Source organism: Meriones unguiculatus, chromosome 3 (genome assembly GCF_030254825.1).
Source record: "Meriones unguiculatus strain TT.TT164.6M chromosome 3, Bangor_MerUng_6.1, whole genome shotgun sequence".
Lineage (NCBI taxonomy): Eukaryota > Metazoa > Chordata > Mammalia > Rodentia > Muridae > Meriones > Meriones unguiculatus.
Genome location: NC_083351.1, coordinates 176,212,502 through 176,327,576, shown reverse-complemented (window position 1 = coordinate 176,327,576; position 115,075 = coordinate 176,212,502). Strand labels below are relative to the sequence as shown.

General features: G+C 44.9%; 2 protein-coding genes and 1 non-coding gene across 5 annotated transcripts; all 3 read left to right on the top strand.

Annotated features, from left to right (window-relative positions):
- Window positions 1–20,441: 20,441 nt before the first annotated feature.
- LOC110554675 (guanylate-binding protein 6-like) lies at window positions 20,442–42,435 on the top strand. Of its 3 annotated transcripts, XM_060381070.1 has the most exons (11): window positions 20,443–20,604; window positions 23,674–23,881; window positions 26,622–26,749; window positions 32,329–32,438; window positions 32,616–32,812; window positions 35,781–36,026; window positions 36,753–37,033; window positions 37,690–37,896; window positions 39,780–39,882; window positions 40,193–40,386; window positions 41,276–42,435. In XM_060381070.1, exons 2-11 carry the CDS (start codon window positions 23,698–23,700, stop codon window positions 41,483–41,485), a joined length of 1,860 nt encoding a protein of 619 aa, XP_060237053.1. In that variant the 5' UTR covers window positions 20,443–20,604; window positions 23,674–23,697; the 3' UTR covers window positions 41,486–42,435. The 3 variants fall into 3 exon arrangements, with proteins under 3 accessions (XP_060237054.1, XP_060237053.1, XP_060237055.1); XM_060381071.1 differs by lacking the exon at window positions 37,690–37,896 and having other exon boundaries at window positions 20,442–20,604; XM_060381072.1 differs by lacking the exons at window positions 20,443–20,604; window positions 23,674–23,881 and having other exon boundaries at window positions 26,621–26,749; window positions 32,225–32,438.
- Window positions 42,436–53,225: 10,790 nt separating this feature from the next.
- On the top strand, window positions 53,226–96,647 carry LOC110554676 (ATP-binding cassette sub-family G member 3-like). The gene is given in 17 exon segments (XM_060378762.1): window positions 53,226–53,402; window positions 58,899–59,120; window positions 60,185–60,244; window positions 61,023–61,137; window positions 62,232–62,384; window positions 65,976–66,112; window positions 70,463–70,614; window positions 71,666–71,767; window positions 74,607–74,854; window positions 81,026–81,079; window positions 81,081–81,109; window positions 83,497–83,586; window positions 85,088–85,212; window positions 87,063–87,217; window positions 92,367–92,456; window positions 94,055–94,140; window positions 95,870–96,647. Coding segments are annotated over 16 exon segments (1,986 nt in total). The 5' UTR covers window positions 53,226–53,402; window positions 58,899–58,917; the 3' UTR covers window positions 96,057–96,647.
- Window positions 55,098–55,203, top strand: LOC132653255 (U6 spliceosomal RNA). Its single transcript, XR_009591037.1, has one exon. It is a non-coding gene; the product is annotated as a U6 spliceosomal RNA (small nuclear RNA).
- Window positions 96,648–115,075: the final 18,428 nt, after the last annotated feature.

Here is a 115,075-nt window from a genome sequence, read left to right as displayed (position 1 = left end):
TCAAGAGCAGGAATAACATATCCTGTTTTATACTAAGGGCCTTGGGAAAAGCTGTGGAGGAGTCATGCTGCATTGTGGAGCTGCAGGAGAGAGGGATGTGTGCTTTCAGGAAGGGCCACACTCATCCTCCCGGGGCTCGATGCTTGCCAGACTCGGGACAGGCTGCTGACATTAGAACCGGCCGTTTCTCTTTTCCAGTGTGTTTTATCTGCCCGGGGCATACTCCATATTTTAGAAGTTTCAGACATTATATCATTTGACTCACTCATTGATCAACAACAAATAAGCTATTCGGGGCCTAGTGCCTTTGAAAATCGTAAGATTGTCTTGGGTGTTCTAGTCCAGGTGGTGGGAATGACCTTTGCCCTTCAGAAGTTCAGTGTTGCAGGATATTTGATCCTATGGTGAACCCCAAAATTGTGAACTGTAAAATACTGTTTCTTGTTTGGCGTGGTTGAGCCCTGACACATTTTTAATCCAAGAACTTTCTGTGCACAGGATTTAATAAAGTTAACCCTGGGTCAAGAGGCAGAGCAAGAAACCAGCTGACAGGGATTAAAGAATAGGAGGGACTTTGAGTTGACAGGTAAAAGCTCAAGCTCTGGCTTTAGCTTAGGCTTCAGCTCCTCAGCTCCCTGGCTTTTGGGGCCTTGAGCTAGCAAGCCTTTGGCCTTGGTGGTTTTTTTTTTTTTTTTTTTTTTTTTTTTTGCCTTTTCCTCCTGGGCTGTTGGCTGAGCTTAGTGAGCCTTTTGGGCTTTTTTTTCCATGTGGAAAAAGCTGAGAAGGAAAGTCATCTGGGTACTTTCTCTGCCTCTCTGAGCTAGAAGGTTAACTTTATTAAATCTGGTGCACAGAAAGCTCCTAGGCCAGAGGTGTGTGCTAGGGCTGGCTGAACCACAGCAAACAAGAAACCAGGTTTCACAATTTTAGGGCTCACAATGGGATCAAATATCCTGCACAGCTCAGTTTTGCAGCATTACTAAACTGGTGTTAGACTGACAGGATAAAACAACAAGCAGATGACCAGGCTAGACACTTGCACAGCACTGTTCTTTTGGGTTTGCATATTATCTGAACTTCTAACTATCTGCTCATCTTTCTGTTAATTCACTTCTGTATGCCTACTCACTATGCCCTCTTGAGATTTTCTTTCTGGAAAATATAAGAGTAAGGCCTTGGTCCTCAAGAAGCTTAAAGTTTAGGGGTACACACCCTTAATCCCAGCACTCCGGAGGCAGAGGTAGGCAAGTCTCTTGAGTTTTGAGCTAACCTGATCTAGTGAGACCTTGTGTAACAAACAAAAACAAACAAAACACCAACTTTAAAAAAAAAAAAAGCTTGAAGTTTTCAGAACTCAAATGCACAGTGGCAAGTGTGTGAAAGTGGGAAATAAGACTGTAGCATCCTCTAGTAGGTAGTTACAAGTGCTGGGTCTTTCACCAAAAATGTGTTTCAGAAACACGTGTGACCTGGCTCACGCTCTGACAAAGGTGGAATAATAAAGATGGTCTTTACCTCAGACTCATGCGTGTGAACACGTGGCCCGTGGTGAGCGGCATTATTAGGAGAAGGAAGTGTGTCACTGTGGGAGACAGGCTTTCAGGCTCCTCTTGCTTAAGCTTGGCCCAGTGTGGAACAATCTCCTTCTGCTGCCTTCAGATCCAGATTAGAACTCTCGGCTCCTCAGCACCGTGTCAGCCTGCACGCTGCCATGCTTCCCGCCATGATGATGATGGAGTAAACCCCTGAGACTGAAGCCAGCCCCAGTTAAATGTTTTTCTTTATAAGAGCCGCCCTGGTCATGGTGTCTCTTCTCAGCAACGAAACCCTAAGTAAGATAATGGCCTCTCACATCAGAAAACGAACAAACAAAACCAAACAAACAAGCCCAAAGTCACAGGAACTGCAATGAGGACAGCCCAGGAAGCTGATGAGGACAAAAGAGGCCTAGACAGTGAGGGAGAAATGTGAGTGACAGCTACAGATGATGGGGCCACGTGGATGAGATCTCCCCTGGCTTGAACCTCTATCCAGACTCCCAGGCTCCTAAGGATGAGGGGAAGGTAGAACGTTTGGAGCATTATCTGAAGAAAGAAACAGGAAGCAGTTTGGGCCCTTGTTTGTTGGAGTCCTGGGACATTTAGGGGCTACTTCAGACGGCTCTCCACCTCTGTCCTGGTGACCTCACTTCTCAGCCCTTCCCCCCAGGGGAGCAAAAACTCTGGTGCTGGTGGGACCTACTATCACAGCCCCTTGACCCCCAAGGAGTCACGTGAGCCAGGATAGTCACGTGAGCTTTCTCAGGGTAGTGCTTCCTGGTGTGGCGAATGTGAAGATGAAGGATGAGTGTGGCTGTGGGCAGAACAGAAGCTGCACCTGTGGGAAGGACCAGAACCCTACCACGAAGGTGGGGGTGCGGGTGGGGGCTGGCTGGATCAGGAATAAAGAGACAAACATGAAGTTTGGGGACGTGAGGATGATGTAGGCAGGTGTAGCCATGGGACCCCTCCGATGTCCCCACCCCAGCCTCCCACCCAGAAGCTCTTATTCCACTCAACACCTGCATCCTCCTGGAAGTGCTCCCCTCTGGAGCACCCTCGAGAGTCTGAAGGCCTTGGCTATGTGGTGACGTAGGAAAGCTGGCCTGCTTTCAGTCCAGGGATGAGGCCTGAGACCTTCATGTTTAACCCCCCGGATTCACCTTGGCTTCAGCCTTCTGAGAACCATGAATCAGAGTTGACAAGAGGGTGGCCCCCTTGGTAGCCTGGGATGGACCGTAGCAGCACTCTGAAAGTCACTGTAAGCCTGAAAGAGACTGTATTTATCAGGGAGAGAGAGAGAGAGAGAGAGAGAGAGAGAGAGGGAGAGAGGGAGAGAGAGAGAGAGAGAGAGAGAGAGAGAGAGAGAGAGAGGAGAGAGGGAGAGAGGGAGAGAGAGAGAAGGCAGTTTTGAGAAGTTGAAACCGGATGGTGCACTAAAGAATTCAGAGCTCCAGCTGAGGCCTGTTCCTTCAGAGAGAGCTGTCCGAGGTCTCAGTGTAGGTGGAGAAGGCATAGGCAGCTTGATTACAAGGCAAGATGAGGGACCATCTCAGGGAGAGATGAAAACAGATACGTGGGTGGCAGAACTGTCACAATTTTATATTTATTGTTGGATGAAATGGATTCTGGGATGTAACAGTCTTGCATCTAATTTGCCATCAGTGTAATAAGCAGACCCAACAGTTTGCTCTAAGGGTTACCAGAGGGCAAAAAGGATACACTCTGACAGAATAAACCACAAGCAAACAATTTCTATTCTAAAAGACTTTATAGCTCCCACAAACCACTCAAACACCTTAGGAGCCATGGCTCCTGTTTGGACCTAAGAGTGATGAGCTCTGTCCGGAGTGACCAGGTTTGCTGAGTCCCTGCCTTCAGCCTCCCACAGCTGGGGGTGGGGGTGGGGGTGGCCCAGGGCGTGTGAGGGGGGAGGAGGAGTGGCTCCTTTAGGTCTCAAAATTAGTGTAGGCAAAGAACAAATGGGTGAATGACTAAAAAAGAGAGTTGAGACAGGGGATTCACACCTCTGACTTGTATATTCTGGGGTCATTTCAGTACTTAGCCTCCACTTAGTCTGTCCCCAAGAGTTGTCGTAGATTAACTTGTGAGAGCACACATAAAAGATTAGGGTCTGCAGGCTGGAGAGACAGCCCAGTGGTTAGAGCACAGCTCCCGGAGGACTTGGGGTTCAGCTCCCAGCGCCCTTGCTGGGTGTTTCTCACAACCACCTATGTCCAACTTCAGCTCCCCAGCACCTGACACAGACATTTAAAGAAAAACAAGAAATAGGTCCTTAAAACAAAGAGTAAGGTCTTGAAGAGGAGAGAGAGACAGAGAGTCTAATTAGTGATGGTAAAGCGGCAGCATTTGTACTCACGGCAGCATTGCTACGCATGGAATGGCTCTGTGATGTCATCTCTTTCCAACCTGGCTGTCACGTGACTTTGGAGTGCCATAATATCCTCAGCCCTCTTCACTGACATGGGGATTGGATTTAGAACCCCAGTCTGGAAGCTTAAGCGATTAACCATAAGATAAGCCGCTCCAGGGCGCAACTCAAACCATCTAGAGTAAAAACGGAGGTAAAGCTTTGCCTAACGAGCTCCTCGGTGCTTCTCCAGTCCCCTTCCTGCCCCGTGTCTCAGTTTAGCTCAGTTTTGGAGAGGGTTAAACTGAGGACATTGCCGGCGTAGGTGATAAGTCCTAAGTAAGCACCAACTGTGATTGCAGACTAAGTCCCTCAGCCACGCTGGGTTTGTACAATTAGAGAGTGCAGCCAGGTTATTTCCAAGGCCCCCGAGCCCACTGCTATCAAACGAGGACATGCAGTTCTTCAGGAGAGGAGGCTGGTGCTTTGCTGGAGAATGCCTTCCTCTGTCAATGAAGGTAAGGACCTTCGTTACACTATAAAGGCCTTGAGTGTTCCCTTGTCCCCTCATGTGGTGTCTGGGAGCAGTGGATGGCCAGTAAACTGTTAATGGAAGTAGAATAAACGTCACTTTACCAGTCCAGGGTAAAGTGCAGAGGGCCTCAACTATCTTAACCTTTCTTTGCCTTCGAAGAGCGCAACACAAAATATGTATAAGGCGCCCTCTGGTGGAGGAAGTTATACTGCAGGCGTTCTTGCGCTTGTTCTTCAGATGCTAGATTCTGACGTGTGTTGAGAAATTCTGTATTTTAGGAGTGAGTTTTCGTAGAATAGACACATTGTGCTATGCTACCAGTGTGGGTGTGGTTCCTTGTCGTTGCGTATGACATATGACATAAAGTGGCTTATATACCAGGGATCACTAACTTTGCCTCATATTTCTGTTCTTTGTTCAAAATGTTTGCCTCCATATATCTGTAAACTGTGGTTTCCATTATTATTCTTTATAAATAAATACAGGGGGAGAGCACTGAGATTCAGTCATTGGCAACACTGAAAAGACACGGCTAAAAATAAAACAGCAGAAAATACTGCAGGTCCTTTAATGAGGCGTCCAGAATGTGTGAAAACCTTTTTTTTTGGGGGGGGGTGTTTTTTGAGAAGGGGTTTCTCTGTGTAGCCTTAGCTCTCCTGGACTCACTTTGTAGACCAAGCTGGTCTTGAACTCACAGGGCTCGGCCTGCCTCTCCCTCCCTGAGTGGACCACGGAACCCAGCAATGAAGACAGCTTTTTAGGGGCAGTGGGATGGCTCCGCAGGGAAAGGTGCTCGCTGCCAGGCCTGACAGCCTGAGTTTGATCCCTGGAGCTTCACAGTGGAAGAAAAAAGCTGACTATTGAAAGCTGCCCTCTGACCACCACAATTTGAATCATGAGCCAGAATTCCAGAAGTTATTCTCCTCAGGCCTGAAAACTTGCTGTAACCCGACAAGTCAATAATTCCAGTTACAAAGTCACAAAGGCCACACATCCCGGTGGCTTGAGAATGCCGTGGGAATTGTAGCTAAGCCGTCTGGAGGAATCCGGGTGTGCTGTACTTGACAGGAATGATTTCTAGCTTCAGCTCTGCCATCTGCTTTCTCAACGGAGCCAAAGCATGGCAACGGGACTGCACACGGGTTTGAGCTCTTGTGGGGTTCACACTGTGTAGCTTTGTCCTGTTACAATGTATTTTAGCAGAGAGCATCTCTATCTTTGATTCTAGAGTTGCTTAGGATGTGACTGTATCAATATAATAGAATCAGAATAGGTGGCGAAGAGAGCTTGTACACATGACACTGATAGCGATGGACCCTGACATGTCCCATGCACACCACATCACACGAGCCATGGAGCTCGCGGCTTTTGTTGTGCACGCTTTTTCTCAAATGTAATCCATGGACAGTAGGTTTATCCTCCCCCTTTGGCCTTCCAAGCTCTGACTCGGTTCCTCACTTCAAAATTGTCACTGAATAATCACTTAACAGTTGACAGAGTCAACAACTAGCATCGAAAATCCAGTACACGCCTTCTATCTCCTAGGAGGACTGTGTGCTTATGTCCCATGTTGCAGTGTATATATTCCAACCACCCACATACATAAGTGCATACAAATATACTCATGTACATGCAGATACAAGCATGACCCTAAAGACATAAGAACAGAAATACGTGTACACACAAGACTCACACAAACAAGCACACACATACACAGAAATATGTGTACATATAGGAACACAACCCAGGTATACACACAAAAGCATACGTGTATGCATACATAGAGGCATGTTCATGCTTGCAATGCACACATATGTACACACTCACACATACATGGATACATATGTGTGTGTATACATGCATATAGACATGTACACACATATCATATCATATCATTGCATGCCCTAGGAAGGCTGTCTCTGGAGAGCGAGAATACAATAATGGTCTTCTGACTCTGAATAAGTGAAATTCATTTTATTTCTGTTAGCAGTTGTCTTTCACATGAAATATGAAATGATACCAAACATGGTTCAATGCGTATTTGCATTGATAAATAGATATACAATTATTGGCTTACAAGGGAGTGAAAAAGATCACCCTTTACAGGGATCATTCATGTAAGAAGCAGAAACCAAGGTTACAGGACAGAGTAAAGACTGATTCTTTAGTTCAGGCAAGGGTGATTCATAGGCTTCCTCCAAATTATGAGCTGTTTAACTATAAACAAATGTTTATGTGTGTTGGGGTACCGATACTTTCCCGTGTCAGTGGGTAAGTTTCAGGCAGTTGGCCTCCTCTGCTCCATCGTGCGGGTCACAGGAATCAAAGTCAGGCTCAGCAGCAAGCACCTTCCCCCTGGGCCTCCGAACGGGCCCAATAGATAGATTTAAACATTGAGTTTGTGCATTAATCTTAGAGCTATGCCAGTTACCATCACAGCTACGGAGACTTACCGAGCTGGGCCACTTCATGAACCATGGGTCAATTTTCTTTTCTTTTTGGCATTGTTCTGGTTTGCGTGTGAACTGTGCCCAGTGGGCTCATGTGTCTGAAGGCTTGTTTCCCTCCTGTCTTAGATGGTTATGGAGCCTATAGGAAAGGCAGCCTCACCAGAGCAGGTGCTCGCTCTTCTTCAGTGGTAGCTGAGTCCCACTTCCCGTCTACTCTCTCCTTCCTGACTACAGAGGCAATATGGCCACCCCTTCATTCTCCGGCCTCCTGCCTGTCCCGCCATGCTGGACTGTGTCTTCCCCACCGTGAGTCAATGCAAACCCTGCGCACAATTCTCTTGGGATGCTGACGGTGAGAAGAAAGCACAGGTATTAACACTTATTTAAGATTTAACTTTTCTAGCTATTTTGCTGAGTGTTCTTCCATGGCTTCTCGTTTGGCCTCGGCATAACCTGTGGGTAGTTATAATTTGCTTTGCAAATCAGGAATAGTGATTCACAGGAATCCGGGAAAAGGGTAAAGTCCACACCCACATGACTCTAAGGTTCATGCTTTTTAATTTTCTTTTTAAAAAAGTGTGCGTATGCATATGTGTGCAGGGTGCATGTGTGTGTGTGTGTGTGTGTGTGTATGTGTGCACGCACACAGTTGCACACATGTCCTGATGCCTGTGTGGAGGTCAGAGGACTTTCGGGAGCTGTTTCTCTTCTTCCATCTTGCTGATGTGAGCTGCCCAAGGTGACTCCATTTTGCTCTAGTTTTAGCTAAGTCCATCTCATGCTTCCCCTAGCTGCAACCCAGAGTCCCCCCACCCCCAACTCACCACATCTTGATGACAGAACTTTCTCACGCAGTTACATCTGTGGCTTCCGGAGGTGCATTGCCTTACAGAACAACCAATTTGTTTTAATCGGCTGAATTGAAACTTTCAAAACTTCTTCCCCCTGGCCTCCATCCAGGCTGATGTGATTGTGGTTTTTGGCTTCATAAGCCCTGCCCTGCCTCTGAGAGTCCTTTCTGTCATGAGCCTGCTCTTGACCCTGGCAAAATTCTCCTAGGTCTTTCATGGTTACAACAGAGGCAAAGTCCCTGTGTCAGTTTCCTTCCCTGTTGCTGTCATAAACAGGAAGACCAGCAAACTGGGGAGACAGTGTATTTTACTCACAGATAGGTTCATTATCTAGGGAAGTCGGGGCAGGAACTCAAACAGGAACCTGGAGGCAGGAATTGAGGCAGCAGTCACAGGGGACTGCTGCTTCCTGGCTTGTTCCTCACGGCTTCCTCAGCCTGCTTTCTAATAGAACCCAGGACCAGCTGCCCGGGGTGAAACCACCCTCAGCAGGCTAGTCAGTCAAGAAAACGCCCGCAGGCTTGCGCACAGGGCAGCAATTTCCCAGTGAGGCCCCCCTGTCCGAGGGGACGTGACGTCTAGTTTGTGTCAGGCTGACAGAAACTGACCGGTGACGGCTTTTTCGTTGTTTTTCGCTGTGCAGCGTCCCCAGGCTAGCTGGCCTCTGCTCTTCAGGCGGTTCTCCCGTTGCACCTTCCACCTCACCACGAGAGGTGGGCTTAAGTGCAATTTATTCACTGAGCCATCTTCACAGCTGTCTCCACGCTCCTTGTAACAGAGACTGACTCTGGCAACTTTAAAAACGAAACAAACAAACAAAAAAAGCCCCACATAATCCTGGAAGAAAAGAATGAATATTGTTCTGAGAACAACGGGCTGGTTTGTTCGGCTGCAGCTGTCCGTGACGCAGTTCTTTTCTCCAGTGATCTGGCTTTAAGGCAAAAACAATTCAGACCCTTTTAAACTGCGGGTTTATTCTTTTGGAAAACTGAAACTTCCCGGCACAGAGCGAATGATGTACTGAATCAATTATGGCCGGCATATGAGATGCTCGGTTTAACGAGCAAACCCTGCCAAATGTCCGGCTATTTCAGCCACCGAAGTCTGTCTGTATGGAAATAGCTGTCTGCTCTCATCCATGCTGCCCCCAGCCATACAGATGGGCTATCTGTTGCTCTGCTCCAGCCTGTAGAGAGACTGGTTCGATGTTTGACTTGGATCTGAACCAACTAGCTTATGATGGATGCAGCATCTGCTTGGTCCTCCGCTGTGTTCATCAGCATTCACCCCTGCTCCAAGCCTCAGCCCGCACGCAGGGCTGGTCCCCGAAGCACGGGGTTTCCTTAGCCTCAGCCCGCACGCAGGGCTGGTCCCCGAAGCACGGGGTTTCCTTCACGTCAGCCTACACACAGGGCTGGTCCCCGAAGCACAGGGTTTCCTTAGCCTCAGCCCGCACGCAGGGCTGGTCCCCGAAGCATGGGGCTTCCTTCGTATCACAGCCATGGGCATTTTATTAATTGCAAAGTGAGCTTGCGTGGTTCGCTGCTGTGAAACACTCCCCAAATGTCATCACTGCGTGTCATCATTGTTTCTTTTTTGTGAACGGATCACAGAGTTCACAGTCAGAGGTCCATTATAACGCAATGTTTATGTCATTTTCTGACATGGGATGAATGGATGAATGTAGACAATCTCTCCGGATGGGGCAAGGGGACTTCCGGGAACGTTTTTCTGAAATGATTTCCTGTTACACCAACTTTCTCTTGATCAGAACCCCTCTAGTTTCTCTGAGGGCTGGCCAGTTGGGTTTACAAAGTGCCCTCTTGTGGTTTAAATGAGAATGACCCACGCTCACCCTTTGAATACTTGGTCTCTGGTCAGTGGTAAAGATCCTACATGTCCAAAGGGCCTTGCCTTGGTGTGGCTTAGCCTGGTTCCTCTGATAAAATAGTTGGATTTCTCCAAGTAAATACAGGGCTTCTCGGACCTTTGGTTGCTTGCACTCAGCACGCTGCACTCTGGGAAACCCTCCTGCAGAGCTTTAAGCTGGCTCACTGGGCTGGTCTGGAGTCTCTAGGGCAGGTCTAGCTCTTGCCTGTCAAGGTCCCGCCCCTTCTGTCGCCACAGCGCTTTGGTGGCCAGAGGTCTTTGCCTCTGTGTCTCTTGCCAGCAAATGCATTCCCGTCGCTGTCCCTCGTTCTCACGGTAGCGCTCCTGGCCGTGCACCTCCAGATCTGCAACTCTGCTGAGGTCCATGCCTCCCCTTCTCACCTTCAGGGTCTAAGTTTCTCAGTGTCGCTTCTGGATAAGCCTGCTGCATCTCCCCACAGGAATGTGCGTGCATCACGTGAGCAGCTGTCCCCAAGCTGCTCCATGACTATGTCAATCTTGTTCTCTTTCACTTACCGGCAGTTAATATTGGGAATGTTGTATCAGCTGTAGGTACCTCAGTTTCCCACTTCTAAAAGTCAAAATGACTAGCTTAAAGGGGTGATGGAAGAACCAAACAAAACAACACTTCTCACAGGGACTAGAGTGTGATAAAATGCTATAAAGGTCGACTTGCTTTTCCTGGGAGCCGGTAGAGCATGTTAATGGCTTCCATCAGAATGTGTTTGTAGGAGGTGGTAGGGCCTGGCATGACATCCCTAGGGAAGAGCTAGAAGAGGATGAAGGATGTAGGCTCAGGCTCTCAGGTGAGCTCATACCTGAGGGATACCATGAGGTCCAACCAGGAAGTGTTGGAGACAGAATTGTTGCTGAGTTGTGACATTTTGTTAAAATAGAACACTGAAGAACAGAAAGATTTGCCAAGGGATGAGAGGGCTCCTTTGCCTAGGCTGATGTCTAGTGCCAGCCACTCGCTCTTCAGAAGTGACCTACAAACTGTCCTGGGAGGACACTGCACCAAGAACTGAAGGATGAGGGGAAGCCATTGGAGTGGACCACGCAATCAGGTCATGTTACTATAAAAAATGAAAATTCCAACCATTCTATTTTACCAATGAAGACTTAGGAGCCAGATGCTGGGGTGAAGACTTCCTAGCTCAGGGAGGCAGAGAAAGCAGCTGACCTTCCTACTCGGTTCAAGTTCTGATGAAAAAGCTTTTCTTACTCAGCTCAGATGGAAAAGCTAAAAGCCTACTCAGGAGGAAAAAAGCCAAAGTCAAGGCCAACGGACTAAAGAGCCCAAGAGCTAGAGAGCTGAAGTGCCCTTCTGTTGCTGTCTTAAATACTCTTCTCTCAAAGTCCCTCCTCTCTGTTAATCCCTGTCAGCTGGTTTCTTGCTCGGCCTCTTGACCTAGGCTTAACTTTATTAAATCCTGTATACAGAAGGCTCTTGGACTAAAGGTGTGTGCTAGGGCTGAGCCCCACTATAATCATCTCTTTACAATAAACAGAAAGATCTTCGATTAAAGGTGTGTGTTTGGGCTGAACCACACCAAACAAGAAATAAGGGTTTTATAGTTCACACTCTTTGGGTTCACAATGGGATCAAATATCCTGCAACAAGGTCATGTGATGCAGGCATGGATGGGAGCATTGGGAGCAGAGTGAGAGCAAAGGCTGTTGAGCCTGGGCTTCGGGGCTGGGCTGTGTCACTGAAGCAGTGAGGCAGCTGTAGTGGTCTGGGGCAGGGAAGCTATGGGGTACCAGGCAAAGCTGCAAGGCTCTTCAGAAGTTGAATGTTTTGTCTGCATTAGGATTATCAATGATGAAAACTTAGCGGTGTGAAGGCAGACCTCTTGAGATGGGGGCTGCTTATTGCATGGTCCACTCTGCTCATTCTGTAAGTGTGGGGTTAATAATGAGAAATAGCTCTGGGGATGGTTTTTAGTGGAGAGGTGGAGGCTATAATTCACAATCACATTCTTCCATGCTAGCAGTGGGACGTTTCATTTATAATCTTGTTTTTGTTCATGAGAGTGACCCAAATAATACTTCCATTGACTTAAATATGCCTGGTTTGAGAAATGTGACAGGAAAATAATTTAGGTTTTGCATCTTGCGTTTGGTGGGATGGATGCTGCTGTAAGGGAATTAAACCCGAGGGAGCTTCACCCTAGAAGACCCCGTGGTTGTTTTAACTTGACTCAGGAATTAATGTCACGTCTAAGTCTTCTATTTTCCTAAAGATAGGACTCTCTTCCTCTCCTCCCTTTCCTTTCCTTGCTGCCCATAGTCATTCAGACAGGGAAGGACTGTGGGCTGCTTCGCCCACTAACGATTCATCTCTCTCCAAACTTCATCAATGACTGGCACTTCATGTTCCTGCTGGGCCTGGCTGAGGGGTTCAAGACTGAGGGGCGTCAGGCCATCAAAGACTCTGGAGGCTAGCTAACCGTTTTACCCTTCCTTCTGCAATGCAGGTATGCTCCTCCTCCTCCCTCCTGATGTTTGCTTGTCATCTGAATTTCTGGAATCTGTTAGACTCTTCTTGACCTCTCACTAAAAGCCCTAGGTGATCTCTGTAGGCATTATCTGGAGACACAGCTTCATTCAGGCCTTTGACTGCACTGGAAGAGCAGTGAGCCTTAGGAGAGGCTGGCCTGACCCTTTGCCAGCTGTCAGTATCTCCAGCGTGGTCCACACATCTTTACTTGCAAATGTCCATTGCAGTGAGCCGCATGTCTGGTTGGAGGCCTCTGGCTTCTGCTACGTTATCAATACTGGAGCCTCGTTGGGACTCCTCTCAGATGTCCTGTTGTTGCCCTGTGTCATGGTGATTCTGCAGATTTGGATCTGCCCGACTGACCATCCTCATGAACTTCAGTTCTTCACAGATGGGGTAGATATTGGGAGGGGCCAACTCACAGCCCTGGATCCTGGCCTGGGTGGTAGCTGAGGTGGTCAGCCTAGCTGCTCTTGAACACCCATTCCACCAAGGTGATCTCTCTAGCACTGCCCTGGCTAGCTCACCCATTTCTGCAGTTGGCCAGGGGCAGGACCAGCTCACCTGTCCCTACACCATCAGAGCCAGTGAGGGGTGGGGTCAGAGAGGGGCAGGGTCACTCACACCTTCAGGGAGCAGCTCACAGGCTCCCTGCCACCAGCATCAGCTCTGTTGTAGTGCCCAGGGAAGGCCCACCTGCTCTCTCAAGTGTGCAGCGGGTAAAGGCCAGGGCAGGCTCTCCTGCTCTTGTGACCTTGGGGTCAACTCTCCCCAGCCACAGGTGGCCAGGGCAAAAGGGAGGGGGAATCTCTTCCCTGGTGGGGGGTTTAAAGATCTCCAAACTGATTTATAGATGTTCTGATAGTTTGGAGTGACACAGCTCTTGAGGTCTAGTGTTTGATATCTCACCACATGACAAACTGCATTAATAATGTAGTCTTTCGGACATGGGATAAGTATATCTGTAATTCAGAGGTCATTGGGATATAGAATCAAGAGGAAAATAAGGGTCTTTATTGGGTATTAGAAATTCAGTAAAGGTGTAGTGGTACACACCTTTAATCCCTGTACTTGGGAGACAGACAAACATCTCTGTGAGTTCAAGGCCAGCCTGGTCTACATAGTGAGTTCCAGGACTACAGGGAGACACCCTGCCCCCCCAACACCCCCAAAAAAGGAAGAAAAATGAATTAAAGCCTAAAGCCTGAGTATCAGGACACTGATCATAAGAGAGCCAGTGCCTTTCCCTACTGCCCTTAATGCCGAAACCTGTCATACTTCATAGTACTGTTTGTCTGTGTCTATCTAGCTATCATCTATCTATTATCTATCTATCTATCTATCTATCTATCTATCTATCTATCTATCTATCTATCTATCTATCAGCATGGTCTCTGATGTAGCCCAGGCTAGCCTCAGACTTTTGATCCTCCGACTCCTCTTCCTGAGTGCTGGGATAACTGGTGTGTACCGCTATGTTTGGCAACCACTTTACTGTTAAAATTACTGGATTTGAGGCTGGTGAGATGGCTCAGTGGGTAAAAGCTGCCAAGCTGACAACCTGAGTTGAATCTATGGGGACACAATTGGAGGAAGAGACAGACAACGATATAGAAGATGGAGAGAGCCAGCTTTGCCACATTGTTCTGCTTCCATGCCCATTCTGTGTGGACACAGATGCACATAAAATAATAAAATACTGGCTGGGTCTTTAGTTTGGGAGAATAAGGACACACCTAACTCTTTTTGAGCTTCTTGTGTCTAGCAGACTGTGTTGAGTCCTGTGGCAGTTGAACAAATGTTTGTCAAACTAAACTAAAGACATACAGAGTTCTTGAACTCTGTGAGGGTTTAGGAGTATGGTCTTTCTGTTTCCTGGCTTGTCACCCCCCCTTTTTTTGTTATCACTAAAATGATAAAATGCTTCTATGACTATTTAGAGAGCTGAAGACTCATGACCATGGTTTAAGAACCACTCGGGAAACGAGGTGGCACAGTGGGCTACCCTATCACACCCAACTCTGGAAGTATTGTCTGATGGTATAGAATGACCTCGGACTGTATTGTCCCACAGTGCCCAGGGGTGACATCTGTGCTCCACTGTAGGATTTACCCCCATTGTAGCTCTTCAAAGGCCTTCATTTAAAACAAGCATATTCAAAGAAGCACACTGCTTGACACGATTCAGAGCCTGTCCTTAATCCCAGGATTTGGAGGTGGAGGCAGGAGGATTACCAGATCACTGCCAGCCTGGGCTACATAGTAGGATGCTGATCCAAAAATAACAACAACAACAAAATGTCAGGCTAAGGGGAACTCAAAAAAATTTAAACATTATCTTCTTATGTGCATTGGTGTTTTGGTTAATGTATATCTGAACACCACATGTATGTCTGGTGCCCGTGGAAGCCAGAAGAGCATTTTGGATCCCCTGGAAGTGGAGTTACAGATGTTTGTGAACCCCCCTGTGGGCGCTGGGACTCCAACCAGGGTCTTCTAAAGAGAGAAGTGCTCTAACCCCCACTAAGAGAACCTTAGAAGGTCCTGGTGTGACAGTGACAGTGCTGGAAAAAGCCTGGAGTCTAGTTTGTTTTGGTGACAGCTTTTTGTTAAACACCCCAAGAGGAGAGTGGCCCAACCTGTTATTCCTTCATGCACCTGTAGACATGGCCTGGCACTTCAGCACACCTCCGTACCGCTCATACACGGTTGGCGTGTAAATCCGTGGTTGAAACTTACAAGCTGTCTTTGTTTCCGTGGGCCAGGAATCTGGCAGATGATTAGTGGTGGCTGTAGCTCCAGGTTGCTCTTGCGGCTTCAGTTGAGGTGTCTGGCAGGGGCTGGAGCCACCACAGCCATGACTGTGTGGCAAAGGCTACAGGCAGGAGGCTGGCTTCCTCTTTGAGGCCCCTCCACAGGCTGCCCAGGATGGGGCTCTCCCCGGGCAGGGATCCAGGATGAAGTCAGCATGTTCTCAGGCCAAAAGGCTGAGGTAGGTGTTACCCTCAGAGGTGAATTCTCTCACACCATTAAAACAGGTTATTGAGAACTTACACTCACTAGGCCAGGAACTAAGCCTTTCTTCCTGAAGGGAGCAAAGCAAAGGAGTTCTGGGCCTTGGTCCAAACTGACCACAGGTATCATGCCACCTGCGGAAGACAGTTTGCTCTCCATCTGTGTGACTTTAAGGAATCTGAATGTTATTATAGATAAGTTGGTTAGCTGCCTGCCCTCCCACAGGGGAAGGCTTAGGTAGCGTTAACTACATTTTACAGTGTGGCTCAGGTGAGCAGACAGGGAAGGAGAAAGCTTGCCTCTGTAGCTACCTTACACATGGCTGACAGCAGTGAGCTTGCCTGTGCATCCACAGGGAAGACAGACATCTCCATAGACGGTTCACCTTGTGCCTTTTACAGATTGGTGGTCAAACCTTGTGGTCACAAGGTTTGCGTCACTTACCTAGTTATTACAAGTCCTTCCTCTTTGTTGACTTCTGCTAACTGTGGGCTTCCACAGCATTCCAAATGAACCCCTTTCTAGAGAAAGGCATGAATTCCAAAGGGAGCAAACATAAAGACACAAAGCCCACAATTTCCGGGTCTTGCCTATTGCTGTGAATGGCAGTGTTCGCGCCTGTCTTCCTTTCACAGTGTCAAGGCGTCAGATCTTACCCCATGTTCTGGACTCATTTTGAATCGACGTTTGTGTGGAGTGAGTGGAAAGAATCTGGCTTCATTCTTCCGTGTGTAGACACCACGTTTCCCCAGCACCATTTCAGTAAGATCCACTTTCCCCCCATGTAGGTCTTTTGGCACCTTTATTTAAAAAATCAGGGGTCCATAGGTGTGTGTGTGTTCATTTCTATTCTATTTGATCTGCTGGGTGGACATGAGTACTTTTGTGCCTGTACCATACTGCTTTGTTCTGATGACACTAGAGAGTAACTTGAAATTCAGTGTGACGCTTACACACTTCCGTATGGGTTATACGTTACCTTTTTCGTTTTTGTGAAGAGTGTCATGAGCTTTGGCGGGAATCGCATTTGGTCTCTGTGTAGCTTTCAGTCACAGAGAGCCATCTGCATGACTTTGATTCTGCTGCTCCGTGAACATGGAATCTCTGTCCACCTCCTAGGGCCTCGTTTCGTCTGTGCCGTAAAGTTTTCACTGTGGGGGTCTTTCACTTGCGTGATTAGGTTCATTCCTAGGTATTTTTGGAAACAGAGGGAATGGACATTTCTCCTGATGTCTTTCTCAGCATGCGTGCTCTTGTTCCATAGGCAGGCTTCTCCTGTGTGAGTGCTGCTTTGGATCGGTTGCAGCCTTTAGGGACTTTTATGTATAGAGCCATATTGTTTGCAAATAGTGACAGTTTCTTCCTTCCCTACTTGTTGCTCCCTTGTTTCCTCCATCGCATTTCTCTAGCTAAGACTTCCATAGGTGTCCTCGCTGAATGCCTGATTTTGTTGGAATGGGCATGTGTGTGCGTGTGTGTGGCAGGTACTTGTCCCTCTGCGCATGGATGGAGGGCAATGTTGGTTGACGTCTGTATCTCTTAACCTTAGGTTTGAGTCTCTTTCTGAACCTAGAGTTTCCTGACTCAGCTAGACTGGATGAGCAGGCTACAGGACAGGCCACCATCCTTGGCTGCTCCATGGTTTCTAGGGCTCTAACTCAGAGAGTCATGCTTTCTGCAATGAATACCTTACCATTGGAACTGAAGGTTCAGAGACCAGCCGATGGCTGAGTACCCCCGGCCATTCCACATTGCTTTAAAAAGAAGAAAGTATGTGTGTGTGTGTGTGTGTGTGTGTGTGTGTTTAAATTTAGAATTCGGAATTATTTCAGCATAAAGTTGTGTTTGGACAGGTCATCCAGATGAGGTCACTGCTGCTGTCCAGTCACAGCTTAGTTTACTCGGCAGGATCATGGTCGGCTTGTTCTGCCCCTCGCTGATAGTCAAGCACAGCCGTAGTTGGTGGTTCCAGCAATTTACAGTCTCTGTTGGAGTGTCTCTCTTCTTTTCTTGCCCAGGCTTTTCTCCAGATTCCGTGTGTCTGTCCATTCCCACAGTCTGTAAGTCTATGCTGTAAGTGGGGAGCATTGCAGGGGGCATTTCTCAGCCCTTGGGTAAGCTGTGACTGTAGGATGTTGGATAAGTACTCCACTGTACCTGAGAAAGAAGCAGTCTTGAATCTGGCATTGGGGCTCAGACTTGTAACCCCAGCACTTGGGATGCTGAAGCAGGAGGGGTGTGAGGCCAGCCTGGATCACATGGTGAGTACCAGGACACTCTCTGAGCTACAGAGCGAGGCCCTGTCTCCAACAAAACAACAAACACAGAGGGAGGAAAGCTCGAAAGACAGAAGTAAATCTCCCACATATCCAGACTTTGACTGACTTAGAAGCTCATAAAGGTCACAGATCAGGGATTCACCCTCTTGGCTTTTGCAATGCCCCCGTTTTTCTGTTTCGTCCTTGTGCAGACACTGGCTCCCTGTTGTACTTCCCAAACAGTACACACATTCACATCTCCTTAGACAGAAGATCCAACTGAAAGTGTACCATGCCCATTGGAGTTGAGACCTTAGCCCCCCTCTATCATGTCCATTAACCTTTAGGGAACATTGTGGCCAACATAGCTCTTAGGAAATGTAGGAGCAATGTGACCATTGTGTACAGGTGATTTGTTTGTATAAACAGCTTTTCATAGCTGATTCTTATCTTTACTTCATTATAAAGTTCATATTTATAATGTTATCACTTGTTCGTGACAACCTATGGAGTTCTATAAATTCCGTCCTGACACTAATACTCTTTTAAAGGAAAATCCAGGCATTAGTGTGGTGTGGATGGCAGTTCCTCTGGGGGACCACACGATGGCAGAAGTGCTTTCCCGTCAGTACTGGGCTATGGCGCACACAAGGAAAGTGCTGTTCTGGAATCTCTGCTTAGTGTGAACAGGTTACATCTAGAAAATCCTGGCTGGAAATCCGCTCAAAATTTGTGTTTCAAACTTCACCTTAGCCTGCCTCCCCCAGGTTAGCTGATACCACATGCCACACACAGACACGAGGCGTCCTTGCTGCTTCAAAGGGTCCCGTGTCTAAACCAGCCTCTTCTGTGTTCCATTGCCATATCTTTGGCTGACGGTGGTCCATTGCCATAGCTTTCTGTAGTCTATCTTTGAGTTACAGTCAGCTCCTATTGTTATATAGAGAAAGGTTATGTGTTGTGTGGACCTGGGAGTGGAAAGCTAAGGTACCCAGCAAGAACTCACATGGAAGAAAATCAAATAGGGGAAATATTCTCTCTCTTGCTCTCTCTTCTTTTTTTCTGATATTTCTGCTTTAGGGAAGACCAAACACGTTTGTACTTTATTCCTTGAAGAGCCACAGAAATAGAGTTTTAATTATCAGGTGACCTGTATGAAGATGATACCTTGTCTAGGGACAACTCCCTACATATTACACCACCATAGACACCAAAACCAAGGGTTGAAAGGAAGGTCCTCAGGGGAGTCTGTTCCACTCCTTACTTTAGTAAATAAAATTTTGTGGACAGTACTTACCCCCCTTCATTTGCCTGTGATACATGGCACTCTAGATGTGTATTTCAAGGCAGCCGTAAAATGCTGTTTCAGTTCTTTTCTCAGATGAGGAGGGGACTCAGATAAGCAGAGGACCTCAAGTGCTCTGCAGGCGGCACCGTGACCTCCTTGGGCTTTTCTCACTCCACCTGCCGTCTTCCCCCCCTGCACTTGACTCATCTCTACCCCACAGACATACACAGTCAGTACTTTCTCCTCTGAGAAACCGGGCCAAGCAGCTACATTTCTGTGGGAAGGACCAGAGGCTGTGTGGTGGGAAAATGCAAGAATTTAGCCCAGAGGTCGTCAGCCTTCCCAATGCTGTGACACTTTAGTCCAGTTCCTCATGTTGTGGTAACCCCAACCATAGAATTATTTTTATTGCTGTGTCAGAACTGTAATTTTGCTACTGTTATGAATTGTAATGTAGTTATCTTCATTTTCCTATGGTCCTAGGTGGTGAAAAGGTTGTTTGACCCACAGGTTGAGAATCACTGATTTAGACAAAAGCCTAACTGTGTATGTCTATTTGTTACAGCTAAGTGTTATTCATTTTAATTTACTTTTTTCTCTGTCTCTCTGTCTCTGTCTCCCTCTCTGTGGTTTTTCAAGACAAGGTTTCTCTGTGAAGCCCTGAAAGTTCTGGAACTTACTCTGTAGATCAGGTTGGCCTGGAACTCACAGAAATCCACCTGCCTCTGCGTCCAGAGTGCTGGGGTTAAAGGCATGCCACCAGTTTCCTGCTCCATTTTCTCTTTTGAAAACTGCATTTCCTGTTGTGTGTCCACACTTCGGGACAGCCATGTGCTGCAAAACCTGCACTCCCGGTGCAGGGTCCATAAAGCTCCCTCCCCCAAAGAGACTCACAGACCACGGTTCGATGCAAAAGCAAGAGGCAGTTTATTCCGATCGCGATGGGGGTCGTCCCTTCAAAGCAGGAGACGACCCCGAGCATACAAAGCACAGAGTTTTTATACCTAAAAAATCAGGCCTTTACATTGATTAGTCAGCAGAAAAGATAGCAGTTATGTGGCTGGCAGCTGTAGCGGGCAGCTTACAGCTCCAAGGACAGTCCTCCCCTCTTCTCCCATCTCTTGGATCTGTAGTGGGCCTAAATCGCCTGACTTGTTTTTCTTTCTTAGCTGGCCCTTATTCAAGGTCCAGTTGTTTTTCTTTCTAATTTGGGATGGTCCCATTTCTCAGTGCAGCTGGAGAACTGTGGATTCTTCAGTTCTGTCCTCCACATGTGCGTGGTTCAGGAGATGGAGCTGGGTGCCCAGGCTTGCGCAGTTGCGGCCTCTAAATCGCCTCCCTAGCTCGCTGCCCCAACTTAGTATTTTCCAATTCTTAAAAAGCACTTTTTACATTAACAGTCTTCATGTTAGAAAACACGTGTTTAAAACATTAAAGTTGCTAAGAAAGCACCCCGGGAATTTCCCTCGAGAGATGCAACAGTCCTGGATTGTGTAACTTTCTTTAGATTGGTGTCTGGGGTTTCCAAGGCTGTTTCTGTGCCAGGATGTTGGAGGTGTCTGGAGAGGGTTCAGGGAAAGAGAATATAAATGCTCTCCTCAGTGGAGTTAGTTCTGCAGTCCCTGGGATATACAGAGTAACCTGCAGGCTTTTCGGACAGCCAGCATTCTCTGCCCTCTGACCTTGACCTCCAGTCCTGGCTAAGTTAACAAGGCCTTAGGTTGCTCGACTTTCAGTTTTGTTTTTGCTGTGGCATGTGTTTTCTTGAAATATGTGGGTATGTTGCTGGTATGGTGTGTGAGGTCAGCTCACATAAAAGAGGAGAGAAGGAAGCCTGAGGGAGGAGAGCAGAGGCCAGCCTGAGGCAGCTGCAGCTTACATTGGGACCTGTGGTGTTGGGACCAGGTATATTTCCTTTTCTCCTTTTCTTTCTATGAGAAGCAGCTTAGTCTGGACCAGGGCTTGGTTTCCAGTTCAGAGTGACTGCAGGAGGGCAGGAGAGGAGGTTGTGTGCTGTCTGGTCTGCAGGGGTGCTTGGCTGGCTTTAGGTCTATGAAGCAGAGATACTTCCTTTAGCTAAGTGGCAGCTACAAAGTGGCAGCCTGGCGCACTCCCCGCTCCCCTGCTCTGGTGAAGTGCTGGGGAAAGAGCCCTGGGATAGAGCCTGCCCCACTGAGAGCTACAGCAGCAGCTCCCTGTGCCGGTTCTCAAGCAAGTGGAGTCTGAAGAATGTCTTCTCTGTGGAGGAGTCACATGAGAAGAATTCAGCAGAGGACCAGGTGTCCATCTAGAAATGAACTGACTTTCTTCCCCACTGACCTTTCATTAAGCCTAAGCAGATAGTCAGACTCTCCTCCTCCATGTTCCGGTTATTTGTGAGATGTTCCAATCATACAGGGCTAGAATCATTTTGCTCATGCTGCTGATCTCATTCTCCTACATGGGACTGAGCTGCAGAGAGCCTGGTTCCTCTCATCAAGAGACTCCACCCGTATTTAAATCCTCGGGATTCTGTACTGTCTCCTTCCTTGTTGTAATGTCCTCATGCTCATCTGTGTTGTCGTGCGCAGTAGAGTTTTATTCCTTCTCTGGCTGAATAATATTCTGCTGTGCGTGCTCTCACCCTGTGTTAATGTGCACACCTATTGATGGGAACTGGCTTATTTGCACACTGTGGGGACTGTGACCACAGCCGCCACGATCATTGCTGCTCAAAGGACCATCTGAGTCCGTGTTTATAATTTTGTTTCTGTATTGTATGTAATCAAAGCAGAGTTTGTGGGGACTAGGAACTGGGGAGGGGGATGAGTAGGGAGAGAGCCCAGGCAGAATCCCAGGAATCAGACTCCAGAGACCAGACTCAAAGGTGCAGGTCTAACATTATTACCCAGTGTAACAGCCTTTAAATGACTGAAAGGCCAATCAGACCATCCCATGCTAGCCTCAAGCACCAGCAACAATCAATCAGGAAATGTGGGAGATGGGGGAGGGCAAGGTCACTTTAGGAGACTTCTGGAAAGATGGGGGAAGCAGTCACCGCCCTAGCTTCAGATCCCTTCTGGGACTTCACTTCTGAGCTAGGAGTCCCTAGTGGATCAACACTGGGTACAGTGGATCAGGGCCTTTTGAGGAGTCACAGGGGTAGCTGACCTCTCACTCTCCATTCCCCCTGGCTTACCTCAGCATTCCCTACAAGAGTTGTTGGGCCAAAGGCTATTGTTCATTTTATCAGAAGCCACTGTTTGCCAGGAGATGACAGCATGCTGTGTTCCTTGCTGCAGCGTACAAACATCTAGGTTGTTTGAATCTTGGTTTAGATTCATTTGTTTCTGTTTTGTGCAGTAGCTGTCCTGGTGGGGTGAAGTGATAAGTCCTGGTTCTGAGTGGCACCTCCTCCCTGTTTGCCAAAGCCGCGTCACCATGTAAACTGGGTTTGAGAGATTATTGAGCAACAAAACCAGATGAGCCTTAAAATAACCCCTTTCATGCTCAAACTGCACACATAAGCAAAACTAAGCAAGCATTTTCAAGGAAATGTATGTGTTAGCAGGAAGCAAGACTCAGCCTCAGTAAGCTCTAAGAGAGCAAATCACACAAGGTCATGTGACTATAGACCAGGCGCCCCAGCCCTTGTTTCTTCTTTTTGCTTCCACATTCTCTGAATAAAGCCTGACTGAGATTTCATCCTGGGAGCACAGACACTTTGTCTGTCTTGTAGTCCCGTATGTCTCAATTCGTACCTTGCATCTTTTTCAAGTAAATGGTTTAAAATTCTAGAGTTTGGTTTTCTTTTCCTTTCCTTTCTTTTCTTTTCTTTCCTTTTCTTTTCTTTTTCTGTTTGTTTTATAGACAGGATTTCTTAATGTAGCCTTGGCTATCCTGGACTCCCTTTGTAGACCAGGCTGGCCTTGAACTCACAGAGATCTGCCTGCCTCTGCCTCCCGAGTGCTGGGATTAAAGGAGTGAGCCACCAAGCCCTGCTAGAGTTTTCTTTTACACAGTGATTAACAATATTGGACATCCTCTCCTATGCTCGAGACCATTGCTGAACCTTCTTTGCAGAGATGGCTCAGGCTTTTCTCATTTTGAAACAGAGCTGTCTGTGAGTTTTAGAGCTTCGAGATTTAAGATCTATTAACCCTTTATCACAGATGTAATTCACAAGTGCTCTTCACCCATTCTTGGGTTGCCTTTTGTACTCTTTTTATAAAATCCTTTGATTTTATAAAATCAAAATTCTTAATTTCAAGTGGATTTTATCTATTTATTTGCTCATATCAAAATTTTGGTATCATATTCAAGAAAGAATCCCTACCTGAAATCTAAGTTATGTAAAACTGAGACCAGGTTAGGCCCAGGTCAGCCTGTTACAATTAAGGTCTGCTTTGCTCTCTGCACACGGGTGAGGCTGGGTAGGCATTGAAAAGTCAAACAAGTACACATGTAATTCCCATCATTTATTCAGTTGGACATCTCAGTGTTTGTGTAATTCATGACTATCTTTCCAAGTTTCTATTTTCTATAAGGCGGTTTTAAAATCTATTCATGGAGAGATCAAGGGCTTAGAGCCCACCAGTGTGCCATTTTGCTGGGTTGTTAAGGTTTTGGATAAACATGCTTATTTCATTTGTGGTTTGGTGCAATAACCTGTGACTCGTGGGTACTTGCAGATTTTGGGAGGCCACAGGGTAAAGGCATTCATTGCAGGGCTTAGCATATTCTAGGATCTTAAAGAAGGGCACTGGTGTTTGGGTTTCACTCTACTGAAGTAAAACTTTACTGATGGTAGCAGCCTGCGCCTTGCCAAAAGCTTCTTCAGAACTTTGGAAGCATGATGAAGAAAGAGAAGGAAGGCCTCAGTATCTCCAGATGTGAGGTTGCAGGCTGCCTATAGGAGGTATACAGACATCACCAAGTCACTGAGCCCTTGGGTGACACTGAGGCAGGGAGTGACTTTGTATTCTTCTATTGCAGATCCTGCTCACTTGGCAAGTTGCTATGACCGAACCACAGACGGCTCCCATTTGTCTGGTGGAAAACCACAATGAACAGCTGTTGGTGAACCGGAAAGCCATGGAGATTCTGGATGATATTTCTGAGCCCGTGGTAGTTGTGGCTGTTGTTGGATTGTACCGTACAGGGAAGTCCTACTTGATGAACTGTCTGGCAGGACAGAATCATGGTGAGTGGCATGCTGGGTAGTAGCCGAAGCTCTGACTCTCTCTGTCACATTTTCTAACTTGTTATTCCCCAATATAGCAAAGAAGAACCAAACTCTGTGGCGTACTGCTGGATAAGGTGGAAGTCTCTGCATAGGCATTTATCTGTGCTCGGTCTACAGTGATAGACCCCCTTTTCTCAGCAGGGTTGTGGAAGTCTCCCCTGATCTGGGTGACCCCAGGTCTTGTAAGCAGTGTCACATAGCCCTCAGGGCAGATTACAGACCAGACCCTTTCCTGATAAGGAAATTGCTCTAGCAAACTCCAGGAATTCCTAGAAATGCCCCACCCTGCTAAGATCTTAGTCTTAAGATAATTAAGTTCTGACGACTTTTCTTCTTGTGATAGGACCATTGAGTATCCCTGATTCCCCTGACCCCAGTGAATCAAACACATTCACCCTTGAAATCCCTCCCTGTGCCCAGGGTTTCGCAGGAGTAGAGGTACCCAGGTTTGCACTTTTTTCAGGACCACAAGAGATTCCTCAGTTTTCCTTTTCGGGGTTGAATCTCACTGGGCCTAGGCCCCAGTGGGCCTGTGTCTTGCCTGGAAGCTGACCAGGCCTGGGCCTTGGCCCACACCTTTGCTCAGCTCAGCACAGCAGCTTGACTCAGAGCTGTAACACTTTGGTGTCACCATGGGCTTTGGAATGCCCAAGCTTCTACCACCACCGGGCGATCTCATGCTGAACTGTAACACTGTGGAAATCCTTTTCCACATCCTGGCGTACTTCACTCAGGTCTCTAAGAGTACTAAGAGAGTACTAAGAGTACTAAGGTCTCTTAGAGTACTAAGGTACTCTAGCTGCCCCTGAGAGAAACTGAACCCCCATTCTCCATCTGGAAGCTGAGTTCCAGGACCCCAGCTGCCATCCTAGCCCCAGCTGAGTGGAGAATGACAAAACTCCTTTCAACAAAGACATCCTTTGATGCTGATTTGCACCCCTTAATTACTGCTCCATGATAATTGGTTCCTACTTTCCTCCTTCTGTTCCCCTCAGGGAAACCTCTCCTAGGAGTGCTCAAGATGGGCCTTTTCTGATGCCCTAAGCAAAGGGATCCTGAGAGACCAAAAGATTAAAAATTAGGGCCTACTATTAAAGTTTAAGGCCTGACCTAAGGCTAGCTGGGTGGAGACTTGTCCAGCAATGCCCTGAGGGGAAGAACTCCTCTTACTGCATTCTTTCCCTGCCTTTTAATTATACAGTTGCTAGGAAACCAGCCCATAGGACCAGGCCAGAACTGTTTGTAGTCTTGGCGCCTAAAGTGGACCAATCATTTCAAAAGTCAATTTCCTTTTCCCAATCATGTAATGCCAAAGCATGTACATCTCTGCATGTATTTTTTTTTTTTTCCCTTAAAAACTCTGTACCCCTAGACCTCGGGGCAGCATTCCTCTTCTGTTTCCACAGGAGGTTTGTGTCCTATGTTGAACATGTATACAATTAAAACACCTCATTTACAGCGGAGTCTGTTTATTCCTGGTCTTTTGGGGTTTGCGAACCAGGCATAACAATCCCACGTTTCCCTCTCTCACACGGCAGCGTTTCCTGTCTCAACAAGACATTTCCATCAGGATGCAAAGGACTTTGGATATGATGGTATAAGCTGGAGAGATGGTCCTGGGATCAGAGCACTTGCTGCTGCAGACAGCCTTGCTTCCCAGTGCCTACATGCTGACTCGGTTGCTTTTTGTTTGTTTTTAAACTCAGTCCTAGAGAATCTGATTGTCTTTTTTGGTCTCAATGGTACTAGGCACACACATGATGCACTTACATACATGCAGGCACATACATGGTGCACTTACATGCATGTAGGCATGCATTTACATTCATTCAGGCATGTACATGGTACAATTACTACATGCAGGCATGCACTTACATACATGCAGGCATGGACATGGTACAATTACTACATGCAGGCATGCACTTACATACATGCAGGCATGGACATGGTGCACTTACATACATGTAGTCCTGGTCCTGGCTGTTCTCAAGCTAATGGCAACTCTCCTGCCTGTGTCTCATGCCCATAGGGATTGCAGGTGTGTGCAACCATGGTTGCCTCAAAATACTCTCCCTGCAGTTTTCAGGGAGCCCCAGGTTTCCTGGTTTGTGGGTTCCTCTTTGTTTCCATGTGGAGACCACTCGAGGCAACATTCTCATGTTAAATATTCCCTGTAGCTTGAAACAGACGACTCACAACAAAGACGTACCTGAGCGGAGATGAGGCACATTTTCAGTGCCGAGGTCTCACCACTCCTCCAGTTCCTCTGCTTAGATCTGCTCTTCATGTGAATTGTCCTCCATGCCCCATTTTTTTTTTCTTTTCATTTTTATGGCTGTGCCTAAGTTAAACCCCAGAGAAGAAAACTTAATGAGGAAGAGCTTATCTTGACACAGAACTCTGACTCCCAGCTCTTGGGGTCGCTGATCTTGGGAGTTTAGTACAGTGACATCACAGTGGAGGCTGCATGGAAGACAGGTAGGAAGTTGAGGAAGGGGCTGAAGACGAAGTGACAACATTCACAGTCACTTCTTGAGTCACCTGCGTCCTCCAGCTACACTTCAGCTCCTAAAGCCTTCAGAATCCGGCAGGATGGTTCTGGCACTTGTGCTGGCAGCTGGGCACCGACTTCTTGGCGCATGAGGCCGTCTGTGCAAGACCTTCACACCCTGACCTTAATCCTGTCCTCTTCCCTCAGGCTTCCCTCTGGGCTCCACCGTGCAGTCTGAGACCAAGGGCATCTGGATGTGGTGTGTGCCACACCCCACCAAGCCAAAGCACACCCTGGTCCTCCTGGACACCGAGGGCCTGGGGGATGTGGAAAAGGTAGGACGCGGGTGAGGCTGACCCTCCTTATGACGACATCTAACTGATTTTATCTATTGCTGTGCTTAGTTTAATGGATGGCCTAATAATGTTTATTATTAGCCTTATAGGTCAGCTGTATTATGTAACCCCCTGAGGCAACCAATAAAAGACACAGACACCTGAGAGTTTAGAATCGCCCTATGTCATCTGGGCCATGGTAGATTTCACCCCTAAGCTAACTTTCTCTCCCAAGCCCCCATCCCACGCCATCTGCTCTAATAAGTTTTATCTCGGCTGCCTCCCATCCATAATTCCAAAATATGAGCTAATGTTCTTCATCTGGGCTAATTTCTTCCATCCATGCTAATCCGGCTAAGCACATCTCTCCACGCTAGCCCATTGCAGTGTAAGACCTGGGGTCTCACAGCTCAGGAGTTCGAGATCGAGCCCTTCCCAGAAACTCCCACAGACCACGACTCGTTGCAAAAGCAAGAGGTTTATTTTAACCATTGTGCAACGGGGTCACCCTTGCTGGTCAGCAAAGAGTGGCACCGGGAGACAAAGGCTTTAGGTTTTTAAAAGACAAAGTGCGGGTAAATTTGAAGTTGCAGTCTTGGCAATTTAGGATTGGATGAGGAAGCTATAAAGTAAGATAATTGGTTAGTGTTAGGTGCTCAAGCTTGGCCAGTCCTGCCAAGTGTGGATGCAGCTGTAATTGAAGGTGGGGGTGGTTAGCTCATCCTTGAAGATCAGGGCTGCAGGCTCTTGGCTGGAGGTCAGGAGCTACTCAGAAGAAGGATTGAGGCCCTCTGGGTTGGTTGCTAAGAAACACTATCTTGAAGACAAAGGTCTGGTTATTCTTTTTGCTGAGTGAAGGTCATTGCTTGCTTGCTTTTTTTATATCTGTCTTCGCAGATAGGGTCACATTCCTCTGTTCTCTGAAAAGGTGCTAAGAGGCTTTAGCTTAACCTGGACCTAAAATTTAAAACTGTAGGCTTTAGAAGACATACAGGTTACAAAGTTAGTTTGACCCTTTCTGCTTCCTTCTCCCTCAGGTACCTGTTTCTTCTCCCTTGATCCTTCTGTCGTCAAAACCCTTGACTTTTAGCCACACCTACCTCCTTCTGCCTGCCCAGGTGCATAGGCATTTGTTTTTAAAAATTAACCAATCAGGAATAATTCCTTAGGCAAGGTTTACACAACAAGGACAGGTACACATGAGAATGTGCTTGTCTGGGCAGCCACCGGATCTTGGGGGCCAGTCATTACCATTAGAGCACATAGCTCCACACCAATCCCCAAAAATCTGTTCATCAATTCTGAACTATAGCATGTGAGGTCAACAGTGCTCCCTTTACGCTTCACTCTTAGACAGGGTCAGATGTAGTATATTAGGCAAAACATGCTTTTATTTCTTGCCGTTTGGGCACATGGTTTGATAAAAGTTTATGTAACATTTAAAATTCCTGGGTTCTAGGCACAGCAGTTAGATATTAGTGAAGCAAATCAATGTTCTTCTTTCCAAGAGCCTTCCCAATTTCCCACATGCACTTTGCTGTAGTCCAGGAACTGGAAAGAATCAGTATGGACAGAGGCAAAAGCTACCGTGGGGCAGCCTCTGGCCTGGCAGTCTCCAAAAGGAGAGCCAGGGCTGGAACTTTTGAGCTAGCTGTGTTGGGTCAAGGGCTCTGGGTCTTCATCTCTGGGGACTGTCTGTCACTGGAAGTCTTTGTCATTCAAAGTGCTAGTATAGGGATGCTGTTAACCCTCAGTGTCCCATTGCCAGGGGAACAAAGTCTTCTGTTTTCAAAGGTGACCCGGGCAGCACAGTGCCACTTCCACTAGGGGCAATTAGGTGTAAGGATGCTTAGGCGGGAAGGTGCATGGCATCATACCAGGAGCAGTTGTAAGGATGCTTAGGTGAGAAGGTGGATGATATCAGCTCATCTCAATGGATGAAGAATGGCTTCAACCCATCCCCTGAGATACTAAGGGTGGACTTTGGGCTTAAGAAGTAAGGTTTGTATTTTTGAAAGATACACATTTACTATGTGTAGTGTGTGTGTGTGTGTGTGTGTGTGTGTGTGTGCCTGTCACATATGTGTGTGAGAACTGGCACCCTAGAGCTGGAGCCAGAAAGTTAGAAGCTGCCTGATATGTGTGCCAGGAACCAAACCCCAGTCTGCCAGGAGAGCAGCAAGTGTTCTTATCCCCGAAACATCTGTCCAACCCATAGATTTAGGTTCTTTTAATGTGAAACTTATAAATTGTCCACAGGACATGCTGGAAGTTCTTGAGAAAGCTGGCTCCATAGGTTCTATTAAGGCACATGCTTGTCCCACAATAACTAATTAGGATGAATTTGGGTTCTGTTTGTTTTTGTTGTGTGTTTTTCAAGCTTCAATAAGTGACCGAGTGATTTAAAATTTTTATTGTTGTTGTATGAGCTGTTATGTGTTGTCTCTCTCATTGTGTGTATATGGGTGTAGGTGCATGCCAGAACTCCTTCCATCTTTAGGTGGGCTCCAGAAATTGAAATCAGCTGTCCGGCTCATGCAGTAAAGAGCCTTTGCACATTGAGTCATCTTGCCTGCTGATTCACCCTTTTAATTCCTTAGTTTTAGACATAGGAGAGCAGGGTCTAAATTCCTGTGTTTCCATTTTACTCCGGGGAGGCGCTGGTAGTAACGCTGATTTCTGTAGTTGGCTCATGTCAGTGAGGACACTGCTCTAAGGTTAACGTTGATTCCCGTGCCAGGCTTCCTTTCCGCTTTAAATGCTGAATGCATATTCCACATCGTTACCCATTCGGTAATGGAGAAGCACTTATAGCCTTTCAATGGTTTGACTATTCTGAATAATGGCGCAAGAAACACAGGCAAGCCAGGCTCTCCGAGGCATTCCCCGAGATTTGCACTATCGTCTACTCTCCTTTTCTGTGAACAAAGAGTTGACAAAGCAACAAAGACAACAACAACAATGATGACAACGGCCATGATGACCTAGAGGAGAAAGGGGTTGTGTCCACTGACAATTCCAGGAATACAGCCCCTCAAAGAAAGCAGCAGGAACCTGAGGCAGTGGGTCGCATGGTCACATGTGAGGCAGAGGAGCAAAGGCCTGTGTTCAGTTCTCTTCTTCCTTTGCCTTCATCTTGAGATCCACCCCGTGGAGCAGGAGGACTCATCCTTAGGACAGGTCTCCCCATGCTACCTAATCTAGACGAGCTCATAGAAGTACCCAGACATTTGCTTAGAACCACAGAAAGAGACTTGATTTAGAATCCTGTGAAGTCAACAGTGAGGCTAACCACTACTTCTGCACAGAAATAAGAGCTCTGGGTCAGTTTATTAGTTCAGGAAATGCTCTGATGTACTCCAGAGCGTTTGCACCAATTTTTGTCCTACCCAAAAACACACAGGGTCCATTTGTTCTCTGCCTTCAGAAAAACCTGTTGTCTATTGTCTTTTTGGTGACAGCCACCCTGAGACATGTATGGATACCTCATTTCAGTTTTGACTTCCAGTTCCCTGAAGATCAGTGATGTTCACTATCGGTTCATAAACTTATCAGCCACTTCTGTGCTTTCTTTTTAGAAGTACATAGTCAAGTCCTTTCCCATAGCTATTTGGGGTATTTGATTTTTTTGGCTGTTGAGTTGCACAGCATCTTTATATGTTTTGAATATCCCTAGAACACATGTGGTTTAAGTCATTACTCTCCCATTCTGTTTTGCTTTTTTTGCATGGTTATTTCTTTTTCTGGAAAGAAGCTTTTTAGTTGGATTCTGCCCTGCTTGTCTAATTTTGATTTGTTTCTTGTGCTTTTGGTGTCATAGCAAAAATGCCATTACTGAGATTAAATTTTCCTTCTCATTGTTTCATGCTTTGTGTTAATGTCTTTTCTTATGTAACTGATATTTTATAAGTTTTGCCCAATATCTTCTGAAGTGACCCCTCCTCCAGACACTGGTAACCAGCATTCTGCCTTTTTAAGATTTGTAGTCACGTTGGAGCTTATGACATTTGTCTTTTTGTGCCTGGTCATTTTTTTTTTTCTTAGATGCTTGCCATACTCATCCACACATTTATATCACAGGGTTGACTGACTGATTGATTGATGTTTTTGTACTCTGTATCAGAGTCCATTTCACACATATACTAAGTTTTCTTTGTCCGTTCATCTACTTGATGTTGAGCCCTGCCTCTGCTGTTGAACACTGCCGTCCCTTCCACGTCTGCGGTCTGTGCGCCTTTGCACACGCACGTTGGTGGGATTGCTGTATCCAGTTTCACATCTCAGCATCTAACTATCTCTTTTCTCTGGCGTTTGTGTGCAGTGTGCATAGGATCTAATTTTGCTTTTTGCACATAGATGCCCTATTTCCCCAGCACTATTTCTTGAAGACATTGTCTTCCTGCTTTGTGTGTTCTTCACAACCTTGGCAAAGATCAGAGACAGTTCATTCATAGGTTTCTTTTTGGGCTTCTTATTCCGTCCAATTCGCACAAATCCTTGTTTTTGTTATTACCATACTTTAAGAATCCTCATTAACACCTTAATTGTACCAATTAAAGGGACTCACCATGAGATTCCAGGACAGACTGCATCCACTGTCACCTCAGTATTCTCCTTCTTGTATTCTCTGTTCACAGCACTTTGGAAAGGTCTTTGCATAAACCATACTGTTCTGATGATGATAGCCTGATAATTTGTTCTACATCAGGATCTATGATGCTGTTCTTGATGAAGTTTCATTTTTTTAAAGAGGGTATTCTGTGATTTCACATGAATTTCAGTATTTTTCGTTATAAAGACTGTCATTGGCGTATTTGTAAATGCTTAGAAACGATTTGTTGAGCAGCAATCGTATTTTTACAATGGAAGTTCTGTTAGGACTTCGTGTCTACTTCCTTTCTCAGTGCTGGGACTTGGTCTAGTTTGAGGCTCTGCAGGTCTTGTGCTTGCTCTCATGGTCCCTGTGAGATCTGCGTGTATTTAAAAGTATGTGCTGCCATTTGTTTTACTGCTGTTGGCCATTCTGACATAGGATGAAATTGCAAAGCAGTTTTAATTTGCGTTCCCCTGGCAGCTCACCTTTTTGATGTGTTTCTCAGCCACTGGTGTTTCATCATAGGAGAGCTCTGCTTATTTCTACACCCAACTTTTAAATTGGCCTATTTATTTTCTTGGTGTTCAGTTTGTATTCTGTGTTTAGTTCTTTATATATTCGGGATTCTAACCATCTTCCAGATGTACAATTGTTAAAGACTTTCCTATTCATGAGGCACCATTCATTGATCTTAGAGTCCTTGCGATCTGTGTCCTGTTCACAAAGTCTTTTCTGTGCAAATGAGGCCATGCTTATTGCCCCTCTCTTGTGTGAGATTCAGGGTGTCTGGTCTTATATTGGGGTCCTTGCTGTGCTCTGTGCAGGGTGGTACAGGTTCGGGGAAGTGTCTCGGGCTGACCTTGAATCCTCTCTCTAAGCAGAAGAGGACCTGTGCCCCTCCTGTTTTGGAAGGACAAGGCCAGCGGGGCAGCCCCCATCACAGCTGAGGCGTGCTCTCCTCAGCCTTCGGCCCTGTGTCTTCCAGGGTGACCCTAAGAACGACTCCTGGATCTTCGCCTTGGCCTTGCTTCTCAGCAGCACCTTCATCTACAACAGCATGAGCACCATCAACCACCAGGCCCTGGAGCAGCTGCAGTATCCTTCCTGAGCCACCTTTGAGTGCTCCGGAGTGACTGCGGGCCACTGCCCTGCCTGTCACTGTTGGCTCTCTGGGGCCGGGGAGACCCGGGGCAGAAAAGGGTGGTGATTGTGGTTTATTGTGAATGAGAACCAACCTGTGCATGGATTCCCCTTTCCTTAGCCACGTGCCAGTTACGTCACAGAACTCACTCAGCTGATCAGGGTAAAGTCCTCCCCAAATTGTGAGGGAATAAAGAATTCCACGGAGTTTGTGAGTTTCTTCCCAGACTTCATCTGGGCTGTTCGGGATTTTATGCTGGAGCTGAAGTTAAATGGAAAAGACATCACACAGGATGAGTACCTGGAGAATGCCCTGAAGCTTCTCCCAGGTATGGGAGGCTGGGGAGGCTGGGGAGGCTGGGGAGGCTGGGGAGGCTGGGGAGGCTGGGGAGGCTGTGGAGGGGTGACCTTCTGAGTGCTCCCTTCCTCTGGGGAGTCCTGATCATGTCTGGGGTGCGTTCTTGTATTTGTAATGGGGTGGGGATCTGCTCATAGGTCATTGGCTGATCATGTCTGGGGGTGTTCTTGTGTTTGTAATGGGGTGGGGATCTGCTCATAGGTCATTGGCTGATCATGTCTGGGGGGTCATTTTGTATTTGCAATGGGTGGGGGTGTGCAGACATGCTCATAGGTCATTGGCTGATCATGTCTGGAGTGTTTTATTTCTTTTGAGAAAAGCAGTGCCTTGCTCTTTACAGTTTGTGCTTCAGCATCTGGAGGCAATCCATCTAAACCTCCTGAAGTCCGGATGTTTGTGTTGTCTGTGTCTGCCTCCCTTTAAGAAACAGTTGGCTACATAATTCTTATTCATGAATTTACTGTATGTAACCCATCTCAAAATATATTTCATAGAGTCAATCATTTTCTTAAGAAATGATGTAGAGTTTTAATGCTGGATTCGTTGTGTTGTCTGTAAAACCAGCTGTGACAGATGGTTTCAGTATATGCCTTCTCAGTAGTTCTAATCCATCCCAACAGCCTCTTTGACAGTCACAGCTGCCCGTTGTCACTCGTGCTGCAGTGTCTGTTATATTAGTGGTCGGTTCACTATTTTCATGGCCACTGTTAGCCTGAGTTGGAGCTGATGCAGCCTTGTGAGGAATGCCAGTTCTGACTGGCTCATTGCTTTCATTCTTCTGTCTTTGTGTTCTCTAAGCACTGGACATGTAGCAGGTGGAAAAGCCGCCTGTGAAAACAACGCCGTCATTCATCTCAAAGAGTTTCTCAAGCAGTCCCAGTCTTAAAAATACGTATGATCTGCCAGTATTGTTTGATTTAAAGCAGGTGTAGCCCTAGCTGGCCTGGTAATTGATTTGTAGACCAGACCAGGCTGGGTTGGAGCTCACAGAATTTCTCTTGACTCTTCCTCCTATGTATTGGGATTAAAGGTGTGTGCCTAGCTTTCCTCCTTTCCTTTCCTTTCCTTTCCTTTCCTTTCCTTTCCTTTCCTTTCCTTTCCTTTCCTTTCCTTTCCTTTCCTTTCCTTTCCTTTCCTTTCCTTTCCTTTCCTTTCCTTTCCTTTCCTTTCCTTTCCTTTCCTTTCCTTTCCTTTCCTTTCCTTTCCTTTCCTTTCCTTTCCTTTCCTTTCCTTTCCTTTCCTTTCCTTTCCTTTCCTTTCCTTTCCTTTCCTTTCCTTTCCTTTCCTTTCCTTCTCTTCCCTTTCCTTCTCTTCCCTTTCCTTTTTCCTTTCCTTTTCTTCCCTTTTTGCTTTCCTTTTTCCTTCCCTTTTCTTTTTCCTTTCCTTTTTCCCTTCCTTCCTTCCTTCCTTCCTTCCTTCCTTCCTTCCTTCCTTCCTTCCTTCCTTCCTTTCTTCCTTTCTCCCTTCCTCCCTCCCTCCCTCCTTCCTTCCTTCCTTCCTTTCTCCCTTCCTCCCTCCCTTTCTCCTTTCTTTCTTTCTTTCTTTCTTTCTTTCTTTCTTTCTTTCTTTCTTCTCTCTCTCTCTTTCTCTTTCTTTCTTTCTTTCTTTCTTTCTTTCTTTCTTTCTTTCTTTCTTTCTTTCTTTCTTTCTTTCTTTCTTTCTTTCCTTTTCTCTTGGAGTGTAGACCCTGATTCCTGATTCCTCTATGTAGACCATGGTAGCCTCAAACTCGTGCAATCCTCCTTTAAAATTGTTGATGAGGAAGGCTAACCACAGTGTATACATTTTTCAGAAAACACGTTCTTGTTCAGCTTGAGGCTTGTGGCTCAATGTTAGAGAGCACATGCAGGCGCTTACGCAACGCTGCTTCAGCAAAGCAGATGATACTGCTCTTATGTCACACTGTTGGCTTTCCTGAGATGAGCAGCTAAAATCAGTTCAATTAAACCCCCTAACTCATGGGCTGGAGAGACGACCCAGTGCTTAAAGCACTGGTCACACAAGTGTGAGGAGTGAGGTGAGAGCTCCAGCACTCACATAAATGCTGCATGTCTCTGGGTTTACCTTCAACCCAGTGCACACACCCTAGGATACAGATAGCTCTGGGGCATGCTGGGAAGCCAGCTGGGTCATGCTGGGTAGCCAGGCTGGCTGCATTGGAGTGTCCCAGTTTCACTGGAGACACTTCACCAATAAGGTCACTAGTGACAGAAGAGAACTCCTAAAGAACACACACACATTCTACGTGCACACACTTGTGTGAGAACTTTCACACACATGTACTCCTACACAGGCAAACATGCATGCATACATCAGACACGTGCACATAAGAGAAAGGGAGAAGGTACTCAGTATAGCAGATTCACGAAATACTGACTTAATGTTACACACTAGATCTTAGACTTTCCTATCCTAAGTACGTTCATAGTTTCTCCTGCCCCCCCCCCCCAGAACAGTTTGACTTTCTAGGAGTGTATATTTGGCATTTGCAAAAAGCGAATTCTTTTTAGCATCGAAGTAGTTTTTCCTTCAGTGTCCATGGCATCTTTCTAAAACTGCCAATGTGGCAGTTCTACCCTTTATTTTTGGCTCTTCTTTTTGGTTCCACAGCTTCTTTTCTACAGAGAATGGTTGGGCCAGAAATCACAGTCAGCCTTTTGTTACTCAGCCAACAGGATTCACAGCTACAGCGTGCTCGGCCCACGCTCAGGTCTGTGGAGTTCAGCCACAGCCTTCTCCACTGCAGCAGACATCTCCTGAAGTAGCTCACCAAGACTTCCACCAAGTATAAGCTCCGTATGCCCTTGACATGCATGAAGTGTTGTATGTTTCTGGTGAAGAGGCCTGCACGCGCAGCCTGGGGCACGAGGACCAGGGCCTCCACCTTCTGGCCTCTGCTCTAAGGTACTCCTGTTTTTCTGTGTCTCTCCTGACCCTAGGCAACAGTCCCAAAAAACAAGCATCCAACTTGCCCAGGGAATGCATCAGACAATTCTTTCCTAACCGGAAGTGCTTTGTCTTTGACCGGCCAACGAATGACACAGAATTCTTACAGAAACTTGAGACAGTCTCAGGAGACCAACTGAACCCCAAGTTCCAGGAACAAACAAGGGCTTTCATTTCTTACGTTTTCACCCATGCAAAGATCAAGACCCTCAGAGCAGGAATTACGGTCACCGGGAATCGTGAGTTTTCTTTCTTTTTTTAATCACACTTGTGTATGCATTCGTACACGTTGAACTTATTAGCCTGAATATGTTTCTTAAGATTATATATACAATGATGGTATGCGTGTATCTCTACTCTGAAAATGTATATATTTTATAACTAACTGCGGATTACAAATCCTTTTTGAAAGTGCAGACTTCCTCACTTGTATCTGTGGCTGCCACATGCCCTTATAAAATTCTCAACTGATGATTAAGCACTCAGTCACCTACAAAATTAGTGTTCAAGCCCCAAAAGCTGACATATCTTGCATATGAATTACTCTTTGGAATGACAGTGTGAAATGCAGTTTGGAAATCTAAATATTTACAATATCAACATTAGTGTTTAAACCAATCTATACATCTTAGAATCAGCAACAGAAACAATGTGCTACATCTTCCCTTGCTAGTTTATGCAACGTGTTTTCCTTTAAAGTTTTAAATGAAAAATTATATTTTTCATAGATAGCTGAACTTATTAGGTAAAGATGTATATTAAATTTTTTTTTAACAATCCAAACTAGAAAACCACAAAAATAAAGGGACAATAGGAAAAACAAATTGATAGTTTGAGAGAGAGAGAGAGGGGGGGGGAGAGCGTGTGTGGGTAGCAGTGAGAGATTTAGAAATTTAGCCTTAAAATATTGGACCCCAGTCCCTGAGAGCTTCATATTTGTCCCTTAACCCTCCTGGTTCCTGAAGGCCTGGGGACTCTGGTGATGACCTACGTGGATGCCATCAGGAGTGGAGCAGTGCCTTGCCTGGATGACGCGGTGACAATTCTGGCCCAGCGGGAGAACTCGGCAGCTGTGCACAAGGCTGCTGAGCACTACAGCGAGCAGATGGGCCGGCAGCTGAAGCTGCCCACAGACACGCTCCAGGAGCTGCTGGATATACACACAGCCTGTGAGAAGCAAGCCTTGGCTGTCTTCATGGAGCACTCCTTCAAGGATGAAAACCAGCAATTCCAGAAGAAGCTGCTGGTAATCTGTCCGTGCAGTTCTCTATCACGGATGTACCCTTCCAGACTGGAGTGTCTGTAGGCCTTCCTTCACCACGGTGCATGTCCCAGTCAGACATAAGCATTTCAGAGTATCACAAGGAATGCAGTTGTGAAAGATCTCAGACCCCTTTCCCCAAATTTCAGTTGTTTCTAATCCAGGAATCTCTAACCTCTGGAATAATGAAGATATAGTATCCCAAATCCTTCACCCAGTTAATGTTTGAGGGTTGTAATCCCTCCCAGAACACCTGCCTCTCATCCCTGAACTGGCTGTGTCCTTCTGTTCCTAAGAAACAGTTTCTCACTAGAGTCTCACCTCAGGATCCTTGGGGGATCGTTCTGTCACTGCAGATAGAATTACAGGGTGCTACACACAGAAGGAACAGAGATCGTAGGATGCAGGCCCATCCTTGTACAGAAAGTCCTGAGGACCAGCACTTCAAGAAGTTTACTGTGCTCTTGCACAGATATTTTAGAATCCTGATTCAGGGTATAGCATTTCACATTTGCTTGAGGTCTTATTCCACTAGAATGCTTTCTCATGGGAGGTAGGTTGTCTCTTCCATGAAGTTTTTTGGAATTTTATCTCTTCTATTCCTTCAAGCATGTCAGATCTCAGTGCACTTCCCTTTTTAGAAATTAATATGTCAGAAGAAAAGGACTTTCCTGTTGAAGAATGAACAGGCATCATATAAATACTGCCAGGAAGAACTGAATCGACTTTCAAATGCTTTTATGGAAAATTTTTCAGCCTTTTCTGCTCCTGGAGGGCACAGGCTGTACATGGACAGGAAGGAGAAGATAGAGCATGAGTACTGGCAGCTGCCAAGGAAAGGGGTGAAGGTGAGGGGCAGGGAGGGGTGAAGGTGAGGGGCAGGGAGGGGTGAAGGTGAGGGGCAGGGAGGGGTGAAGGTGAGGGGCAGGAAGCAGGGTGGTCAGAGCAGAGGGGAAGGTGCTCTCATAAAGCATGAGCGCACAGCACTGCTGAAGAGGAAGAAGAAAACCATGAGGATATCGTGGCTCCTTTAGCTGTAGGTGTTGGCAGCCAGATCCTGGGCCTTGCTTAGCATCAGGTGCTTTACCCTCAAGCCCCATTACCAGAGCCATGCTTGGCTCAAATGGCTGCTACTTACTATTAGTTCTTGGAACTGTTCACATAAAATACTCGGTGTGATAACTTTATGAGTCTGTCGGGATGGTCTACCTATGGGGTAGTAATAAATATAACAACACAGCTAACTGTTACTCCTGTCTTTAGACCTTCCTGTACTTATCCAAAGTGCTTTGGTGCCAGGGCCTTCCAGGGCGGGGTTCTGACAGGCTGGCCTGCAGAGAAGATAAGAAGCAGGAGAGGGGAGGGAGGAGTCAGGCAGGGAGATGGTCGGGGTAATCCTCAGCTGACTGACTGTGGCTCTGAGTTTCTAGCAATCAGGCCGCTTCTGCAGGTCTGACCAACTAGCCAGGGGCGTTTCTGCTTTCACAGAACAAAGACAGATGAATGATTACCCAAAAAGTACAGATTCTGTGTTCGCTTTTTATTACTCATGCAGGGTTACAAGTTCAGTCACAACTAGAAAATACTAACAGAACAGATTTTGTTTTTATTATTATTAGCCCTAGAACTCCAATTTAAAGAATGTAACCAATGTCTCCTCCAAAGCAAGCACATATGACAGCCAGCTCTTAGGCTCCGGTGTGTGTAGGAAAGCAGCCCAGACACACAGACACTATCCGGACAGGTCTTTTTATGAATAGTAATCACTAACACCTGAGTGCTTTTACTGCATCTGTGCTATAAATCAGGAACCGTTTATTTTAGTCGATCTATTTTATTTCATGAGTTTTTCTTCTCCAGGGGTGTACCTCCTACCTTTAAACTACATTTTCAGCGAGCTCTAAGCATATAATAGAAGGAGACGTTGAATCTGTAACCTTTCTCCTGGACAGTCGAGTCCATCAGTTGTCTCTCCTTACCCTGCACCATTTACACAGTTTGAGTGAGCTCAGGGGCCGACACCCCAGAGGATTCCTGGAATAATGGCCTCACCTAGCTGTGTACTTATCTGTGCTTAATGATCTCCAGGGCATAAGGAAGATTTCCAGATAGTGGCCTGGAAAAGTTAATTTTAGGATTTTCCTAAAAAGCTTCAGACCTAATTTTAATCAGGAAAAGACATAAAATGAATCATGAATGTAGAATCAAGAATACAACAAACAGAGACCAAAGCCCAGAAGTTGGAGAAGAAGGACAGTGACCACAGCCTTCAGCTCAGCTGTGTTGGAGCTGTGTTAAGCTTCTCTCTCCGTTTCTAGGGGCCATGCTATACCATGTCGGGTAACGCCCACTGCTACCCTGGACAGTTACACATCTGTACCATGGGGCCGAGGCAGGTGAAAGGCAGGCCTGTGAATACACACCGAAGGAAGGGCTCCCACACAGCTAAGCAGCTGGGGTACCAGATTGGAAAGCATCTTAGGTTTCAGAGAGCCCAGCTGCTCATGATATGGCCAGGCTGCATCTGGGAGCAGGCGCGGAGGCAGGAGGCACTGGCAGAGGTTAGCAGCAGGAGCAATGGAGCAGGAAGTGGCTAGTACCCCTGAGCAGCCTGGGCCATCTGCAGGCTTTGGCATGGCCTTCTAAAGACAGGCACGGCGAAGACTGTGTTGACTAGCACAGGCACTCTCTCAGAATTTCTCAGGGTTCATCGCTCCTCTCGGTCCTGCAGGCAACTGAAGTCTTCCAGAGCTATCTGAAGTCACAGGCCGCCATCGAGAGCTCCATCCTGCAGGCAGATACAGCGCTCACCGCTGGGGAGAAGGCCATTGCAGGTACCAGAGCTCACATCTTGGTTTCCAGGAGGGTCAGAGTCCTACCATGGCCTATGGTAAACCCATGCCCAGATCAGCAGCTTTGTGTCCTTCTGTGGTTGCTCTCTCTGAAAGCAACAGAAAGTCCTGGCATTTTTTTCAGCCAGATGGGCAGGGTCCTCTCCATCATCTCCTGAAACACACTCTTCATGGTCTAGACCTGTGTGGAGTCAGGTTTCCTGTGCCACTTTCAGATCTGAATTGCTCTCTGGGATGTAGACATATTACTTGACTCACCACTTTCTATCCTCCATAAATCTTCCTGGGACAGAGGAGCGGGCCCAGAAGGAGGCGGCTGAGAAGGAACAGGAGTTGCTAAGACAGAAGAATAAGGAGACGGAGCAACAACTGGAGGCTCGAGAGAAAAGTCACAAGGAAAACCTAGAGCAATTGAGAACGAAGTTGGTGCAGGAGAGAGAGCAGCTCATCAAAGATCAGAAAATGATGCTGGAGAAGCAGCTGCAGGTGGGAGTCCTCTTGCCCCTGGCAGTCCTCCTACCCAGGCACAGGAGGAAGCTGGCAGCTAGGTCATGGGAGGAGGCACCACCTCAGTATGTCATGGCTAAGGTGTCCCCCTTTCTAGTTCTTTCTGGGTCTTGTCTTTTTCGTGTGGTCTTTGAATTTCGCTCTTTATTTAGACTCTGGAGACACCAGGCTTTCTGCTGCCCCTTTAGGGTTTTAATGACTGTAATGGTTTGACTTACTGATTGGGGGTATTTGAAGACGATCATCCGAGGGCTTGCTACACACACTCCCCCACCAGACAGTTTCATGATGCCAGCAACTGGTCCGGGCTATCAAGATCAGCTCATCAGGCACCTGAGTCCTCATCCTACCACCCTCCCTGGAGGCTCTGTGCTGACACAGACCTGACAGGAATGTGCAGACTGAAGGCACAGGGAGTCGACCGCTTCTGCAGGTCTGCAGCTGTCTCCAGGGTGGCGGCCTGCTGGAAGCAGCACGTGTCGTTGGAGTGCGTCCCTCATGGTCCATCTGCAAGTGACATGGTAGCAGATTTCTTACCCAGTCGATAAGTGGCCACTGCCGGCATGACCTGGTTGCCACGCTTTCTCAGTGGGTTGAGCTCTGTGCCGTCAGAGCAGCGGCATTTCTGTGGGCGTGAGTGTGAGAATGTCTTCACCTCTGCTGGCTCCACAGCCAGGACAGACATTGGGCCAATATCAGCAAAGGTTCAGCCATGCTCCCTCACACGTGTAGGTCTAACTCAGCGGGTGTTCTGCAGGGTAAGGGAAGTTCCAGGGGTACACCGAGGACAGCTCGCCAACCTTTTGAAGCGATAACCCGTTCAATGTTGGGATTTTACAGTACTTCTCTCTTGTGTTCTCTGTTTTAGGAGCAAAAGGCTTTGCTTGAGCAAGGATTTGAGAAGAAAGCTCAGGAAATGAATAAACAAATAGAGCTATTGAAATGTGGCATCGAGGAAATGAAAAGAAACAGTGGTTCCTTTATAGACACTATCATAAAAGGAGCTGCTTCCGTTCTTTTTGCCCCTCTTTACCTGGTTGCAGAAGGTGTGAAAGGCTTTATTTCATTATTTAAATAGGATTTACTCTTCTTTTGAGAAAATGATAGACTGAGTATATACTTTGTCTTATTTGAAGCTGCTGGTTTTCGTTTCCAGTCGGCAACATTTGGACATCAAACGTGCTTATTCGAGGAACCCGTGCTTCACCCATGTTAGCCAGAACATGTGCGTGCTTGTTTGCACAGGCAATGTCTGCTTTTAGGGAACACATCTTGAAAACCATTTCTATGGGAGTTATGAGATTAGTCACTGCAAGGGCTTACTGTCGGGCAGTTTGACCAGACACAGACTCACCTAGGAGGCAAGCTTATCTGCACACGAGGAGCATCTAAGCCAGGGCAGGTCGTGGCAGATTTTCTCAGGTTAATATTGTAGGAGAGCCGTCACGTGTGGCAGCACCATCCTGTGGACTGGGGACCACAGGAGGGGGAAGGCAAGCTGGCAGGGGTGGTCACCACTGGGGGCTCCCTGACTTCGGACGCCATGCTGCCAGCCAGATTCCCCTGCTCTCAGCACGCCCTCCCCACCATGGACAGCACCATCTGGAGGATGCCCTCCACCATAAACAGCACCATCTGGAGGATGTCCTCTACCATAAACAGCACCATCTGGAGGATGCCCTCCACCATAAACAGCACCATCTGGAGGATGCCCTCCACCATAAACAGCACCATCTGGAGGATGCTCTCCCCACTGTGGACAGCACCATCTGGAAGCATGAACCAGGACAAACCCTGTCTTACGTTGCTTTTGTCTGGGTATGTTATCACAGCAAAAGTAAATGTCATCAATGTCATTGTAATAGTGCTAATTCTGGAAGCTGTTCAGAAATTACTAAATAAGATTGTTGACAAATTTTAATATGTTTTGATCCTGGAGCATTGTATAGTCACAATGTCAGTCAAGCTATCTGTATACTCACATAAACTGAGCTTAATGGTTTCTCATAAAATAAGGTCAAAACACCATACCACTCTGATTATTACTGAAAATGCTGCCATCACATGCAAACAGACAAGAGCACAAATGAAGTCCCTTGTGTGAGGCAGTCTGGTGATGGAATTTTGCCTCTTGGCCTTGGCAGTTTCTCCAGCAGGGTGCTCTGTTCCTGAGACCTAGATAACAAACTTTGTGCAACCTTGAGTGAATCTTTGGATGTTTTGCTAAAGTGCAAGCAAATGGGCTGTTGCCATGAGAAAGTGGCTCGTGGCTTTTTGCTCTAAAAAGCTGTCTGAGTGCCTAATAAACGAGTCCTGATCAGAAACCTGTCTTGACTCCATTCTTTTGCCCCTATTATTCCCATTCCCTCTTTCAGGTAGACCCTTTTGGCTTGCCAAGGGGATGGGTCATCTGGGGAAGATTAATGAAAAGCCTCATCCTTCGGCTTCCTCTAGGAAGGACAAGCTGGTATCAAAAGTTGAAGGGACACATGGATTTCACTGTTTACTCAGTTTTATAGTTTTGTGAATAATGCTGGAAGAAACATTTACATTTAAAAAGAGTGACAATAAGTTAAAGTTCATGATAGCATTATGAAATTTCTGCTTCTAGAAATGGCAAAAGCTACTAGAAAGCAGCTAAGACAGACTTGAGCAGCAGGAAGCATAACCTTTGCATCCTAATGCTGCTTTTTTGTGGCCTTGGCTTTTTAAAAAGTAATTTAAATAATGCATTTTATGTAGACCAATATATCAAAATATTATTTCCACAGGCAGTCAGGATAATTGGTGCAAGACAGCTTTACATTATATTTATTTATTTGAAAAGCAACAGGGCAACTGTATTTAAAGTGCGATGATAGTACAGAGCATAAAAGAACACATGGGCAGGGGAGGAAGACAGCTCAGAGATGGCCCAATGGTCAAGGACGCCCACTGCTATTCCAGAGCTTAATTCACCCATCCCATGGGGAGGTTCACAACCATCTGTAACTCCAGGATCTGACTTCTTTTCTGATTCCTGTCATATATCATATATCCCACATACATAGACTTAGAATTAAATTTTTAAAGGAATGTACTGTCAAGATGGGCAATGATGCATATAAATGAAGATGCCCAAGTACCCTTATTAGAACATATATGAATACAATTTATTTGGACTAGATCCACCCCCAGCTCCTCCAAGACTCCCTTAGATTCCCTTCCAACTTCATGTGTTTTTCTCCTCCTCCTTCTCTGCTTCCTCTGTCTTCTTGTAACTCTCTGAATCCAGATAGTGCTGGATGGTGTCCATGGATATAGGAACCATCTACCAAGCCATGGAGAGTGGATTATAGGCCACATCCCTGTGGAAAACACATTCACGCTCCCGGGGGCAGCTGTCAACTGCCAATAGTCCCTCAGCTAGGGCTGGGGTCCCATGAGCTCATTGCCTCTCCATGCTGGAGTGTTGACTGTCTGATAGTGTGTGTATCCTGCAACCATAACTACTGTCATAGCCCATCACATCCAGAGGATAGTATTTTGTAATAGAATAGTTTTGTTTTAAAAATACTTGAATTTCTTTATTTCAAAATTAAGGTGTGGACACTCCCATGATTTCTGAAATCTTAGAGAAACTTACTATCTCCCTCTTTTGCCATGTAAGATATCATGTTAGGAAGAATGAATTGGCCAGGCATGGTGGTGCATGCCTGTAATCCTAGCACTCTGAAGACAGAGGAATACTGATCTCTGTGAATTTGAGGCCAGCCTGGTCTACAGAGTGAGTTCCAGGATATCCAGAGCTAAAATAGAGAAAGCCTGTCCTGAAAACAAAAACAACAACAAAAGAATTCTGTGAAGGAAAGACCTTGATGCTGTTTAATTTCGGTATTTTCTTCTCTGAGGCAGCCAGAAATGTGCCTTTTCAGAACAAGAATCCTCAGTGGGAAAATGGGGTTGCAGACACAGAAACATTCAGAAATACAAAAACGGGTTGACGAAGTTTGTCAGCTGTGGCCCTGACACTTAATACATAAAATTAAACACCAGACCTTGTGAATTTTGGGGATTTCAGTTTGGTACCTGAAAATGGTTTCAGAAGAGTGGAACGACTAGAGCTGAGATGCCAGTGTGCTGGGTTGGCCAATCACATGGACATTGACTGACGTCACTGTAAATGACAATAATAGTAGTATGGGAAGAAAGAGGGGGCAAGTCTAAAGTCAATCACTGATGAGGCATGACAGAGTGGTGGCCTTGCGGGGGATGACACGGTGAAGGGGCATGGGTATCTACAATGACTGAGACACTGAAGGGAGGAGAGCAGAGCGACTCGGGGAGTGAGAGAGAACAGAGGGCTCTGAAAACTCCTGTTTAGTTCCTTAGAAGGAAGGGAGGCAGAATTTCCTGGGTTTGTTTTAGGTAATTTTCAGAAGGCAAAACCATCAAAGGACCAAGAAGGGTCTACTGTGCCCAGGTCTACAAGAAAGATGTGTGCTGGGGACGGGTATTTTCCAAAGGCACAGAAGGGTCCTGTCAAAGACCTACCCTGACTTCAGACATGTCAGCCCTTGAAGACGGGGGAGGGGGCCACACCGAGAACCTCAGTGCATACACCAAGACGTCACAGGTTCTCACAATGACACCCTCTGCATCTCAGTCACTTACACACACATCTTTACAGTGAAGCTGTCCTGCCCTGCTGGGGTGGTGAGCAGAGACCATCTCCACCTGGGCGCTCAGCAGCACTCTCTGAGAACAGAGCTGGCAGGTAGCGAAGCATGTCTCCCTCTATTCTGTTTCTATTCAGTGAACACTCAGTCCAACTAGACATGTTGGCCACCCCAAGAAATAAGTGCACTTATTGGGGATTCCCTGCCTGGTCAGCCATCGTTGTGATCATGGGACATATGCATACGAATGGAGTCATGCCACATGGGATAACACTGCCTCCTCAAGACTCACAGACAGTCCAACAAAGGAGTTTTATACTAGCTCTGGCTTAACAGCTTCACAGGGAATAAAGCTGATTGCCACAGGGGATTCAACAATGTGTCTGCAGTGGATTTGAACTCTTGGTAGCTGTGGATGTAGCAGAGATCAGAAGAGTGATGCCATCATAGGTCTCTGAAGCAGGAGGTGTGGGTCTGTGAGTGAATTCTTGTCTGCAGATGATGGAAGTCACAGCAGAGGCGGAGTCAGGCCCCAGTGCCCTGGCTTGCAGCCACAGGACAGGAATGTTGGCTGCAGTGAGGCAGAAGCCTTAGGCTCAGGGATCCTCTGTCCCAGGCTTAGTCTGTACCCAGTCATTCTTTTTTATTTTCCTGAAAAATATTAGGTGCATTCATTCATTTCTATGAATGGGTGTGTGCACAAATGTCTCCGTGTGTGTGTGTGTATGTGTGTGTGTGTGTGTGCATGTGTGTGTGTGTGTGTGTGGCAGTCAAAGGACAGCTTCAGGATCAGCTGAGCCCAGTTTGTCTGTGAACATAGGAAGAGAGACCACTCAGGGAAGTGTGTGCAGGACCGAGCTCTCTGTGGAGAGTTGTCAAAATCTCCTAGCTGCTCTGGGCACCACGGCGGGCAGTGCAGGCTGCTGCCCTCTACTTCCGTGTGTAGTGCAGGATTGGTCAGCCTGGGCTTTCGGTTCTTTAGATGGAGCTGCTGCTACTACACCGAGGGCTATGTGCAGCTCCAGCCTGCCTGCTGTCAGGGAGCTCTGAGGAGGACCATGGTGCTTTCCTCCCCTGGCTGCTTATGTTGCTCCATGAGAGTAAATCATTCTTACCAATAAGGACCGGGGCGTTCTCAAGCCATTCAAAAGAACACACGACTTTAATTATATTTCAAACCATGGAGTTTCTTCTAATAATTGAGCCAAAGCATGAGCTCCACACTCCAGGGACAGCCAAGTCAACCCATGTCTAACAATGGGTGTTAGCCTGGTGTTCCCATAGTTGCCTTCAACATCTTATGTACAGACACAACAGCTGTGATGGGAACGTGCTTTCTCCATTTGTCTTACTTATACGCTACTAAGGGCCTTGAACGCCTGAGTCTATGTTCATTTTCTCGCCATGGATACTCCAGATTTTCCATTTTTATCTTCAGTCAGTTCTTCTAACTTCCTTCCTTCCTTCCTTCCTTCCTTCCTTCCTTCCTTCCTTCCTTCCTTCCTTCTTTCTTCCTTTTACTTAATTTTTTTTTTTTCTGAGACAGTGTCTCTCTATGTAGCCCTGCCTGCTGGAACTCACCCTGTAGACCAGGTTGACCTCAAACTTAGAGATCCACCTGCCTCTGCCTCCTGAGTGCTGGCCATTCTGCTGAAGTTCACTGCGAACTCTCACAGTCTGCACTGGGTCTGCATCTGATTTTTTTTTCCCTAGACATTTCATTTACTATTTTGGCATTTGGAGGAATTGGAATTCATGAATCTACAGTGTCTTGTTCTTACTTAACCATGGTGAATGCAGATGTATCAGTCTCTATGTACTTATCTTCTGATAGAGGGATTATATTTCTCTTCTCTGATGATGCTCCAAACTCTAGTTCCACTTTGACTACTACATGGAGAATGGACTGGAAATGGCTGAAGGTGACTTCGGACTATGACATCATATCTCTCTCCTGTAGAGTTTCTTAACATAAGCAGGCTATTTCTAGAAATATTTTTAAGTTTAGATGCCATTTCTTTGTCTTTGAAATCAAGGAGGGGAACCAGAACTCTTTATTTTATTTTTATTTTTTGATGTTTTTGGTGTATTCGAGACAGGCTTTCTCTGTGTAGCTTTGGCTGTCCTGCACTCACTTTGTAGACCACACTGGCCTCAAACTCACATAGATCTACCTGCCTCTGACTCCCAGAATGCTGGGATTACAGACATACTCCAGAACTTTTTAATTTGTTTCTTTTATCCTTCCTTCCAAATTTTACACACTGTTACTTTTCAGTCACTTAGTATAAATGTTTTCCAGCTTGAAAACCAACTCCTCAGTCCATTCCAGACTGCCTGAAATGGCCCTGCCAGTCAGCAGATTCAGATGGAAACTGAAAGCAGGTAAGAGCTACTTACAATAGAGACAATATCCAGGAACTCAGCTGCCTTTCTATTCTTGAGAAACATAAAAATAAAAAAGCCCAATTTAAAGACTCTATACCCAAAAATTGATGGTGGAGAAATTTCTTACAATTAAAACAACATACCTAACGTACTTTGGAAATATCAGAGTACAGTCCTATCTGTCATGAGGCATCTGAATTTCATGGACCTGAAACATATCATAGCAAGTGGAGTGGCTGTCTGGTTTGGAACTTCACCAGGACCCCAGAACTGTCAACTGAATAGTTGAATTAAACTGCATATGCCTGCATGAAGATAACATCTCTGCCATCTTCAGCCATAGGGTTTCCAAAACAGAATTTCTGTGTGCTACTTGGAGATCTGCTGGTTTTGGTGTTCAAGTCTGCCTTTAAGTGTTTTCTTCTTATCTGGATACTGAGTTTGTTTTTCCAACAATATCCTAATGTTCATACCAAGAACACGAGCATCTGTCAGCAAGCCTGTGCTAGGCTGAGCATTGGTCTCCTGTTCCTGGGGTGTTTTTTGCTTAGCTTTAGAATTTAGAGAATCCCGTTGGGTTCATTTTGGGTTTCATAGGCAAGTTCTCTGTGCACAAGAGAGTTGGGAGAAGGGAGTTCCCAGGACTGTTTAGCATTTATCAGAAACAAACCCAGCTAGATAAGGGGACAACGAATTAGCATTCTTGCCAAGTCCTCCTCAAAGCAACTTATCTTCACTTTCTAAAATACCGTGGTGCAGTTCATTATTGCTGCAAAGTTAAATCCAGATGAGTTAAAGAATATGCATGAGGTAGAAGAGGTAATATGCCAAGCTGAATGGTCCAGGCTTAGATAGAGCCAGTGTAGTATTCTAGCAGGTCTTCACAGAAGAACTATCAGCAAGTTTTCTCAAGAGACCCTTTAAAATAGAAAGGGAAGGAATAGTTTCAGATTCATCTTATAGAGCTAGTATTACCCTGATAACAAGAACAGACAAAGAGACAAAAATATAAAACCAATTGGTGATCAAAGACACAAACATTTTTAGTAAAATACTTGAAAATTAATTTTAAGAACACATGAAATCAGTTGTTCATTGTGATTGAATTGTGACTGAATCTCTTCATTCTAGAAAGTCAGAGATGGCTCATTATATACAAATCAATAAACATAGTACATCACATAAATAAGCTCAAGGACAAAAATTACATGATCGTTTCAATAGATGTAGGAAAGGACCTTGACAAAACCCAACACCCTTTCATGAAAACAACCCTGAGGAGACTGTGAATGGAGGAAATGTCTCTCAGCATGATCCAGCCTGGATGACCTGTAGCCAACAGCATGACACCTGGAGAAGCTCAAGGCATTTCTGCTAAGATGGGGATAAGGCCAGGCAGTCTGCACTCTCTACTCCTACTCAGTACAGCGCTTGAAGTCTTAGCTAAAGCAGTGAGACAAGAGAAAGGAACAGACACAGATGGGAAGGGGAGAAGTCAGAATCTCCTTGTTTGCAGAGAGCATGAGTCCACACATGACAGACCTGAACACTCAGCAGAAATTCTAAGTGATAATAAACACTGTTGGAACAATGTTAGGATACAGAATTAACACACAAAAATCAGTAGCCTTCCCATAGCCCACAAGTGCACTGAGAAAGAAATCAAGGAAACAATTTTATTCTCAGCAGTCTCAAAATAACAAAATACCTTGGAAAAAACCTAACCAAGGAAATAAATGATCTCCATCATAAAGACTCCAAAACACTGATGAAAGGAATTGTGGCAGATCCCAGAAGAAGGAAGACCTCTCACACAGAATGTTTCGAAAATTTGCTGTTGTGAAAATGGCTTTTCTACAAAAAAAGGAAGAAAAAATAGAAAAAATTCTATAGGTTCAATAAAATCTCTACTATAACTCCCCAATTCTTCACAGAGATAGAAAGGTGTCTTAAAATTATAAAAAAAACTCCTGGAAATCGAAAGCAATCCTGAACAACAATACTAATGCTAGAGATATCACCATGCTTGATTTCAAGTTATACAACAGAGCCATAGAATGAGGAAACAGTTCAGCGCTGGCACAGTTGGGGATACATAAGTCAATGGAATAGAATTAGAGAGCAAGATAGACTCACTTATGTGGTACTAGTATTGTTATCTCCCTGAGCAACTTCCATGTTGATTCCTGAGGCACCTGTACTGGCTCACACTTCCACGAACAGTGGGAAAGCTTCCACTTTCCCCCACATCCTCGCCATCATTTGTTGTCATCGCTTTCTCAATGCTGCCCATTTTCACTGGAGTAAAATGGACCCCAAAATAGCTTAAGTTACAAGTCCCCGATGGCTAAGGGGTTGAGAAGTTTTTGAAGCCATTGTGCTCCCCGGTGTGTGCATGCGCGCATGTTCTGTTGAGAGTTCCCCGGCCTGTTCTTTATCACTTGCTCTTGCGGTTTACGCCTTTCTGTGTGTATTGTAGCTCTTACTCCCCTGTCAAGTGTGTAGCTTCTAAGGAAGTTTCCTCCTCCACATAGGGACCCTGTGTTCTACTTGCACATCTGTGTTGGTTGCTGCCCTGGTCACAATAGAGAGGACGTGGAAACAGTCTAGATGTCCAGGGCTCAGGTGGCACTGGTGATGAATGTAGTGGAAATGTGGAACTGTAATAAATCCATGCCAGGAAGACACGGACCACCATGCTAATTTAGCCACGTAAGCATTCAAAAGTCCTTGGATTTTGGCCATTGACCAAGAGTGGACTCAGGCCCCAAAGACTCTTGGTGCTGAAGGTCAGAGGTACAGCCTTGTTTAAAGGAAAAAACTACAACTTCATTGATGCTGGATGAAGGGCAGACTAACCTGCGTCATTTGCTTTGGTTTGACAAGACACAGTGGTTATCTGCAAATGACAATTAATTTTGACTTCCACCTTCCTAGGTTATGTAGTTTAAGATCATGTGTCAGTAGGATAATCCAGACGTGGGAAGACAAACTTTCTCTTTCAAATGTGGATCCTACCTTAAATTTTTAGATGTGTGTGTTTGGCTTGGATGCCTGTGGAAGCCAGGAAGCATGAAAAGGGCCATTGCTGGGGAGGGACAGTAAAATACAGACTATAGGAAAATAGAGAGGGACACTGGCATTTAAGGGTTACATGGGGGAAGGGGAGGGAAAAGGAGGAGAGGGGTAGAGGAAAGATCACCTGAAACTAAATCTGTAAGAAAAAAAAAAACCTGCTTGAAAATCTACAATTTTTTACTCCAATTTAACAAAAATAATTTAAAAAGCAAGTGTGACAGGCTGTTCCCTGTATGACTGGAATTAATACTGCTCCCAGAGACAGAGATTCTTAAACAAATATCCTGACAGAGACTTGGGCTACCTCCTTAACAGTTGTTGGTACAAGAGGCTCAAAGTGATATAGAAGGGTAAGACAGGCCTCACAGACCCACTCAGGTTTAGAGTCAGGAAAGGTTAGGATTAGGGGTGAAGAGAATTTGCTAGAAAGTTCATCACATAGCTATCAGACTCCTTGGATTTGGGGGTGTAACTCAATGCTGTATTTTGGGAATCCTTGAACCCCTAGTTAGGTGTCCAGCACTCTGACATAGAATTAACAAATGAAATAGAAGCAGATGAAAGCAAGTGCGTGCAGTAAGAACATGGTAACCTTTAAGAAGGATGGAGCTGGAAGGACACTGTGGTCCTCTGCCTTTTCCTTTGTGTTGCTCCCCTTTCTCCTTCCCTTCTCTCCTCCATCCCTGTCCTTCTGCATCTCTCTCTTCTCTCTTCTCATTCCCCCTGCCCCACCCCAGGTAGAGCTCAGAACCAGTCTCACTTTGAAGCCCAGGCTGGCTAGCAACTCCCTGTGTGGCACAGGCTGTCCTTCACCTTGGAAACCTTGGTCCTTAGGCTACAGTGAGTCCTGAGATTGTATGTGTGTACTGCACCAGCCTTTGAGGTACTCTAAATATTCTGTAAAGAAACAAATAAACAACAAAACAATAAAAACACCTGGGCTTCAGGAATCCAAAGAAGTCACACTGTAAAAGTACATTGAGCTGTCTAGTTAGATCTTCAGCACATTTTGTGTGTGTGCAGTGGAGGAGGACACTGCTGTTACCCTCTCACTGAACCTGAGGAAGGAACTGAGTGTAGGACCAAAGGAAAAGAACACCCTGACCCTGACCTGCCCCCAAGCCCAAGAAAGAGAACCCCACCAATCCTGAGTTTGGCACAGAAACCCACCAGTGGCTGAGCACGAAAACCTACCAATCCCCAAGCTTAGCTCAGGGACTGAAATCCCAGTAATGCTCACCCTGAAACCTCTACCCTGCTCCTCCCCACCCCAGGAAATCCTACAGAAACTATGCTTTCTGCTCAGCTCCCTGCTGCCTCTCCCTTAAGCAGACTCAGCCACTCTCCTGTGTTTTCCCTTGGGTGAATCTCCTGTGTGAGGTCTGTTGTGTCCTGTGATGTTGTGATACCCCTTGGCTCTAGACTGTGCAGGATAAGGACACATCTATTAGCAGAGCCAGGAGACCTGTTGGAGCAGAGCTTTGGTCTAGGAAGCCATCCCTTGCTGGACAGAGCTGGAGCACTTCTGTAGGAGAAGCCTTTGTCTTCAGAGAGGCAGAACTTGGGCACTTTCAACTAGAATGGCTGCCCCAGGACCCTCCTGAATCCCCTTTGGATTATTGAACTTTTGGGTGCTGGAGATCTGAACTTGGGTCCTCATGGTAAGATAGCCAGGCCACTGGCCCAGCTTGTACTGTCTTTGTAGGTATCTTGTACTCCAATAGACATTAACTTCAACCAAAACTTGTAACATTTTTATTCTTTGAGAAATAAGAGAATTTCAGACATGATGGACTTTAATTATGTCCACTGTCAGGCGCCCTCCACTCCACCTTCTGATAAATTCCCCTCAGTTCCCCTCCCAACTGCAACTTCTCCCTCTTGGTGTTTCCCCTCCTTCTCTCCTTCCCTTTCTTCCTTTCTCCCTCCCTCCTTCCCCTCTCCCCACCTCCCTGGACATTCCTCTCCTTCCCCTTCTTCTGCAGCCCACTGGGTCCAGCCAGTGCTGCCCATCATGTATTCCCGGGTGAAAACACCCCCTGCACAGTCAGCACACCAAGGACCACCCTGCTGAAGGAAACTGACCTTCCCTGCCTGGCATCCTCAGCTAGGTGTGTGTGGTGGGGGCAGGGCAGGAGGGAGGACTATGTGCCCCTCCCTAATCCACCCTAGAATGCTGACAGCTTTTTCAGCAGTGAAGCTCACTCTTCAGCCTTTTACTTCTGGGACGACGCCTCCTGGGCTCTGTGCACCATCTGAGGCAGGTTAACAGGGGAGGCTGGATCACCCCACCTTCTTCTTGTCTTCTTGTTCTCTTAGAGGCAGAGCCCCTGGCACTCAGATCTGTCTCAGAGGCTCTGCAATAGGGATTACCATCATGAACAATGAATTACTTCTCAGCTGGTCTCTTCTGATATAAAAAGAAGCTTTCAGTTAAATTGAATTAACAACCTAGGTGCTCAGCAAAACACATCTTCTGCCATGTTCGTTCCTTTCTGTGTTAAGCAAACATTCACCACCTGTTTATCTTTCCTCATCTGGTGCGGGGGGGAAACACCACCACAGAAACCGTTACTTTAGTTTATATCTCTTCCCAGATGCTGGCTTCTCAGAGTCCAGCACTGATATGGCCCTGACCTAGGATGCAGTGCCTTCTGCCCAACTCTCTGGAAGCTTATCAGTCTCCACCAGGTGCCCTCTGCCCCAGGGTGTGGCTCCTGCCTCTGCTCCCTCCACTTTTCCTGTCCAGGTCTTATGGAGAAGGAGAGGGCTGCAGAGGCTCCAGGACTGGGCCAGGCAGAAGCCGAGTCTCAGGTGCCTTTGGGAGTCTAGAGCAGCAGCTCTCGTCCTAGGCTCCTGCATCTGACAGAGGTGAGTGTGGGCAGCAGGAGCTGAAGGGGGGGGGGGCAGGAAATCCCAGTCAGCTTCATTTGCAAGTGTGAAATGCAAACTGACTGTTCAAGGCATGCAAGCCTTGGAGGGTCCCCTGTTCAGGGCTGTTTGAGGATGTACAACTTCTGATCTCCAAATGTGTGAATCAACACAGCTGATGTTGGACTGGTTAAAGTTTATCAAGCAGGAACTACCATGAGCACAGAAGAACTCTGTTAACAGTGGGACTTAAGGGAGCTGAACAACTTGTTATTTTTCTTTATCCCATGATATAAAACTTGCCCAGCAACCTCTAGTTCCATGTACAGATACACACTAACATATTACAGTTGTTACTCAGATAGTGCTTCCAGAAAAGGTTTGAACAGACAGAAAAATTAAAGGCCAAAATAACCAGATTGTAAACCTTTTAGTGGATTGTGTGTCTGTAATGCCAGCTTCTTGTGTAATACTAGACCTGTAATCGCTGTGCACACTTCTGGGCATATTCAGAGGTGTGCAAGCATATTTCCATCACCTACTCTGCTTACTTAAACCCAGAGATGCTTTCCCACAGCTTCTCTTGGACTTTTCTGTGTGGGGGAGGGACAGAATGGCACACTGGGTGTGGAAGGAGAGCTTAGGGTAACCTTTAAAGTTGGTTCTTTTCTTCCAATGTGGTGGGGCAGTCTCTCCCGTAGTTTCTGCCATGCTGGGTACTAGCTGGCCCACCAGCTTCCTGCTGAGTCCTGTGTTGGGATTGCAAAGGCTTGCCTCAGTGTTCCCCTTTCTGTGCAGTTCTTGGGCTAGAACTCAGATCATCAGTCGTGTGCAGCCAGCACTGTTACCTGCAGAGACATCCTGCAGGACCCTGGATAGATTTCAGAGCCTTTTTTTGGGTGTGTTGTTCAGAGGATCAAATCCAGAGCCTGGCAAATGTTAGGCAAGTGCTCTGCCGGCCCTGTGGGATTATAATGTGGAAGCATTTCCTCTACAAATAGGGTAATTTGACTTCCTCCTTTCCTGTTTATAGCTTTTTTTATTTTTCCTGTCTCTTGTCTTATTTCTCTGAGGACTCAAGCCCTGCATTAAATACCAGGTGAGAGAATGGCCACTCTCAGCTCAGTCCTGCTGTTAGAGGGACTAATTTTCCTTATTTCCCTTTTAGCACAATGCTGCTGATAGGATTATCACAGGAGCTTGTATAATGTGCAGGTGTGAGCTCTCTGTTTCTGGTTTGTTCACGGATTTAATCAAGAATGGGTTAGTTTGTCAAAGGCTTCCTCCATCTATCGAGGTTGATACTGTCATTCTATCATGTGATGTGCTGAACTTCTTTTACTAATTTGCACATGTTGTAGCATAACTTATTGTTCAATCGCCATGTGTGTCTGTAGTTTCTCTTGCTGTTGGCTTTTAAACTTAAATTCCATTATGCTCTGTTAGGATGCAAGAAATTACCTTTTTGATTTGTTAAAACATGCTTTACATTTTAAGATGTGATCTGTTTTGTCAAAGACCTGCTAGCACCTGAGGAGAATGTGACTTCTACACTTCTACACTTACTGTATAGAGTATTCTGTAGGCGTCTTTTGAGTCCATATGGTCTATGGCACAGTAAACTTACCTCTGAGGTTTCCTGATGGGGCGGTCTGGGTGGTCTGTTGATGTGAGCAGGTACCGAAGTCAACCACTGTGCCAGTTTGTCACCACATAAACTAAAACTGTAACAATCCAGAGAAGATTAGGGTGGCCCCTGTGCAAGGATGACACACAAATTCGTGAAGTGTTCTGTATTTTGTAACACAATTGATGTGATGGGGGAAGGGTGTGCCTTAGGAAAGCAGGAGGGAAGTAAATACAGAAGGAGAGAAGTGGGCAAAATAGCAATATGGATGAATGAAAGCCACAAGGAAGCATACTATTAACTATTCCCCTAAATTAATAGAATCTATAGAGCACACAAAGGCAGATGCACATACACATTTTAATGAACCTTTCTCATGTAGGCTGATGGAGCTCCCTCCAAGATCCAAAGACCACCTACGAAAAACAAAACAAGCAGCAGATATGAGAAACCCTGGTTTGAGCTGTAGGCCATGGCTGTCTAAGAAACTCCTAGAACATGCAGCCTATTGCTACTGTGCTTGGTTATCCACCAAGCTATAGACACCATGCATTTCAGAAACAGGGCCCAGAGGCTCCTGAGCTGGAATTGACTTGAATGCCCATTCCTTGAGGATTAGCTTTTCTGGTACTAGGAGGCACCACACAACACTCCAAAGGAGAGAGGCAACCAACAGTTCCACCGAGCTATGGCACTCATGAACCATATCAATGAGTAATGATAACCTGTAGGGTGGTCCTGTGCACGCATTAATGGCAAACAAACCTTGGCAGCAACCAACAACTCTCTAATTGGGCTTTAGTCCTGCTCAACAATGGGCATAGCATGGCCGGTCTTGGAAACCCAGATAACTAACCAGTGCTAGTGAAGTCATGGTTTTTGGAGGAGACTCTATGATTGCTAATTAACTACTGAAGCTTGATCTTTAACACTCTATAAACATTTGTCCTTAAACCATAGAGAAGTGCCATTGTCACCCCTCATCAAGGAAACTTAGTTTTGCAGCTGATAAAGACTTCTACAGGAAACCACAAACCACAATTAAAATGCAGTTTTGGAGCCCAGTTCCAATGGATGACTCCATAGTCACTTGCCTAAGGCTCAGGGAACACTGTGGAAGATGGAGCAGTGGAGTCTCAGAGCCAGGGGAGGAGGGATGTGCTGTGAGATTGTGACTCCAGAGACATCAGAATCTACACCCATTAAGTCTCATCAATGTGGCTGCCCACATGAGAGCTGAAGAAGCAGGACAGCAACGGGCATGCCAAGACGCATGGAGAAAGGTCAAGGAGACCTCATCCTACAGAAAGAACTGCAGGCCTCTGAGTAAAGCTGGGAGTGGAGAAATGGTCTCTTCCGGAAAGAGCACATCAGCTGCTTGAGCAGTGCCAAATGGGCAGCCGTGAAAACACACATACAAGTGACATTATAGGGACTGAACATAAATATATCTATGTATCTATATATATGGCTACAATAACAGTTTAGAAAAAAAAGAGGCCACTAATTTGAAGGAAATTAGGGAGGGCTACATGGGAGGATTTGGAATTAGGGAAAAAGCATTGTTGTAATTAAAATAAAATCTCAAAAATAATCAACAACATAACAAAATAAGTCAGCAAAGGAATACTTGGTAAAGTTGAAAGACTGACATTACCCAAGAGCACATTTGTTAATAAAATGCTGAGACATCAAATCTTAAAGCATGGAGAAATATCAAAACAGCTGGAGTATGTTCCTTTTTACTGTGAGAATCTGAACATTATAGAAGATTTTAAAGCAAAACTTTTGGGGATGGGTGCTACCAAGGCACAGACAAGAAACAGGAACCAGTAAACCTGAACCACAACCATTTCCTTCCAGGAAGCACCAAGTCATAGCTGCTTCATGGGTCCCCAGGGTCAGAGACCTTGGCTTGATGGCTTTTGTCTGCCTGATCAGGTTACAAGTCTGCAAGTTTAGGAAGTCAGCTTTGTTCATTTTTGCTGTCTCTAAGACAAGTAACAGAGTCCAGGGAACGCACAGTCCCCTGAGTATCCACTGGACAGGAGCTCACTCGCTGAGTGTCATCCATGCTGAACACTCAGGAAGGATAGTTCACACATCTCATGATCCTATATCTCATGGTAGATTGTTCTAATTATTAATATGTTCTAATATTAATAGTTATCTTTATTTTTCCTAACTTCCCAACTTTCCTAACTTGATGTACTGGGATCAGCTGATGCAGGGGGTGATGGGGAGGGAGCTTTCCTTTTTTGAGAAGAGCAGGGGGAAGGAAGAATAGGTGAGGAGGGGGGACCTGAATGAGAGGAGGAGGGGGATGCAATTGTGATGTACAGTGAATAAACAACTAAATATATTTAACGAAAAAAGAAAAGACAAGACAGGGATATTTAAGACATTAAAACATTTAAAATATTAAAATAATGTAATATATTAAAATAACTCATCAGGTTTTTAATGTCTGGAAGACAGAATGGGAAGCGCCTCACTCTTGATGCTCTCACAGTATTTGCCAGGTCTGGGGGGTCAGGGTCACAGGTGGGGTGCACCCTTGCACAGGTTGGCGATGGATGCTGCACAAGAGCACGGTGAGAACAGAGCATCACTCACAGGGCAGACTTCCTCCTTTCTATAAGTCTCTGCTGCTGCCAGCCCCACAAGGATTTGCAGCCTGAAGTCTGGGAAGGCACTTCCGGTTGTGGAGTTCCTCTAAACAAACCAGTGTCTCTGAGGTGCTTTGGGGGAAGAGGGAAGGCTAACAGAGCATGGAGTCCTGTACTGGAGAAGGGGAGTCCTGGGACCCGGGCTGTCTGCCTGCCTAAGCATCTTCAGATCCCATCTGGCAACACTGTGCCATGCGATGTGGAGGAAGCTGTGGAAACTGAGTGACCCTGGTAACGTGGGGTCAGAGTTCTCAGCCGCTGTCTGCTGCACACACCACACAGCGGGAGTCAGTGTCAGAAACCGAGGATGTGCAGGCCATATGCCCAGACCCCTCGGGCACAGCAGTCATCCGCACGAGCCATGCCGTTCCTGGTGACAGGAGAACCGCTGTCTGTCCTGCTTCCTCCACAGCCTGAGCTGTTTCCCACTTCTGCTGCTGTCCCTCTGGCTGCCTGCCAGCCGGGACATCCCCGGAAACCGTGGATTCTGCTTGGTGATTATGGACCCCAGCACAGTCAGACTCAGAAAACAGAAGCTCCTGGTTCCAGCACCATGAGATGTAGAGTGTTTGAAAATCAGGCCGTGGTGGTCTCCATGTTCCTCTGTAACATCCAGAACAGCATTTTCAGTGTGTCTTGCCAGGTGTGACTTCATTTGTAGAGCATCGAGTCCTGTACTGTGCTTTGAACCAATCTGCACTGTGGACTTGTCTGTACCTTGAACTCACACTGTGCCTTGAACCAAATGTGTATTTTGCCTGCCCTGTTACAGAATAGTTGTGTTGTTTTTCCCTGACACAAGTCCACACTTCTGGAAACACACACACACACACACACACACACACACACACACACACATGGAGAGGCAGTGGTGATCATTTATTCTGCCTCTGAACTCACATTGTATCATAATATGGTTTTGAAGTAAGACACATCTGTCCTCCCATTTGTCTCTCTATGAATAACATTTATCCTCCACTCGATGGGCCCAGTTGTTTCTTTGGAGTGTGGGACCTCAGGGCAGTCTATGTGCTCAGTTCTGTCTGCTTCTCATTTGGGTCATTAGGAAATCCCAGCAGTCTGTCTTGTTCATCAGGAAGGAACCTGCCTATGATAGCACAGCTCAAAGAGGTCTGTGTGTGGTTGTGTTATAATTTTGCTGTCTGGACCATCAACTTCCTATTGCTTTTCCTTCTACAGGAAGAAAGACCCTCTCAAGATGTCTTCCAATGATGGCCCCATAGTAATCCCAATGACTGAGAGAGATCCCAGTGACCTACCTGGAATGAGTGCCAGTGGCCAGAAAATTTCGGCTGAAGAAGCTGTGTTGAGTTTTCATAACATCAGCTATTATGAAACAGTGCAGAACGGCTTTCCTTTTCGTAAAAAGACAGATGTGATAGAAAGACTGTCAAATATCAGGTAGGTTCACAAAATAAAGACAACGGAGACAACACTGTATTGAATAGGTTTTTCAAGAAACACACTTTCCCTGTTTCCAATAAGCTGTGTGTATGTGTGTATACTCCTTCTCCCAGCCCAGCCAAGGTCACTGGTGTTGGGCACTGGTCCTCTCTGCTCCTCTACCCTGAGCTCCTGCCATTTGCTCACTAAGAAGGGGGTGGCAGGAGAAAGTATTGACACATTATCTGAATATGAAATGACAAATGGGAGGCAGCTATGTTTTATACAAGAATATGCCCTTTCCAGCCTGAATATTCACTAATTGAACATTCATTCACTGTTTGAGGGCTGATTTGTGTGTGTGCTGTAACTGTAAGTCAGTAAACAATGTCCTCCAGTTGAGGGATTTGTCCCATTTCTAAGCAGAGCATAATCTGATCTATTTATCCGGGAGGGAAACCATCATTTTCCTGGGTGTGTATTTTGGTATTCTATTTTCTTTCAGTTGTTTTTCCTTAGTGGTAATCCTAGAAGCAGTTGCCTATCCTCTGAGTGCTTCTTTCTAGTCACTGGATTTCTACTTAAGATGTACTGTTTGTAGTTTGATTCTGTTTTACCAGCAGTGACACAGCTACCAGTATCCAATGAATCACTGCTTTCCTGTGCAGAGGTTCAGTGGGTAGCAACCAGGGCGATGTGAAGACACTGAACAGCAACCCTCAGCCAGAAGCTGTTCCAACTTGACACATGCAGGCTGTGTGCACTGGGGTCTCCATGAGAACCCGCTGCTTGTGTCAAGGAACACTGAACTTAGGAGCCCTGCTTGTCAAAAACGCCAAGTGGTGTAAGGAATAAACAAAAGCACTCTGTGATATTGGAAACATTTTTCTGAGGAGTCCCCACTAACAGTCAACAGCTTTTGTCAATAACAGACCTCTATTAACATTTAAGAATTCCCTATGGGTGTGTGCTGAATTCTGTCTACAATGTCATCCAACTTCACTGAGCATGCCCCGTGTAGACACTAAGCTGCATAACACCTTTACATTGAAACGTAAACCAGTGTGATTTTGTGTTTACAGTGGGATCATGAAACCTGATCTCAACGCCATCATGGGTCCTCCAGACGGGAGCAGATCTCTGTGAGTATAACAGGAAGCACACCCAAGACGCTCGTATCCAGTTCCCGTGCTTTAAAACAATCACTTTTGTATGACTTGTCAGGTGTTGTGTGAGTGTGTCTAGTCTGGTCCTATGTGCTATGGAGAAAGTGCAGGAGGCAGGCCTTCTGATTTTCCACAAAGAACAGGAGTCTCACCAGGTCCACCTTGCTGACAGGAAATGACAAAGTGACATGTGGTCTTGGGTCGTGCCGTTATTAATGGGGCTGGAGACAGATCGTGTTAAACCTAGGATGGTGAAGCAGAAGTTGACTGCAGGAGAGAAAGCATCATCACCAGGCCAAAGTTCTCAAAGAGCAGCAGCATGTGACCTGGGTTCCGTCTTCAAGCCTGGGATGCAGGGAGGGCAGCCACGAGGACCATGTCTGGCATTCATAATTCTGGGCTCTATTATAGCACATAATGAACAGAAGGGAGTTCGTGTGTGTGTGTGTGTGTGTGTGTGAGAGAGAGAGAGAGAGAGAGAGAGAGAGAGAGAGAGAGAGAGAGAGAGTGAATGTGACTGTGTGTGAGAGAGTGTGTGTATGTGTGAGTGTGTTTGAGAGTGTATATGTGAGGGAATGTGAGTGTGTGTGAGAGAGAGTGTGTATGTGTGAGTGTGTGTATATGTGTGATTTTTGGCTCATTCTCTACTTATTTTTCAGTTTTACTTCATATGCAGAATTTCCATTCTGAGCAGGATGATGTAGCTTTTGTTGAAGGGAGAAAATAAATGACACACAGATGTAACCCTTTGTAGGTTACTGGATGTCTTAGCAGCAAGGAGAGACCCATGTGGATTATCAGGAAAGATTCTAATAAACGGAAAACCCCGGCCTGCCAACTTCACATGTACTTCTGGTTACGTACCACGGGTAAGTGCTGGTGGGTTTGTAAGTGTAGATTTCCTCTGCTTGTGCATGGGCAGGTACTCAGCTTATAGACCCGTGTCCTTCCAGTTAATGGTATGACAGGCTTCTGGGCCCAGCTTTCTCAACCCCAACTTTTCATAGTGAAGCATTGGCCTGACTCCGACATCTGTGGCACAGTGCTCCTCAATGCTGCTGTGGCTTAATTCTACGAAGGGCTGCTGCTGTCCACTTTTACCCTCCTCCAGCTTTCCCCACCGCTTAGACCAGGCGGTCTGCCCACCGTTACAGGCAGCAGTCAACAAAGTTGCTGTGCTCTGCCTGGAAGGCCAGTGGGAGGGGAAGGAAATGATCAGGTCAGGCCCTGTGCAGTGGAAGCTTTTGCTTTCTCAGTTGTATCATGTGAATGTGGTTTTTTGTTTGTCTGTCTGTTTGTTTTGCTCCCAAGTGCGGGATATGGAAATGTTTTTAGTTCATCCTCAGCCGACCAAAGCTCCTGTGAGAAGGCATGTAATGATTTCAGATAGAAACTGCCTCGAGTGTAAGGAGCATGGTTTCTGCCAGCTAGAAAACATCCCAGTGTGGACTAAGAGAAGGGATAAATAGGAGCTCAGAGACAGAGAGAATAAACACTGGGCTTGGCTCCTCATCCCTTTACTAGGCTTCTCATTGCTTCACTAAGCTTAGCATCACTTTGTACAGTCCAGGGATTTCTCTATGCCATTGCTGGTGATTCAGGTTGCTCTTTGACTTTGGGTGCTGGTATCCTGAAGACTGAAACTGGGATTTTCACCAAAGAACCCAACAACCTTAACTAGCAGGAAGTAGCTAAAGAGATCACAGCCCCTTTCCCTGCTGAACTGCTTTTTTGCCTAGCAAGGGTCAGGGGTGGTGGTGGGGTGGAAAGGAGACAGAGGCATTTATGAACTCTAAATAAAGTAAGCTTTACAAAATCCTACAGCTCAGTTATCAGAATTAGTAAAATTGAGAGCTTGTTTTTATGTAGAGCATTACACTGTATGTTGTATATGTGGACTAGGTTACATCTGTTAGAGAGATGGTCTCTGTGATAACTACCTCTAATTCTGTTTACCCTTAAGAATGACATGGTGATGGACACAGTGACCGTGAGAGACAATTTAGAGTTCTCAGCAGCTCTTCGTCTTCCAATGACTACAACAAGAGATGAAAAGAGAAGGCGCATCAATGAGGTCCTTGAACTTCTGCATCTGGATAAAGTCGCAGATCGCAAGGTAAGGGGAAGAAGAGTCCTGAAAGACTCAGGGCAGGAAAAAAAAATCCCTGTGTGGCTTAGAGGACACTCTGCCAGCTGTTACCTATAATGTGTGTGGACAAAGGGGGCTGCTGTCTGGCTGTTTACATGATGCAAAGATGGAAATTGAGCTGGGAAGCCATCTTAACAATGGCTTAGCCAGTGAATGGTATGTGATGCAGCAGGGGAAATGGTTCCTCCCATGGCCATTTCCAAGTGTTCTTCACATGAGCCCCTCAGCGTTAAACTCATGACTCATTTGGGAATTTGACAAGTGCTTCTGTTTATGGTCTCTTCCTGCAGAGCAGTGGTTCTCAACCTTCCTAATGCAGCAGCTTTTTAATACTGTTCCTGAAGCTGTGCTGACCCCCAGCCATAAAATTCTTTGGTTTCTACTCCATAACTGTAATTTTTCTACTGTTGTGAATCGTAATGTAAGTATCTGATATGTGACCCAATGAGGGGTCCCGGCCAGGGGTTGAAAAGCACTGCTCTAGAGGTCTGTGTCCCCATGTATGATAGGAGATCGCAGACTCGGGCTTGGTGTTTCACCCTATGCTAACTTTTTTCCACTATTGTCTTGGTCTCTGTGGAGTTCAATTCTAACGTGTTTAGCGCTTGTTTTTCTCTGTAGCCTTTTGTCTGTGTGTTGTCTCTTATCCTGTCTGAGGTGGCTACATTTGACTGTCAACCTGAACAGTCTAGAATCATCTGGAATCATCTAGAATGTAGTGTCTAGGAGGAGGAATCTCTCTCGGCGATTGTCTTGATAAGTTCACGGATGTGGAGAGACCCGGCTCACTGCAGGCAGCACCATTCTTTGGGCCTGGGTCCTGCTGGGATAAGAATGGAGAAAGTGAGCTGAGCACTGACACGCATGCCTGCATTCCTTCTGTGCTCTTGCCTGGATGCAACCAGCTGCTTCAGGTTCCTGAGCTGGCTTCCTGAAGTGACTGACTGTGCTTTAAAACTGTGCGTTCAGATGAAGGTTTTTGCCCCCTGTTTACTTTTCATTAGAACACTGTATCTTAGCACCTGGACAGAAAAATAAGGTGTTCTTCCACCCTCACTCTCTGATTGCTCACCTTCTGTTGATGTTCTCTTCCAGCTCTCGGGTTAGGTTTAGAGGTACAGCCTGGGGCAAGAGCAACAAGAGAAGGACAGAGTGACTCCCATGGAGGTTCATGCAGGCTCAGGAAGGGCAGGAGATGAATGGTGAGCTTCTCCCGAATATGGAACAGCTAAATAGTTTCTAATTGACATGCTAAGAAGACTCTGATATACTATTTGGTCCCTGCATACTTAACTATTCTCAGTGCTTTAAAAAAGGGTATTAGCTTTTCTTCACAATGCCATTTTTAACTATCAAAATGAATAAAATCCTGATACCCACAGCTCTGCCAGGTCAGTACCCATTCCCATTCCCCAAATGCCATTTATCATTACAGTGTTGATAGAACTTGAGCAGTTTAACTTACTGTGTGCTTAGGGTTTCTAAATATCAGGCTTTTTCCCTCTTCTTTTGTCCCCGAAGCCTTCCTGCCTCTCACACTGAAGCTGTCTCCTCAAGAGATTGTACATACATGCATGGTGAGCAGACCTTTGGAGCTGTGGATGGAGATGGGCTCTTCGGAGTCTAATTCCCATGCTTTACTCCTATGGTGGCCCTTTCTTAGAACAAGGAGGAGGAGCACGGTCCTGGCTGTTGATTCCCGTGACACTTCTCCAAAGTCTGTTATGAGATGCTTGTCTTGGTGGGAAGAATAACAAAACCCTGTAGTTTACCACACTTGCTCTTTTCCTGAACAATGGAATTGTGTTTGCTTTGGCTCTGTTTATAACTCGGTTTTTATATTTACCATAAGGTACATTGTTTTACTATGTTTGAAACAATCATTAGTCCTTGCTCTAAGCTGCTAACTTGGCTTTTTAGGTACAAGACATGGGTACAGAGTTTAAGCCTCAGAATTGTTCCCTGTCCCTCTTTCCCCCTCAACCTTTCTAGTCCCTCTCACATTACACAGTGACACTGACTTATAAACAGACTGTGGCAGTTTGTCCTTTTGCATTTGTCCACAAGTGTGAGTCATGAGTTCTGTGATGCTGTACAGTGCAAATAATGTCAATTTGAAAAGTCTTAAGGAAGTTGAAATTTAATTAACTTCTGGAAAGTCATGAAATTTGAAAGATTGCAAGAATTTTCATAATAAAACTTTTTAATGAGAATCTTCAAAAAACTGTGACTGTATGTGTATGTATGTGTGAGTGTATGTATGTGTGAGTGCATGTGTATGTGTGTTTGAGTGCATGTGTATGTGTGTATGAGTGCATGTGTGTATATGTGTATGTGTGAGTGCATGTGTATGTGTGTGTGAGTTTTGCGTGTGTGTGTCCACCTGAGAGTCACAGCACACATGGAGGTCATAGGGCTCGTGTCTCAAGGGCCCTTTCTCTCCTCCCACCTTGTTTTTGGGCAGGGCCTGTCTTCTGCTGGTGGCTGACATGCACGGCCAATGCCCCTGACCCATCTCCTGTCCCCATCTTTACGTCTGGGTGGCATTTGCATACATGCCAGGGCCCGTAGCTTTTAGATGTGACTTCTCAGGGTTGAACCAGGCTTCAGGCTTATGCTTTTCCCTGCTCAGCCTTCTCTGCAACTCCTAATAAGGTTGTGAGAGAGGAAATGCAGAGGGAGCATGTGCTTACTGAAAGAATGGGATAGTTCTACAGTCAGCACAGTAGTGCCCTTCCTAACAGCATCCTTCTGGGTTTTTGACTCGTTACTATTTTATCACATACTGAGGAAAGCTATTTCCCACTGGCACATTTTAAGAAAACACTAGGTAGTGTCTTACTCCTGAGACTTAGATAATTCATAAAAATAAGGACCTATGGTTCCCTACAAAACCTAAGCTTTCCAGGTGAGTAATCCTTCATATCTTCAGCCATGTCAAGTCCACATCATCCGCATTCCCCAAACATCCCTGTGTGCCATCATTAGGGCTAGATCATGGTTCTGCTTATTATGTGTACAGAGTTTAACCCTCAGAATCGTTCCCTGTCTCTCTTTCCCTTCAGCCTTTCTAGTTCCTCTCACATTACACTTATAAAAAGACTGTGGCAGTTTGACCTTTTGCATTTGTCCACCAGTGTGAGTCATGAATTCTGTGATGTCGTACAGTGGAAATAATGTCTATTTGAAAATTATTAAGGAAGTTGAAAATGTCCTAAGAAGGCAATGTGAACTTTTCACTTTGGAATTTTTGGTGAAAGCAGTGTGTGTGTATGTGTGTGTGTGTTTGTGTCGGTCTGTGAGTGTGATAACTCAGGAGCCTAGAATATGTGCCTTCCTAAGGAACAAACCTTATCTGTTCTCAACATGGGCATCATGACAAGTCTGACCCGAGCCTCCTTCTCCTCTCTTGGTAAGAGAAGCCTCCTTATTCTCCACGGTGCCCATGTTTTTGCCCCTCGTGAGATGACATAAGAGAAACTTTGCTTGCTGGAACAGGCTCATTAATCCAACGACAGTGACTATTTTTGCTGGTAACGATGGTCAATGGTGCTTCAGCCTAGATCTAAAGAACTCAGGAAGAGAACCAGCATAGCAGTGGAGCTGGTCACTGACCATCCCATTTTGTTCCTGGATGAACCCACCACCGGCTTTTCCTTGACTATGGAGAATGATGTCATCTCAGTCCTGAGATGGTAAGAGCTAAATGGATGTCATGTTTTTATTTACTTAATACCTGGTCACTTGTGTGTGTGTGTGTGTGTGTGTGTGTGTGTGTTTCAGGAGACTCAGAAGTAAGCTACAAAATTCATCCTTGTTTATCAGTGGGGAACTTTAGTTAACAAAGAAGAGGCGTCAAGAACAGTGAGACGGGTGGTGAAGGTGGAATACTGCTTTAAGTAGCATGTCCCTGACACCCTCAATATGTGACAAGTGACCTGTGGCTGAGAGGGAGCGACCTAGACAGAGAGGTAGCCAGAGGGAAAGTGCATTTGCTCTGAGGCAAAGCGTGTTTGCTGTATTTGGAATATTATAGGACAGTGTGGACTAGAGCCTGGTGGCCTGAGGAGAAGGAAGGTGTCAGGAGCACTGCTGCAGACACCAGAGCCTGGGTGACTTGACAGAAGTTATGTTTCTTACAGTTCTGGATCCTGGAAGCCAGATATTATGGTGTCCAGAGGCTGTGTCTGTTGAGGCCTGTCCACTGAGCTTGGGTGGTGCCTCCTCCCTCTGCATGTGTCTCTTCCCTGATCTCTTATGACACCGCTTAGCTTAGGACACACTTGTGGTGGCATTTAAATGTAATTACCTTTTAAAGACTCTGTCTCCAGTCCTAGCTGCATTCTCAGTTCTTCGATTGAGGTCTTCCAAGCCCTCCACTGAAGTGTGTGTACGGGGTTGGGTGGAGAGTCCTAGGTCCCTCGGGCCACAGTGAGTAAGAAGGTTTCCCCGAGGCCGGGCATGCAGGAGGTTAGCTCTAGAGGAGAGCAGTCATGGTGGAGGTGCACAGGGCACCCTGGGGATGAGAAGATGTGGGCAGCAGGCTGAGATGAGGGGGTGCCTCAGCTGGGAGATGGCAGGATGCGCATGGACTTCCTAGACAATAAACAGCATTAGCTCAGGGATTAGCCCCAAAGAGGTGCTGAGGGAATGGTTTCTGAGGTGTGGCTCCCGAACCCTGAGAAGAATGAAGGAAGGGAAGCAGCATCTCCTTTCCTTAAGAAAGAAATCTGCAGCTGAGTTATTTGTAGAGGAAAAGTGTAACCATCAGGTTTTATACATTTTAAAAATTAGTAACAGTTTCAGACTGACTGAATAACCCCAAGAACCGCATAAGCCTAGGCTCCTGCTGTTGGCCTTTGCTGCACTGTCTTTCCTTCCTGCCTGTGTTCTCTGTTCTGACATCACTGTCCATCACCCTAAATAGTCCTGCCTGTAGCTCCAGGAACCAGGAGGCTCCCAGTGGACCTTCCCAGTGAGGAGGTCAGCAAGCAGGGCTTGCCACCTCCCTGTCAGGGGTCACCACTTCCTGTCTGTCCCCTTCCTGTCTGCTTCAGGATACTCTAAAATGGAGTTCTGTCAGTTTGCAGTGTGGAGTGCTTCTCTCTGCCCTGCTTCTTGTGCCATTGCTAGTCTTAGTGCATGGGGTCATGCTAAGCCTGATTTACCCCATTGTTCTGGGAGCAGACTCAGGCCCTGACATGCTGTGTTCCCCTTGGTCTCCAACACAGCTGGCAGTGTATAGAAATATTTTTAAAAATTCATGGTAGGAATATTTTTAAAAAGTTTGCACATTGATTGATTGATTGTGTATATATGTGTGTGTTTGCGAGCACATGAGTGCACGTATGTCTGTCTGCATGTGTATAGCATGCATGTACAGGTCAGAGGACAATTTAGGGAGTTGGTTTCTCCTTCTACCAGTTGAGTTCTGGGGACTGAACTCTGGTCTTCACAGTTGGCAGCAAGCGTCTTTACCCACTGAGCCATCCCGCTTGCTTATATGAATCTTGGCCATGCTGGTGGTTGCTGGATTCTATGATATAAAATTACAATTTCCTATTTTGCTATTTATTGATCGTCTGTCAGGGAGAACAGTCGTCTATTAAGCTCTTATTCTGCTCCTCATCTTGTCTCTACCATCTAGCTTCCATGGGAGCTGGTAACTTCTGCTCTTGTTTATTTACTTCCCAAGCAGACATGGCATTCTGTGTGGTTTCTTCCTCAGCTCCCATTTTGCACAATGGGCTGTGACATGCAATTCCTCATTTTTCTAAGTAGTTTATCAATCCTGGAGCTAAGAAGGCCCTTCATGGTGAGGGTTTTTATGTTTTTATCTGTTTTTTAAGAATTTCACACAATATATTTCAGTCCTGTTCATTCCTTCAACAAGGATAAATATTTTTAAAATAAAAATTTTAAACATAATCTTTGACTAGGGCTGGAGAGATGGGTGAGCAGTTCAGAGCACTGGCTGCTCTTCCAGAGGACTCAGGTTCAATTCCCAGCACCCGCATGGAGGCTCACAGCATCTGTTCCACAGTTCCAGGGAATATAATTTATACATGTAACCTCCAAGTGCACAGGAACACATGTGGTGCTCAGACATACATTCAGGCAAAACACCCAAACACATAAAGTACAGTAAATACATATAGTTTAAAATATATTTTTAAGATAAAATTTTACTTTCCTTTAAAAAAAAATCACCTCCTTTTTCTCTTTGTGAGGACTGCCAGGGTTGCAAAGTGCAGCTGTGAGAGGAGGTCTTGATGCCACTCAGGGCCAGTGCTGGGCCTTGCTTTGAGGAAGGCTCTAACCCCCTCTGCTCTGTGTTGAGACTGTCTCAGCTCTCTGCTGCCATCTGCCTAATGTTCTGGCTTTCCCTGCTCCACTTTGCCCTCTAGTGGTCTCTTTGATCAATTTAATTGCACACCAGCTGTTTATCTTTCTCCTGGTACTTCTCTTTTTTATTACTTCCCTCTCCCCCGTCTCCTCTTCACTCTGCTTCCTCCCTTTCTCAAGCACATACAAGTGTGCTCCATCGCCTGTAGCAGTGAGCTCCAGTAGCTTCTGGAGGGACATTTGTATTTCATGCTGTGTGCAGCTCTTCTCGTTCTTCTTAGGTAGGGGTGCTCTGTGTCAACGTTCCATGGAGGAGAGTTTGTTTGCTTACCAGGAATCCTGGTCTAATTCTGACCCACCCTGGGTTGCTGTTCCTCTGTGGCCTGGTTGTTTCTGAGGCAGTCTTCCTCTAGACAGACAGCTACCTCGTAGCATATGCTTAGGGGAGGCTTTTCTTCAAGTTTCGTGAATTTATTATTTGCTGTGGAGATCAGGTTGAGCTCATTTTTTTTTTTCTTAGTGCTGGAATTCAAGGTGCACACTGCCAATCACAGATCTTCTGGTCTCTTTTTTCCTTTTCCTCCTTTCCTCCCTCTCTCTCTTCTTCCTTCCTTCCTTTGAAGAGGAAATTCCCTTCCTTTCCTTCTTGCTTTCTTTTTTCTTTCCTTCCTTCTTTTTTCCTTCCTTCCTTTCTTACTTTCTCTCTCTTTTTGAAATGGAGTCTTTTGTGATCTAGGTGATCTTCCTGGTTGCTGGGAGTATATGGATATGCCACCATATCCAGCTTTTGTGAAAATGTTTAATAGCAGCTTTAAACACTATTTTAGCTATTGGTTCTCCTACCAGAATATATTACTCTATGAACTGTGCTTCAGTTTTCCTTGTCATGGAATTAAACCAGTGATAAATTCCCAGCTTTGCCCCTCACTACTCCTTGGCCTGTTGCTTGGCCTTTTGAGGCTCATCCTCAGAAAGGAGAAATGACTTTACAATTGACTATGCTGATCTCTTTTAAGTTCAGATGAGGTTATAGCTGATACATTCAGTAGTGAGATCAAGTGGTTAGTCATGTGACTCACATTATCAGAACAATGAAAACCAGTTCCTCAAGAAGCTGAAACTCTCTGTGACCAGAGGGAATTGAGTCACAGTTTTAATGTTTGCTCTGTCATTGGTTCTCAGACTTGGGTGAGCCTGCAGATCACCTGGGCTGCCTGTTAGTGATCCAGTTCACCCTGAGAACCACACTGCCCAGGGATCTACGCTGTCAATAAAACTCCAGTGGACTCAAGACCACTAATGGCTCACAATTTAAGAACACCTCATCTGATGATACCTAATTGACTAGGATCAGAAGGAAGGAAAAGAAGTCCTCCCCTCTCAGTGGACTTGGGGAGGGGCATGCATGCAGAGAGTGGAGGAAGGGAGGGTTTGGGACAGGAGGAGGAAGGGAACCACAGGGGGGCTACAAAGTGAATAAAATGTAATTAATAAAAAAAAAAGAACGCCTCATCTTTTAAATAGAAGCTTGTAGCTGGGATTCTTTCTCAGGTACACAAAACAAGTGAGATGAGATGTTTATTAGGGAAATTCAAGTGGAAATGGGAACAAGGAGGATAACTTCAGGAATAAAATATTTTGTTGAGAATGTCAAGATCCCCATGTCCAGTGACTTAAGATGTTTCCCTCTTTGAACTTAGGATATCGAAGAATGGACGGACAATCATCTTCTCCATCAGGCAGCCTCCGAACTCCATCTTCAGATTGTTCGACAGCCTTACCTTAGTGGCCTCAGGAAAAGTCATGTTTCATGGGCCAGCGAAGAGTGCTTTGGAGTACTTCAAATCCCAAGGTCTGGTTGGCTCTGCTCTGAGAACTCCTTCATCCACAGGGTCTGTGTAGAGAACAGGGGTCATCATGGCTGCTGTCTGACCCAGTGCACACTCACTGTGTGTGGGTTTCTCCACTGTAGATACCTTTGGTTGATTTGGTGACAGGACTTTGGTTAGTTTTACAGTCCTGGCTTGTTGTAAGATCTCCTGTCTTTCTCCTGTCCTGTATCCATGCCTGTGTTTGAGCATTTCTACTGAAACCTGCATTCTGCTTTCCAGTTGTTGTGACCCTCTTAGCTGACATGCTGGCCTAGGGACAGTTATCCATCATTGGAACAGTGTTGGGAAGGCACAGCATCATTGCATTCTTGATCATGTGGATGGTGGTTTTCAGTTTTCCCCTAGAGTGTAATCTGAAGCTGAGAAGTGGGAGATCACTTAATTAGTGCTACCTTTACATATCAGGTTCTGGCTGTGCATGGGGCTAGAGAGACTTAAGTCTGGCTGCATATTTTTATCTCCCTGTTTTCTTTAGAGTCAGATTGGATGATGAAATATTTTTCAATGTTCATGCAGTCAGCTTCATCTTTAGCAATATGAATACAGTTACAGAGGACTTTCTTTGACTCCAAATATAGGTTTAAATATATGTTGTCCAGTACTCTTTGTTTGTTTTTGGTTAATCTTTGTCATTTAAAAATGTCCAAACATTTGTGAGTTTATACAGTCCACTAAAAATTTAGGTCAAGTTCAATTGATTGTTTCACATGAAGAGATCCTATAGGTATATATATATATATATATATATATATATATATATATATATGTCATACACATAGCATATGTATGTATTCACATATGTATATGTACATGATTATATATGTATATATATATACACATATATATATGGCAGGAAACTGAGATTGCTGAACCATTGTGAATGTATAAAATATCAAAGGATCAATTAGTGATGGGCAGAGCAGGAAAAGGAAGAAGTTATTCTGTCTTCCCCTCCCCCACTCTCTGAAAGAGGGTCCTCAGCTGTGTGCTCTTTGGCTGCCTCCTTTGTAGGTTACACAGATGACTCCCACCACATCCCTGTAGACTTCTTCCTGGACTACATTATTAGAGGTGTCTCTGCCATAATCCACACAGAGGAGGATGGCCATGAAGGTATGTGGGTCTTCTAAATCACAGATTTTTGCCCAACTTCTTTCATTAAAATGCAACAATGAGGTTCACTACAATATAGTCATTTTATGTTCATTCAATGTCCTAAAATTAGCTAATAGACTTTGCTTGATGTTTGTGCTGGGTGGTTTCTATTTAATTTATGAAAGAACATTTATGTGATATTGTCAAAAGGGAAATTCCTGTTAGAAAGTGAATGCACTCACTGTCTGTCATATTGTTCTTTCTATTGTTTTAGGTAGGATTTGCTCATGTAGCCAGCCTGACCTGGAATGTATGCTCTTTCTACCTCAGCTCACAAGGACAGGCATTGCAGAATGTGGTGGTTAGTTTTATGTCAACTCGACCCAAGCTAAAGTCATCTGAGAGGAGGGAAACTCAGTTAAGAAAATGGATCTATAAAATGGGGATATAGAGAAGCATGTAGGGCATTTTCCTGGTGAGTGATTGGTGGGGGAGGACCTGGTCCTTAGAGCTGATCCTGGTGTTGTGGGAGCAGGTGAGCCTGGGAAGGGCAGGAGAGCAGGAGAGCTGGCTGTAGCATTGGGGGAGCTAGCCAGGGTGGTGCTGGAGAGCTCCCCCTGGTGGTATGGGTATGGAGGAGCTGGCAGACTGAATAGCTCAGGTGCACTTAGGCCCAGATCCAGGGTTTGAGTTGGCCCATCCCTACATGTACTCATATGTGAACTGCTGGAGTGTGTGAAGGAGCCTGCCCTGCAGATCCAGAACTGCAGGATCTCCATGACACAGGACAACTGGACATCCCAGAGGCTTCCTGTGAGGTTCCAGTATTGATAGTGTAGCAGGACCCAGAGGCCTCAAAACAGACCAGAGACTCATTGTCATGAACATTTGCAAGTAAAGATGTGTGGGCGAAAGGTCAAACTCTATGACACACTGTAACACTCTACAGCTTAAAAAAAAAAAAAAAAGAAAGAAACTTGGCACTTTATACATTCACATGTGGCAGAAAGCAGGCACCAGACCTTTATATTAAGTATAGATCCACATGGGAACGAAGCCAATGTTAAGACTTGGGATCCAGAAGGGAAAAGGCCTTTCAGGTTGCTGTATCCCTGAGATAAAGACAGTAGCCAGGTCAGTGAAGGATGCTTTTCTTATGTGGGAAGGAATTATACAGTAGCAACATTTTTACTCTCAAAACTTGGGCTGAGGACTTAGCTCAGCTGGAGAATGCTTGCCTAGTGCGCACAAAGCCTTGAGTTTGGTCTCTGGCACTGCATACCTGGGTGTGAAGGTGTCTGCCTGCAATCAAAGCACTTGCCACATAGAAACAGGAGGCCAGGGGAAGTTCAAGGCCACCCTTTGTCAAAGCCAGGTTTGAGGAGTCAGGGGTGGGGGAGGGGAGCACTGTGGTAGGTGGAAGCAGCATTGGCCATTTGGGGGTCAGTCACACCTGTGAATGTTGCCTTTTTCCCTTTTTGGGGTCAGTCTGTGACTGACATCTCTATCTCATACTCTATATCTAGATTCCAAAGCCTCTTTTTTGGAGACTGCAGGAGGCAGCCAGTAAGGACAGAAGAGGGAGGGAGACAAGGTTTCCTCTCTGCTGCTCAGGACAGGGTGGTCTCCTACTGACAGGAAAGCCTAAGCTGACCACTTTATTCCTGCAGTCAGGGCTGCAAAAAGCTAGTTAAGAGTAGGAGAGTAAGAAGTAAGAGGCTTCTATCCAGCAACTGCAGGGAATTGTTAAAGGCCATCTTTGATCTGTAGATAGGCCTCTTGCATAAAGTATGCCTGCTGATGGCAGAGCCCTGAGTCTGTTAACTTATCTGTAAGTCTACAGGGGAATAAGAAATAAGAGAGAGACAGAAAATTGGCCACCGCCCCCACACACACATTGAATGGATGAGGAAACAAACTTTATTGTCCTGGTTACACCTCTTATGCCCTGAGCAAATGCTGTGTACCTCAAAGAAAGAATTCCCTCATAGTCAAAAGCGTTTATTACAGAGACAAACAAAACCGTTATGGCAGGAAGGCTTTTAGTGGTTGCTTGTTTTGGTACTAAGGTAAATATTTCTTCATCTAATTTTACATCTCAAAATACAAATTAAATTTAGAATGACAGCATTATGCCGTAAGCTGACAAGGTATAAGGAATTACAATGACACAGTTTGTAACTTTGACACTAAGGTTTCTACATTATTTAGACATTTCTTGGTAGTCCTATTACATTCTGGGTTCAGGAGAAGTTCACACCAACTTGCCTGTATTTATACTGCAGACCAGGATTCGTGCCATCTCTAGAATGAACGCTTATCTGAAGCCACAAGCCTGTCTCCTAGTGAGGCATCTAGAGGTCCACAAAAGTATTTACTGCAGTTGCAAACTTTCTTTTGACTATTTAACTTTTTAAATTCTAAAATTGTCTCAGTTCTAATCAGGAATTTCATAATCAGGAATTAGTTCATCTGAACAGCAGTAAAGATGAATAGTAGGTTTGTTCAGAGTGGGCAAATAGCCCGAAAGTGAGGGTTCACACCATGCCAGTGTTTTGATAGATATAGCAACACAGAAAGGAAGAATGGGTGTCAGTGGCTGGAAGCAATTGTGGGGGTGCATCACAGTACAGACCTTGCAGAACACTGGACTACCTTCCAGAAAGCTCCATGCTTACTGAACTTCCTGGAGACAATGGCTCTTGGCAAACTTTTGCTACATAGAACTTTGAGGCCAGTCTGGGTTACAACAGACTTTGTCTCAAAGAAAATTAATAGATAATTTACAGGTTATTTATGAAAAATTAAATTATTGTCTGCTAAGGGTTTCTTATCTTTATCTGCTTTTCCCCCAAAGCTGATGAACATGAAGAGTTTTTAGAGACAGAACTTGAAGTCACCCAAGAATTAGCCAGTATGTATATCCAGTCCTCCTTCTACAGTGAAACAAGAATGGAACTGGATCGAGTCCTGGGGGAGCAGCAGGTGGAGACGAGCTCAGCGTTGGAGTTGTCTTGTGTCACCCCCTTCTGGCATCAGCTCCGGTGGATAATAAATCGTTGTCTCAAAAATGTCATCAGTTTTCTAAGTTTCACTATAACTCAGGTAATCTGATGGATTACTCTAATTGTATTGTGAAAACTCAAGTGGAAGCAATTTGTTTCTGAGTCTGTCTACTTCTGTTAGGCCTGGCAGGAGCCTGATAGCCTCAGCAGGAGCCTAATCACCTGAGAGGCAACTGAAGTAAACTATGGAGACCATATCCATGCAAATACAAGAGGTTTATTCAAGCCACTGAGCAATGGGGCTAGCTCTGCAATTAAGCTAGAGTCAGCCCCTAGTCAGGAAATCCTAAGGTTTTTAAAGGAAAAAGCTCAGGGAGAGAGGGAGTTACAGGTCTGACAGCATGGGAGAAGATAGAAGATATAGGGTCTATTTGGGTGGGTCAGGTCAGTTTTGTCTCAGACATCTGGGAGATATCTGATCTTTCCTGATAGGTGCAGATGCAGCTACTGTTAAAGGTGGGAACGTGATTAGTACATCCTTATCTCCATTCGTGCAGATGGCTAGGGTCGGAGGGGCTGCTACATTCTCCTGTTGTCTGGAAAAGCACTGATAGACTTTAGTTTGACATGGGACTATATTTCAAAAATATAGGTTTAATGACAATTAAAAGAAATATAGGTTATAGGGTTAGTCTGATTCTTTCACTTCAGAGTCACACTTACCTTCTGCTACCTTCTATGCATTTGTCATCCCCACTCTGCTTGGCACATAGAAATATTCAGGAAAGCAAGGAGGACATGATTAACTTCTTACTTACAGAACCGGTTGTTAATCATATTTTTTTTATATGGAGGAACTGTTATGACTAATCCAAGCAGGACTTTTATCCAGGGATCAAGAAAAGTAATTAGGCACACCTGGAAGTTCCTCAAACTTCACTACTTTCATTCACCAATTCTCCCTCCAAGTTCAAAGTACAGGGCTGCACAAAGTGAGTAAAAAGACTATTTTCTGGATGTAAATGTTCGTTTATGTGGATACGTGGTAACTGAGTAAATAGATAAAATTTGTAGCATGTCAGATGAAAAACGGACTTTGGAGAAAGTTTAAGTAGAGAAGGGACAGGGATGACAGAGGGAAGGGAGGGAAGGGGGCTGATCAGTATTTGAAATCAGGGTCTAGGAGACAGTGTCACTGAGCACCTCTGTGGGAGCCTGTGTATCTGCTGCCTGAGGGGTGAGCCTGCTGAGGAGTGCAGTGCCCTGAGGCTGGTGTTGAAAGCTGTAGCTACACAAAGAATGCAGGTGGACTTAACCAGACTCTTCCCTATGGCTGCTGGGAACCAGGAAGAAGACTGTCTCCACTTCTCCTTAAACTGGATCTGTACCAGTAATCGACATGCCTTAGGATTTTCTGTTGTTCTAAAAATGTATCATATAGGAATGCAATTCTTCTGGCTCATTTGGCTTTCACTTGTTTACTTTTTATTCATGATGATGATGATAATGATTCTGATTTATTGACTGAGCCCAGGGTCTTAGCCATTAGTGGGCAAGTACTCTCCATCCCCATTTCTGTCAAACCTTTAGTGCAGCTGTTTGGGGGTCCTGATATTATTATCAGGTGGTTAGTTGTAGGCATCTTTTTGATTAGTTTATTGCATTCTTTTATATACCACCATTCTCCACCCCAATTCCTTCCAACCTTTCAATACTAGGTAGGTGAGAAAGATGGTTAGAGAGGAGAGGGTGAAGAGATCTCTTTAGACTACTTCCTGCTGGTCAGGGTTGTCCAGTTCCTTGGTACTAGACTGACCTTACATTTCAAAATATTCCATTTCTTCTCCTAGTTTCTTTGTGCACAATTACTTGATAAACTGTATCAAATAGCAACAAACTGCAACCAGCAGCTACAGGGACAGCAGCAGGAGCAGCAGCTGCTCTCTTAGGGCTCTGACACTTACATATACTCTGAAAAGTTCCCAGAGTTCCACAGACTGGGAGAAAATATCTACAGCTGGAAGAACCATGCTCCTGCTGGAGCACAAGGCAAGTCATAGTCACCTGCTGTGAAGATGCCTTCTACCCCCACATGTGGGATTATAACAAACACATTCACATACATAACTGTTTCAGGGTTTCTTTTTCTTATGTGTGTGTGTGTTTTGTTTGTTTGTTGGTTGGTTGATCTTGTTTTCCATCTACCTGTCTCTGCCTCCATGAGTGCTGGGATTAAAGGTGTTCATTACCAGGCCCAGCTCATAACTGGGTTTTTTAACACTACAAATTCCTCACTATATTTAATTTTGTTAAATACTGAAAGATGGTATCTTGTTGGCTGTAATGAAACACTGCTTACTTCTAAGCATGAGTAGGACCATTTTCATATTGAAATATTGCTGCCTTCCTTCTCTGATTGTTATTGTTACCATTTGAGTTATACTGTCAGTTGCTCCAAACACTTTGGCCCTTATACTTGGGCATTTATGTAATAAAACAGGCAATTTATGTCTCAGTTAGTTGGGGGAAAATTTTGATATGATTTGAAAACAAATGAATAGTGACATTTATGAAATTGGGTTAATCATGGTTGAACAGTGAGGGAAAGTCATGAGATGTGTGTGTGTGTGTGTGTGTGTGTGTGTGTGTGTGTGTGTGTGTGCATGTCTGTGTTAGTGATGCTGTGAATTGAAACTAGATTTAAAATTTTTGTACTCATTTTTTATATCTGAGTCCTTTGCCTGCATGTGTAGCTGCATCACGTGCAGGCCCACAGAGGGCAGAAGAAGGTGTCATATCTTCTGCAATTGGAGTTCCAGGCAGCTTGAGGGACCCTGTGTGTGCTCAGCACTGAGTCTCCATCCTCTGCAAGAGTAGCAAGTGTTCTTGACTGCTGAGACATCTCTCCAAGCCCCAGGATTTTGGTTTTTAATTTAAGTTAGTAGGGAACATAATAAGATGTTTTCTTCTGGATTATAATTTCCTATCTTTAAAAAGTTACCAGATGACTAATAGGATAAATACCTCAATTAAGTTAAAGCATCATGTAACCTCACTCCTTTGCTGAGAGGAATACTCTTTCAATGCCGTTTTGCCCCCAAACCAAAGCTGGATGGCCTTCCTGTCAGCTCTCTGCACAGTGTAGATGGGGACCTGAGGGCTATAGTTGCTGGGTGAGGGTTCTTGAGCCCAGGCCCCACAGCCTGAGGTTGAAGGGCAGTGTTGACAGAGGTGATGGGTGACTGTCTGTGGAGTCAGCTGTGTGGATTCCTTGCTGGCAGCACTAGCTCTCTGTACCACACAGGCTCAGACGTCCCCAAGGCTGCACAGGTGGGGAAAAGCTCACCCCTTCTGAGCACACAATCTACTGTTAGGAGCTGGGTTGTGAGGGGTTTTAATGTTATTATTTGGTTTGCATGTGGGGATCACTACTGGGGCCTCGTGTTTGCTGTGCAGGGCTCTGCCCTGCCTTTGCCCCTGTCCTGGGCTATTTGTAACACAGAGTAACGAAAGCCTGAGATCTTGTGAAGCATGTGAAGTAGGACACTGGGCGTGTTCACTGGCACCAGAGCTGAGGTCTCATGTAGTTGAGGTGAACACTTTTTGTCACTTAAGTTTGCTCCCTGTTATGCCCAGTTCATGAGACCCCCAAAGACCACCAGGATTCCACTCCTCTGCAAATACATGAGGATCTTTTATTACAAGCTGAAGCCCGGGTTGCAGCACCAAAATCCTTCTCATTTTCTTTTCTCTCTCTCTTTCTTTCTTTTTTTTTTTTTTACTAAGTCATTCCATGCCATGGGTTTTTACCATTCTGACATGATACACTGTAAAAGCTTCAGTTTTCTCAATTGGCTTAAACAGTATCCCTTTGTTTCATTTGGTGAAATTAATAAAATAAATACCAAAGTCTTTTGTCCTACCCCAAAGGGTTGAGAAACTGTTCCAAGTTCCCTGTTAGACTGCCCAAAGTCATTATTTTCAAATGCCTGATAAACTTTAAAACGTTTCATAGCCTTAAACAGTCTTCAAAACCTGTTTTTGCAACATTAAAATAAAAACATTTTTAGAAGAATCTGTTTTTGCAATATCAAAATAAAGTACTTTTTAGGATTGAAGTCACAAAGCATAACCATAATTTTAAAAGTAAAAACTAAATTTTATCAGTGTGAACAATTCAGTGCCTCTAAAGTCAATCCCAAGCATATTATTTTGATGTCATAAACTTTGGCTGCCAGCAAGAAAAGTTCTTGTATACAAACACATGGAGGTGCAGTTTAATATCTTATATAACCAGAGTTTCAAACTTTATTTTTATAAACCTGGTTTTTAAGAAAGGACAGGTTTTATGTAAAATCTTAACATACTCACTAACCAATAATCTAACCAAGACAGACAAAACATAGGAAACTTATATATTCAAAACAGACAAAACTACAAAACTTAGTTGTACTTCTTTTAGCTGTCATTTCAAGGAAGGAACATCTTGCTACCTGTTGAATCTAATTCTTATGACCATAGAGGCTTTGCAGCTTTCTTACCTGAGAAGCTGCTGTTGCCCCTCTAATAGCTGCCTGTCTACAGAGAAGCCTCTCCCTGGGTGGGCTGCATTTCCAAGCAACCTGACTCCCTTCACCACCAGAGACTGGAGCAGTGACAGAGACCAAAGCATTGACAGAGACCTGCCAGTCCAGGGTCCCCCCAAAATGGGCAAGAGTTAAGCCTAGGGAGTTAGAAGCAGTCTGTCCTATAGCATTTGTCACAGTCCTACAGTCCAACAAAGACACACAGACACAAGGAACAAAATTGAAAGGCAGAAGTGAACAAAGTAGCTGTTCCTCAACTGTAAACAGAAATAGATCCAAAAGCTTGGACTCTCAGATTCCTGCCAGTGAATCTGAAAGGCACCCAGAGAGCAGAGTAACTGACAGTGGGATTCCTGGTCCACCCCAGGGCCAGGTATGTCTTCCTTGAATCTCCCACGACAGTGCATCTGCTCCTAGCCACATCTTGCCCCTTGTACAGACACTTGGACTCTCAGATTCCTGCCAGTGAATCTGAAAGGCACCCAGAGAGCAGAGTAACTGACAGTGGGATTCCTGGTCCACCCCAGGGCCAGGTATGTCTTCCTTGAATCTCCCACGACAGTGCATCTGCTCCTAGCCACATCTTGCCCCTTGTACAGACACTTCGAAGCTTTTCAGGACTGAGAGAAAACACAGACACAGACACTGCATAGAGGCACTTAAACACTTTCTGCCTGCATCAGACCCTCCTGGTCAGGGTCCTAGAGTCTTGGGGATCCCAGACCAGCCCCCAGATATTATGCCCAGTTCATGAGACACCCAAAGATCATCAGAAATCGAATCTGCTGCAAATACATGAGGATCTTTTATTACAAGCTCAAGCCCAGGTAGCAGCATTCTCCCTAGTTGAAGAGGAGGACTAGGGCTCAGCAGTCTAGGTGAACAAGGTTTTTAAAGGGAAAAACACAAGCAGAAAAGTCCAAGCCTTGGCATTACAGAATTGAGTAAGAGGGTCTTTAGGGAAATTGACCTTTAAGTCTAAGCCTTGGCATTACAGAATTGGGTAAGAGGGTCTTTAGGGAAATTGCCCTTTAAAATAATAGGTCTGTTTTAGGCACCAAGGCCACAGTGGTCCAGCCTTGACCATCTGGGGGACTATCTGATCATGCATAGTGCCTGGAGTGTCCTGTTACATGCTGATTAGGCAGGACTATCTGGGTGAGGGACTGCTGGCCATCTGGTCTGGTTGCCAAGGAGAGATATCTTTCAAGGCCCTAAGGCTGGGCAGGCGGGTCTGTCTTAACTTGTCGTCCACTTCTTCGTCTAAACTTGTACCCAGGACCACAGTCATGTTGCCCCAGCAATTAATTTTCAAATTTGGACCTCCCATCCCCATCCTTGAAGGTGCCTGCATTCTCTCCCACCCTGTGTCATCCTTGTTTTCATATCTGAAATGGGCCCTACACTGGCCGGTCCTGCTGGGTCACTGAGAGAAACCTTAGCTTCTCCAGGGTCTGTGCTGTGAGAGCCGCAGACTGCAGGAAGTTAACTTTCAGTTTAACATACAAGAAGTCTGTTAACATGTGTGTTTTCTGTTCTCCCAGGGACTCTTACCTAAACTTAGTATTTATGTAAGTGTGGAGCTCTCACTGGGAAACCATCTATCTTAAAACAATGACCAATATGTTGAGTACCTTTTTGTCCTAATGAAGAATTTTCTTTTTCATCCATTTGCTTTTTGATAGGCCCTTATCACCGACTTCCTGGCAGCTGCTATAGGAATCACTTTCCGGATCTTAAAAAAATGATTGTATTGAAGTCGACACTAGGTAAGCAAGCTCAGATCCTGATTTAAAGAAAATGCTGTCATTTTGTTCAAACTTTTATAAATCCTTTAAGACCTGGAATTTGTGACAAACACAGGTAAGCATTTATTCTGTGGTAGACTGTGCTGTATACTGAAAGCACAGACAAGGGATCACTTTTCCACATGTTTGTGCATGGATAGTATGAAACTGTACACACATTTCACATTTCTTCAGTTCTTTTTATTTTCTTTCAAATATTATGTCTCTACTGTATTTCCCCTGCTTTTCAGTCCCCCCCACATACCTCTCCTAGGAAAAGAGCAGGCCTTCTGGTGACATCAGCCAAGCATGACATAACAAGCTACAGTAAGACTAGGCACAGACCCTCATGTGGAGGCTGGATGAGGCAACCCAGCAGGAGGAAACTGGTTTTAGCCAGTTTTAGTGTATGGAGTAGGTTCCTTTCATGCAGATTGATTCTCACTATAACTTTGGGACAAGTTTTCATCTTCCCAAATGGAGTTCCGCAGCTCTGAAAGAACACTCCTCATACTAATCACTCCCACTTCCTGACAGCAGCCATTCTGCTTTCTGTCTTGGAGTATGGCTAATGCAGAGCCCCTGAACTGGTGTCATAAATTGGAGTCTTGTTGTTGTTTTGATGGGTTCTTGATTGTTTTGGCTGGCTTTTTTCCATGAGCATAATGTTCTCATGCTCAGCACAGTGTGGCAGGTGTGGGGCTCTGTAAGGCAGAGTAAAGTCTGAATAATGTGTGCACATGCTGCTTCCCTTTGTCTGTGTCCAAGAAACACACAGCCACAGGGGACCTTTTATCCCCCTTCTTCTTTCTTACTATCCTTATCACATGAATGCAAATTACTTCTTCACAAATAAGCATGGCTTGATTTATTTTAAACTCTTTAAAAGCCACACAGGAAGATGGTTGGCCTGTTTTAGGGATGATCATTAAAGCTTTAAAGGTGACTCTCTGTGTATCCATAGTAAGCTGCTGAGCTGGATTCCCACCATTGTTTCATGATTGTTTATCCTTGCTCATCTTTAAAAGCGAAGTGGCTAACTGAATGTGAAAACCCCTTGGAGCTGTATTTAGCTCTCCTCTGTGTTAGGAATGATACTGACTGATTTTGTTAGTTAATTGAAGTGACGAGTTGGCTGCCATGACTGCATACCATAGCTTAGTGGATTTCAAAATAAATGTGTCTCCACAATGCAGCATGAGGGTCTGAGTTGAGGATTCTCTCCAGGGCTCTTCCCCTTCTCTCTGAGGTAAGGATTCTCTCCTGGGCTCTTCCTCTCTGGCTCCTTCCCTCAGAGCCCTCTCCTGGCAGACTCTGTTGCTGTCTTGCCCCTGTGAGGACACAGATGACACTTGACACTATGGGCCTCTACTTTCATGATTTCATCTGAAACTAGTTAACTCCTAAAAGACACACGCAAGGGTGGTGACATTAGGGCTCATTGTCATATTGCTGGGGTTTAGAGGACCCACTTCAGCACTAGAAACTGCTGTAGAGACAGAGAGGGCAAATGCCCCACAGGACTCACACCTTCTGACAACCTCCTCCCTACCTCCCCCCCCCTTTGTTTTTAAAACCAGAATAGCTCTACATTTTAATTTTCTTTCTTTTAAAACTACTTATTTTTTATGTGCATGAGTTTTGCCTGAGTGTATGTCTGTGCACCAGGTGTGTGCCCTGGTGCCTGTTTTGATCAGATGAGGGAGTGGAAATCTGTCTTAGTTGCGGTTCCTGTTACTGTGTAAAAACATCACAACCAAAGCCAGCTTGAGGAGAAAGGGTTGGTTTGGCTTATATTTCCACAGTGTAGCCCATCACTGAAGGAAGTCAGGGCAGGCTCCCAAACAGGGCAGAGGCCATGGAGGGTGCTGTTTAGTGGCTTGTTCAGCCTGCTTCAGTACAGAACCCAGGACCACAGCCCAGGGATGGCTCCACCCACCATGGGAGAGGCCCTCCCCACCAATCACTAATTAAGAAAATGTCTTGCAGGTATGCCCACAGCTTCATGTTTTAGGATCATTTACCAGTTGAGGTTCTCTGCTCTCAGATAATTCTGGCTTCTGTCAAGTAGATATAAAACTCTCTAGCACAGGATCCCCAGAACTCCAGTGATACATGGTTATGACCCACATGCTGGGTGTTTGCAACCAAACCTGAGCCCTGTGCTAGAGCCACGAGCACTCTTTCCGGGGAGTCATCTGTCTAGCCCTGCTTTTATTTTATTTTACTTTTTAACAAAAAAAACAAAAAAAACAAAACAAAAAAAACCCCTGTGTGATGTCATTTATTCTGCCAAACAAGCTCGGTTGGAAAAAACTGTGCTAATGTTGAACTTGTGGTTTGCTTTTGCCTCCCTTGTCTCCTGGCAGAGCCATCCTGCTTTACCTGCTCACAGGCTACCAGTGCACCACCAGCATGTCTGCAGGGAGGCTCTTCGTGACTGACAGGGATCGCTTTCTGTGAGTAGCCCCTGACCCTCAGGCCTCAGCCCTCCTCATCAAGGTGATCACACTTGGAGTTGGGTCTAGACTGTGACCTCAGGAATTACCAGTATTTTTTCCTTTTGTCCTTGTTCATTTCAGAAGGAGACAAGTTATAAACCTTTGTATTCACCATGTGGTTTGAAGGGTGGAAAGAGATTACTAATGTTAACTGGAAAAATGGATGGGAAATCAAGAGCAGAGCTGTCTGCAGCTCAGTGAATGTTTCAGATCTGGGGTGCTGTCCTCAGACCTCAGTGGTGCAGACAAAGCAGCAGTAGGGTGTGGAAAATCACAGTTCACTCCTCAACCCTCCAAATATGTCAGGGGCTTGATGGAGCTTATGTGTCCTGGGTTTAGCAGCAAATGGGTGTTGGGGAGGCAAAGCTGCCCAGAGGCAGGAGAGTAGCCCTCTAGGATGAAGGGCTGGAGAGAGCCAGGTGGCAGCTGTGCAGAGCCAGGGGGCAGCTGTGCAGAGCCAGGGGCAGCTGTGAAGCAGAGGGCTGTTTGATTCCTGGGCTTTCAAACATGGGACACCCTCCCCTGCTGGTTTGTGTTTCATATTCACTGCTTCAAAGATACAAGGACTCCAAGTAAAGAAGTCCTCAGAGAGGACCTGAGGGTGCAGCTCACTTGGCAGAGCGCTTGAAGCCCTGGGGTAGATTCACAGAACCACATACGCCTCAGCATGGCTGGTTTTCCCTGGCTCCCAGGTCATAGGGGCAGGGACAGGAGGATTGTCATTTTTGCCTACATGTGGAGTTTGATGCCAGCCTGCACTAGCAGTCCTTTCTCAGAAAGAGAGAAAGAGAGAGAGAGAGAGAGAGAGAGAGAGAGAGAGAGAGAGAGAGAGAGAGAGAATGAAGACACCGAGTGGGAAGACCGGAAGACCTTGGAGTTTGGCTTAGAGAAAGATGGTGGGAGGGGCAGGCCCAGGTGGTGTAGCTGGTAAGGGGTCCTGTGTAAAGTGAGATTATTGAAGGAAGAAGTCTCTCCAGTGAGAGATGCAGAAGAGAAGGATATGGTGGCCTAGCACTGCACAGTGACCTCAGAGTGGCAGTGTCACCTTCTCCATAAGAAGGGGCTGGAGCAGAGTCTCTGTGAGCACAGTCTGAGGTGGGGTGCTGAGCGCTGCTCCTCGGGAAGCAGAGTTTGAGGAGAGTGGGGACAGTGGCCTGTTTCCCCGCAGGGGCTGCTCTGTGCCAGAGTGGACAATGGGAGAGTTCACTGATGGGGAGTCATAGTGAGATGTCCTGAGGGTGGTGGCCTGGGGGTGCTGGTCTCTAAGACAGGGTGTGTGGGTGTTAGCTGGGAGGACAGGGGACACTGGTCTCTAAGATGCGGGCATATAGGAGTCAGCGGGAGCATGGGTGACGCTGTCCTGTCAGCTCCTGTGGTAGCAGAGGTCAGTGTAGCCAGCATCTCACCTGTGCCTTCTGCACTAATCTAGGATGTGTGACGGGTCCTGTTGTTTCCACAGACACGAGCACACCAGGGGGTACTATGGAGTGCTGCCTTACTTCCTTGGGAAGCTGCTGGCAGAGCTGGTACCCGGGCTGTTACTGCCAATTCTTCTCTTTACTCCCATAACATTCGGCATAGCAGGTAAGGAACAAACCGGAGAGCAGGTCTTGTGTCTGTTAGGAGTGTGCTGTGGTTTGTACAACTGTGGCAAGCCTTCAAGTAGAAAAGCGTGTCTCCACCCTGTGCTGGCCAAAGCAGGTGTTCAGCATGAGGAGAGGCTCCAAGACTTGGTCAAAAGGAACACCAAAGGTTGTTAATGAAAGTATGGTTTCACTAAGTTACTCTGTGTGTTATAATGAGGGTAAGAATAACTCACACTTCAGACAGTGGTGAGAGAGCAAAATCATTTACTAAATAGCTATCCAGGTGTGTTGTAAAGCTTTTAGTTTTATTTGCGTGTTTGCCTGAGGGTGGTCTGTGTGCACACACACATGCACTAACTGAATGGAGGCCAGAACAGGATGTGGCGTGTGGAAGGGGATTTACAGGAGAAGGAGCCACCATGTGTGGCTGGGAACTGAATCCTGGGCTGCTCTTAAACGCTGAGCCACGTCTCAGCTGTGTGCTTCCTCCTGGTTCATGCATAAGTGTGTCTACATGGAAATAAAGTACACAAAGTGGATAATATCTCACCAATATGTGTGTGTGTGTAAAACTCCTAATGTATGCATTGTCCTCTGCTGCCATCTTACAAAGAGAGAGGACACTGAATAATGATTCTTTGAAATTATATAATGTAAACCATGGCTTAAACTACACGCACAGATTCATTTGGGCACTACAATTTGGCTTCATCCTAGACTCTAGAATTTCCATACTGTTCACACCCACATGTACACACACGCATACACACAGGCACATCTATGAAAAACAAGTGCTCATAAAGCTTAGACCTGGGTTTAGAAGAGGTATATCTCCCAGGATCAGTCTTCTGGCTCCTGGCATGGCTTACGGGTAAATGTACTTGTCCTGCAAGCCGACGTCCTGAGTGTGAGCAGCAGAATCCACAGTGGAAGAGACAATCACTCCAGAAAGCTGCCCTTCAACCCCATGTGTGCATCATGACTTGTGCACACCTGTGTGCACTCATGCATTATACACACAATAACAACATTAGTGACATTTTTAAGCAACTGGGAACTCAGCTCCCCAGACTGTACCTTGCTTGCTTGTGACTGTTAAGGAAACACAGGACTATGTGTGACTCAGAGTTTCCATTCCATACAGACTACACATCAGCCCAGGAGGCCTGCTGCCCTCCTCCACAGCAGTTAAGTGGTGATTTCCTGGGGAAACTGAGGTGGAGGCACCTCTGTCCTCTAAGTATAAAGCCACCATGTGGTTGTTTAACTCACTGTCCTGAGCTCATGGCAGGTCAGGAAGGGAAATCGGGGCATGAGCCTGGAGGCAGGAAAGGGGCACAGGTCGTGGAGGGTGCTGCCTGCTCTGGCTGCCATGGCTCGCTCGGCCTTATTTCTCACTTAACCCAGGGCCTCCTGCCCAGCGTGGGTGCTCCCACACCCTCCTGAGACCTCACAGTCTGGCAGAAGCATTCTCCTGAGGAGGCTCCCTCTTTCCTTATGACCCTAGCTTGTGCTAAAGTGACCAAAATGGCACAGTCCTTACCCCACTTTTATGACTAGTGAAATTAGAGTAATTGCCGTAGAATGTACACATGAGTGTTTTGAACTGGTGATTCCCCCGTGGGAGAAGGCGGTAGGATTTTGGCCAGTTGTGTGCCTGCAGTTCTCCGTGTCAGGATTTCATCAATCATGTATGAAGGAGAACAGGTATTCTGTAGTCACACGGAAGGAAACAATGACACTCGAGATTTAACTGTGAAGCTCCCTCTGATGATGAAATTGTTGTCTGAAACCTGTATAATTCCATTGACCTGGTGACCAGGCTGATGGACTTCTTTTCTCTCGAAGGAGTAATATCAAGTGTGAAGGGCTTCTTCGGCATAATGCTCACCGTCATGCTACTGGCTTATTCTGCAAGCTCCCTGTCACTGTCTGTATGCACAGGGGAGAAAGCCTCGCTTGTGCGAATGCTGCTGGTGTCCTTCTACTTTGTGTTCATGCTGGTGAGTGGAGTCTTCTGAGATAAAAGATTTCCTCGTGTTCCTTCTCACCTTACATACCATAACCCACTTGAAAAATCAGGGCTTGGGCAATGAGGCCTTATGCTGGAGCTTATTATGGTCTGCAGTGGAAATGGAGTCACCTTTGCCCCTCCTCCCTGGCTACTCCTCTCATGTACTTCTATGATGTAGTTAACATACTCTTTCAGGAAACATTTCTTGGGATCCTATTGCAAAACCATAATGTACTGGAATTTTAGGAACCTGCTGTGATTGGCTGATTCCCTCACAGAAGGAACAGATAGCTGCCTTCCTTTCTTGCTGGGGTAGGAGACTTGCCTGCCATTTTAGCCACAGCAGAGAAGGCTTGGTTTATTCATTAGCCACGAGTGGGAAAGCGAAGGTCCTGAGCAATGTATGTCTTCTCCAGGAGGAGTTTGTCTCAGGTTCCCCCGGGTCTTGAAAAGTGTTAGGAATAGTCCACACAACTAAGTCCACACAACTAAGTCGGCCTCCTGTGTGGGCTGCTTCTGCTATCTCTGTAAAACTGGTTGCCCAGTCTAAGTCCTCCATGCCCACAAATCACACACTTAATGTGTATCAGTCAACAGACAAGCCAACCAGATTCCACATTTCCCACCAAGCATATCCATAAGTAGAGCATTTGTGTGCTGATGTTCATATCTTTTCTGCTGTGGTTGGATTTAAGGTCATCCTTCTGTGCTTTGCCCTTGTCAGGATATCCAAGGCTTGCTCTGCTAGGACATCTGGGCTCTGCTGGCACTGTAGTGCCCTGGCCCTTGTTGAGTGTGTTCTGATGCTAGCCTTTAGCCATCTTGCTGGCGTTGGTGTTGGCTGGTAGCTGGGGAACCTGAATGACCCATAGGAATTGGGTCTGAAGCCAGATGCTGTACATGGTGTGGGAGCATTCATTCTGGTCAAGTCAAAATGCAGGTCCCTACAGCCATTGCTTTGATGGTCTAGGATACTGATGGCCAGATAGGGCAAGTTTTATGTGACCATCACAGCTGTCTCTTGTTTGTCCCCACCATTCCTTTCTGCCCCCTCTGTTGGGATGCTGAAGTTTGGGGGCTCTTTTTTTAACTATTTTTTTTATTTTTAAATAATTTTATACATTCACTTGTATCCCAGCTATAGCCCTCTCCCTCTTTCCCTCCCAATCCTCCCCTCCCTTCCTCATCTTCTCCGAGTCCACTGAGAGGGGGTATTTTCCTCTCCTTCCATCTGGCCCCAGCTTATCAGATATCTTCAGGATGGTTGCAATGTCCTTATCTGTGGCCTAGCAAGGCTGCTCTTCCCTTGGGGGATCGGGGGAGGAAGCTTAATGAGCCAGACATTGAGTTCATGTCAGAAACAATTCTTGTCCCTCTTACTAGGGAACCCACTTGGCTACTGAGCTACCATGGGCTATGTCTGAGCAGGGGTTGTAGGTTATATCAATACATCGTCCTTGTTTGGATAAACAGTCTCAGAGAAGACCCCTGTGCTCAGATATATTTGGACCTTGTGGGGCTCCCTGTCCCCTCTAGGATATACTAATTCCTCCTTCCTTCATATGATTCCCTACACTCTGCCAAAGGTTTGGTTATGGGTCTCAGCATCTGCTTTGATATACTGCTAGATGGAGTCTTTTAGGTGCCTTCTGTGGTAGGCTCCTGTCCTGTTACTTGTTTTCTCCTACTTCCAATGTCCATCCAATTTGTCTTTCTAGATGAGGATTGATCATCTTACCCCAGGTCCTCTTTCTAGTTTATCTTCTTTAGGTGTACATATTTAAGTATGCTTATCCTATCTTATAGGTCTAGTACTCACTTATAAGTGAGTATATACCATGTGTCTCTTTCTGCTCCTGGGATATCTCAGGATGATTTTTTTCTAGATCCCACCATTTACCTGCAAAATTCATGATTTCCTTGTTTTTAATTGCTGAGTAGTATTCCATTGTGTAGAAGTACCACGGTTTCTTTATCCATTCCTCTGTTGATAGACATCTGGGTTGTTTCCAGGTTCTGGCTATTACGAAGAAAGCTGCTACAAAATGGTTGAGCAAATGTCCTTGTTGTGTACTTGAACATCTTTTAGATATATGCCTAGGAGTGGTATAGCTGGGTCTTGAGGTAGCACTATTCCTAATTGTCTGAGAAAGTGCCAGATTGATTTCCATAGTGGTTGTACCAGTTTACATTCCCAACAGGAATGGAGGAGGGTTCCCCTTTCTCCACAACCTCTCCAGCATGGGTTGTCTCTTGAGTTTTTGATCTTAATCACTATGATGGGTGTAAGGTGAAATCTCAGGGTAGTTTTGATTTGCATCTCTCTGATGGCTAGGGATGTTGAACATTTCCTTATGTGTTTTTCTGCCATTCTATATTCTTATACAAAGAATTATGTGTTTACCTCCATACCCCATTTTTTTAGTTGGGTTGCTTGAATTATTGCCTTTTAACTTCTTTAGTTCTTTATATATCCCAGATATCAGCCCTCTGTCAGATGTTGGGTTGATGAAGATCCTTTCCCAATTTTTAGGCTGTCGTTTTGTTCTGACAACAGTGTCCTTTGCTTTCCAGAAGCTTTTCAGTTTCATGAGGTCCCATTTATTTATTGTTGATCTTAGGGCCTGTGCTGATGGTGTTCTGTTCAGGAAGTTGTCTCCTGTGCCAATGAGTCCTAGGCTGTTCCCCATTTTTTCTTCTAACCAATTTAGAGTATCTGGTTTTATATTGAGGTCTTTGATCCACTTGAACTTTAGTTCGGTGCAGCGTGATAAATATGGATCTATTTTCATTTTTCTGCATATAGACATCCAGTTGGACCAGCACCATTTGTTGAAGATGCTGCTTTTTTCCATTGAATGGTTTTGGCTTCTTTGTCCAAAATCAAGTAATCATAGGTGTGTGGGTTTATTTCTGGGTCTTCTGTTTGGTTCCATTGATCCACCTTTCTGTTTCTATGCCAGTACCAAGCAGTTTTTATTACTATTGCTCTGTAGTACAACTTGAGATCAGGGATGGAGATACCTCCAGAGGATTGTACAGGATTGTTTTGGAAATTCTGGGTTTTTTTGTTTCTCCATATGAAGTTGAGAATTTTTCTTTCAGGGTCTGTAAAGAATTGTGTTGGTGTTTTGATGGGAATTGCATTGAATCTGTAGATTGCTTTTGGCAGGATGGCCATTTTCACTATGTTAATTCTACCAATCCATGAGCATGGGAGATCTTTCCATCTTCTGATGTCTTCTTCGATTTCCTTCTCCAGAGACTTGAAGTTTTTTTTCAAATAGATCTTTCACCTGCTTGGTTAGAGTCACCCCAAGGTACTTTATGTTATTAGTGGCTATTGTGAAGGGGGGTTGTTTCCCTGATTTCTTTCTTGGCCCTTTTGTCTTGGGTATACAGGAGGGCTTCTGATTTTTTTGAGTTAATGTTGTATCCAGCCACTTTGCTGAAGATGTTTATCAGCTGAAGGAGTTCTCTGGGTGAGTTTTTGGGGTCACTCAGGTATACTATCATATCATCTGCGAATAGTGAAACTTTGACAAACCGAATCCAAGAACACATAAAAGATATCATTCACCATGACCAAGTAGGATTCATCCCTGGCATACAAGAGTGGTTCAATATATGGAAATCCATCAATGTAATCCACCATATAAACAAACTGACAAAGAAAAACCACATGGTTATCTCCCTAGATGCCAAAAAAGCATTTGACAAAATCTAACACCCATTCATGTTTAAAGTCTTGGATACATCAGGGACACAAGGCACATATCTAAACATAGTAAAGGCGATATACAGCAAGCCTACAGCCAACATCAAACTCAACGGAGAGAAACTTAAAGCAATCCCATTGAAATCAGGGACAAGGCAAGGCTGTCCACTCTCCCCATATCTCTTCAACATAGTACTGGAAGTCCTAGCTAGAGCAATAAGACAAGAAAGGGAGATCAAGGGGATACAAATCGGAAAGGAAGAAGTCAAAGTTTCACTATTTGGGGGCTCTTAAATGGGGCTTTGGGCACATTTTCTGCTCTTCCACATTGTGCAGTTTATCAGTGCTCAGATTCAAGTTGTCTTAAGTTGTGTTTTAATTGAATTCCAAATTACTCCTGAAGTCATGAATAGAGACTGAAAATTCTTGTAAATAGAAAGTCCTATTTTTCTTTGGGAGAAGAAGTGGGTTTATGAGGTTCAGTGTTTGTCGTAGTTAGGATTTCTATTGCAGGGATGAAACATTATGGCCAAACAATTTAGGGAGGAAAGAGCTTGTTCAGCTGACACTTCTTCATCTCTGTTCACCACCAAAGGATGTTGGGACAGGAACTCAAGCAGGACAGGAACCTGGAGGCAGGAGCAGATGCAGAGGCCATGGAGGTCCTGCTTATTGGCTTGCTCTCCATGGCTGCTCAGCCTGCCTTCTTATAGAACCCAGGACCACCATCCAGGGATAGCACCACTCACACTGAGCTGGGCCCTCTCCTAGGAGAGAATAATAAAGAAAAGACCCCCAAGCTTGACTTCAGCTGATCTCATAGAGGCCTTTTCTTAATGGAGGGTCGCTCCTTTCCAGTGAATTTAGCTTGTGTCAAGTTGACAGAAAAGAGGCAGGACAGCCTTCTTTCCTTGTGTTTCTTGATGTAGATGGCAGCAGTTTTATTAGAATTGTCACTATGCTTGGTCTGTCATATTGTCAAAGATTTAACTAATCACAAATTGAAAATATATAAACAAATAATGCTTTGCTCTGATCATCTCCACCCCTGAACTATGCTCTAAAAACTATAGAGCTACACAAATTAGATATGATAAGGAGGATTTCATATATGTGGGACAGATATATTTAAAGTATAGAGGATGTGCCTAGGTTAAGTGTCACTTTAAATGTAATGTGAGCATCCATCGGGTTTGGCTTCTGCAGAGACAGGGAGCAGGTCCTACTTTTTAAACACAAGGAGAGTCCTGCTTTACCAAGAGCATAGGCTTCTGTATGGAGTCAGCCAAAAGAATGTTTTAAAAAATATCTAATCTGAACAGAAATGGTCAGAAGGATGAAGGGGTCTTGAAGACAGAGGCTCTTTTGTAGAATTCTTAGTCACTGGGCTAGTTCTGACTCATGGCTCTGCTCTCTGTAGTTTTTCTCAGGTCTGTCCCAATATTTTGGAAGCTTACCACCTGCACTCTCATGGACTCAGTACGTTAACATCCCTCACTATGGATTCCAGGTAAACTGTCCTCTCTGGCACTGTACTGTGTCCTCCAACTGCAGTAAAGGAAACGAATCTCAACCATGTCCTCTCCCCAGCTGTAGGCTCTAAGCAGTTCCAACCCAGGAAGATCCTTCCAGGAGCAAGAGAGGAGGACATTTCTGTAAGAGTTAGTTAGCCCTGGTCAGTAAGTCATCTGGGTTATTTGAGAGAAATGAAAGCTGAGAGAAATCTCAGAGTAAAGAGAAAAGGTGGACGATATGAGGAAAAACACACATGGGAAAGGAACTTTTATTCTCCTGTTTCAGTTGTTGTGTTGTAGGCTTACTGCCTCTGCCTGCTAACCTAGGCCTAGTCCTGGAAGCTTCTAGGCTCCCTACACTCTAATCTAGGCCTAGAACATTTTCAGCCTCTGAGACTCACTGCTCAATAAGCTCACCCTTTCTTGTTCTTACTGTGCTCTGGGCTGGCTAGTTCAACTCAGGTGTTCTGGCTCCAATTCCTCTCCAGCTGACTTACTCGATCTCCCTTCTCTCCATCCTTGAGTTGCTCTGCTTGGCCTCAAACTAACTCAAGCAATCTGCTCTAATCTCCTGACTCCTTTTCGTTCTCTGGCTCATTTGCTCTTCACCTGAGTTCTCTCTCTGCAATGTCTCTCTTTACTGACCCTGTAAAACTGCCTTTACTCTCTCTCTCTTTCTCTGTGTTGCTCCATTAAGTAGCATCCCTTTCTGTTCTTGTGAGAGTTGGGCGTATCCTGTTCTCTCAAATCTTTCTTTGATTGGTTACTTTTTCTCGCACTCAGTGAAATGACATAGCCAAACATGGGTGCTTCCTCCTACAAACTAACTTTACCTTCATTGTTTGGGATTAAATGCATGTACCACACCTGGCCCTAAGCTTTTTGTTTTTTTTTCCTGAAACTTTCTCTATAGCAGGCTGTCCCTGAACTCAGATCTGCTTGCCTCTGTCTCCTGGATTAAAGGTGTGTTTGTTTTCCAGCTGGATCACACAGACCTAGAAGGTCTTTGGATGTGCTCTCTTGCTAGAGCAGCCTTGTTCTGAATTGAAATTCCTCTACATCTATCACCATGTTTCTACCCAAAAAAGGAAAGGATAAAAGGATCAGAGACTATGATATATAGTTCATATCAAGAAATTAAAAGAAACAAATCATGTGATACCCTTAACCTTATTGACTTTACAAGCCTATCTCTGTAGGAAAGTGTCTTCAAATACTTTCTAACTCCCACAGTCACAATTGCTTTTGATGAAAAGCAAACAATATTGGTACTATATATCAATAGCATTCACTCAATGAATTGTGTTGTTTTAATTACAGTGTTTATGGGGTTATGGACTTATAGGCTATGGAAGTAGGAGGTCTGGGGTAATATAGTTAGATTATCCTTCTCTTAGTTGATTGGAAGCACCATCATTTCAATCCTAAGCCTCCTGATTGCTTTGCTGGGCAGACTGTAAACCTGGTAGATTTTGTGTTTAAGAACAATTTCAAATATCAGTAAAGATTGAACTTGAAGTCAGCTGTATTTATTCTTTTGGAAACTTGGAAATATAAAACTATTTGTCTTTCTGTGTTCCTGTTTGTGTTACAGGCTTTGTTGCACAATGAATTCTTGGGACAAGACTTCTGTCTGGAGAACAACACAGAAGAAGTCAGCAGATGTCAGAACCAAGTAATGTAAGCTTGGGTTCAGTGCTGCAGTGGGGACACAGGATGCTAGTACACTCAGAGGGCAGCCTGTGTTTTCAGGGTTGACCCTGTTTTATGCCTCTTCCCCAGAGTGTGTCATGTGCACCAAGCACGTGTGAATCTGTTTGGACCCTGATGCTCCACAGTGTAGAAAATATGCAGAAAGTGGTCTTTGGGGCCTCTTGACAAGTGGTCTTGGTGTTTTGGTTGTAGATTTGCGTTCCTTGTTTTAGAACATTTGAGTTGGACATGGGCTGCTCTGATTGTCTAGCAAGGGCACAGAGTTTCTATGTGTATAGATTATGGTTCTGTGAGCCAAGCCTAAGAATGTCAGGGCAGCAAGGGTGAACTGTGGTGAGCTTTGCCTGCCAGCATTCAGGCCTTCTCTCTGCCTCACACACTGGAAGACTTCATGAAATCAAAGGTGTGTGTGTGTGTGTGTGTGTTTGTGTGTGAAATGTCCTAATTGAGGATATGTCCTGCAATTGAAGAAACATATTTCAGTTTGTTTGGATGGAAATCTCATTTTTGTCCAATGCTATTAAAATAGAAACATAGATTTTTAAATAAAATTAGAGTGTCATGTTTTAAGGTTTCAATACTTCACTTTCTATGATTGTTCTCATAATTTGATTTTGATATATAAACAAGAGAGGATAAGCTGATATTACATGTCATTGACACTCAAAATAATAATATTAGAAATGCAAATTTGTGCTTTGAATTACTATTGATAACCTGTATTGTGGAGATCTTACTTCCCACATCTCCTTCCTCCTGGTGTGGTCTGGCACCTGTCTAATATAAGTTCCTTATCAGTTTCTGGTCAGGAGGACATGGATGACGTCATACTCTCAGCTCTGTCCTCACAAAGGGAAGCGAAAAAGAAGAAATCTGCTCTTCCAGCAGATTTGTGGGCTGCTAAATCCAAGAGATACAAGGGAGTGGAGGGACACAGGGGAGGAAATTCACAGACATAACTATAGCTGTTTGCAGAATTGTCAGCAGCAGCTGCTGTTGTAGCCTGTGTCAGGACCATGCATCCTGCTGTGCTCCAAGTCTGCTCAGGCTCCAGTCTCACCCAGGTTCCACTGTCACTGAGGCAGCTGGGGATGTCCCATAGCTAAGCATCTGTGGTTGTCACTGCAGCCTTAGTGCAGGAGCTGACAGGAAGTGACAGACTCCTGTCAGAAACCCTCGATCTCCCCAGTCTAGAATTCCATGCTCTGTTCTTACGCATGACTGTCTCATGGCTCAGCTGAATTGCACAAAGCTTTGATCTCTTTGGAAGGTGTTTATGTGTCGTTAGGAGCTGAGGATTTCTGCTTCAGGCATAGCAAGTACGTGATCTCTGCTTTTGTCCCTGAAGAGAACAGCCTTGTAGATTTAGACATGTATGTGTGACCTTGTAAGTCTACAAGTTGGTTGATGGCGTGACTCTGTAAATGTGGCCAAATTCTTTAAGCCTGCTTCTGTTACACTTTTAAGTGCATGTGCTAACTACTCCCATTTGGATTGTTTTTTAAATTAACAAAGGACCTGATTCAAGTTGTTTACATTGATTAGCATAATATATAACAAAATTGTAATCATCTGATGACGTCAATTAAATATAAAGAAGAAATTTTTAATGATATATTGAAACTAGGTTTTTTAAAGGGAAGTATCAGTGAATATAGTAAATAAACTTTGACTTTGTGTGTGTGTTGAATTTCAGATGTACTGGTGAAGAGTTCTTGACAATGCAGGGCATTGAGCTCTCATCGTGGGGCTTCTGGAAGAATCACGTGGCCTTAGCTTCTCTAATGAGTATGCTCTTCACATGTGCTTATGTGCAACTACACCACAGGAAATTGGAAGCTCTCAGGTCCTGGGTGAGAAAATTCCTACAGTCATTTAAATAGATGGATTCCAAACTGTCTTCTGAATGTTTGTAATTATACTCATGGACAACTGCTACAGCCAGCATTACCCAGAGAAGATTCCATCGCCGTGAACAGTGGTGAATGCAGAGACCCATGGCTGCTCACAGGACCATGACTAAGTGATACTTGAGTGCTTAGCCCCAACAGGATACCTACAGCTCCCCCTCCAAAGCTTAGGACATTGGAGAAAGTGTGCAAGAGCCAGAAGATGAGAAGGATTGGAAATGCGATATGGTGCGCATGACACAGCCAGGGCAACCATGGGCTGTCTCCCAACACCACAGCTACCTGCAGAGCACTGGGCCCCTCATTGGCAAGGCAAGGATCACCGAGAAACACAATGGCCCCACCCCCATTCTCAGAACTATCTGCTACTGGTGGATCATGGGAATGAGGCTGTCACTGATTTCACAAGTATCCTCACATCTGAGCCTGCCAGTCTCCACTGGAAAGTCTGAAGCCCAGGATCACACAGACAGCTCTGTTTAAACTCTGGGGGTCACAAGACAAAACCCAAAGATATGACCATGAGAAAGAAACCTGTAAAGAGAAGGAGTTGAAGCAATTGTAAGGGAGATAGGAAATGTGGGCTGGTGGGGGTGGGGGAGTGTGGCTAAAATGCATTATATAAATACATGGAATTGTCTAATTTTCATATAAAAATTATAAATATAAAAAGAACTTTTTTTGCAACTATCTAATGAAGATTTTTTTTCCTGTTTGGTTTCTGTTATATTGTAAATCAGCAATGATTAATTTTAAAAGTTCACAAAATAGCAGCAAACTAAGGTATAAATGAAAGAGTTCACGTTCCAAAATAATGTTATTAAGATTTGCATATTTGTTCATCTTATCAGTAATAATAAAGTGAGACAATAATATTTTGACCTATAAAAGGAGAATTTGTCCTAGAAATTCTTACCTTCCTAACACTGTTGGTGTCAGTTTCTCCATCTTCACAGTGAGAACATACACTATCCTCCCCCAAATGTAATAGCCAATGGCTGTCTGATCAGATGGGGGGAGATCAGGAGTTCAGGGACACCATCAGCTAGGTAGTGCGTTTGAGGCTACCCTGGGCTACAAAGAACACTACCTCAAAACAAAACAAAACAAAACAAAAAGCAAACAAAAAACCCACACATAATGAACAACCATTAAAAAAGGTCTTTGATTATCTCATTAAGTTAGAGTTTCTATTCCCCTGATGAAACAGTGTGATCAAAAAGCAAGTTAGGGAAGAAAGGGTTTATTCAGCTTGCACTTCTGTATTTCTATTCTTCACCAATGGATATCAGGATAAAAACTCAAGCCGGGCAGGAGCCTGCAGGCAGGAGCTGAGGCTGAGGCCATGGATGGTGCTGCTCACTGGCTTGCTCCCTATGGCTTGCTCAGCCTGCTTTCTCATAGAACCCAGGACCTCCAGCCCAGGGATGGCTCCACCCACAATGGGCTGGGCCCTCTTCCCATTGGTCACTAGTTAAGACAATACCCTACAGCTGGATCTTATGGAGGCACTGACTCAACATATGCTCCTGCCTCTGTGCTGAGTCTAATTAGTTTCTAGTTGTCATAAAAGGAGCCAGTACAGATGGTAGTTCCCTGTGGTGCTGGAATGGCTCAGGAGCCTTGACTGGGGTCTTTGCTATAGTTGCAGTAAAAAGACAGGATTGTTGTGATATGAAGTGGTTCTTCTGACGATGCAGGGTAAACTCTGGATCTGAAAAGCCACTTTAACCTCCAGGACTCACTCAGTGGTATAGAATTTGGGAAGAGGCTCTCCTGAGGAACATTGCTGAGACACAGATGTTTGGGCCCTGCCTTGCACATTAGTATCTGCAAAAGCTGCCCTTAGAATCATTGTCTATGCCTCCATCTGCTAGTTCCCAAGATGCTTTGCAGCCCTAGTGATTACAGACTATGGGTTAGCAGCTGCTGTAGCTGCCTCTTCCCAGGTCTTTCCCTTGTTCCTACAGTTTATCTTAGGTTCTTTCTTCAGCATCTTCCCATAACAGGAAAGGACTCGTCAGCAATAGGGGTGTTTTTAAACACACTAGAAATTGATGCATAATGTAACATCATATCCATTGTGGCTCTTGGTACAGACTCAGTGTTCCCATAGTTCTTCCTGTGATCCCTTTCAGTCGTTCTCCTAGATCATCCAATCCTTTGTGGCTCTGATGATCCTCTGAGCCTCTGTCCAGCAGGGACCTGCAGCTGCCACACTAGGCCTCAGTACTCAGCTAAGGGATCTTCATCCTCCTTCCTGCCCTCCATTCTGGTCTCTGTAGACTTACCCTCAGCCTGTGGCAGTCTGTCCATAGGAGCCTATCCCCACATCTCCACCCCCTGGGCCTCGGGCTTTTGGGAGGCCTTGTATGTTTTTCCTGCTATCCTAAGGCGTTTTCTTCTAGGCATCTCTATTCCTCTGAGTATCTGAGAACATGCAGAACAGCTCTCTACAGGGTCCTCATGTTATGCCAGGTTCATGGAACCCTCAGAGGCCACCAGGAGATGACTCAATGCAATTGAAAGAGAGCTTTATTACGAGAGCAATGGAACTCGGGACCCAAGTCTCTCTGACGCAGCAGTAGAGAAGTGGGACCCCAAGCTCTGAGTGAACAGGATTTTTAAAGGGAAAGTCTGTGAGCAGGGGGTTTCCATGGCAGGAATCCTTGGCGTTACAGAATTGGGTGAAGTTTAGCAGGGCGGGGTGACCTTTTCTGAGGCACATAATCACAATGGCTAAGGCATATAATCACAATGGCTAGTTTTCTAAACCATATCTGAAACATTGGGGAGAATTTTCCCACCCAATTCTCAACCGATTCCCATTGATTTTTGCCAGGGAGTTTGTCTCTATTTTCTATGAAGCATTTATTCTGTTATATTTCCTGGAGGCTGTTGCTAGGAGAGTTAACTTTGTTTTCTGCCAGGTGTGCATTCTGTGATATTTCCTGGTACCTGAATTCAGTTCCCAGTCAAGATCTTTATTTCAAAATGGAGTTATATTCAGGCTATCTTAATATACTCACAGCCCTCACACTAGGCTGGAACCCAGGCACCACAGAGCTACCACACTTGATTAGGACCGCAGTGGGCATAAAGCAATCAAAAGCCAGAACACACACCCAACTAAGACAAGACCAGATATTTACACCAAGAAACACAACAAATATTTTAACTCCAGATTTGAAGATCCCAGTGCAAAAAATACAAACCCCAACAGCCAAGACAAGATGCCTCCTTCAGAAGCAAGCAACCCTATCAAAAACCTGAAAGTCGACCTGTTGCAATATCCAGCTTAAATATGCTTGGGAATAGACCCAAAGAGCTAGACATACTACTGCAGAGGCAGTTGGTCATCCATGTTCACTGCTGGGCTGTTCATTATAGCCACAAAAAGGAAAGAGCATCAGTGTCCATGAGCTAATAGACTAGTACAGGAAATGTGGCACAATGACACAATGGAACATTATTCATCTGTCAAGAAAACAATGAATCACAAAACTGTCCAGTGAATGAATGCATCTAGAAGCAATCATCCTGAATGGGGTAACACGGACCCCCAAAGACAAACACAGCATGTTTCTCCTATGTGTGGATGTTATCTTGTTAGACATGTGTGGTTCCATCTCAAAACAGCAGAGGTTAGGCAGCTGGTAAGGGACCAGGGAGGATGACAGGATCCTCCAAAGAAGGAGAAATAGGAGTTCACTATGTCACAAAGAGAAAAATGAAGGGGTACTACAGAGGCAGCTCAGTGGGTAAGAGCACTGGTTGTTCTTCCAGAGGACCCGGGTTCAATTCTCAGAGATAAATGAACAAGAATAGGATTAAGTGGGAAGGAATGGGCAGGCAAGGTAGAGGAGGGTATGGAGAGACAAAAAGCATTGAACCCATTTGAAAAGACATATCCAAACTCACTACCACAGTAGCACCCTAAAATTTATACACATATGAAAGGAGTTTCAATAGAGTCACCACATAGTGGAGAAGACAGTGCCCCAATGAGACAGCTTATGTTATCATGTAAGATATTATGTTACCTTGAGTGCCAGGAATGTAACGAGTGCCTTTACACCATGTCGAGTCATTGGTCAAGGTTCCCACAAACGTCACAAACTACTGCCAAAGCTAATGGTTACTGTCCATAGCCTGAAGGTTAGAAGGGAGGTAAGGGTGCGTAAGAACCTATATAAAGTAGGCTTGGTGAAAAATCTAAGCCTACACCGAGAGACCAATAGTTTCGTTTTCTGCTTGTGGAGACCAAGTTTTTTGTTATTTGTTGACAAGTTTGTCTCTTCTCCAAAGTATGTTTTTAACATCTTTATACATTTATATGTATTTGTACATGTATATATATGTATTTACACATATGTATTTATAAATTTATATATTATATAAAATATATTTGAATTATGTATAAAATATATGTTTATACATTTATTAATATATATTTATATATTGACATGCATAAAAAATATATATGTAAATAAGTGGTTTTATTTCTCCTGGTCTATCTCTTGGTCCTCCTTGTATTCTGTTATTCTGCATGTCCATTTTGGGCCTGTAACAAGCTGTTCTCCTTACCCCGGCTCTGTTAATAACTGGAAATTTGGCTGCAGCACTTCCAGATGCCTTTTGTTCAGCATCGCCTTGGATGTGGGGTCATCTGAGCTCCATTTAATCTCAAGACTGAGTTTGCTAGTTATGAGAAGAACATGGCTAGAGTTTTGGTGGTGACACACTGAACATGTAGACTGCATTTGTTACATAGTCAGTTGAGCTACATTCATTCTGCCAATTCAAGAACAAGGGTCTTTCCTCTAGTGCCTTCTCGATTTCTTTCTTTGGTGTCCATTTTAGAGGTCTCTTATGTCTTTCGTAAGGTTTATTACTTGTTATTTTATTTATGTATTTATAAAATTGGCAGTATCTGTCCTATCTGCAGAGTTAGTGCAGTTAAGTATCCATGAGTGTGTCATTTGTAAGTCTGACTTCTGTGAACCTTTTGTCGTATCGTCTGCACATCTTGTAGTATTTCTATTTCAGCAATGCTTAGTAGTAACCATCTCTTTGGCGGATGTTGTATTCTATTCCTCGTGGAACTGTGGACAGAGTGCATCTGCCATAGGGCAGGTTCAAAAACAAGGTAGTGTTCCTGTGTGGGGATTCCCCAAGAGGGGGTCACAAGCTTTCACTCAGGCAAGCCTTGGGACACTTGATTACAACCTGGCAGGGCCTCTGCGTGTTCCTGTCAGAAATGTAACACGGAAATATGGAAAAACTGTTGCCTCACCACCTTGATGAAAAAAACACCAACAAAAATGAAAGTCGAGTTCATTTCTCCTTCAACCTGTGTCAGTCAACAGAGACAGAAAACGGAATTTACGGTTCAGGCTTTGGCCTATAGGGCCACTTTCATTCAAAGTTCCACACCGACCCAGTCATAAAACCTTTGTCCTACAATCTCTCCTGCCTGCAAGATGTGTGGGGGCAATGGTGGCACAAAACTTACAGGAGTGGCCGACCAAACCTGAGGCCCATTACACCATAAGGAGCCCATAGCTGACAGTGCCTGGACAGACAGGAACTGGAGGCTGGATGGCCCACAGATCTAGGGCAGAACCAAACAGGACTGGCCATTCAAACAAACAAGTCTGTGAAATGATTCCTAATCATGCTCTGCTATACTCAGATCAGTGTCCAGCTGTCATTAGAGGCTTCCTCCAGCACCAGATGGGAGTGGACACAGAGACCAACGGCCAGGAATTATGCAGAGACAGCTTAAATGTGAGGTCACATCAGGACCTTGTCAGATGTAGGAGTCAGAGAGGATGGAGGCCACCAGAACATGGCTCTCAGGGCCTCACAGAGACTGGAGCAGCAAGCCCGGGACTGCAGGGGTCTGCAGGAGGTCCTCTGTGTATGCCATAGGTGTCAGCTGGGTGCTTTTGTCATATTCCTCACAGTGCCAGCAGCTGTGTCTGTGGCTTTTGCCTGTCTTGGAAAGTCTTCCTCCTATTGGGTTGCATGGTCCAGGCTTCGTGTGCAGGCATTTCCTTGTCTTACTATATTTTGCCATGTTGGGTGTTGTCTCCTGGAGGCCTGATCTTTTCTAAAGGGAGACAAAGGGGGAATGGACTGAGGTGGGTGTGGGGATCTTGTAGGAGTGGAGGGAGAGGAAACTCTGGTCAGGAGTATTGTATGAGAGAAGAATCTGTTTTCATTAAAGCAAAACCAACCAACCAACCAAAAAAAAAAAAAAAAAAACATTAAAGCCATGTAACTCTGGAAGCTATTTTAAAAAAAACAGTGGTGTTCAACACACAGATATGGGTTCATCTTCTGAACTGACTGATGAGAAAGCAGACTCCAGAAACAGCAGAGCATGTATACCAGGTATCGGCTGTGACCACATGGCTGGTGATATCATGAGGATCTGTAGCTTATTCCGGTTTGGCTTTGGGCTCCAGTCACACAGTGCAAGGGCACAGAGCACCATCTCATGTCTAGGAGGCTGAATTGTGAAGACCAAAAGGGGCAGTGTGGGCCTTTAACTGATGTTCTGTGCCTACCCTTTCTCAGCTACTGCTCATTTCTATTTTTTTAATCCAGTCCCATGTAGCCCAGGCTGCCCCTAAACTCCTGTTCTCCTGCCTCTCTGTGGTTCTTGGACTGCGGGCATGCCATCATGTCTCCAAGGGCAGCTACCTCTCTCCTCAGACTAGCTCTGCCATCCCTTCCTCACACAGGGCTGCAGCTCTAAGGAATCTGGAGAGTGAGCTACCATGAATGACAGCAATGTGCAATGTCTAATTGGTTACTTGAAATGTGGACTCGCTGTGATAAACACTGTTTCATTATGTGGCCCCCACACACAGACATTTTTCAGAGTGTAGGCTTCACTGCTATTTGCTAATAAATGGACAAATTCATTCAATTGTTTTTAGTTAGGAAACTTTTCTGTTTATATATCTAGTCTTTTTTAAGTCAAGTGACCAGCATCACACATTTCTGAAACTTTAATTACAGAGATTTAAGCAATTCACATTCTAATTATACCAACAGAGGGCAAGCAAAAGGGATTAAACAGAGGGAAAGATGAAACGTTTTTCTTTGACACAAGAAGAAAGAAAACCCAAACATATGGAACTTGGGGCAAAAGGAAAGAATTTTTGCATACTCTTGTAAATATAATGAAACAGTGTATAATATGTATCATAAATTTTTGTTAGGGACTGCAGTGGGTTTGTGGCTCATGGTCAATACACACAGATATCTTATAATGGCTGCACTTGAAGTTGAAACTTGGTTTCACATAACAATAGGGTTTACATGATAAATACATAAACTCAATATACCTGAACATAAACTTTACGACCTAGGAAGAAAGAACTTGGTCAGCATATTCAAAGAGAAGATGCAGATGACATCACATGAAAAACTCTGTTAAACATCAGTGTGTTTCATTTATTACCTGACCCAGAAAAACCCATTGGCTCCTGGAGATATGACTGACTTAAAAGGATAGTAATTAAGTGAACACGAGGCGGTGAGGCACAGCACTGAAAATAGGATTCCTGCAGTGGTTCTATGACTGAGGGTGATCACCAGCCCTGAACTGCATCTTCCTTATCCCTTTAGATTGCAGAAGATCACACAACCTAGTAGGTGTGGAAAAGAAAAACCTCTTAATGAGAATAGAGTTCACACACAAAATTAGTGAAAAACTCTCTTCCAATGAAAACAACAACTAAGGCAACCTCTGCCTGATGCTTTCTCATTAAAAATGGAATTTCAGGAAAAAAAAACAACTTTAAATTAAAGTAAACTTTATTTGTATTATCAACTCTACTGACACACTAGACCAAGAACATTTGAATCTATGTCTCTGAAATACTATGAAATGACTTTTGCTCTGATTCGTAATGAATTTCAACACAGGCAAAGTATCTTTCTTAAACATTTGCTTAGTGCAACATTTTACTGCACTCTAAAGTAACATTTAATAAGTTGGTTCTACTAGATAGATTTTAATACTGAGTTTCAAGGAAGCTGAAGCATGAAAAAAAGATATTCACACTAAACAGATTGTAGAAAGTCAAACTTAGTGTGAATTAAGGAACCATACAATTCTGTAATAGTTAGAGACACTATCTGGAAAATTTAGGGGGCATTTAACAGAGCTAAAACAATACAAATAACACAAGTAATACAGCTGCTCATACACACATTAGCTACAAGAAAGTGGGCAAAAAAAAAAGTGCAGAATTAACATCTGAACTATTCATACAAAGTCCAGCACAATGGGGTCATAGCCCTGCTATGGTTTCTCATATGGTTTAAAGTTTACCAGTAGAGGGCACCTGAAGTAACAACCATGGCTGCCTCAGTGTGGAGAGAAATGCCCTCCCTCCCCTCCACACACTGGCTAAAATGTCAACACTGACTTGTGGCTGGACGTGTGCTCAGAAGTCCTTTGACAGTTCCACGCTGTGGAAAGCTACTTCACTGTCACCTGTAGAGTTGGGCAGGGCAGCAATCGGGCGTACTTCTCAATTTACTTTCCAGCTTTTTCCCCCTTAGTTCAATATTTCAGTCTAGATCTCTCATGTGAGGAAAAGTTAAAAAAAAAATCTTCTTTCATCCACAGGTAAAGTTTATGGAAAATAAATTCAAGTGCAGAAGATTAGTAATTAGATTTAAAGACCAGCATCATATGATAAATCAAGCATAAACAATGTACTTGTTTTGGTAAATGCACTCAGGACCACACAGTGACATGTGTGAATTATGACGTGTGCATCCTGGCATCCCCACTGCTGCTGCCAGCTTCCAGGTCCACTGTAGACTGGCAGGCCTGAAGCACATCCAGGGCAAGGCTGACGTCACGCCGAGAGGCCAGCCCGTCTGGAATATTGCTGCATCATCAGTGTCAGCACTGCAACTGTTCACGCACCAGCTGCTCCCTCTGTCCCTGTGCATCTGTGTCGCCCTCTGCCTGTCATATTCAAGAAAAGAGAAGCCTAGAGCAAGAGCGTGTTATCAGCCAAGGGTCCACATGCTCCCCTATTCACAACTGCCTTAAAACCAAATATGTTTACAGTTAGGCAAGACCCGAGAGAAACAGACATTCATAGGAAGCACAGTAGTCACTGCTCACTCTGCTGCCTCCCCAGTGAGAGCATCATGGCCAGAGTCTGGGTCATTAGGAGCCATGCCTCCACAATCTCGTTTGCTCAGCAGTCACATACACAGAAAAGCTATTCTAAGTAAGGGTTACAGAACATGATTATCAGGATGTGTAATACAAGTCAAAGTTTATGTTGCAGAGATTATAAGATTGTATCCAATGAATCAAAACAACACTGTAACTGTAAAAAACAAGAAACACATTTATACGCATAAATGTACACATTCATACACTCAGGAATTCTAGAAAAACACCAAATTAAAAGCCCTAATATGAAAACAAAGAAAGTGTAAATTTAGAAAAAAAAAAAAAGTCCTGAGACAAAGACCCCCTAAAACTGCCACTGAGTTGGTTTTGTGTTGGCTACCTACTGTTGTGAGGTATCTGCCAGAGACTACTAACACATGGGTTCAGAAAGTCCTTATTAGACTGCTGGTGACCACATTGGTTGCTCAGGAGTCCCAAGCACCCTCAGGGTGAGCTTTAAAGCATCAAAAATACATCATGGGTTGAGAAACCTCTGTTAGCCAAAACCAAAAAACAAAGTACATTTGGAGATTTCCCTAAAATTGTGGACTTTGATGAATTAGATCTGTTTTCCCTTTGGCATGTATTGCTACCTACATGCTGGGTTCCAAAGTCTGGATGGTATTTTCATTATGGTGTCAGTTGGGGACCTGTAAACTACTGCTGGGCATGGGGCCTTCTTTTAAGTTACTCTTCTTCAGTTTTTCTAAAGCAAACTGTCACCTGAAAATACACATATAACAAAAAGCCTTATTCATCAGTGGCAGTTTTTAAGGCCAAGGCATCTAGCAATCTTCCGTACCTCATGTCTCTTCAGTTTGGCCAGCTCCATGATCTCCAGCCTTCTGACCAACACTGAGGCCTGGGACACTGTGCTGCCCTGGAGTGCTCCATGCCTCTGTCCATGGTTCTCACCGCTGAAGGAAAGCACAGTGCAGAGGAGCAGACTCCTCAGAATGTTCTGCTACAATGTCTTTTTAAAAAAACAGTGGCTTCTTCCCCCTTCTGTTTAACAGAAAAATCTGAAACACTTTCTAGGTAGCTTCAAGTTTTACAAAACACTCATGCACAAGTGATGGAAAAATAAGGGCCTAAATCCCCTCCAGCTAACACAGCATGGTATCTCAAGTCTTCAAATATAGGCACATCCCCACGGTCAGACTCTCCATTAAAAAAAAAAAAATCTAAAGAAAACTTTCTTATATGTGCAGTTTTTGGCTACAGAGATATTCATTTGGAGTGCTAATTTTTAAATGGTCACATTAAAAAAACAGTATGTGAATGCATTGTTAAATATAGTTTAAAGATACTGTTTATGTATACAACAGGTTTCTGAGGTGACACCAGAAATTATACTGTCACAAAATATTTAAGGAAGCACAATTAGGCTCACAATGTTTAAGTAAAAGAAGCAGTATGAAAATTGTGTCCTCTTATCCCATTACTTTGTATAAAAATATTACATAAATGCCTTAAAATGTGAACGGAAGACCTCTTGAAAAGAGCTGATGAGAGTTCTGTAGTCATCCCACAAAAGCAACCACAACTCTTGAAAAGTTGTTCTGTTTTTTAAAAATCAGCGTGTGTGTGGCACCCCCATGTATGTGTGTAAGTATGTGTCAGCTCTGCTGCCTGTGCACATGCATGTGTGCTGTCCTCTACTGCTCTCTGCCTTCTGTTCTGAGATGAGGTCTCTGAGCCTTGGTGCTCTGGGCAGACTGGGCTGCCAGTGAATCCTGGGGCCTGCTGTTGTTTCTTCTGTTCCTCAGGGTTCCTGGCCTGTACCACCACGCCTGGCAATGGTTTTGTTACTGGGAGTCTGAACTCAGGCTCTCAGGCCTGACTTTGCAGCAAGCACTGCACTTACAAGTCATCTCTGCATACTTTCAGAGTGCATTCTAAGAACCCATTTCTATAAAGTTTTATACATGAAAATTTCGATGTCCTAAACTTTTTGTTAAGGGCATACAAAAAACCCACCTTTTATTAATAAAACAAACAAACAAACAAACAAAAAAACATAACAAACCAAACCAGGCAGACCAGCTTAGCTCTCTCCCAGCTACACCTTAACCTTACTTCTAGGCCATCCCCATCCTTTTATCAGCTGCCTGTCCATAGAACTCTTTCACTGGGACCCTCCGTGGCTACACTGGGCTAGGGGAGCCGCCACTCAGGTGATTCTCACTCTCCTTCCTGCCAACACTACAGTGTCTTCAGATTTAACTCCTATAGTCCCTTAGCAACCTGCTCTCAGGAGACCCTCCTCCCACCCCAACAACACTCACCTGGGCCACTTCCTAGTATGGACTCAGAGCTCCCAGCCTTTCCATCCCCATCTTTGCCCTACTGCAGCCTGCTTGCAGAAGCCCATCCTCCTACCAAACCTCCACACCCTGGGGACTCAGCCTTTCAGCTTTTGCCTTAAGCCACTCTCAGTCTTCCTTCCTAGTCCATCTCCACTCCTTTCTGCCACCTACTGACCTGCACAAATACACTGTACTAGGGACCCTACAACCACCACATTCCCCCTAGAATCCAGAAAGGACAAAAGCAACCAAAGAGTGGAACACCCACCTGACAAAGATAAGACCAGATACCAACACCAAGAAAATCCTCAAACATCATAACTCCAGATGTGCAGAAACACAAACATGAACAGCCAAGACAATATGCCTTCACAGATGCCAGGAATCTTATTGCAGTGGGCCCTGAGAAGTGCAATACAGCTGAAACACAAGATACAGGTTTCAAAATAGCAATAATTATCATTTAAGGACCTGCAAGAGGATATGAATAAAGCCATTAATGAAGTCTGTAAAAACACAGTTGGGTAACATACTGAAAACAATTCAAGACCTGAAGACAGAAATCACTAAAGAAAAACCAAACAGAAATAAAACAGGAAATGAATATTTTAGAATGCCGAACCAAATCAACAGAGCCTTACCAACAGATTATAAATCATGGAAAGAGAATCTAAGGTAGACAAAAAATTGGATAGCTTGGTCAAAGAAAATATCAAATCCAAACAACACTCAGACACAAAACATCCAGAAAATCTGGGCAATGATGAAAAGACAATTTCATTAACAACAGAGATAGAAAAGGAGAGAAAAGCCAGGAGGGAGGCACAGAAAATATCTTTAACAAACAGAAGAAAAAATCCCCAATCTAAAGATGGTGCCTATCAAAGTAAAAGAAATGCACAGAACACCAAATAGATAGAACCTGAAGGGAAATCCCCGTACCACATAATACTCAAAATACTAAATGTACAGAACAAAGAAATGACATTAAAAGCTGTGGGGGAAAATCCAATTAACATAAACAGGCAGGCCCATTAGAATAACATCTGATTTCTCAATGGACACTCCAAAAACTAGAAGGATCTGGACAGACATGTCAGCCCAGACTATCATACCCAGCAAAACTTCAGTCACAAAAGACACAGAGAGAAAAACATGCCAGGATAAAATTAAATTTAAACAATTTCTATCTACCAATATACCTCTACAGAAAGCACCACGAGATAAACTTTAGTTTGAAGAGGCTAACCACCCCCCCAAAAAAACCTACAAGAATAAATAATTCCAGATCAGTAAATCAAAAGGAGAAAAACCTGCACAATATAACAAAATAAAGGAATCAATAAACACTGCTCATTAATAATTTTCAATATTAATGGTCTCAACTCCCCCCCAAAAGGACACAGACTACAAATCGTTTCAGGCTTTCTGCTGTATCTAATACTTTAACAACAAGGATAGTCAACATCTCAGGGTAAAAGGGTGGTAAAGATATTCCAAGCAAATAGACCCAGGAAGCAAGCAGGCACAGCCATTTTACTATCTGACCAAATAGACTTCAGACCAAAACTAATTAGGATAGAGAAGGGCACTTCATAGTCACTAAGAGGAAAAAGCCAAAAGGATGTTCTAATTCGAAACATCTATGCACCCAAGTGCACACTTCAACAGCCTAAATCACACATTGACCCCCCACCACACACACACACTGACAGAACTGACTCTCACCAACAAAATATGTTGGAGTTAAATGATATCACATATGAAATGAGCCTAGCAGATATTTACAGAAGGTTTTACCTAAGTACAATGAATACATCTTCTTCTTCTTAGCAGCTCAGGGAACTTTGTCCAAAACTGACCACACTAGGACACAAAGCAAGTCTCAGCAGACAACAGACAACTGAAAGGACAGCCTTCATCCTACGTGACCAGAGACTAGAGCTGGGTATCAACACCTGAAACAACAGAGTTGCCAGACTCATCAAAAATGGACAACTCCTCACCACTGAAATAAAAAAATGGGTCAAGAGACATCAAGCAGGAAATAAAAGCCTTTTAGAATCAGATGAAATGAGGACACAACATAGACAAGCCTACAGGACACGATGGAGTTGGCTCTAAGGGACAAGTTCACAGGACTAAGTGCCTACAGCAAAAAACTGGAGAAGTTACAAACTAGTAAGTTAGCAGCACACCTGAAACCTCTGCAACACTAAGAAGTAACATGGACAGAGAGTGGACAGCAGGAAATAAACTCAGGGCTGAGATCAACCAAACAGGTAATAAACAATCATAGCAACGACAAAAATCACAAAGAATCAGGGAAAGAATGAAGAACATAATGGCAAGGCTAAATAGGTTTTTTGGCACATCATGACATCTCAGTACTGAGAGCTGGCTCATGGGCTTGTTAAAACTCATAATGAAGAGGTGTAATTTGAAGAGGGACAATATTAGCAGATAAATACATAATACAACGTGGCCTAAACAAACACCTGAATATTATTCTACCTGAATATTATTCTACCATGACAGGAATGAATGTAACTTTGAAAACACAATGTCAAGTGACATATATCACAAAAAGCCATGCTGTATGGTTTTATATGACACACTTGGATTCACTCTAATTCACATGTGTATACAATAAGTGAGTACAGAAGCTGTGGCTAGTATGTATGACTTCATGCCAGGATTATGAGAGAAGTGTGCAGAGCAGTGATTGCTGAAGAACACTGTGAGTGTGCTTGTGTCACTGAACCTTTTAGAACATACGGTGCTAAGTGTGTTATGCGTATCTGCTAGAGGAGCAGAGGAGACACACAGGCCTGTTTCCCCTTACTCAGCCAGAAGCTCCTATGCTCTCGTTCAAGCAGTGCTTGCCAAGTGCTGCCTTGTGTGGGGAATGCTTCTCAGAACCTGGGTTCTGTGCCTTTCCCTCCAGCCTCTTCCCAGAAGGATTCTCCTGCTATAACTCCAGATATACTATCTATCTGTTCCTTCCCTCAATCTTCACATTCTCCTCTAAGGTTTTTTTCCTTCCTTGCTTATTTCCATGAAGTGAAACTCAGATAGTCCTCACTGTTAGTCTCGGGCTCCAGGCCCAGAGAGCACACTAAGATGGCCTCTTACTGCGTGTTACACAAAGATGCAGGGTTAGATTCGATAAGAATCCAAATAGCAGAAGTGACCTCATTCATAAGGAGAGAAATAGTCACAGGATACGAGATGGAAAATGTGAAGTTTTCCATGGTCACAATCTGAGTGACTTGAAAAAGAAAAAATACTAAAGTGTGAATCATAAAAAATGTGTCATTTTAATCCAGAAAGAAAAAAATGCAGAGATGGAAGATATAGTGTTCAAGTGCACTCCCAGTGTGCCAGGAGCTTAGAGATGGGGAAAGAACTTCAATTATCCCGAAAAATAAAATCCCTCCTCTCTTGATGTTTGGTAAATACACTAGTATAGTTTCTACTGTAAGAAGAAAATAAAAGCAAACTTTACTGCAATGTAAGTTTTACTATGACTTCTTTCTCTCCACCAATGTATGAATTCCAGAGTTGACCATGATACGTGTCCAATGGCATTCATGAAAGGGAATCGCTCAAAAGGGAAGTAGTAATCATTCAGAAAAGAAATGTGCTGCATGTGTGCATGTAGGTGAGCCTGAGCGTGTGCCTGTTTTCACATGCACCAGCATGAGATGTGACACTAACAAACTTGGGTTCAAAGGGGAAAGCTGGCTATTTTTGTCACCTCCACTCAGACCTACATCTACCCCTTTCCTTTCTTTTAATAATTGAACTTAATTTTGTGTACATGTGTGTTTCGTCTGCATGTATGTCTGTGTGGAACATGTATGCAGTGGGCAGAGTTCAGCGGAGGGTATCAGATGCCCTGGAACCGGAGCTGAAGGCAGTTGTATGCAGTCATGTGGGTCCTCTGGAGGAGCAGCAGGTAGGCAATGAGCCACCTGTCCAGCCCCGTCTACTGGCTAAGCAGCATCTTCATTTCTTGGTTAAAAAAAAAAAAATCTCTTTTCTTCATTTTTTGACCTACATATCTGTTCTTCCCTTCCTTTACCAAATATATAGGAGGTAGTAATGTGTACAATCTCATATACACTATCTTCTAAAGTGTAAGCCACTATGATTATGATTATCATTAGTGCTGATGCAATGCAAGACACATTCATTAATTCTCCTTCTTGGATTATGTGTTCATTCTCTCACACATTGAATGTATGTAAGCATGTATGTATGTATGTATGATGTAAGCATGCATGTGTGTATGTGTGCAGTGCATGGATAGGCCATGGAGCACAAGTTGAAGTGAGAGGACAACTTGTGGGATCCTGTCTGTCCTCTGTCATGTGGGTGTCAGGAACTGAACTCAGGCTCTGAGGTTTGGCAGAAAAACTACCCACGGAGATGTGCCCCTTGCCAGCCTCTTATTTTCTGTATCAACAAATTCCATACTAATTTTGGAAAGTGGGTGAAGGCAAGAATACTTGTCAAAGGGACAGCAAATAGAAAAAGAGAATTCCAACAGAGTAATGCAGAATTTTCTACAGTTTCTATGGGTCAGTATTAGACAGCAGGAAGCATGGACACAGAATGATATGCAGCAGGACACATCAAACAGATTTAAGGAGGAAACAACCCGGCCCACTTGCTCATTCAAACATGCAGTTCAATTTAACAACAGGCCTGAAACTAGGGAAGCAAAAGCAAGTGAGACAGGACTTTATGTGACTGAGCTACAGGAAATGAGGCGAGCATGTGTTAGAAGCTGGAAACAGCATCTGAAAGACGGTGCTCTCTGACTCCACCTTCATGGACATCACAACCTCTGTTCCTGTGGATCATCAGGGGACAGTCTACACTTCGCTTCCTATTAGCTGAAGTTTCCCAAGCTGTTTCTTCTTGCCCTAACTTTACACATTTTCATTCAAAAGTTAAGTTTTCATTATCAGTTGAAGAATGTCACCAGCAAAAAAGTTAATTTTGTCTCATATGTTAAGACAGATATGAGCTCATGAGTTACTCTCATGATCAGTGTGGTTAACTGAGAGTATACTGTAAAACCCCGTGCATGTACATTCAGGGTTCTGACAAAAGTCAAAGTACTCCCAGAAGTGGAAATAACTGAAATTTCAAACCTAAGACTCACAATGATGAATCAGAGCCTGTAATGTTATAATACACTTCAGACTTTAGTATTGCTCTCTCTCTATCATGATGATCAAAATACGCAGGCAATTTCACAAACTCCTGACAGTGTACTTTGCGAATCCACGTTTTCAGTATGTCTTCCACCACATAGTGAAGCATTAAAGAAAAAGACGATAATCTCACAGACTGCTGAAAAGAAACCAAAAGCTGTGATGTAGTGGGTCACCTTACACCACACTGCCTGGCAATCCAGCAACAATGTCCATGAAAACTACACAACAGCAATGCATAGGCAGAATCAGGAAGCCAGTCCATTACTGTGTCCTTCCACGACAAGACTAAAAAATATACAAAAAGAAATAAAAACAAAATACTGCCACTATCACCAGTTACATCAACCCTGGTGAAAAACAGTTTTGCTCAGCATCGCTAGTTCCGTGGAGAAGTATGTGCTGTGAAAGAAGTTAAGACTTCCTAAGGCCCCTATCCCAGAGTACACTTCCTTCTGAGAATACATGTATACCCTAAGATATATACACAGATAACACAGATAACAGCATGTGTGCACACCTTTAATCTCAGCACTTGGGAAGCAGAGGCAGGTGGATTTATGTGAGTTTGAGGTCAGTTTGATCTACAGAGAGAGAGAGTTCTACCATAGCCAGGGCTACACAGGGAAGCCCTGTCTCAAAAACTAAACCGAAAGAAAAGTATGTGTGTATATGATTTAATTTATTCTTTGATTACTGCCTAACTTTAAGCATAAAAACCAGAAGATGAGCCTTTCTAGGAGCTGCATGACATTCTACTACAACATGAGAAACAGGGGCCCTGGACACAGTGACTGGACGGAAATAGCATCCAGGAATTGTGATATCACTTCTGCTTTCTGTACTGAGTTTGGCTGGCTTGTTCGGCTGCAGCTGTCCGTGACGCAGTTCTTTTCTCCAGTGATCTGGCTTTAAGGCAAAAACAATTCAGACCCTATTAAACTGTGGGTTTATTCTTTTGGAAAACAGAAACTTCCCCGGCACAGAGCGAATGATGTACGGAATCAATTATGGCCGGCATATGAGATGCTCGGTTTAACGAGCAAACCCTGCCAAATGTCCGGCTATTTCAGCCACCGAAGTCTGTCTGTATGGAAATAGATGTCTGCTCTCATCCATGCTGCCCCCAGCCATACAGATGGGCTATCTGTTGCTCTGCTCCAGCCTGTAGAGAGACTGGTTCGATGTTTGACTTGGATCTGAACCAATTAGCTTATGATGGATGCAGCATCTGCTTGGTCCTCCGCTGTGTTCATCAGCATTCACCCCTGCTCCAAGCCTCAGCCCGCACGCAGGGCTGGTCCCCGAAGCACGGGGTTTCCTTAGCCTCAGCCCGCACGCAGGGCTGGTCCCTGGAAACATGGGGTTTCCTTCGCATCACAGCCATGGGCATTTTAGTAATTGCAATTCGAGCTTGCATGGTTCGCTGCTGTGAAACACTCCCCAAATGTCATCACTGCATGTCATCATTGTCCCTTTTTTGTGAACGGATCACAGAGTTCACAGTCAGAGGTCCATTATGACGCAATGTTTATGTCATTTTCTGACATGGGATGAATGGATGAATGTAGACAATCTCTCCGGATGGGGCAAGTGGACTTTCAGGAACGTTTTTCTGAAATGATTTCCTGCTACACCAACTTTCTCTTGATCAGAACCCCTCTAGCTTCTCTGAGGGCTGGCCAGTTGGGTTTACAAAGTGCCCTCTTGTGGTGTGAATGAGAATGACCCAGCTCACCCTTTGAATACTTGGTCTCTGGTCGGTGGTAAAGATCCTACATGTCCAAAGGGCCTTGCCTTGGTGTGGCTTAGCCTGGTTCCTCTGATAAAATAGTTGGATTTCTCCAAGTAAATACAGGGATTCTGGGACCTTTGGTTGCTTGCACTCAGCACGCTGCACTCTGGGAAACCCTCCTGCAGAGCTTTAAGCTGGCTCACTGGGCAGATCTGGAGTCTCTGGGGCAGGTCTAGCTCTTGCCTGTCTAGGTCCCGCCCCTTCCATCACCCCAGCGCTTCTGTGACAAGAGGTCTTCACCTCTGTGTCTCTTGCCAGTGAACACATTCCCGTCGCCGTCCCTCGTTCTCACGGTAGCGCTCCTGGCCGTGCACCTCCAGATGGGGAACTCTGCTGAGGTCTCCGCCTCCCCTTCTCACCTTCACGGTCTAAGTTTCTCAGTGTCACTTCTGGATAAGCCTGCTGCATCCCCTGGAGACATGGTGGCATGCCCACAGTCC

Coding starts and splice junctions, on each gene's coding strand:
- LOC110554675 (XM_060381070.1), top strand. CDS start 23,698: ATGACCGAACCACAGACGGCTCCCATTTGTCTGGTGGAAAACCACAAT. Junction 23,882..26,621: donor TCTGGCAGGACAGAATCATG/GTGAGTGGCATG, acceptor CTCTTCCCTCAG/GCTTCCCTCTGGGCTCCACC. Junction 32,813..35,780: donor TGCCCTGAAGCTTCTCCCAG/GTATGGGAGGCT, acceptor TCCTGACCCTAG/GCAACAGTCCCAAAAAACAA.